This window comes from Motacilla alba, chromosome 20 (genome assembly GCF_015832195.1).
Source record: "Motacilla alba alba isolate MOTALB_02 chromosome 20, Motacilla_alba_V1.0_pri, whole genome shotgun sequence".
NCBI classification, from domain to species: domain Eukaryota; kingdom Metazoa; phylum Chordata; class Aves; order Passeriformes; family Motacillidae; genus Motacilla; species Motacilla alba.
In genome coordinates, this window is record NC_052035.1 from 10,111,310 (window position 1) to 10,254,248 (window position 142,939).

General features: G+C 47.0%; 2 protein-coding genes across 7 annotated transcripts; both read right to left on the reverse strand.

Moving 5' to 3' along the window:
• Window positions 1-21,274: 21,274 nt before the first annotated feature.
• NTSR1 (neurotensin receptor 1) lies at window positions 21,275-76,342 on the reverse strand. The gene is made up of 4 exons (XM_038158720.1): window positions 75,553-76,342; window positions 38,425-38,626; window positions 28,418-28,508; window positions 21,275-26,144 (listed from the first exon to the last, which is right to left on the reverse strand). The coding sequence occupies exons 1-4, from the start codon at window positions 76,219-76,221 to the stop codon at window positions 25,895-25,897; spliced, it is 1,212 nt and encodes a 403-aa protein (XP_038014648.1). The 5' UTR covers window positions 76,222-76,342; the 3' UTR covers window positions 21,275-25,894.
• A 28,280-nt stretch (window positions 76,343-104,622) lies between these two features.
• SLCO4A1 (solute carrier organic anion transporter family member 4A1) lies at window positions 104,623-131,842 on the reverse strand. 6 transcript variants are annotated; one of them, XM_038158709.1, is made up of 13 exons: window positions 129,285-131,612; window positions 119,516-119,559; window positions 118,581-119,028; window positions 117,304-117,394; window positions 116,293-116,414; window positions 115,875-115,986; window positions 111,396-111,550; window positions 110,522-110,717; window positions 109,812-109,977; window positions 109,059-109,231; window positions 108,640-108,704; window positions 107,993-108,141; window positions 104,623-107,220 (listed from the first exon to the last, which is right to left on the reverse strand). In XM_038158709.1, exons 3-13 carry the CDS (start codon window positions 119,023-119,025, stop codon window positions 107,071-107,073), a joined length of 1,824 nt encoding a protein of 607 aa, XP_038014637.1. In that variant the 5' UTR covers window positions 119,026-119,028; window positions 119,516-119,559; window positions 129,285-131,612; the 3' UTR covers window positions 104,623-107,070. The 6 variants fall into 6 exon arrangements, with proteins under 6 accessions (XP_038014637.1, XP_038014632.1, XP_038014634.1 ...); XM_038158704.1 differs by lacking the exon at window positions 129,285-131,612 and adding an exon at window positions 131,782-131,842 and having other exon boundaries at window positions 118,581-119,559; XM_038158706.1 differs by having other exon boundaries at window positions 118,581-119,559; window positions 129,285-131,613.
• Between the last annotated feature and the right edge of the window lie 11,097 nt (window positions 131,843-142,939).

The window sequence follows — 142,939 nt, forward strand, 5'->3', positions numbered from 1 at the left end:
CCTGAGCTGGGTGTGCACGGACCAGGCAGTGAATTAGTCTGGCCTGAGATAGCTCAGATGGCAAAAATCCTTGACTTATCTGCCAAGAAAACTGCAAACGTGCTTCAGCTGAGCCTGTCAACGTGAGAGGAGCAGAGGGGTGCCCAGTCAGCCAGAAGATGAATTTGTGCTTGTTCTGTCAACTGCTGGGGATTGGAATGTCAATATTGAGCCTAATAAACTTCTAGTTTCTAAAATATGAACTGTGCTGAGATCATATTTAATAACAATCTGGTCTACCTCAGACCCTGCACTGGTCTGCAGGGCTGTCTCTGGGCTGGTGGGGTTGCCAATACTCTGGTTTCTCAGGTCTGCTTAGGTGTGTGATTCACCCAAATTAAATTGTGGCCTCGGGCGGCTTCACTCTCAAACCTTCCACGTGCAAAGCAAAGGAGGTAATTTAAAATAAAAGTTGGGGTCTAGAGACTGAGAGATTAATATATTTTCTCAGATTTCTCCTGAGAAACTGTAGCAGAGGGCAGGTACTGAATGAACACAAGCAAATATCCTCGTAAGGAGTGTGTGACACCACAACTTTGATGGTCAGCCCCTACAAAGGGCCAATAAAATCTCTGTGCCTTATCAGGCTTCTAAAAGACCAGAAGCTAAAAGTCTCAGATCCTTTTGTGGTGCAGACAGCTGTTTCCCATCCAGCTTGCAAGGCAGTTGGAAGTGCAGGGAGAGCTGATGGATGCCTGGGTACCAAAATGCTTTAATTACACTGCCTTCCCCAGAGTTCATCTTTGTGACGTGTACAAAGCACAAGGAAGATATTGAACACAGAGATTTTTTTTCCCCCTTTGTTTTTGTCTTGGCTGGATTAATTAAAGATGTCATTGATCCTGACAGGACTGCCTTGGGGTAGTGTGGCTGATGCTGTGCTTGCTGCAAGTAGCTGGTGATGAGGGATTTTTTTTGTGCTGTATTATTCCATTCGAGTCCACTTGAGTTCCTTTGGAACAACATTTCTCTCTAGAATTATTACATTCTCCCTCTATTTATTGGTAATGTGCGGTAACTTATTCCCTGACATGGGAAATGAAATTGGCTGCTGGTGACTGCAGGGGTTTTGTTTGAATATTCTTTAACTCACAGAATCACAGACTGGTTTGGGTTGGAAGGGACTTTAAATCTGATCTCATTCCATCCTCCTGCCATGGGCAGGGATACTTTGCTCTAGACCAGGTTTCTCCAAGCCCCATCCAACCTGGTTTTGATCCCTTCCAGGGATGGGGAATCAACAAATGCAAAGCAATAATTTAAAGAGAAAATGGGAGGTACTTCCCACCCTGAGCACTGGTGAATTAGAACAGTGCTCACCTTGCAGATATCCCAAAGAAGCTCCTAAAGACTCCTCATCAAAGCCAGGATTCAGTTGTCAAACGCTGGCAGACTGGAGCTTGCAAAGATGGGGAAGGGTGGAATAAATGGATTTGCGGGCAGAGGGCAGGTGACAGGGTCAGAAGCACATGACAGATCCATTTCTCCCAGAGCCCTGCAATTTATCCTGTGTCTGTCACTTCCATTTACAGGGTCTGGATTGACTGGTGACCCAGAGGTGAGTGGTGGGCGTGGAGCATCTGTCTTGGTTCCAATGGGGCCGCAGCCATGGCACTGCTTGGGTGCCTTAGAGGCACAAATGCATTTATCACTGCAGTACCCTCTGGGTGGGCAACAGTACTAAGATTTTTTCTTATTTTATTTATTTTGGAGGCATCAGAAGAATAAATATGATGTTACAGGTCTTGCAGAGCAGGAACTAAAGAGTATTCTTCTCATTGCCAGTCTAATATCTTGACCACAAGACTCACTTGTCAGGTGGCATCCTAAAAACCTGTTCTATTTAATCTATTCCTCCAGGGACTTCTGAATATGGAAGATATACCTGCTAAAAATAAATCTGCAGAAGATAGAGTTTGACAAGTTTTTCACTACTTCTCCAAGAGTGTGATCATTTAAAAATCAGCTGTGGCCTGTTTTCTGTGTTATGAGTTATTGTCTTTGATAGAAAAATATCAGTTGCACATTGGCTTCTACTCCATGTCCATTTATGCCTGATACCTCTCTAAATCAGTGATGGCTAAATTACAGGTGACTCACGGACAGTAATCAGTGCTCAATCAAGTTTGATTCCTCTGATGAGAAGCCTGGAGGGCAGAAATAAGGTGCCTGGAACTTTAGACCTTTCCCAAGAAACACCTTTTTCTTCCTATAAACCCAACAAAGTCTTGTCTGTTTTCAGGGACAGAAATTCTAAATTAGCCTGTTTCCAAAGAGCAGTTATTTACTTGGTGGCATATAGTTTCAGGAAAGAAATAAAAAAAAGAAGAAGAGCTGTTGTCTGGTCTTAATTTCTGTGGGAATATTTATTTTCCCCACACTTCTGGATTCCCTTAATTGTTCCTTTCTTCCTTTCTTGCCATGTTCAGGCCGCTCCCTGAGCCACACTAGGCCTCTAACAAGAACTAGGAAATGTAATTATTCCCACTCTCTCTGTTTTCATTATGTCTGTATTAATTGTCTTCCTTTTCCCAACAAGCTCTGCTGACAGGGAGCATTATCCTCTGATGCACACAGACTGAGCACAAATCCAGGCTCGTACCCCAGCATGCTGAGTAATGCACTGTCCTGCTGCTGGGCTTAATCTAATCCAGCCTGATGGAGGAAGCACCAGGGCACAGCTCAGAGCAGGATGCATCACCTTGCCAAATTTTGCAGAGGGCTGGCTCAAAAGCTTTCATCCTTGCACCAAAATCTCCCACCCCACGGTACAGGGCAGTGGTGGCTGCTTGTTTCAGTGCCACCCTGGCCCCTCGTCACCATCCCTGAGGAGAGCAGTGAGGGAAGAAAGGCTGCAGAGGGGCATCCCAAAAATCCCACCAATGCAGCCCCTGGCAGTCAGCTCAGTGAGCTTTTCTCCTTTTATCTTCTGTATGAAGATGGGTTGATGGGGTCAGAGGGGGCAGAGGGCTCTGAGGATGCCAGCAGAGGACAGGGAGACAGGGGGATCCTGTGGCTGTAGGCAGCCACCCAAAAAAGATGAAATTAGAGGTGTGAACACAGTGCCTTCCTGGATCCTGCCAAGGAGTTTAATTAAAGTCACTTGCTGTAGCTGAGTGACCCACTTTCACTCACAGCTATCACATCTGATGTGATGTTTTAGGAGATGGGCTACAAGAGAAGAACAGCATTTCCATCTTTCTGTCTTTTTTTTTTCCTTTTTCTAAGCAGAGGAAATGACAAACTCACTTTGCAGGCAGGAGAGGATGATGAACTTTTTATGTTGTAGTTGTGGTAAAAACCACTGACATGGCTCATCTAGATCCCAGCTCTGCCCATAGCTTTTCCAATCTCATAATCCCTTTTTCTCTAGGAATATTTAAAAAATATTTAATTTATGTTTAAAAATTTTGTTTATGTTAAATTTTCTTTGAATAAAATAAATAAATAAAATAATTTTCATTTATATATGTTAAATTTTAAACGGGATAAAGTTTAGGTGGAGAGACAACTCTATCTGAAAATTTGAGTAGTTTGCCTTTGCTCCTGTCTTCTATCCTCACGTGTCCCAGTGAAATTAGAATTGTAGAGTCTGTGTTGCTCAGCAGTGCACAGTCTTATCTCTGGTTTTGCATGACCCTGGGCTCCCTGCTGTGCTCGCTGCAATATATTTCCAGGTTTTGGCAATTTTCAGTTCCCTGTCTTGCAGGTCACTGCAAGTCATTACTGCTATGGCACCACTATACACTTCTAGGGGAAATTCCCACATCTGCCCCGGATCTGCTGAGATAAAGGAGTGCCAAATGATGCACAAAATGTTGGAAATTGTTCCAATCATGCTCCAAGACTCATCTTTGACCCTACTATTTCTCCTAAGAATAAGGCCTTACTCTCAGCCAGAGGAAACAGCAAGGTAGAAATAATTTTCTGGTGTTTTTTTTTATTGTAATAGAGGGTTTTTAGTCTCTTCCAATGCAATTACAGCTGTTTGATTCATTGAACCTTGGTGTAACTCCCTCTGGCAAGCCATGCACTGAGACCCAGAGCTACCACCTGCACATCAGCAGGAAGCTCCACTTTTCTTTCCACAAAGACACAGATTCATGACAGCTGCTGCCTTCCTTTCATTTCTATAGCAGAGTTAATTTAGATTTATCATTCAATTCAAATCCAGGGAAAGTTCCAGTCCCCAGCAGCCCTCACAACCATTCATTTTCCACCAACAATAACTCTGACTAAACAATAGAATCTTGCTTGCAAAGATTCAATAAAAGTTATGCTGATACTTGAGGAAAAAAATTGCTTATCTTCAAGCCATGAAAGGAGTGAACTCACCCGCCTGTCACAGTGATGAGCCCAAAATGAAATTTTTGATCTGATGCTCCAAAATCTCTGGATTTTGGCCAGAGTGGAAACCAAATGTAGGCAAGGGCTGTCCAGGTTAGAGCAACATCAAACCCAGAGGGACTTTGGCTTTGCTGCTGTCTATAGGTGCTACAGTAAACAAAATTAAACTTGGCAGAAAGAACTTCTACCATAACATCAATGTTTTGCCAACTTTTCTCATTAATGGGATGTGGCAGGACAGAAATATCACACATCCATGGCTTGGATGCATTTCAGTCTCTGCTCTCCAAGGCACTGCTTCCACCTCAGAGGCAGACTCCAGTTCTGCACTGAACAGAACCAATCCAAACCCCAGAAAACTGCTGGAATAAAACACCTTCCCCAGGAGCAGGGAAGGAGAGAGAGAGCCAGGAGACATGGCCATCAGCCCAAATATCAGGCAAAGAAAGATGCTGATAAAAGATTCAACGACTCAGAGAGATTTTATTTCCTCCAAAGAATGCTTTGGCTTGAGCTCTTTTCTCATTAATATAATTTCTCACATTTCTGCCCTTGCTGTATATCTTACATCCTGCCATTGTTGAAAGGAGAGCCTGGAGAGACTGAAAACATCAAATTCACAGCTATATCCCAATTCATCTTTTCCCTCCAGTCCTTCTTCCAAAAGAGATCAGTAAGAGGCATCCTAATCCAAGAAACTCCTCCTTCCAGCTGCCCCCACAGCTGCTGGAGCAAATGGTTTCATCTCTGCAGTGGGTGGATTGCTAATTGCTTCCCTGCCCTCCACCCTCCCCCGGGATTGCCCAGAGCATCCAATTCTCATCAGAAGCAACAAATGATTGGCAGAGAGCTCAAGGCTTCAGCAGCTCCTGCTGGGGATGTCACTGCAAATCTGGGAGAGGCAGGAACATGGGGAGACAAGGCTGGGAGAGGACAGAAACTGCAAAGGGCAGCCCATTGCACTGACACTGCCTGGGCCAGCCTGCACCCTTTCAGGGATATTCCTGAGCTGAAGGAAGAGCTTTTCACTGCACTCAGAAATCAATTTTTGCATTGTGTCCATGTTGTTTAATCAATATAATAAAAGCTGAAGTAGCTACGGGTGCCTTTGATATAATAGTAGTTGGCAGTCGCAGACCTAAGGTAAATAAACAAAATTTGCAGTAAGTCCCAGTGCAGATGAATGTAATCTTGACATTTGCTCTCATATTTAAAGCCTGATCTATAAGATCAGCTCGTAGAATCATTAAAGTTGGAAAATACCTCTAAGGTCATTGGGTCCAACCCTCTGCAATGGGAGAATTAATTTCAAAGGCTCTTGAAACAGGCTTTGGCAAGCTGACATGATTGCACATGAGAGATTAATAACACTAAGAGAAGTTTTATCACAGTCAGATTATCAGCAAGACATGACAGAAACTATTTGGGCCATTGGGAATGAAGAGGCTGTGAAAGCCAAAGACATACATGAAAAACAATAAATGTTAGAGACTGCCTTCTCTAATTAGGATTCAGAGAATTCAACAAATGGGATTCCTTGCAGAAAATTCTTGGCCAAAAGCAGATCCTCTAGGTATTGAGTGCCAGGGGTTTCATGCATACATTTCTTTCTAGGCATAAGAAAGGGAAAGTGCAGGTCAGTGATGCACAAACCAAGCTGAGAGCCCCGTGCCATAAAGGGCTTGGTCCTCCCTGTACCACATTGTCCCCTCTTGCTCCTCATGAAACAGCAGCAGCTGAGGGGTGTTCGAAGGTGCAATGTGCAGAAGAACTGAAATAACCACCTCCAGAGGCTGTCAGAGTGAAGAGCAGTGTCAGGAGGGCTTGACAGGATCCCTCCAACACTTTGGAGGCTCTGATTATCACATCGGCCAAGACCAGGGACATCGTGGCACAGCTGACAACTTTCCCTTGCTTGGCCAAGGTGAGAACTCCATCTGTGCCCATCAGGTCATGCAAGTACTTGATCAGTTCTTTCAGAGGTGAGCAGAAACCAGATTTCAGCTGAACAAACAAACCTCTGACAGGACATTTCTGTAGAAAAAAACAAGGGCTCATTTCGTGCTGGGGTGATCTGTCCCCATCCACCTGATCTTGTTTAGGAACAGGCTTTATCTCTTCTTTTAGTAGATAATTGCCCTCACACACTACAGTTATTCTCTGTTATTTCCTGCTTCTCTTTCCTTAATAAAAAAAAAAAAAAAAAGAACTTAGTTTGTCCTTTTCCTTTAAGCATATGGTTTCTGACACATATAAATCAATATACTTAATAGAAAATATGCTTCAGGAAGGAATTTATAGAACTAGAAGGACCTGACATGAAACATGCACAGAGCATCCATAATAGAATTATATCATGTGAATCTATTTGGAAACAATTTGTCATCTTAGGACAAAGCTATAGCCAGGAAGGAATATTACATGAGAGCTTTCTCTTTGCACAACATATTGCTGCTAGCCTGGCTGAAAACCACAAACTAAGAAACCTTTTAGTTTATTTAAGTGCCAGATGCCTGAATTAAGGCAAGCTGGGCCTGATCCCAAAGCCTATCAGGGATGATAGGAAATCATCCTTTGAATTCAGCTGGCTCTGGCCCAGATTTACAAGCTGGTCTCTTACAGGCACATTTGTACCACAGGCAGTGCCACTGACCAGGGGTATTTGTGTATTCCAAATGCTTTCCTTACAGTCTGGATGTGGAATTTAGGCTGTGCTTACTAACAGTTGCTGGAAATCATAAATAAAGCCTCTTTGAGTGTTTGGCCTCAGTTTTCAGTACAAACTTGTGGCAGTGGTGCTGTTTTGAGGCTGCCACTTCTGAATTCATGTGCTTGGAAGGGGCACGTTATGAAATGTCATGTTACAAAATCACATTTTCACTATAATTTCATCCCAGCCTGTAATGGGAACTTCAGAAAGTGGGTTGTGAAGGAACAGAGAGGGAAAACCCCAAAACACTTTGGTTGTGTGTCAGCAGCAGGACTACTCGGAGATTCTTAGAATGGTTTGGGTTGGAAGGGACCTTAAAATTCATCTGCCATGGGCAGGGACACCTTCCACCACCCCAGGTTACTCCAAGCCCCATCCAACCTGGCCTTGGACACTTCCAGGGATGGGGGAGGAAGTAGATAATGGAGCTGAGTGATAAATAACCAATGAAAAAAAACAGACTTACAGACAAAACTGGGTAAACAGAGCAGGTGATCACTTCCCCAGGCTGGCTTTTCAGTAACAGATCCTTCCCTCTTGTTTTTCTAATCCTTGCTGTTCTAAACCCTGATGTTAGGACACGTTCCCCTTCCAGCCACATCAACATTTCTTTATGTGACTCTAATGTGGCAGGTTTTTAACTGGCTGCATGGTTTTGTCCACCTTCATTTAAGCTTCCCTCTGGCATCCCAGGATCCACTGATGCTGCCCTGAAATCTGGTGCATTGGTGTTTTAGAGACAGCTGGAATAGCAGGGGGAGGCTTTTGTGTGTGACTCTGTGTGTGTCTGGAGCCTGATGAAGAGAATGAACAGAGCTGATAACAGATGCTCACAATTAAATCCAGGCCAGATAATAAAATCAGGTGAAGGATAGACCTTTGGCCCCAGGCTTTAATTCTTGTTGGCAAAGAAGGGAGAGTGTTAATGCAATTTCATGTACTGCTACCTTGATTCACTTCTCTTCCTCACCAACAAATACACTCAGGGTTTATGCACAGATTCTGGCAGAAGTTACCATAAATACTTGTTCCCCTGTGTATAAATTCCAACGTTGGAAGCCTGGCTTTAGATCTGAGCTCTCTGAGAGTTGCTTTGGCTGTTGAATCGACATCCCAGGAAAATCCTAGCAGAACTCAGAGAAGGGAGGAGTAGGCAAAGTCCCATCAAATTATTTTTCAATGACTGAGAGCTTGAAGAGGACCAGTTCTCAGCTTCACTGTGGAGGAAAAACAAATCTGCATAGATTTCCTTGCCATCAGCTTATGAGACAATGTATTACTATTTCCAATGTCACCATCATCCAGTGGTGATGGCTTCAGGTTGGGCTGCTTCAAGGGCTATAAGAAAAGCCACTGGGATATGCTTTGCTAGCCAGTATTTGCCTGTGATGGTAAAAATTAGTGTGTGATTGTCCTTGATTGCATAGCACACATCATCTCATCAGCCACCTTCCTGCTCCTCCCAACCCCTCTTGAGTGACGCTCTGCGGATTGTGGCTGCTCTGATCCTTCTGCTGCCAACAGCTCCTGCATCACTTTGTGGATGTGCTGTGTTTGTGTTAATGCTTTTATTTGTGTCTGCTTCTGCTTCTGGCAAGGTATCTTCCTGTTTAGTGAAAAAAAAACCACTAAAAAAACAAGTAGTGAGAATATTATCATTCCAACACAGGAATAGGAGTTTCTGCTAATCCAAACCAGGGTACAGTGTCCAAACAGTTGAATGAACACAGCTCTGCTGCATATGGTATTGAGTTGCAAATGAATCAGAACATATTCTCTATCCAAAGGTGGGCAGATGTATGGCTTCGATAGAAGGCTGTGGACATTGGCTGCTCCAGACTTTAAAATGCTGCCAAGGAGGCAGGAATGGCACAGATCTGAGCTGGGCTGCAGCCCCGCTTCACACCATGCAGTCACAGGGAATTTCAGGGTTAACAGGGTGAAGGAGAAAGAGTCTGTGCCTGTGACAGCCACTAGAAATGCATATTGTAGGACAGAAGGGCTTTTTTTATCCTGTACAAATTGCCTCAGTTCTACTTTCCTATGTAAACAACCAGCTACAGAATCAGCTACACTGCTAAATGAAAACACAAGTTGAAAGAGAGCAGTGTAGATTAATTGAACAGGAAGAAAGGAAATATATGTGTAGCAGACCTGAAAAGGAGACAGAGAGCTAATTAAATGTAGTACAATAATTTCACACAATGTCCTTCACACGCAGCGTCATAAATTGTTTGCCAGATCAATGTGCTGAGAATCAGCTGCAAGTCTGAAATCTTCCTAAAATCAGAAACTTTTTACATCTCTTGTGCTCCCCCTTATTGTTGTCAGGCTGGTGCAGAGAGCTGCTATGAGGGAAAAGCATCATAGCTCATCAGTCCTTCCTGAGATCAAGGTGAAATTCCACCATATCAAGCAAAGAATGGGAAAGTAGGAAAAGCAGAGACCAAAACTCTGGGTTGGGCAACAAATCTGAAAGAACAATCTGCCATGTGCCTTTGCAAGAATCCATGGGGGTTTTTTGAGTAATCCTTCCCATCATCTCACAAAATCCATGCCTGTGTCTCTACATGTGGGGCATGTTCCAGTGTGTGTGCATGACGTGCTGCATGTTCTTTTCGGAGCTTTTTGGTGCTGGAGATTGTAGGAGTGATATCCATGTTCCCCTTTCCAGATGTAATCCTCCCACTGTCTCATTTTGGCTGTGCTCAGCTAAGGGCTACACCTGAGGGATGGCTGTAGGCACCTTAATTAATTGTTCACATTTCAAGTGACAGCAACGCACTCTCTGTATCAGTTTCCTGGAGTGTTACTTAGCATGTGCAGGAAATTGAGGGCTAGTGAAAATAGCATCAATTTCATTATTGTTGGAGAAAATATATTACAAGTGGAGCAAACTGAAAGTCACTGGAGAATGATGAGGCTGAAAGGAAGAAATGAAATATGTGAGCATTCCTTTAGGATACTGATATTTCTATACTGGTAGTTTTATGCAAAAAAGTAGAATTTGGAGCCATTTTGCTTCCTGCTCTGGCTGTAAACTTCACCAAACTTCCTGATTTTTTGCTAGCAAATGTGCAGCCAGTTTTTTCTGTGCTTGCAGCCTGAATCACGGCCACTGCTGGGAGCCACTGTGCAGCCAAGAGCCCAACAGCACATGGGACAACAAACCTTGAACACGTGTGGGTCCTGTTCCTCTGCTCCCAACACTTCCAGGGTCCAACCTGCTGCATCTCCTGTCCATCTGACCCTTGGTGGTGATGCCCATGTGAGAGAGACAGATCTAGGCAGAAGTCTTCCCTTTGCTTTTGGAGAACTTTTCAGTCATCAATTCCTGTGAGTCTTACAAATGAAGGCAAGATTTTTCTTGCCCATGGAAGAAGATTCCCTTGTTGGACTTGCCCAGCACTAAACTGCCTGTCTCCAGGAATAAATTAGAATAACAAGGTAGAGCAAACCATTTTAATTCCCTCTCTTAGCAGGATGTCCCTCAGAAGAAAGGTGCACTCCAGTGTGTTTCTGCTGCCATTTAATCTCTTCTGTGCTGCCCATGAGGGGACCAAGTGAGTCATGAGATGCTTTGGATGTCAGCTCCAACCTCCTGGGTGTTCCTCTTTGTGTGGGATGGAATGAGGGCAGGCAGAGCTCCCCTGCCCACACCACAGCCTGTGGCTCAGACAGGTGTCCCTTTGCTCATCAGAGAGCTGGAGGTTGCTGCATTCTGTAGTTTTCACAATGGAATAAAAGCACAATTATTATAAGCGCTGGTATCTCCTGTCACATTCAATAAAATCAGCCTGTCTCTCAGGAAGTCCTGTGAGGAAGGTGTTGGGATGAAAATTCATGAGTGCAGGGTGGGAGACATTGGCAAATCAGACCTTCTGTCAGTCATCACCCCACAGATCCTTTTTTTAGGGCAGGAATGGGTAAGCTGGGGTTATGGGGCCCTGCTGTGTGATTTGCCAAGCAGTCCCAAATGCCCTCATGTAATGACTGGGGATGGAGGCAGGTTGTGTTAGTGATCCTTGCACTGCACTCAGCTGGGTTATGCAACTGTGCAGCTCTGGCTGGTGGTGGATGTTGACTTAGCTCAGCAGGCCACGGTGGCTCCTTGAAGAGAAGTGGCACTCAGGAAAGGGGAAACGTTTTAAAAGGCTCCAAAGCGTGAGGTCTGTAATGGATCACATGAGTGGGCAGCATCCTGAGAGGTGAACAAACACGACAGAAAAAAGAGCTCATGACAAGAGCATTGGAGGGAGAGAAAGAGACTCCTCTGCTTGAGCTGAGGCTGCAGCACTGAGGTGAGATCTCTGCTGTCAGCCAGGGAAAGCCAGGGACTGCTTGCTGTGGTTGCTCTTAGTAGGATCTCCACAGCTAATTTAATACTTTACATTTAATACTCTAATTGAAGAAAGACTTGTTGCTGCTGTCACAAAATGCTGTTGTTCTGCCTATCCTAAAATTAGGAGAAATGCAAATAATGACTTCATTTATCGTGACATTAGAGCCCATCATGATAATTACTGAAAAACCCAAACCCTTGGCACTGCTGTGGCCACTTGACCATGTCTGCTGAGCTTACCCAGACGTCCATTGTGAAGTTTCAGCCTGTTTGTGAGGAGAATCCCTGGGAAAGGGGTGGATGGTTGTTGGGTTTCACTGCACAGCCTGGCTTGGAAATGCAGCACAACCAGGGAGCCTGTGGTGATGTTTCCCAAACCTGCAGAGCTGAGGAGGAGCTGATACTCTTGGTGTCTGATCTGTTCTTGGAACATTAAACCCAGACTGCTTCTGTCTGAGCCTGCGGAGTTCAGATCTCCTGGGGCTTTTCTGAAGTGACAAAAAGCAAGTTGATTTTCTGGAAAAGCTTTTCTTGGGAAAAGCTTTACCCTACAAAGTGTTGGCAGCTCTCCACACTTACTTTCTTCAGGGTACAGGGGGAAACTTGCTTGGTAGCTGGCAGAGCAAAGCTCATGAGGGAATTTTAAAACACTGAAGTGCCTGCAATTCAGGGATGCTGCAGCAGTCATCTAATGCACATTTATTTTGCATGGGAATCTTGCAAATGTAGCTGAATAATAACACTCTTTTGCCATCCTGCTTCTCCTGTTATGAGGTGTTTAGCATCTCTGATGCAGATTCCCAGGAATATATGTGTTTAAATTCAAACTTGACCCTAGGAGAGGAAGAACCAATTTTCTGCTCTTGTGTCAAGCCCCAGTGTTGATGAATTGGCAGGACCTGCCTGAGGGATACTTTCATTTAGATCCTTTTGAGTGTGTAATAGAAAATGGAATGGTGAAGGTAGGCTAATCCTTATCCTTGCTTTGCCAAGCATCAAGCTGAAATAGCTGAAGCCTTCCCGAGACACTTTGTCAGTACCTCATGGGAAAATGGGAGCAAAAGGCTGCAGTCAACACTTCTGCAGCATTGCTCCAAAGAGGGTGGTTCATGTGTGAGCCCACAAAAATGTGCAAACAGGGGATGTGACCAAATTTCCCCTTATCTGTCAAAGACCTCAGCCCAGCCCCTGTTTCAGCAGGAGGGCAGTGCCACCAGGGGAAGAGGCTTGCCCTGTGTCAGCACCCAGCAGTTATTACAGAGGAGGGGGCAAAACTGAGGAACTTCTCCGAAGATGCCGGGCACTTGTGAGTAGGAATCTTTTTAAATTGGTTTCCACCTGTCAGACTTGTCAGTGGTGAAACTGGATGTTTTCACAGAGAAAAAAAATCCTTCCCCCTCATCCACCCCCACACGTCCTGCCTCCCCATGGCCCATCTCCAGCTCCAAAGTGACAGCTGAGCAGGTTTATTTCTGTCAACAGCAGTGGAGGAGGCTGTGAGAAGAGGCATCCCACAGCTCTGGTTCCTAGCTGGTATTTTGTGTCTGATCTCTGTTTGGGAATCATTTCCTTTGGGTGCTGCTGAGACTCTGCTGTGCTCCATTCCCCAGCTTTAGGCTGATGCTGTCCCTGGGATGTGCAGGTGCTTTAACAACAGCCTGGCAGCACTGCACAGCTTTGGGATGAAAGAAAGTCCCAGGTGACACAACACTGGCCTCTGGCACCAGCTCCCACAGGGGGCTGTGCTTGGGCACAGAGGGACCTGGCAGGGGCTGTTGGGAGTGTTTGGGAACCTAAACTGGGACTGCTCAAAGAGGAGGGTCCCTGGCACAAGCCCAGCCTCCTCCTGTGGGAAGGAGCCTCTGGAAAGCAGGAGTGAGGATTTTGGCACAGAGGGACAGGGAAAACTGGGGGAGAAAGGAAACAGTTCTCTTCTGCTGACAGCAGGAGACAGAGGCAGAGCAGTGAACAGCCCAGCCACAGCCATGCTGTCTCCTGTATTCCAAAGCCCACTCTGCAGGTGACTTCCCTGCTGGCATCCCTTCCCTTACTGGAGCTAAAATATGGCAAAGACTTGGGTGGTGAAAGCAAAGTGTGAGAGGACCATGGCTATGAGCTACGGGGGAAAAAAGGTCAGAAGCTCCCCTAGTACACAGTTGTCACACCAGAGATTTCCAATTCTACCAAATTCACAGAATTCCCTGAGCCTTTGAGACAGAATGGGTCAGTTCAGCTTTGTGCCATCAGACAACTGAGATGACAACATTGTTGGTGTCCTCAGGTCAAGCCTGTCATGTTGAATTAACAGCTCATAAGGCACAAGAAGTGCTGTCTCCCCCCTGTGAATCACAACTGAGACATCACCTGCACAAGTAATTGTATTAGTTTTGAATCAACAATGAAAACAAAGGATAAACAATTATCTAGTTAAGCTCTTCATCCTTTTTGGTAACATTATTGGGCAGAGTAATTGAATTACTGTTGTCTTCCCATTTGTCACGGGGTTTGTGAGACACCCTTTCTTCCTCTCCCCTGCCTGTGCCATTGTGTGCATGGACACTCAGCAAACAGCCCAAAGTGCCTCTGGCTCTGCCTCTAGGGCTGGGAGCCTTGGTCAGGGGTGTCCTGGTCTCCACCTGCTCCTGGGGATGGCAGCTGCAAGCTCCTGTGTGGCTTAGAACGAAACATGGTCCCCAGCCAAGGGGATGGGAGCAAGAGGAGAAATGTGGGAGGAAGGAATTGTTCCTGCACCTGATGACCTCCTGGAGTGTTGCAGGGCTGATACCCAGAACTAGAAGTGGCCTTCTCAAAGTGATGCTAAAAAGGAGCTGGTCTCTTCTTCCTGGAGAGCTTTCCTCCAGGTGAGATCCAGATGGGGCTGCACAATCCCCGTGGTGGGGCTGCAGTGCCTCACAGCCCACATCTGGGTGTGCAATCCCAGTTCTGCCTGATTTGGATTTGATTTCTCTGTACCTATGGAAATGTTGGGCGTCAGAACACAGCATTGTTCCCACCACGGCTCAAGATTTATTTGAAATGAAATCCACTTTTCTGCATCAAGGTTTTTCTGGTACCTCTGGTTATGATGAGGTCTCAGTGTTTGACTTTTGAAACATTAGACTTTCCAGTAGCACAGAACAGTTTAAAGGAAAATAAGGACTCTCAGCTATGAATATTTATAGCTAGAGTTGAATTGTATTTCAGACTGCAAGTCATTATTGCTGGGAGAACAGTAGATAGAAGGCAATATTCAATTTATTAAAATATTTTCTCTTTTGTGCCTTGATCAGTGAGCACATTTATTTGAAATTTGTGTCATTTAAATCTCAGTATTAAAATCTTATTAAAGTTACAGTCTTACTAAATAGAACAGAGCAAGGAACAAGGCTATCCACGACACCAATAAGCCAGAAATATTTCTGCTCATAAACAGTAAAAATATAGAGTTGACCCAAGCTATTTTATAGAGCAGACACTTTGACATGAACAGAAACACAAATTATTCTCAATTTCAGCATTCATGAGGTGGAACCATAGCTGCTGAAGTGAAACTTGTACTTGTTAATCCTAAATAAAAGGAGCTGGTAGGAAAGATGTGAATATTTGCACCTGAGATGAAATCAATCAAACCAAACACGCCCTCAGTTTGAGGGTCCGTGACTGAACATTTCTTCCAAATTTAATATTTGGAGCATAGGGATGACTTTGAAAACACCTGTGATTGAAAATATGAATGTGGGAAGGTTGGCACTGGTAAAGATGCAGATTAAATGCTCTGGAGCTGTGTTTGGCAGCAGGAAACCCTGAAAACCTTCCCGGATTTGGGTGCTCATCTCTCTCCCAGGTATCCCAATTCTCTTTCTCCTGCAAGCCTGGTGAGTGTCCCATTCCTCAGCCTCTGCAGCTCTGATCCTCCCCCTCTGCTAAACCAGCGAGTGTTTCAGCAGCTTTCCCCTTGCTGGGCAGCTACAAGGAAGACTCCAAGGACAGGAGATTTCCTTAGGTGCTCTGAGGAGCTACCAGCAAATTGAACTGAAGTCAATTTCATCTGAGCAGAAGGGAAAGTGTCCTCAGTTGCACTTAGGAATAATTGCTCTACAAGAGAGTTGAGAACAGCTAAAAAATACAGAACTCTGGCCAAAAAGAGCCAGGGATTGTGGGAACAGGCATTTGCTGGGGGATGTGAGCAAAGTTAACTCTTTGCTTCTCTGCTTTACTCTGATGCTTGGTGAGGGGATGATTTACTGAGCAGGTTGACAGGGTTGTACCTGTGCCTTTGCTTCATCCCACTGCAGTGGGTGATCCTCTGCCCAGCCCTGCTTCCCCTCATTTCTATCACAATCCTATTCTGGATTTCTCTGTGCACAGTTAAAAACCTTTCTGAGAAACGTGATTTGTGCATCACAAGAAAAAGGCTCAATTTCAAATAATAATGCCTTACCCTCAGGTTTAAATATTTTCACCCAATGAAACACCTTTCCCGTCACATCCTCTGATTCATTATTTATTTTGGTCCTACAGCTCCTAATTCTGCAGCACTCTGGTGCCACTTCCACTCTAAGGAAGTCTGTTGGTTTCATCAGAGTCGTGCTGTGATTCATAGTCCCTTCTTAGAGAAAACAGGCTTTTCCTCCTGATGAAGACAACCAATCTTCAAACCCTGTGGTGCCTTCTGGAGAGATGGATATGAAGCACAGGCAGATCCTGAGCCCTGGAGCTGATCTCCCAGGAAAATGAACAGCACCAGGGGATGAATTGTTGTAAACAAGTGGAAGTGAGATTTTGGCTGAAGAGAAAAGCTTTTAACTGATCTTTTAAAATGCAAAAATCAGAAAGGAGCAGAATGTAGTTTATTTTTTCCCCCTTTCCATTTTCCAGTGTTTATTTTTTGTCGCACATTGATGTTACTGACACAACTGTATTCTCCCTGGGAAAATCCGTGAATCCTTTTGATGACGTGAGGTACGGAGAGCAAATAGAATTGTCATTGTGCACTGGTGGTGCCCACACTTTCGGAAGACGTTTGAAGTCCATTGTACCTTTTATCCTACACCCTAAGCTGATATGGCACAATCTCTCTCAAAGCTGAGCTTTGAAAAGTCAGAGTTTTTGGGCTGGGGGGAAACCGAAGTGAGATCCTCTCTCTGCAGAAACCATTTCTGCCTCCATCTCCCTGTAGAGAGGTTCATTAATTTTGCATTTTCAGAGGAGTGGAGCAGAAATAGCCCTCCCCAATTTTTATTTTAGCGTTCATCTGTGCATAGCTTTGGCTTTTCTGTTCACAAGTATAAGGCTGCCACTCACACACTGACTCTTCGTTAAACTTAGTGATGAAATGTTCTCCCAGAAGAATCTTCCCCAGGGATCAGATGATAACAAAGTGGCTGATCTCCCAGAGATCACATCACCCTTGGGCAAGGCGAGAGGAATTTTTGCCAGTCAGCCATTCTAAGACAAAAACATTGCTCTTCAAGGCTCTTCATGGTGATGTTCTTCACAGCCAGGTTGGATGGGGCTTGGAGCAACCTGATTTAGCAGAAGGTGTCCCTGTCCATGGCAGGGGATTGGGAGGAGATGATTTTTAAGGTCCCTTCCAGCCCAAACCATTCTGTGATTTAGTCAAAGGAGCTGATTGTAGTGGTGCATCCTTGGAGTGAGACTGGCAGCATGGCAGAATGTATTTTTCCCTGTCTCCAAAATTCCATGAAAACTTTTTAAGATACAAAGTGAAATCTGCAACTGAATGCCAGTGAGCTCCAAATGATGAACAACATATTAAAAAGCACTGAGCCATGCTGTGATAAAAGCTCTCCCCCCTCACCCCTGTAATATATATACAAAAAAGCAAGAGATATTGTCCTGTATTCAATAAAAATCAGTACCAAAGTCTTTATTTCTTCCAGACACAATCTATGAACTCTGATTTCTCTTTTAATCTGGTCAGCACCTCTGGCATTTAAGGCTGGAGCTGTGAACAGAATGAAGAGCATCATTTTCCCCTGCTAAATGGTATGTTTCAAAAAAAAAAAACCTCAGAAAAGAGAAACAAACAGAGATAGACTGGGTCACTTACAAACACAAACTGGGTTTCTTTGCAGATCCAAACAGGTTTCTACCAGTTGTGCAGGTGAGCATTCATCAAGGCTCAGAAAAGCTCCACAAATTTGTGTTTTGTTTCATCTCAAAAGCCTATGGGCTGGTGCTTGCATGTTCCTAGATCAGCCTCCTGAAGGGTGCTCGCTTTTTTGGGCTAGAGGATTAGCCAATCTGGCTGCCTTGCTGTGGTGTCACTGGTGGCCAGTGTTAAAATCCCTGTACCATTTGCTGGCTCTGGTCTGGCTCAAGCCAGGAGGAAGGAGAGGGATTAGGTGTCAAGTTGCGAGTCAGAAAGCACCAACCATGACATCAGGTGTTTTCCTGGACTGGTCACGAAATATGACATTTCATGCTTGTGTTGATGGTAAAGAGAAATTAATCTTATCCCAGTTGCTGGTCTGAAGGAAAACAAAAAATGATTTATTGCAGCAATGTGAGACTTTCGTAAGAATTCATGCTCTGTGTGGGAGCTGTACTAATAATGCTGTTGGCACTCATCGCTGCTTTCCAGTTGGACAGAAGAACTAAAACATTGAAAATGTCAGGTGCCACAGATTTCCTTACAGCTCCCTGTGGCACTGCTGAGGTCAGCCCCAGTTAATGGAGCTTGTTGCTGTTTGGGTGTTTTTTAAATTCAGCACACAATGCCTCCCCTTCTGCAGCCTGCAGGGAGCAGACCCCAGGGATAACAGCGCCGTCGGGAGCGCTCTGGGAGCTGCCAGGGGCTGTGACAAGGCTCTTGCTGCTGCTGACAGCCAGCGAGAAGCTGCGTTTTGATGGCTGACTGTTGGCATGTTTTGCTAATATATGTCTTGGAATGGAGGCTTAATATAGCTCATGAGCCACCTGCTGATGCTGAGTGAAGGGAAAGGTGAGGCTGAGTTGGCTGCTGGAAACGCTGGGGTTTGAGGCTCTGGTCTAGAAGATTTCATTGCAGCCCTTGGGTGAATCCCAGAAGTTCCTGTGCCTGAAATCCATGACTAAAACAAGAGCTCCATTGCAGTGACAAAGGGATGGAGTGGGCTGGGTTGTTGGAAGTGTCCTAATGCTGTTAACCTTGGTAACAATGGCTACTACATCTCCGTTATATTTGTGAAATTTTGGGGTGCTGACAGGATCTAAATCTACCCTCCCTCAGCTTAAAGCCATTCCCCCTTGTCCCCTCACTCCAGGGTCTTGTAAAAACTGGAGTTTTTACCCTCTCCAGCTCTCTTGAAGCCTCCTTAAGTACTGAAAGGAGTTCTAAGTTCTCCCTGGAGCTTTCTTTTCTCCACGCTGAACAACCCTGGGCAAAACATCATCCCAGGAGTGGCTGCAGCACCCACACATGCCCTTAGACACTCACTACAAATTTTTTGGCCTTTCTCTTTCTCCTTCTTGAAACTCCTGGCTGGCTTGGCTGGTTTGTATCACCAGTGATATGGTGTCTAACTAACTTTGCTGCTTCTCTACTTAGGTTAGATGTTAGGAAGAAATTCTCTGAGGGTAGGGAGGCCCTGGCACAGGGTGCCCAGAGAAGCTGTGGCTGCCTCATCCCTGGAAGTGTCCAAGGCCAGGTTGGATGGGGCTTGGAGCAGCCTGGGACAGTGGGAGGTGTCCCTGCCCATGGTAGGGGGTAAAAGAGGATGACATTTTAGGTTCTTTCCAACCCAAACCATCCTGTGATTCCATGGTTCTATGATCCTGTCCCACTGGCATTTGGCTGAGTGAGCCCAGGACGGGGCTGGCAGCCCATGGATGCTGGGCTGGCTGCTCTGGGCTCCCCTGCCATGTTTTTAGTTCCCACAAAACAGCCCCAGCAGCTTGGTTTGGCCACCCTGCAGCACTCAGAGCATGCCTGTGCCTGTGCTACTGGAGGGGTTTTGCACTTGAGTGCCCAAAATCACTTCAGGTTCTGCTTTGTGCTTCCCAGCCCACAGGAGGCCTGGAATAATAACTGTGATGTGCTGCCTTATTGCTTAAATGCCCTCATGAATATACTCCAGCCTGATCTACTGTTCAAACAAATTCAATAAGGCAGAGCAGGATTTAAAGGTATTTTAAATAAATTAACTTCTGCATGGATGTTTATTAAGTTTTATGAAGCCATTTACTAAAACGTAACATTTTTTCCTGAAAGGTGCCTGAAATTTTCCCCTCGTGAACTATGGAAATTGCTTTTATAATTGAAATGAGAAATAAGGGCCAAGCTGAAAGCACTCCTCATGGCTCGAGGCACAGTCCTTGTGCCTTTCTAAAGGAAAAAAAGAATTATTTGACTTTTCACATCTTCTGTTTTCCTGCATGTTTGCGGGCGTGACGTGATGCAGGATCGCGTGACACCGGGTGGGAGGGTGGCTTGGCAGGAATGGGAGGCTCAGCTTCCCAGGACTTGGCTTTTTCAAGGAGTCAGCCCTGAGCTGGACAAGTCACGAGCAGACAGCAACGTTTTTCACTGCAGCCTGAACACAGACTGGATTGCTGCAGAAACCATGGAGGCTCCACTGGGAGCACCGTGCCCAGCACAGAAATCTCCTGCAGCCAGGAAACAAGGATGCTGCCACGTGCTGTGGATTTCCACTGCTGGAGACATGAACTGTGGGCTGAAAAAACACCTTTGAGCAGAGCAGGGCTGAATACTAAATCAAAGGATCCATAAAATAAATGATTTTGATTCTTTAATACTTGATGGTGTAGGCACAATAGAGGCTCCTGCTCTTCTCATCTGGAAGCAGCACCAAAAAGCCTTTGGAGACCATTTGAGCTAGGTTTTAGAAGATGGATTTTCCAGGCATGGATGATTCCAAATATTTAAATTTTATTCTCTTGCTGCTTTCCAAGCCACCTTCCACTCTATCAGAAGTCAAAACAAAAGGGTTGAATGGTTAAAAACGATGAAGATTTTATGGCTCAGCTCAGCTATTGCACAACAGAACATTAACCAGGAGCTGCAGGAAGGATGGAGGTGACTGATTTTTGCTCATTTAGTGTAAGGACACTTTAATATCATGGGTAATACCCAAGCATTCTGTCCCCACAAAATTACATTTGTGTTAGAAAAATAAATGCCAGGGAGGAAGAGGATCACGCTAAAGATGGGAGGAGAGGAGGGGAAATCTCACTGTTAAAACACAATAAACCTGCTTCATTTTCATCACCCTTTGGGGTGAGGGCTGACTCCTTTGCTGTGCCCCTACAGCTCCCAGTGCCATAAAGCCCCAACCTGCTCAGTTTTCTCAGCAAAGCTGCTGCAGAGTAAGGGCCAAGATACAACATCTGCAACATCTGCCCTGCAACAGGGGAAAGCAAGCTGGGGAGACAGGCAAGGCAGGAGCTCAGAGCCCTGCAGAGCCACTGGGATCTCAGCACTTGGAGCTGCTCAGTCTGGGAGCTCAGCTCTCATTCCCACACTTCAGGCTCCTGCACCCCACATGCTTCAAGTCCTGGAGGCTCTCAGTTGCTCTGCCCAAGATCTGATGCTTTTAACAGATGGCAGGAAGGATTTTCAGGGCAAACATCGCTGATGGGAGTGTCCTTCAAACCTAACTAGTCCCCCTGTTTGTCTGCTGGGCTGAAGTCAGAAGCAGCAGCTGATGTTTGGATGCTGTCTGAGCTGCAGAGAGCAGGGACAGGAGCACCCAGGGCCCTTCTGCAGAGGAGCTGCAAGTCCCAGTTCAAGGCCAATGGGATTCCACCAGTTTAGACCCCAGCCAGGGTGTCTGTGCTGAAACCAGGCTGAGTGATAAAGGCACTCCTGCCACTTCAAGCAAAAACAACCCAAGCCTTAAACTTGGATATTTATTTCTTAGGATCAATAAATGACAAAATAAAATACCATACAGTACAAAGGCTATATCAGGAATTAACCATTTCAGTACACTTCGATCAGTAAATACAGTATCAATAATAGCATGTTACACTTAAAGAGTGTTTCCCATTGCCATACAGGAGGATTCCACACCCTCTTCTTTCCCTTTGTCACAGAAAATATCACAAAGTAGACACTGACATACTTTTAACATTCATTTTTTCCCCATTGAGCAACAGGCCACAAAAAATAAAGCACATCAACATTTTGTATCTCAGAATAAAATATAAATAAAAAGGTGCACTTAAAAATATATTTGCCATAAATACAACATGTGCAGGACTATCAGGTGGCACAGCTGGGGAAGGACTCTGGATCACAAAGCCAGGACACAGCATCATGAAATTTTGGATCAGCAATTTCTACTTTCGCACTAAGCAAATCCAGACTGAGGACAGGAAGAGTGGTCGAGCTGTGATGGGAAGAACCAGACAGAGCTCCCGCAGACACAGCTTTGGTTAAAGAGTCACCAAAGAGCACATCCAGGAGGACACGGGGCTGACACAGCTCCCAGCCCAGCGGGTGTTTGCTGTCCCTGCCCAGGGGCAGCAGCCATGCAGCTGCACAGGTGCTGGGCTCAAACCTGCAGCAGGAGCTGTCTGCAGCAGCAGCACACCCAGGGCTGCTTCACTGAATGCTGGATGCTGGAAATGCAAAGGTCCTGCTGTTGTGTTTACAGCCCGTGCCATGCTAACCCTCCTCGCTGATTTTCCACTGAGTTTTCTCCTGAAAAGCTCGCTGAAGTGAGGCCTCACGCACCTTACAAAAAAAAGACAAGCTCAGCAGAGCATTCCAACGCTGATGGACTGGGCCCGTGATGAGACAGCCCTGTCTGGGGGAAATTTCTGAATAGCAAAATTGGTTTATAAACCTGATTTCACACTCTGCTAAACTGATGGCTCTGGCAAGGGCACTCTGAAGAGAAACAAAGCCTCAAAATAACGTTTGAAGAGGTCACTTGATAGACTCTCTTCAGAATGGAATTTCTCGGAATCCATCTGGCAGCATTTCACATCTGCAGGGTCCACAGATTTTATTCTTTTTTTAGTCAAAACAAACAGTTCCAAACACAGGGAATTTGCATAGATGAGCAGAGGCCCCAGCTCTCACCTCTGCTTCAGTGAAGAGTGCAGCCAAGGCAGGGACACAATGGATGGCAGTTTTTGTTCTGTCTAATGGCAAAAGCCATTCACACCAGATTAAACTAAAAAACCTTGTTGGGTTAGCAGTTCAGTCATTGTTAAGAGGCATCTAAAGAAGCATTTCTCTGGTAAGTGTGGGGCAGTTTGTACCTTTTTCTTCTCTACTGTATCAGCTTTTGTTCACAAGGCCAGGCTGGATGGAGCTTGGTCTAGGGAAAAGTGTCCCTGCCCATGGCAGGGGTTTGGAACTGGGTGGTCTCTAAGGTCCCTTCCAACCAAAACTGTCCAGTGATTCTCTGGAAATCATGAAACCATGGGGGTTTGCAGTCAGCTATCCTCACTTCTTTGAGCTCAAGGGAACCACATCTCTAAGCTGAACATAGCAAAATTAGGTGAGGAGGGAAGAGAGGATGAAACCAGCTGTAACTTACACTGCTCAGCTCAAGGTTGTCAGATTTGGCCAGTGGAAGAGGTAGCTTTGAGCTGCAATCTCAAATTAAGGCCATGGACCCAGGTCTGCTTTCCTGTCAAACTGCAAGAACAGAGCTGTAGAAGTCAGCAAAACACTTGGATAAATCCCCCAAATTCCCCCAGCTCCTCAGCACTCAAGTGGCCCAAGAAACACTGTGGAAAGAGTTTATGCTGTTTACTTTTACTCCAGCTTTTTCTCACTGTCATGTCAAACCGAAAATAAACCTGCCAGTTTCTCTGAGCTGTGATCAAATATTCTGTAAGCTGCCTGTGTATCTCGGTAGTGAAAATTTAAACCGAGCATCTTACGTGAAAGAACAATTTTTCTACAGTGTTTTCTAAGATAATCCAGCACATTTCAGCAGGTTGGTGTTAAACAAAGTGTAGTAATAATGTTGAATGTTTCAAAAGCAAATGAGACATGCAGGGTGGTAAATCGTAATGAAAGCCAAAGCAATGCAGTTACAGCTTCCTTGGGAGGTTTCAGAAAGCTCCTCCCAGCTGCTGGCTGTATTTAGAGGTGAAGTAAAAAAAATCGGGTAATCCAGAAACATTTGAAGTATCTTGCCTGGAAGGCCAATGTTAAATGTGTGACATCAAGACTCCTCTTTCTCTCAAGGCAGACTTTTCCCCTCTCCTGTTCATGGCACCTGGATTTTGCCACCAGGCAGGATGAGCAGGTCTTCTTCTTCCAACCTGCCCAAGCCATTTCACACACACCACACACACAGAATTCTTGCTTTTTTCCACAGATTTCCTTCTGAAGAGATCAGTCTCCCTTATTCCTCTTAGTTTCAATTTATTTATTTTTGTGCCACTGCCTGTTTTCTTTGTCAAAAAGGAGTCAACAGTCCATGAGCAACAGAAGTGCTTGGTCAAATATAATCTCTGCCCTCTGCTTGGTACACCCAGGGCAAGAAATCAAAGAAGGCATGACAGAACAGAGCTTGCTGTTTGGCTGAATCAGAAGGAACTGGAGCCCCACTGACTTTTATTTTGAGCTCTTTCTTTTGCAGGGTTTCTGTACCAGGCATTAAAATCCCATCCCTGGCAGGTGTGGCTGATGGGCTGCCATGGTGGCCAGCTGGGTACAGGCTCTAAATGCCCCAAGAGCACTCACTCATCACCAAGAACTCACAGCAAATGCCCCCGGATGGGTGTTTCCTCTTTGTGCTGAGCCCAACAGGACCTAAACCACAAGTCCACCAGGTGGACTCCATGATTCTGGTGAGTCCCTTCCAACTTGACCTGTTCTGTGATTCTCTGATGCAACATCTGTAGCAGGAGATGTCACCAGTGGTCCTGGCCTCCATCACCGTGTGACCCTCACTTGGGCCAGCCCACACCTGCAGTTGGGGACCACAGGTGCTCATTAGCTGAAGGGTGCCACGGGCAAAGCCCAGGAAGCCAAACTGAGACAACTCTTCCACTTTGTCACCTGTCAGAGGCAAGTCCTCCTCTCCTGATGACATGTGGTGTGAAAGGGGACACCAGGTCACCACCAGCACAGGGTGATTGGTCAGTATCAGGTTCACGCAGGTCACCTTCTGGGGAAAAAAGCCCTTTAGCTTGTCCCAGAGCCCTCTTATTTCAGTACTAAATTTCAGTACTAAATTCAGTACTCTGGAGCAATTTGTTGTATCATATAAGGGGCCATCAGAGGTGGAACCATATGGGAGAAAAGCTCATGCTACCTCTCCTTACCTCCCCTCTAAATTTCAAAGAGAATTTTCTGGCCTTGTTTCTGTTCCTCTGGCTTGTTAAAAGAAAGTGTTTTAGAGTGAAAACTCCCCAGCTTAGACTTTCTTACATTCTGCATTTGAGCTATCTGAATATTGGGGGTGCAGATAGGTGTGCCAACTGTTCTGGTAGCAAAAAGTAATACAAGAAAAGGTAGAACAAGAGGACCTGCTGCCTACAACTGCTATATATGAGATGTTAGCCTTGTGGGAATGGCAAGGAAACAAGTAAAACTGGAATAAGAATGGGAAAAATCTGAAGGTCCCACAGAATTGGGGCAGATTGCTCTTATCTCAGCAGCCTGGAGCCCTCATGAGCTCAGAGTTTTCTCATCTCTTAATGCGGGCCAGCAAACTGTTCTCCCTGGTAAAAAATAGGATTTGGCTGTATGGCAAAAGGAAGTTTTTCTATTTCTGTTCATTTTCAGCTCTCCATCTGGGCACAGCCTCTGCATTCTTGACTTTGCCAGAGACTCTGCTGTTATTGGTGCAGTGGTACCAAAGCCAGGCACTGTGGGTGCCCTAAAGCCAAAGGTGACCCCACTCCCCAGGCCACAGCCACCCCAGCCTAGGTAAGGCATCATCTGTTCTTGTTGAATTTCAAGGAGCCAGAGAGGCTCTCTTGAGCACCTCGGTCATATTCCTCACAATGGAGATATATTTCTAAAATAACCACCTGGCTCCCTGAGTTTTCACTCCTCGTTCATTGAACATCTCACAGATGGGCATATCCATTCTCCAAGAACGTCCCTCTCGGTTCAAAGCTTCTTTCTCCTCAAACTCTCTGCTTGTTGCCACCAGGAGACGTGATCTCAAACCCTTGGATGTGGACACGGCATCTCTGCACTGAGAAAAGGATGAAATGCAGAACAGTTTTGCCTAAGTTGAACACATTTTGGCTTCCCAGTTAACACCACATCTGGATTTATGCCAGACTGAAGTTACAATACATGTAGACATTACTCACAAGAGGCAAGGCCAATGCTTGAAAATAACCTCAAAGTTACTGGCAGAACAAAGCCTATTTTTTCCAACAAAAATGACTTTGCTACACACATTTGTGTTACGTGAATTTGGAGACCATGCACGAAAGTCACAGAGGCCTCTCTCAGTTTTGACTCCACGATGAATTGCGTTGTTCCTCCTCCTCCTCCTTTGGCTTCAGTACGTAGTTTCCCTTGTGACCTGGCTGGAAAATGTGTGGTTGCTGGAGATGCTGTTGGATTTCCTGGTGAAGGCCAGGCGTTTCTTCTTCTTCCTCCACGGCAGGCACAGGATGGTGAGTGTGGAGAGGAAGATCTGGCGGAAGTTTGCCGACACCAGGTTGTAGAGGATGGGGTTGATTGCTGAGCTGACGTAGAAGAGGACATTTGTCAGCATGTAGAAGTAGTGGTAGAAGTTGTAAAGGAAACTGGAAGAACAGATGAAAGAATAAAATCTAAGTGTTAAGAACTCAAAGTCACAAGGGTGAGAAAAACATGAGCTGCTTTCCAGCTAACCTTTCTAGGCTGCAAACATGAGCTTACCAGTGGTGCCTGGGCCACTACAACCCATCTACATCTCCAACTGGAACTGGTCAAACAGGGATCAAATGCTTCTATGAAGATACTGCCCCACTCACCAGCAGCTTGAGACTTATTTAAACCCTGGATCCAGACAAGATATTTACCTCGTGCATTCATTTTTCTTTGGAAGATGTCATTCTGGAACCTGAGAAGCCAGATGGAAATTCGCTTCTGTGTCATACATACATATTAGCTTGACTTTTTTGGCTACAGTTCTGATCTACAGAGGTTGTAGAAGAGCCAAACTCCAGTAACAGATGCAGCTCTCTCCTCCCTCTGGCAGTGAGAGCAGCAGCAGCAGCTCATTCAATGGGTCCCTGGGTTGGGATTTGTCCATGATGTGGGACAGCATTTCCTGTTCTGGGGGCAAGCTGATGATAGCATGCTTCTGAAACACATCCTAACCACCACAATTTCATGTTTTCAACTAGAACTGGTTGAAAATGTTTTATTATCTTTTATGCTTTTGGATATATTTTTCCTTGGGCCAACTGAGAACAATAGCCCTGAGCTGGTAAAGCATTTATAAACACCATGGGTCTCATTTTCAGGAAGATGTTCCTCCGAATCATTTATCTTGGTGAAAATTGCAGACCTTTCTAACAGTTTGAGCAATGTCTAACAAAAGATAAATAGAGCAGTGCTGGACTATGTTGCCCATCCCTCCACACCCTCTCAACACTGCCAAGGACTGCATGGCCCATCCAGTTCTTACAAGCAAAGTTTCCCTGTGTAGTTGTGAAGAATTAATATTGGAAAAATTTTTCTTCTTCAGGGGCAAGGCACATGTGTTCATAAATGAACATGCCAAGCTGCTGCAAACTCTTGTTTAGCCACCAGACTGATAGTTCACTATCATTCTGTAAATTCAGTGTTTTCCTAAAATTACTCATGGTTTTAAAAATAAGAAAAAAAATATTATGTGAACACAGCCACAATGCATAAATTCCCACTAACTGCAGACAGACTCTTGCTCAAAGCAAATGCAGTCATTACATAATCGAACAGTGCCTTAAGTGCTTTTCATATAGTAAAGCAAGGGAGAAACAAGAATTTGTCCAAGTGTGTGCCTAGAGCTCTGTTTTCATGACTGAAGATAGATTTTAGATTTTCCTGTGGCTGGATCCACAGTCCCATTCAGTAGACTGCTATATCCTAATCTATTATATTTTGAGTCTGGAATTGATTGAATTTTAGGTTTTTTTATTGTTGTTCTGCTTTTTGGTACTGTAGATTTTTCTTTCCTTTCCCTTGAAAGAAACAGGCCTGGTCTCAGGGAGAACAGGGATATAACAGGAGGAGACACAAGAGAGCATCCCTTGGCATCTCAGGCTTCCTCAGTGTGTGTCCCCAGACAGCATTAGCTCTTAATGACATATTTAAAAATAATAATTAGTTTGGTGGCTGCTTTGCTGAAGAGCCTGGCCTGGTGCCTCAGAAAGGAGCAGGGGGTGCCTTTGCACATCTGTGAGCAGTGCACATGTGTCCATGCAATTATCCCAGAATTCTCTGACAATCTGGGCATTTCCTAATCAGCAGCAGCAGCTGCTGGCATCTCATTTTGATCAACTCCCTGCAAAACCCAGTAAATAACCTGGCCCAGCCTCAGTAAGTAGCACAGCTATTCCCCCACCTGTCATCTCCCCTGTCAGAGAGGAAATGTGGCCTCGTGGAGCTAAATTGTGTGCTGACAGGAGCTGCTGCATCTTAGGGCTGGGGATCAATATCTCTGGCCCAGAGACTGAAATCCACTCTGGATGCACCAACCCCCCTGTCCAAATGTCATTTCATCAGACAGAAGTCTGTGGTTTCAGCCCTCAGGAGGAGGAGGAGGGGCTGACGATGCCTTTTGGTTCAAAATAATGCTTCTTGAGGGATTTAGGTAAAACAAAAACTCTTAATTTGCCCGGCAAAGACCGAGACAGCCAAAAGAAAAAAAAAACCCACAACAAACCAGCAATTAGGTTTTGAGACTTGAACCCCTCGGTTGGAGAACACCTTTGTTCCCACATCCCCACCTCCACCTCCACACCTGGGGGTGCCCTGGCATGCCCAGCCCCAGCCTGAGCCCCCAGCCTGTCCTGGCACGGGGGGACCGTGTCCCCACATTGTGACTCACTCTGTCCAGTGGCTGGAGGGGACGTAGCAGAACATGAGGCGCCGTATGTGGTAAGGGAGCCAGCAGACCACGAAGGCAATCACCACGGCACCTGCAAGGCAGGGAAAAAGCCTTAACTTAGTGAGCAATTCTCCATCAGGCTGAAAAAGGGACCTGTCTGCTTGGGTTTAATTGCTGTAGCTGTTTTCCTGCAGCCCCGCTTGTTCTTGTATTGCTGTAGTGCAAAGAATTAATAACCCTGAGGGACAAGCAGCCTGCAAATGTCTGTAAAAACAAGCAAAACAGAAGTAATAGAGAACAGCACTGAGCACTGGGGCTGGGACATGAGGAACAGCAGAAGGTACAGATGAAGGACTCGTCATGCCTAGTTCCTGGCTCAAAGGAGACTGTTTGCATCTGTGTTTTACGCCCTTGTGGCACTGGGTATTTTGCCCATGAGTTATGTCCAATGGACAAATTTTGTCCATTTTGTCCAATATTTTTGCACAGAGACAGCTGGTGTATGTTTTCCAAGCAGGTAGACAGGGAGCCAGGGCCACTCCAATCCCATTAGTTTGTTACATGGAGCCCCTGGCCACAGGCCCACAGTGCTGAGCATCATTAAACTGCTCTTCCTAGTGGCAGGGCTCATCCTTTTGTCCTACATTTGTGCCATACCTGAGATTACAATGTGTTTGGGTCTGGACTTCGTCATAATAAAAATGATCAATTAAAGGGTAAACAGAGAAAGACACCATTGCTTTTTTCCTTTCCAGATTCTGAGGGATGTCAGACAACGGAAAATAAAATGCAACAACTCTGAGGCATAAAAGTGCTGTTGATAGAGTGCAGTTGTCAGCCTGCATTAAAAAGTAGATCTATCAGGCAATCAAGAGAAAGATTTGTTTCCTTTTGTAATATACGTTTCAACTTCTGTATGGAACAGCAGCATTCTAGCAGAATCCTAGCAGGAAATAAAGAAATCTCAGTTAAAACGTAACACAATAAAAGGCAAGAAGAAAATAAAAACTAAATAAAATAATTGAGTTATTTTTGGTCCCAAATTTGCTCTACAGATAACAAGGGACGCATCACTCTTGTCCTTTATGTGACCTGTAAGGGGTTGGGAAGCAGCAAAACTCTGCTCCAGAGTGAGGTACCACAAGTGCAATGTGGATTTGGCATGTGGAGACAAAGGCTGGGGTTTTTTCTGCCTTGGGAATTGGATGTGGATATGTCCCAAACCCAGATGCTGTCATCCCACAGGGACCATGTTGTAGCTCAAGGAGATGTGTTTCCCTTGGATAATGCAGTCCAGGAGGAATAAGTCTAGCTGTGGCTGCATCTCTCCATCATTGATGCTTAGCTAAGAGGCACAGGAGAGCAGAAATTAAACAATCCCTGTGTCCAGCTCCCTACTCACACCCTGCTCCAACTCCATGAGCTCCCTGTCTCATTAAACACACATCTAACAGTGGAGAAGGTTCTATTCCATGATGCATGACAGCATCTTCCAGGAATGCTTCAAAAGCCATTTATCCAATAAAGACATAAGCAACTGAAGGGACATGTTTTGGAAGGAAGGCTAGAGGGTCTGTTTTTATCCTCTTGTCCAAGTGAATTCATTTTTTCAAACTGTTTTTTGGCTGCTCTCTGGCCCACAGTGATCACAGATGTAACTCATCACCAGACAGCCTGCAGCCCTTCAGATGCCATCAAGTGAATGAATTTGACCTGCGTCTGATCCTTCCCTGAAGAGCTTTGATGGGACTTTGGCAGGAGAGTCCCTGCATGACGTGTGGCACAGGAGAGGTGGGACATCCCCTGGGAGCGTGGCTGCCTGCCTTGCTCCTTCACATTTCTGAGCACCTGCTTTTGGCCACCTCCAGAAATCCATTTCTCTGCTGGATGGGCCTTTGGTTTGCCCTGGATGGAGCAGTCCCCCCTGATTCTCCAGGAGATCCCTCTCAGGGGCTGCAGGAGAAGCAAAACTCTCCAGCCTCTCCTCCTGCATTTTCAGCCTCGGGCCAACGGGAACGAGCCAACATCACAGCTCCAGCCCATCTGCTCTCCCAGCGCCTGCACAGGATTTGCTGCATTTTCAGGCTGCAAAAGCAGCTTCCCAAATGGCTCCAAACACAGGTTCATTCAGGCACATCTTAATTTTTGCAGAAACCTCCACACGCTGGCACTTCTCAGCTGCTCACCCCTGTGTGCAGCTCTTTAGGAGCGGCAGGATCCAGGTTCTGTCAACAGCCAATTACAAGAATCTCACACATCTGCTTGTTACATTTACCAACATGTTAAATGAAAGTGGTTTTCTCCTGGTAAATGATCTCTGCTTCTTCTGCTGCTCAGGCAATGCTGTGCCAAATAATGTGGATCTATAGTAACAAAAACACATATTGAGAGAAGTATCTGCTTAACATCAGCAATTAAGTAATCTGTGATAATTCTGTAATATCACACGCAATCACTCCGCAATTAAATCTCTATTAAACATGTGAAGTGCACTGGAGTCACTTACGGTCTGATTTGGAAGTCCCAGCTGGGTGACACACTGTGCAGTTCTGTGCTGCACAGATTAGGAGATCCCGACCTGAATTTGTCACCCTTAATCCGTATGTTTTCATTTTATCATACAAGGGATCAAGCAGATTTAGGGTGGCAGTCCTGCCCTCCTGGGTCCTCTCCCCTGGGAGGAATGTGAAACATGAGACTGTGCTAACTTTCACCTAATACAGAATGAAAATTCCTTTTTCTCCCAGATACCTGGTTCCTTTTCCTGCTGTTTTGTTCTGCCTGTCAAAATGGTTGAGCTGTAAAACAAATCCTGGGCAAACCGTCTGCCAAAATGATTTTTATTGTTGTTATGAGCTCCTGGGATGTGTTCTTCATCATCAAAACTTGACACATGGGCTCCTTTGGTGGAGTAAGAAGGAGCAGATCAGCCTGCTGGAGCTGAGCACTGCAGGGAAAGGCTTTGACTCAATATGTGATGGGCTCACTGTCCAGGATGGTGTTTGTGAGGTTGGAGATTTCCTGCCTTTATTTTTTTGAACTAAAAATAAACCAGACACATCCCTCACTTTTAATTAATTCAATAAGGTTCTAATAGGAGCAGAGCTGCTCCGTGAGCTTCTGATATTTCCCATAATTGAGCAAATGAGGTGCCAAACCTCAAGGCTTGGCAGTGGATGTGGGACCCCAGCAAGATGACCCCAGTGTGCCAGGGTTGGACTGGAATGATCCTTCTACCAATGTATGCCCTCATTTCCCTTCTAAATCAAGCACCAATTCAAATGTGTTTTAAACCATGAATTATTACATCCTGTGTTTTTCTATTTTGTCTTATAATGGCTCTTTTCTCTGCCTGTTTGAACTGCATGCCAAGGAAGAAGGGGAGAGGAAGGAGGAGTGGCAGACGACGAGCCCTGGTTTGTTTTTCCTTCAGGAAGTCCTGCAGAGAGAAACATCAATTCTGACTGACATCTTTTTCATTGTGAGGAGATTTAAACTGTGCCAGTCTCTACTCTCAGACTAAACTGGACATGGCAGCAATCCTGGAAGTTAAAATTCTGTTCAATCACACTGGGTATCTTATTTTGCCTTGTGTGTATCCTGGGCTGAGGCTGGGGATCTGCCCTGCTCCAGGAGCTCCTCTGGGTGAGCGTGTGCACAGGGCAGGGCTCCATGAGTGGGAAGGCCATGGCTTGGCTGGTTTGGCTGAGCTCAGGAGTGGGCCCAGGAGGGGTTTCCAGCCCCCATCCCTTGGTGGGGCCGTGTGAGGTTCGCAGTGACTCAGAGCCCTGGGACAGCGACAGGTGAGGAGCCACAGCCGCTGACTCACCCTGAGCTGCTGCGGCACAAAGCTGGCCTGGGCTGGTGTTCTCCTCCTCCCCCTCCTCACTTCATCTCCTCCAGCTCCTCTGGGATGCTGAGTCACAGCCCTGCAGCCCTCGGCGAGGGTATCCCTCTGTCCTGTCCTCCTTTCTCTCCAGGAGAGGCAGGAAAGGCATGCTGCTCCTTCTTACAACCAGCCCTGCTGCTGCTAAGGCCTCCAGAGAGGCTCAGATCCATCTTCCCTTGATAGTTTAGTCCAGACTATTTCAGCCAATTTATTTGTTTTCCTCTGCATTTGAAGGGGATCTGAGCCACATACAGATGTGGAACAGCACGGTGGAGTTCCTGAGCAAAGGCAGGAGCTGTTTGGGGAGGTATTGGCCCCCCCTGAACAACAGCTCTCAGCTTTTTCTGTGTTCCCGACTCATCTCCAACGCTGCCCAGGGGTGCACACCCCCCAGCTGGTACTAATGAGGGGTACAAAAGGTTATAAAGCCCGTGTCAGGGTGATTTTTGGAGAAATAATCCTTGTCTATCCCAGGCTCCTGGGTTTTATGTACTTATTTAGTTGATGCCATTACAAGGGAAGCTCTCCCAAAGTGCTGCTTGATCTGAGAGGTGGTGAAAGCTGGGCCAGGGCAGGCACAGCTGGCACTGCCTCGTTAAACCTCGAGGTGCTGTTTATATTAACATCATGTTCTACCTGACAGGCTCTTGGCAATATTTATATCAGCAGGCCCCAAAGTAGGGATTGCAGGAGCCCAGTAAAATTAAAACTACTTACGCTGGTATTTGGGTCACAAGGCTGTGGAATAACGGATTTCCATAAAAGTCAGTAACAATCAGCGGGGTTTGGGGACCACCAGCATGAACTGAGGGTACTCAGGAGAGCAAAGAAGAAACTGGGAGTAACAGTGAGCTTGAGAAGCCCTCAGCTCCTTTAAACACCACTAAAACCACACAACATTTGCTGCATACAATCCCCTAATTCTCCTGAATGTATGAGCAAAAAAACCCTAAGTTTTTCTTTATTAGTGAAAGGGAGACAGCGCAGTGAATGGAAAAACCTTTTGGCATTCAAAATCAACATATTTTGCCCAGACCATATTCCCCAGTCCTGATTTTTAATGGCTTCAGATGACAGATTTGAAAATAGATGTGAATTCTTGCCCCAGCTCACGCCAGTGGTTAAATCATCCCCTGGCACCAGTTTCATCCATAAGGAGCAAGGCAGAAAATACAGATTAAAGCTGGCCCCAGAACAGGCACTAGCAAGCAGCACATCACTGCTGTCTCACTGCATACTGGGGTCTCTTCCCAAGTTTCCTTCTAAGGTAATTAATTATTCTTTTGGAAATTAGAGAGAAGGTTGCTTGATTCCATTTAAACTTCATTCATGCCATTACCCCTGGGGATGTCTGGATGTTTGGAAGAGAAGGAAGAAGAAAGGAAGAGAATTTCCCCTTTGAAAGATAAAGAAGGGATCTCATTTTATCCTCAGCAGGTTCAAGTCTCTTTCTATTTGGTGAGATCAGGTGTAACCTGAACTGGCTTCCCTGCAGCCCTTTCTTCTTTCCCCTCCAGTTTTGAGTTTCACATATCCTTTGTTCTTCCCAGAACAGTTTCTGCTCATCAAAGGGACCCTGGAGCTGTATTCACTGCATGCTTCTACACTGACTAAAGCCCTGGCCAGACTTCATGTTTAGAATCACATTAGTTAACTTTTTAAACACTCACATTGTCATGGCTTAACACCTGGAAAATCTGCTTTCAGGGCATGGCCAAAGCTGGAGTTTTCTGCAGAGATGCAGCCACAAGGACCTGCAATTCCTGCAGGAATGCTGTGCCAGGCCCAGCAAAGGGACACATCTTGGGAGAGGGGAAAAAAGAGACTCCCTGTCCCAAGAGGTGCAGCCACCCCTGGTTTTTGCTCCTTGGAGGGTGCTCATAGAGCACTCTGATGCTGCTCGTTTCATCTCACTTGGCAGCCTGCAAAGTAAACCTACAACTACAAACATCTCTGGGAAATATATACAACTGTTAAATAGGTAATTTATCCTCCCAAATTTCAGTGTGACACTTCAACTGTTAAAATCAGCTTCCACTCAAGCTTAATGCCACAGGGGTTTTGCTGAACTCCACTTGGGGTTGCTCCGACTTTTTATTAGAGATACAAACTGCCTTGAATTTTGTTCCTTTCTTGAAAAGAAATGATTTATGAACAAATAAATCTGCTTTCCTTAGAATATAGGAATTATGAAATACATCTGTTTAAGGAGTTTTAGTCTGGTGCTCTTCTGTGTATTGTGGCTGCAAAGTATGAGCTATTCCTGTCTGTGGGCTGGTTAAACTAAATCTCATGGCAATACTCTCCTCCTGAAATGAATAACTCAAGACTTGGAGCATTGGTGAGGAGAAATGAATGGAACCTTCAGAGTATTTGTTCAGAAGGGGAATTATTAATGCACAAATTAATGAAATACATGGATACATCATTAATTCTTGGCCTTTGTCTTGTATTACTTGATGCAACACAGAGGCCTCAAAATCATAATTTGAAAATTCACAGAAATTCAGTAAAAAAAATGCATCTTGACTTCATCTGCTAAGAGGCATTTTACTGAAGCATCACCCAGCCAGCTGTGGGAGACTGAAGGATATTCTTTTAATTGGCTAAACCTTTAAGTGCTTTATAATTGCTTTCACTAAGCAGCTTCAGTGACAGAGCAAATGCTACCTGGGACTGATTACATTTTAATAGGCTTAACCAACGTCCCCTTGCAAAGCCTCCCCTTGATGTCCATCAGTTTATCTCAGTGTTGTTATCAGAGCTCAGCTGGGCCATTCAGTAACTCCTGCCTTCCTTCCATCCACCGGGAATGGTCTGACAGGCAGCCAGGAGGTGCTGAGGGCTGCCTGGAGGAGAAGGGGCTGCAGGCAGGGGTATTGGTGGGGATATCAGTCCATGCCACAAAACTGCCCCCTTTCCAGGGATATTTTGGCTGAACAGAGCTTTCATCCTGAGCCAAGCTCAAATACACCCTGATTTTTGAGCAGCAGAGAGAATTGGGGTTGTTCAGCCTGGAAGAGAAGGCTGCAGAGGAAGTTTCAGCCTTCCAGTGCCTAAAGGAACTCCAAGAAGGCTGGAGAGGGACTAGGGACAAGGGCCTGCAGTTACAGTACAGGGCAATGGCTTTGAAGTGACAGAAGGAAGGGTTAGACTGGATATTAAGAAGAAATTCTTCTCTGTGAGGGTGCTGAGGCCCTGACACGGGCTGTCCAGAGAAGCTGTGGCTGCCCCATCCCTGGAAGTGTCGAAGGCCAGGTTGGATGGGGCTTGGAGCAGCCTGGGACAGTGGAAGGTGTCCCTGCCCATGGCAGGGGTTGCAATGAGATGAATTTTAAGATCCCTTCCAACCCAAACCATTCCATGATTCTGTGATTGTTCTGGGGTGTGTGTGTGTGCATGTGAGTATTTGAGGTTATTTAGAATTTTATCAAGTGATTGGCATATCAGGTTGTGCAATCAGAAAATGTTCACAATGTTCACACTTCTGTGGAGCATCACACAGCCTTGGGAGACTCAGCATTCCAGGGCTCCAGAAGAGCCAAGGAGTAGCAACATGAACTGGAGGTGGTTTAATGGAAGGAATTGGATGGGTGAAGGAGGGTGTGCAATCTGTTGGTGGAAGGTATTTTTAACAACAGAACTGGTTGCCCTGATACCCTTAGTAAAAAAGCTGGGAAGCTGCAAGTGCCTGGAGCCCTCTGAATTTGAATCCTCACACCTGATGAACTCTGACAGCAGAGAGGGAATTACAATCAGGAATCTCATGCTTCCTGACTTAATGAGTTGGCTCCCAGGCAACAGGCCTGACACATCCCTTCATCCTGATCACCCTCATTATTCTGTACATGACCACAGTCAGACAGAGCCAAGAAAATACAGAAATGCTACCAAAAAGGAGGAAAACACTGTTGTGGATGTTTTGAATGAGGCTGTTAGCCTGGCCACTTTTAGCTCTTATTTCAGTGTGAACAAATACTTAATCTCAGTACATTTGGAGCAAGGAAGTTTTTTGCTGCTCTGATCTTATCCAACAGCTCTGCACACCATGAATCACAAAAAATTGTTTTCTAAGCACTGCTTTTACAAGTTCTGAAACATTTCACCCTTAGACCTAAATCAGCCTTTTCTGTACCTCAGGCCAAAGTTCACTTTTGGTAATGGAAAATACTTTTACCCCCATGCAGCTCTGATACTCTGCCAGCAGTTTTATAAGGGGGGACAAGTGTAATTTTTCTTTTCCCACCCTCGTCCATAAATGAGCCCAGACGCTGTTCATGATTTTGGCTGTCATGGATGCCAATATAAATCATGTGAATCCTTGTGTATTTTTTTTTTTTTGCTACTTTTCAGACAGCTCAGAGACCTGGGTTTTTAAAATGTAAGTCATGAGGAACAGGTGACAAAAGTGTGAATCAAGCACCTGCAGTAATAATAAAAAAAACAAAACCATTTTTTTTTTCTATCTGGAAAACTGAAATGCACAGGATTTCACTCCCATTTGCTATTTGGATAAAAGAGAGCATTTCTGCATGGGGGAGTGAATCACAGACAAAAATGAGGGAGGATTTTTTTATTTGCTGGATCTTCCTCAGCACAGAAATGCAGCAGACAGTTGCCCTCTCACTGCTTTCCCAGCAGGAGGGGAGCTCAGTCCTGCTGCTGGGGTGGCCCTGAGGAGATGCCTGGAATATCTGGGCATCCCTGCATGGAGGGGCCCTGTGGCGCCACATCTGACCCACTTTTGAACCACCTCAGGCTCCAGACTGAAACCCTCATTTTTGCCAAATATTCTCAGCTTTTGCAGTACACAGCAAACCCAAAAATTTGCCTGGAGAAGAAAAAAAAGAGGAAGCAGAAGAAGATGAAAAAGAAAATTATGCTTATTGTTCAGAAAGTGAAGGGTTGTTTTTCAGTGCCTCAGAGGAGATGTGGACCTGTGGGTGAGGGGTGCACTTCCTCTAGTGCTGAGGAATGCCAGATGTAAATTTAGGTTTCTCTGCTATTATTCATGAAGAGCTCTCTCTTCTTGATGATCAAAGAGGATACAATACTAAAAGGAGAGAGAGGCTGAGGTGTGTGAGGTGGTGTAGTGAGAGTGAGAAAAGGCAGCTTCTCACTTCATGGCAGCAGGCAGAAGTGTTAAAAAACAGAAAGGGATAGCAAGGAGCAGAGTCCTGGTAGGCTCCATGGGGAAGCAAGGCTCCCTCCTCACCCACCCCTGGATAACAGTTTATTGGGGTGCAGAGACAGTAAACAAACACAGTCCAACAAGATAATTGTGGGGAATTTAATGTCCCCTGTGCTTTTCTTTCCTTTTTCTCAGTAGGTGTTTCCCAGTTGGGAATGCACACGGGCAAGGAGTGCTGCGTGGGATGCATTCCTTGTGAAAAACAGCTGGGGAAATGTCATGGAGCCTCCTGGTGCCTTCTCTAGGGATTTCTCTCATTGGAAAAATGGTCTGAGCCAAAGCACTTCAAATACCAAGATGCCCCATCCCTGGAAGTGTCCAAGGCCAGGCTGGACAGAGCTTGGAGCATCCTGGTATAGTGGAAAGGTATCCCTGCCCATGGCAAGGGTTTGGGACTAGGTGAACTTTAAGGTCCCTGCCAACTCAAACCCTTCTAAAAACACCAGAACATCAGAAAGCTTTCTGCTAACAAATTCTCCCCATCTCATGTTTAAAACCACTATGGGCATGCTTTGTTAGCTATTTTGGGTACTATTTTTGAGCAGCTCTTGCTTTATCCTCTCTAAAGTTAAGCTACCAGATTCTTTGGTCTTTTCCTCAGCTTATTTAATCAAGACATCCACTACTCTGCAGTACAGCTCAATTCCTGAGTGCAGGATCTTTTATTTAAGCTCTGTCTGAACCAGAGCTCTGCAGAAAAAGGGAAGCAACGAAACAACACAAGCAAGGCTTAAATTGCTGTCAACTAAGTCATTAAAATGCTGGGCTGGTTTTGCTTTTCCAGAGCGAGCAGGTCTGCTCGTTAGCTTTGCAAACCAACAAACAAAGACAAAAGGAGAGGGCATTTTGGGCGAAAGTGTTTTCCAGTTTCCACCTGTTACTCCTCAAGCCACATTTCTTTCGACACCGAGGGAAGGCGATACTCACGCAGGACCCGCACGCCGTGCTTCAGGGCTTGCACTCTGCTGGGCTCCATGGACATGCTGAGCATGGTCTGCTGCCCACCAATGGTGCACACCTGGTTCTCCTGGGCCGCCTGCTTGAACATCACCAGCAGCTGGTTGGCGATGATGGTGTTGAGCACGGAGATGACGACCATGGGGAACACGAAGGAGATGAAGGTGTTGACCTGCAGGGGAGGGATGGGGCACAGTCAGGGATAGGAGCAGCAGAGCAGGAGGTTGGGTTTTATTTCTCAAAGCAGCAGAGGAGCAGCCTGCAGTGGAAAGCTTTCCCTCCTCTTACTCAGCTGGTTTTGAAGGTTTGTTGCACAGAGGGAGAACTCAAACGCTGCTGACGCAGTTTCATTCATGTCGGTCAACACCCAAAAAAGGCAAAATCATTCATATCTAATGATGTTCTTTTCCCCTTTTCAGTGCAGTGCATTGCCAGAAATGTCTCGACTGCAATGTGCCATTGATCTTTTCATCTCACAACCAGCAGGATGCTGCTTAGCTCTCATCATGCATAGCGTGACTTCTAAATAACAGTGTGTTATTGTCTTTTTTGTGCATTATGAGCCCTCCTTGGGATCTTTTCAACTATCTTTTTTTTGTCTTGTGTCCTTTCCTTGTGGATTTAATGACAGCGTTTTGTTGCCTCATAACTACGTTAAATAAACTTTGTGCCTTAAAGGATTAAAATTGATCAGAATAAACAAGTGGAAATCGTAATGTTTATAGTACAGATTATTTGATTACTACAGTTTTGATAGAATTAAATGGAGGATCAAATTAAGCAGTGATTGAATCAAGTGTAAGTCACAGTTCACGTCAAATGCAAGGCTTTTGGGCTGTTTAGAAACCCCAGTGGAGCTGAGCTTGGCAAAGGGCAGCCCAGGGAAACAGGGCACGTGTAGGGTTTGCCTGCACATCTGCCATGGTGGGATGGGGAGCAGCTCTGCTGAGCCCCAGAGCTCATCCTCTCTGCTGGATGGCACAGAAGGAGACTCAGCACGTCACTCAGCTGAGTGAGAAACAAATCAAAAGCCCTTCGAGCTTTTAGAATTTCAAAATATTGACAAGAATTAAACCGTGCTGCAAATTGCTGTGAAAGCAATTGTATTAGAAGTGATAAAATGACAAAAAGATGAAACTATGAAACTCAAGAGGGAATTTGTTCAGTGGGAGGCCTCTGAGGCAGGCTGACTCCTTCCCCAGACAGGGATTTATCCTTCACCTCATTGATGTAGGACACACAACAATCCTGCACTCCAAGCCAATGCCAGGTCCCTCTGCAGATTGCAGAACCTCATCTAGAGACAGGTGCTTTATCTGCTGGGATGGAGAAATCCCTTCTCCCCCCACCCGCTCCTGCTGGACCCTCACCATGGTGGACAAGGTTCTCTGTACACCCTGTGTCTGATGCAGATTTGTGGGCTCTGTGCTCTGGGGGGATTCAGAAATGCTGGAGGTGAATGGGAATCACCCAACCACACCCCGAGATGCTGCAGGGCATCTCTAAAAGAAATGAGCAGCACACAAGCACAGGGGAGCAGAGGCACATCAGAAACACTTCATTTTCTTTGTCCATAGCTCTGAAGCAGAAACTCCTCTCTTGGTGAAGACAGGCTCTTGCCCAGGTTTTCTTTGGAGGCGTCAAGCCTCTGTACAACTTTGTGCTCCAGGGCTCAACGTGTTAAGCAAAAGCACCAGCTGGGTTTTGTCTCTCTCCCACATGGTGAGAACATCCTCTCCCGTTTATGTTGGTAATAATAACAGAGCTCTTCATGGGCTGAGTGAATTCCTAGATACACCCCACCACTACAAGCTGCTGATGGCCTCTTTTATGAAGTATAAAGCAGTTTTTTATGCTTCTAAAAGATCTCACTGCCTCCTGTATAGAAAGAAGAGTTATCTTTCAGAGTTGCCTCCACAGGCTAAGACAGATCATTAAGCAGTGAGGACCAACTATTTAACCCTTGCAATGCAGCAGAGCTGAGCTGGAGCACACAGTGGGGAAATGATTGCTCAGATTTACCAGGTCAGACTAAGACATGAACCCTGTTCAATCTCCTCACTCCAATTTCTGTGGCTTTAGCTGCAGAATGCCCTTCCTCTTCCCCACTGCTGAACAATGTCTGCACATCAGCAAAATGCACCACTTAACTCTGGAAATGTTTCACTCTGTCACCTGTGATTCAGGATTTATTGGTTTTCATTCTAAAATTTTGCCCTAGCTGTAAATTACACTTGCTTGATATAATTTTGCAGAAGTCTAAAAGTCTTTTCCAAGCTGTCTTAAAAGCCTTGATTCATCCCATAGTTGCATTGTGAAGTCTTTTAAAGAGCTTATGAAATTGGCTAGAATAGCTTGGACTTTCCCTTTTAGGAATCGTTATGGTAAAAGTGGGAATATTGCATAGTTTCCATCAAAGGCTATATTTAAAGATTTTTCCCTGCCTTGATTTGCAGCAAAACTCTCATATATTTAAAAAAATTTAAAAACCAATATTTCCTCAGTAGCAGAATGTTTTAATTTGTTGAAAGAATTATGAATAATTTGCAAGCACAAAGTCCCAAAGTACATAAGGGCTAGAAAAGCCAATTTTCCTAAGCAAACCCTTTATATTCCCTGTTTTTCTGTTGAGCTGCCTGCTGGGAGCCCAGCACACTGCCCATCAGTGCAGCAACACTTCATTTTCAGGTGACTTTGCACACTGCTGGAGCCGGTGCCTCCAACAACTTCTCAAAGCCAGTGGAAAATTTCCCACTCGCTCAGGAGGAGCTGGTCTGGGATCCCAGGACTACATATTCGAAAGTTCAGGAGCAGGAGGACTTGTGGAGGTGTTTAATGGGATTTTTTACAGGGTCTCCAACATCAGTGGGCTAAAGTGGCTGCAGCTGTGAGTGAACACCCATGGGAGCCTTTGGAGCTTTACAGACCTTCACAGACTACTCTGGCCCCAGGAAGAAGGGTTTAGAGAGTTTAGAGAGTGTGCAGGCTCATTTTTGACCTGCAAGTCTCAGATTTATGTTGGCTCACCGTGGAAAGCACAGTCTGTGCCGTGCTGGATCTACACTAATCCTGTGTTCAGGTTATTCGGGTGCACTAGCACAGGGGTCTGGCCTCATCTCTGCTCCCACCAAGCATGGTTCAGTCTGATTCTCCTCTCCTTCAAGACTGATGTGTTTGCACCAGAGTGAATCTCCCAGAGCCCAGCACCACAATGGGCAGAATGAGCTCAGTGCAGGAGCCCAAAGCTGTGCAGGGACAGGCTCAGCCCTGGCTGCTCTCTAGGCTAAAAAACCCACCCAAACAAAACACCACCAACCCCATGACTGTGTGCTGCATCCTCATTAAAAAAAAAAAAAAAAAAAAAAAAAAAAAAAGGGAAAAAAAAAGGAAAAAATCCAATATTGCAATGTTTGCCAGTGGCAGCACAGGATGGAACACATGGAACACTAACCCAGTTCCATGCTGCTGTCACTGCTGGAATCACTGCAATCCCAAATGCTGCTGAAGCACCAGGCTGGCAGCATCTGTGGGATGGGATTAGGTCTCAGGACCAAATCCTGTTTTGTCTGGTACACAGCAACAACCTTCCCTTGCAGCACTGCCTGAGCAGTGACAGCCAGAGACCCAAGTCACTCCTGTCTGGCTGTGCTGAGCAGGAAAATGACAACACAGGTGTCACCTGAGGGTGAGCTCCCAGCAGAAAGTTCTGCTGAGAACCCCCAGAGGCAGGGCTGAGGTATCTGATCACCTGATGGATGCCAGGATGAGGCAGAGACACCTCTGCGACCCACCCAGTCCTCAGAGGTACCACACCTTCCTTGTCCCCAGGGTGGTGACAATGACCTTCCCAAATCCATCAAGGCCTTGGAGTCCTGCCCTGCCCCAGCACTGAGCCTTCCTGGCTCTCTGATGACAAACTTCATCCCACCTTTCTCTTGGCCATCTCCTGCAAAGGAGATATTTAATATGAAATAGGAATTATTACCATTATGCAGGGTTTTGCAGGAAACAGGAGACGGAGCAAAGCTGAGGACGGGGCCTCATATGCTCATGAGAAGATAAATGGAAATTTGTGGGAATTAAATCAGACTTCTAGAAGGGAAAATGATGCAGTTATCAGCCTCACAGTTAGCTCAATAAAAATCAAACTTGGTGTGAGCCAGAGAATTCAGCCTTGTGAGTTTTGCTTCTTCCTTCCAAACAAGTGTGGCAGAGACACGGGGGAAGGGACAGCAAAACCAAGGGACAGGAAAGCAGAACCCAGTTCTCAAGTTTGTGACTCTTCCTAAATCTTTTGCATGGAAAACTGCTCCCCTGGCTCTGCTGAGCTTCCCGCTGACATGGTTCACTTTGCCCAGGTCGTCCCTCAAATTATTTGACTGTGTGGTTTCCCTGGGTTACCATTACCAGCAGCCATCAGCTCCCTCGCAGCTGTGATGGAGAAGATGAGCACAGACTCCAGAAGGAACTCCCCAGAGGGCTTCAACAAAGTCCTGTAAATCAGAGGGTTTGCAAAGATTTATTCTTTTGTGCTCCAAGGTGACTTTTTTCAAAAGTCACTTTGGAAAAAGATGGGGTTTGGATCCCTACTACAAGCCAAGACTTTTTTTTTTTTTTTTTGTTAGATCTGAAGGCAAGGAGGGTAAAATTTATGAGTATTACACTTGTAAAAATGAGTGAGGTCTTGGAGAACTGGTTTAAAGCAAACACAAATATTAAAGCAAACACCAACACTAAAGGCTCTTCTGGAGATACAGTGGCAAATTTGACACAGTAAGTGTTTATGATAAAAACAGCCAAGAATCAGAACTGCTCACAACATTTTAATTGAAAGAGTTTTGATGAGAAAATAGAAAATGTTCCAATATTGAGAAAATAAAAGATTTTTGAACATAGGTCTTGTGTTTTCCCTCGTGTCTTTTTTCCAGATAAGTAAATAAAATCCCCCAAAGCCGATGGAGCATGAAATGCTGGTCTCAGCAGCAGCACAGTGTGGTGCATCCCATGGAACAGCAGCTGGGGTGCTCTGCCAGCAGGAGCAAGGCCCCTGGAGTGGACAAGGGGGCCAGCTGAGATTAAGGGATAATTTTAACCGGCAGGGATTTTGTGTCAGAGATCAGAGATGTTCCCTTGTAGCCTGATAAATGAGGCGCAGCAGAGCCAGATCCTCGGTCTCTGTCAGCTCAGCCTCTCCAGGGACACAGCCCCCTCCAGCAGCGAGCTGGGATGCCCAGAGCAACTTTTCTCTTTTTCTTTTCAGGGCTGTGGGAAGGACAATTAAGGTGGAGAGAAATGTGGATGATGAGCTGGGAAAACCTCATTTGTACCCACTAAGCTTCTGTCATAGCTCATTTCCCTGTGCACACCTGGGGGATGCTGTGAGGTGGCTGCAGCCTTCCTGTTTTCTGCTGGGGAGGATTCTCAGTGCAGAGGCTCCGGGGGATGTACCCAGGGAAATGGGTGAGAAACCCCAAAGGAGCTGAAAACTGACTCAGGAGGAGATGTGTCCTTGCTGGTTTCCTGGAAGTGACGAGGGAGAGGACTGAGGATACAGCACGCCATTTGATTTGTGGTTTTGAGCAGATCTATTAAACCACAGAGCCACATTTTAACAATCTACCACATTCTGGTTCACCTCATTTCCAATGGAAATGGAAAGTAAATTATCGTCCCCCTGACTGTGGAGGCAGTATTGTTAGCATATGTCAATCAGGGAAGCACATTCTGCTACAACAACATTTGGCTGCCAAAAAATCTTATTTGACTAAATGTACTTTACAAAATTACTGGTTATCTCACTCAGTAGCCAGAATTAGCATTTTTTTAACCAGCCAGTGGATAATTTCAGCCATTAATAAGCACAGTACTGCATTCCAGGATACGGCAATCTGTGCAAGACAAAGCAGGGAAGGGGAAGGTACATCGTGTTGGGATGCCAAAGGGAGCATTTGGCAATGGCACTCGTGTTTGATGTTCACAGGATGTGTCTGATGAAAAAACACATCCACAGGTTTTTTTCCCCCCACAGTAAATAAATTACCATCTAATTAACCCCACCTTTACATTATCTCTCCAGCTTTCCATGCCAAGGATCTCAGATTGTCAGGTACGTGCCATTCCTTGGCTACAACAGGGCAGGAGAGGTTGGTGTTTGTGAGTGATAGAAGAAAATAACCTCTGCTTTTGGAGCCAGTAGCTGGCACAGGGAAAAGCGTGGAAGCTGGACAACTGCAGCCTAGTAAGGGAATTTTTCTCTTCTGGAATTTTTTGAGGGGATGAGTACTGCAATGTGTTGGCTCTGGTCCTTACCTTGGATGAGGGCATCCTGCTATGGGAGCACAAATGCTGGGTAAATAGGAATATTTGGCCAAGAGCCAAAGCCTGTGTGTGTATCTGGAGCTCTACCAGTGCGTTTGAGCAGGAGCTCGACCTTTGCAGGCTGCCAGTTTTATCTCGGGCAGGTTTGCCTGTCACGCTTCATTCCGGGCGGCTGCTCCCTCCAGCAGCCTTGACAGCGTGGCAGGGGTGACACAGCTGTCACCCTCGGACACAGCCTGGCTGCTGACCTGCGTGGGTGGCACTCTGTGCCCCGTGCAGACACTTTGGGTGGGTGTGGTGGAATCCTGCATCCCTGCGGGGTCCCCTCACAGCACCAGAGTGACACAAACCCCCTGAGCTCAGGTGTGTGAAACAACCCTCCCCTTTCCTCCCAAAGAGGGACAGGATGCAAATATCTGTGTAGATCCAGCCTATAATATCCCATCATTAGCTTAATGGATAATCAAAGACAAGATACCAAGCCCCAGCTATTATTTTTCTCTTTGAAGCACCCTGAGAACTGGCCACAAAAGCCTCTGGTTGTTACATCCTGATATGCCCTGTGCCTCTTCTGCCCAGCTAGAGGTGAGTTCACATTCCACACACAATATCCAAGGTAACAGAATGTGGCTGTGAGAATTCTTGTGATCTCACCCCAAAGAGCTGCCCTGTTCACCCCCTGGAGCTACAGGAGCTCAGAGAGACTGAGGAGCACCTTCCCTGTGCCTCAGGGAGACCTTTTCGAACTCGCTGAATATCAAGCCCAGACATTTCGAAGAAACATTACCATGATGTAAAATGTGGCTCCCAGTCACAGGTATTGATGTCAAAATGGATGATCAGCCCTGGGTTAAGAGGCAAAGCCTAAAGCCAGGACACAGATGTGTGGGGACACAGGGGTGGATGGCAGTGACAAGCAGCTGAACCTCAGGAGCTGGGTCAGTGATGAGAGTGTGAGCATGAGCACAGACACGAGCAGGACATCCAGGGTTTTTCATCCAGGGGGAAAAAGTCCCCAAGAAAAGCCTGGAACATAGGTTCATCTTGTCCAATCCATTGCTGATTAAATAACCCAGCAGGTTTTGTTGCCCTCAGCTGGCATCAGCCACAGGAGCTGGAATTGGCCAACATTCTGTATTTCAGACCTCTGCAGGAGCCCCAGCTTTATCTCTGCTTTGGATGTGGTCTGGAAGTAGGAGGCTGCAGGTACTGGTGCTGAGGTGAAGAAAGAGAAGAGATAAGTCAGAAGATAAATGATCAGGTGGAACTTCTGGATGCTCTTGAGTCACTGGACTGGTTCCTGTCCCCGTGCTGCTGCTGCCCTGCAGCCATCAGTGTCAGTGAGGCTGGAGCTCCATTAATTGCTCAGCAAGGACATGTGAGCCTCTGCTCCTGACACATCCACTTACTTGCTCTACTCACTGAGGGAAAACCCCTCCAAAGACAGCCCAGAGATAATGCAAAAGGCTTGTTCTCGAGCTCTGGCTGCTCGAGGCTGTGGAGGAGTTTCAGGGTTTGTATTGGCAGATATTTATACCAGAAGAAAATCCGTGTTACTACAAGGCTTGGGGTGGCAGACTGCAGTCTGTGCTGTGCTTGGAGATCTACAAGGTGCAAGTACCTACAACCTGCTGCACAGCAGGAGGACGTGGCCATGCACAGGGCAGTGGTCCTCTCCTCTCTCTGTGCTGGCTGGATGCCTCCAGAGCTGTCTCCAGCTGGATAACACCAGCCATGAACTCTTCCAAAAGGCTTAATTTAGCTCTAGCATTGAGATCAGCAAGAGGATCTGCTTAAACTCTGTTTTCATTAGCATTTTGTGTCTGCTCCACAGTAGTGATGTTTTCCTGGCTTCTCTCCCTAGATCTGTGGCCATCACAGAGAATAACCAGGCAGTGGGGATTAAGGTTTTAAGAATAACCAACACGTACCATTTTGGAGCCTGTGTGTGGTCCCACACTGATGAACTATAATGGGAATGCAGAGCAGCTAATGATGTTGAGAAGTTGAGTTAATCACACACTCTGCAGGAGTTAATCAGATACAGAACAGATGGAAATAAATTGCGTACTGACAAAAAACATCCATCATATCCATGGCAAAAACATTCCCATTCATAAACTTCCCTCCTTGGAGAAAACATTTGTACATTAAAAAATAACATCTGATGCAGAACAACTTAAATGGGTCTCTTGCTCATGATGGGTTGGGAAAGATGTCAGAGCACTCAATAATGGGGGCATTCCTGAGCATGACTGCACACCTGAAGGATCATTTAGCCTCATTTCTATGCGTGGTTGCAATGCTGTGACCTGAACTATTTTCAGATTTATTTATTTATTGTAAGTAACAGCAAAAATATGATTAATCCATAAGTGTTTCATATAAATCTTATTATTCCTAATTGTACACAAGGGTAATACCTAAATACTGAACTCCCTGGGGACCTCAGAGCTTTTAATTACCTCCTTAAATGCCAGAGAACCTACTCCATTATAACTGTTTTTAAGAGAAAAGTTCCTCTTTTCCTGGTCTTTGCCCATCAAACTCAAACTTGAATGCCCCAGCTGATTCCATCTTCCAAAGAGAAAGAAAAACGGTGAAATTCAGGAAATCCTGGAAATAATGGACTGGAGAATAGACAAATTGGAAGGTTCTAAGGTTTACCACTGAGCACTGGAAATGCCTTGTATAGCACGGACACTCAGCTTTTCCTCTTAACAAAACTGAAGGAAAAATGTTTATTTAGAAAAATGGAAGAGTAATCAAAAAAAGCCCAAAGGCAAAGAAAAAAAACCAAAAAACCAGATAACCCAAGTTCTCTCTAGGATTGAGCTTGATGAAGATGATGAATTTGGGGGTTTTTACGTCTCACTTCAGTTAGTTTAGGGCCTCCTGCCACTGATTTAAGAGGGGTATGTGGAATTTAAAGAGGAAGGGTTTTGGTGTGGGACAGCTGCTGCCTTCCTGTACCTGGTAAGGGAGGACAGAAGAGACAGAGCAGCAGTGATGATCCTCCATCACATCATCATTAACCCAAAGCTTCAAATCCTCCCCACCTCCTCCCTCAGGAAATAACAGAAAATTGTGAGCTGGAAGGGACCCACAAGGATCACTGAGTCCAGCTCCTTCCTTCTTCCTTTCTGTGACTGGTACAGTGAGCTACAAGGTAAATTAATTCAATTTGCCCAATTTTGCTTGCAAACAGGAATAAAGTCAATTCATATGCTGTCAGTTTGCTGGCCTCAGCCTGGCTGCTCAGATCCATTGCACTATTTAGGGCAATATTTTTGGTTGAACAAAAACTCAGTGAATAATGTTCATGCTTTTCCCTTTGAACACACAGGTCTTTGGTACTATTTCCCCCTCACCCTACCCAGCAGCTATGTTCTACTGAAGGGGAAATAATCCTTCAACTTCAATTGACAGACTGGAAATACACTTTAAATAATTTACCAGTGCAGTTGGATTTCAGTTCTCACTCTCTGCTGGTAATTTGGTTCCTGCCTGTTCTTGCCAAAGGGATATTGCCCATTGCCTTTCACAAGATATTTGGGTTTCTCCACCTCTGCTGCTTGTCAGCCCTCTAAAGAATTTAATAAATGTTCATACAGTGCCTAATGCTCCTGACAGCTGAGTAATCCTAATCCAGATTTTGCAATTATTTTCTGCTTATCCTCTTTTGGTTCTTCTTTCCTACTGGGCTGCACAAGTTGTAGAGGCTCACAGGGTGGACATTCATCCAAAGAAAGTGTCTGCACGGTGCTCCCTGTGGAGCAGACTGGTGCTGCTGTTGAGTATGGCTGATGATGTCCTTGTCAAACCCCAGGAAATCAGCCTCATCCTGTGTTCTTCACCACAACTGCAAGTGCTCGGCACATCTGACACTCCTGTGTGGCTTGTGCAGCCTGGGATGCTGCAGGAGGGGCAGCCACCCCAGCCTTAAGGACAGCACAGGCTGCACGTGTGTCTGAGGGCACCATCACCACATAAATAACCCACAGCAGCTGGTTTGGTGAGCCAGCATCCAGATCCAGCATCCAGATCCTTGCTGCTCCAACCTGTGCTGCTATTCCATTCTTCTTTGGTTCATGCTTGGGATGGCTGTTGTCATGAATGAGACTGTTATGCTTGGAGATTTACTCAAAGGCAACATCAAGAAAACTATTCAAACCCTGGTGACAGCCAATTATCCCCCAGCTTCTCTTGTTCTGGCAGTACTGAGTCATTTCATCCCTCATAATCAAAATGGATGCTTTTTTTCCCACATGGCTATGAAGTCACTTGCAGTGGCTGTTTCAGGATTCTAACTGAACAGTCTGCCTTAGCAGGGGAACAAAGCCAAAGACACGAGCACAGGAGCATAACAAGCAAAGATTTCTGCCTGTGAAGAGCAGCAAACAGTTGAATCAAGTGGTGCTTGCTTCCTTCCTTCCTTCCCACACTCTCCTGGTAGGTGGATCATGACAGAGAAACGTGTGGGTCTGTTTGGCTCACGTGGTGCTGTCAGACCCCAGCTTTACACCTGCAATGAGTGTGTAAATGAGTGTGTAAATGAGTGTGCAGCACTCAGGTGCTGGGCTCCCCTCTGTCACCCGTGTCCCAGCCAGGGGACAGGGGCTGGGTGGGCAAAGCTGCAGTGGCCCCTCTGTGCTGCCCTTTGAAGGGGAAAAATAAGGATGCAACCAGCAGCTGGCTGACAGGAGAGCAGAAACTCATTAGAGCACAGGGTAATTAATAAATCAGCTCCATTCCCCAGGATGGTGCTGGAGATTTAAGATAAAGACTTTGTTATAAACCAGCCAAGGACTACAGCCTTCAGCCTGATGCATGAGGTACACGCTGCAGGAGGATCCGAAGGAAAGTTAATTTAAACAAAAACCCAAAGAAATGGAAAGAACAAATCATTCTCCTATTGAAAAACACGCTAGACCCTGTTCAGAACAATTCAAAGGAAAGTTAGGTTAAACAAAAACCCGAACAAATGGAAAGAACAAAATCATTCTCCTATTGAAAAGATACATCAGACTCAATTCTGGTTTTGCATTTCTGCCAGGTGAGGTGGAGGTAGAGGAGCGTAAGAGATGCTATGCTGTCTGAGAGACAAGTAATGTCATGACCAAAAAAAAATTTATCTGTTGAATTATATTTCAGGATCAATTTTTCTGAAGCTTTTTGTAATATTTCACATATGCTGAAAAGTCTCATTAATACAGCTGGTAAAATAACAGCTTGTCTGCTCAAAGTAATTAGTAGTTGACAATTGGGTTGAATTTTAAATCCATGAGGAGCTTTGGTTAGCACTAATAAATGTTGATTAAGGTAGCAATTAAAATCTAACAATCTCTCTGGGGGTCTGAACTTAAAAGCTGAAGTTTGGAACATACCTCAATTTACAGAGAAAATGCTACAGTTCCTCCCCAGGCTGCTTTAATAAGCTGTGGCAATGTGGATTTTTATTTCCTTTGATTGTTTTTTTTCCCCTTTGTGGTTTTTTAATTTTTTTTCCCCTTTTTTTGTTTTTCCCAGTTTACACAAATTAATTGCAGCCTAAAGTAGTGCTCCACAGCTTGGGCAGCCACCAGCACCTCTCCTGGCTGGCATAAAGACTTGGGGACAGTGGTGACATTCAGCAGAGCGAGGTTTGAGCTTTCTCTCAGGAAATGCTGTAGGACCCTCCTGACGTCCTTATTTCCATGGCAGTCCTTCCCAGGAAGCTGTACCTGTCTGTCCCTCTCCCCAGCAGGCTCTGACGTGGGCTGGAGAGATCTCCAGCTCTCCTTGAAGAAGTTCTGCCTCGCAAACACAGCCAAGAGGGGAGGTCAAGCAGCGCTCGTCCCTCCTGCCTCCCTCCCCTGCTGCTCCTCAGAGCATCCCATAATCAGCGTGATTGGATGAGCTACCAAGGAAAAGTATTGACTAGGCAGTGTCTTGAGGAAGATGAAAATTCTCTCTCTTTGCTGCTCTTGAGCAGGGTGAGCAAGGCAAATCACAAAGCACATTTTGTTTATAGACTTCTTTTACTGATTTATCATCAAGGCACTATTCAGGGAGGGCTCAGGTTCTTTGTGATCTTACTTAACCTGATACAATCTCAGTCACTTCCCTGCATTTTTTCTATTTTGGAAGTCAGAAAGCACATTTGTATTTCATGGAGCACCTCCTTTACAGTGGCCAAATCCTTCTGGTTTTTTTTCACTCTTGCTGTGGGCAAGACATAAACTGAACACAAAACCAGATTTGTCTTCATCACACATTAGCTCTGCATCACCCATTAATTACATTGCGTCCCCCAGTTTTTAAGATGAATGCCAGTGGAGGGAAAAAATAGGAATACAATGTGAAACGGGAGCACCCGGGTCCCCTGGGAGTGTCTCAGTACTTCTGCTCTGGCCAGGCCACTTAAATCAACAGCCTTGTCATTGTATTGTTTTCCAGGGCTGCTCCTGCTGACTTTGGGAGCTGCTGAAATGAGCTCCTTTTCCTGCAGGCTTGCCATGGCTGTAAAGGAAAAACAGACCAGCAGAAAATTTGTGAACATTGTGGACAAATCCAGGGAGAGTTCCTGGGGCAAGGCAGGCAGGTCAGAAGGAATCTGGGTACTTCTGACTTCCCAGGGCTCCTGCTGAATTTTGATGGCTGCTGCTTGGTCCTGCTCCTGTCCCCAGCATCCCCAGCATCCTCAGGAGATGAAACAGCCTCCAACCTGAACAGCCTCTCATTCTGGGAAGGAGCTTTAATAATCAGCATAATTTTTAGGTGCTTTCTTAGCCCAGCCTGTGTGATCTGAGCGTGGCTGTTGGTTTCTCCACAGAACTGTGTGTTCCTGAGAACATTTCCTGAGTCCATTCATTGTTAAGGATATTTACAGAAAAAGAGAGCTGGAGAACTGAAGATGTCAGGAGCTGGAAGGGGAAAAGGAATAAATCCAGAGGGTGGAAAAAAAGCCCATTCACTATCAGTCAATGTGTCTATCACTTTTCCCCCCCCCTTTTTTTTTTCTTCTGTGTTGTAAGGATGAAATACAAATGGCTCTGAGAAATGTGGAAAGGAATGCAAATAAAAGCTTCATAGCCAGAGACATTCAGAGCCCTTTTTCTCAGAGGAGGCTTAAGAACTGGTTGAAATTGTCCATTTCCATTTGAGTGAGCAATTTCCATGCCTGAAGCTTTGGGACAGGTCTTTTTCTCTGTAAGATGGACACAAGGGTTGAACCAGCTGGGAACTGCAGCCGCAGAGGGGCACAATGGTTTGGGTGTCTTGGCACTGCAGTTTTGGGCTTTTCAGGGAAAACAGCTGCTCTGAGAGGGTCCCCAGTGGACACAAGTCATCCTGGACACCTCCACCCACAGCCAGTTCCACCCTCCACATGGATCCACCTGTGCTGCAATGGGCACTCAGGGCTGCTGTGGAGACATCACCTGGGGTCTGGAAACATTATTGCACGGAAAGCCGTGAGCTCCTGAGGAGAGACCAGGGTGATTATTCATGCACAGGCTTTCAAACTACTTGAAAGGGCCTATTTAATATTTTTACAGTAATACTATGCACTCTGCTGCTCTTACAGTAGAATTACAGGTGTCATCCTGAGGAGGTGTGTGTGGGGGGCAGGTTTTTGGAAAAAAAGCCATTTTGCCAGGGAGATGAGACAAACAAGGGGTTGCAGAGACACCTGGCATCTCCAAGGAGCTCAGAGGATCTCCTGGTTTCAGGCTGCTGCCCTGCCCCCTCACAGAGCCATGAAGATAAATCAGCAGGGAAATGCTCAAATCCCCATACTGGGGACAGCATGGAAGGACACGCTGGATCAAGTGACATGCAGAGGGAGAAATCCTAAATCTAGTCCAGGCAGGGAGGTAAGCAGGTATGAGCCATCTGTCCCTGGTGGCAATGTCTCTGTTGGCCAATTTAAAGGCACTGCATTGAGCAGTCAGGTCCTAATGAGCTGTGGGTGCAAACCTGACTGGGCAGCTGGAAGACCCCGTAACCCCAAATCCACATGGTCTTTCAGAAAATGAACCCAAGGCAAAGCAGATCGAGGAGGTCACGACTCTCTCCTGCAAGCCACAGCACAGGCAAGCCCTGAATGCTTTCCCATTTCTCAAAATTGATTTTCTTTTTTCCAAATTAAAGTACAAAATGAACATGTGAGACCAAATGCTATCGGAGCAGACTGCAAATGAGGCTAATAGGCCAAATGTCAGATTTGTTTCTGCTGAGGAGTCATTACTGAGTACAGACTTTATGTAACCTGCTTTGCTCCAAAGCATAATCCAGCCAGCTAATGACTGGCATGGGAAAGATGCTTTGCCTGTGGAGTGGCTTCTTTGCTGTTATAAATGTCTCCGGACCTTACCCCATAAGGTAGAGGTACCCACCTGGCTGTAGCCAGTATTTGAGGTTGGCCAAAAATCTGATGGATAAGGGAAGCCTGAGGTGCTGGGTTAAATAATTCCTTGGGTTCTGTATGGAGCAAAGGTATAAATTGCTGTTCCTCACATCAAGATTCTGATTGCAGCTTTGGAAGAATCTCCGACCATTTCCCCATGGCAGCTCCAACTCCTGCAGCACAATTCACAGGCTCCTAACAGGTGGGCTGTTTTTCAGCTTTACCTTTCTCAAAACCACAGAGCTCCATGGAGGAATGGCTGAGAATGTTGACCTGAAGCAGGTATCAGCTTCCAATGTCCTGCCTTGTGCAATGCAGGAATCAGGAGCTGAATCTCAGGCCCCCATGGTGCTGCCCAAGGCTCTGAGCGTGGCTGCTGGTCACATCCCCCTCTGCTCACAGAGATGTTGCAGCTGCTGTTGCTGGCACTTACTTACGCTGGCCTGTGCTATGCATTAACCAAAATAATTTCCTTTTTGAAGCACAAAAATTTCAGTGCAAAAATTGCTGCTTTTATCCCTAAGGCAGGCTGCCCGGACACAAGGCTGTCTCAGGTAGGAACCATTCCTGCCCAAACAGTTGTGGAGGCAGATTCCTTGCAAAAGAGGAAGCGATTTATCAAGATGAAGTAATCACAGTGTCATGAATGCAACCAGGATTTCCCTGTTAATTACCCCACTGTTAATTAAAGGACCATTTTTGTATTAAAATTAATTCTCATCTTTTAAAAATGTATCACTTAAAAAGGGGATGTGCAGAAGTGTTTATCACTGATACCCTAAGATGCTAATTTCCAAATGTTATGGCTTGTAATCAAGTTTAATTTTCTGACTTACCCTCCAAAGGAGAGACTTTACACCAGTTTTGACATTTAAATTACCTTGGATTTGCAAGTCCAATACTGCCATAAATATTCATAGCCAAGAACCGACTCTTTAGCCTTGAATTTTTTTTATATTTTTAATTCACTACTAAAAACCAGCTCCAGAGTGAGCTGAAGGAATGAAACGAAGCAGATTTCCTCTGAAGCACTGCGAGCATCTGGCTCTGCTACCTAACAGTGAGCCAACACATCCGCGCTTCTGTTTGATGCCACCCAACAAAATCTGACAGGGAAACCATCCTTTGATCCTTCCCCTTCCATCTCCTCTCAAAAAGCTGCTGTGAGGGGGAAGCTGCCGCTGTTGTTCTGGCCTGTGCCAGGTCCAGCCCTGCAGGGGACAGGGCAAGGGCAGCCCCAGGCAGGGCCAGCTGCTGGCACGGCTGGTGACACGTGCGGGGCTGGCACGGCCGTGCCCGGCCCCTGCTCTGGGCACGCAGAGCTTCTGGGCTTTCACAGCCACACAAACACAGCAGCTCTGCTCCTGTGGGGATCAGGAAAACTGAAACTTCCCCAGACACTGGAGGGTTTGATCTGCAGCCTTAGAAGAAGCTCAGGTTGATGTAAAACTACAATACACAGATATTAAGCAGAAAAATCATAAACTTTTATTATAGTTGTAGGTGAGATTGTGCCTTAAGAGAGTGAGAGGCTGCACTGATAAGATGGTGAAGGGTTATAATGAAGGCTGTGGTTGTATGGAATAGACTAAGAGTTTAGAAGTTATAATAGAAGCCAATGTGTGCATGTGAGTTAGAAGCCCATTAAATAAAAGTATCTGCAGTGCAGTAGAAGTAAGCAAAGGTGATAGGTTAGAAAAGCAAAATAAACCCTGTGGCAGCTGTCTCTTGGGTTAGAAAGTTACATATTGCCTTGTAATGAAGAAACTTGTGACTACTCTTGAGCTATGGCTGAATGCTTGCTCTTTTAAAATCTCCCAGCCTCTGAGACTGATGTTTATCTGAGCAATAAATCATTCTTAGCTTGAAAATAGTCCCTCCCCTTCATTTCTAGCAGTGACAATAATACACGCACCCTGAGCACGGCCAGGGGAGGACAAAGCCCAGCTTTGCCTGCTGGAAGGATGCCAGGCTTGGGGGAAAGAGCCTTGTTGGTGCTGCCTGGCTGTGACCCTGGGAGCTCGCTGCCCCTTCCCTGCCCAGCATGCCAGCCCTCAGCGCGCTGGCCACAGCTACCCCAGGTAAAGGCAGCAGGCTGCAGGCCATGGGAGGATCCCTGTCCCCTGTGGCAGGGACAGCAAGGTGTCCTCTTGCTGCTCTCCTGCAGGCCCCACATCCGTGCAGGCTCTGACACAATTTCAGTGGCCGAGGAGAAGGCTGTGCTGGGGGTGATGTGCCAGACTCCCTTCCCCTTCCCTGAGCAGAAACACAGGTGAGAAGCAAAGAGCTGAGATGTTCCACTGCCCTTGCCAGTGTGGGTCTCTCTGGGGGCCGATTTCTGTCTCAAAATGTTCTGAAGATGCTCCATTCTTTCTCCAGCATCTTGTGAAAACAGGGGTCAGTGTGGGATGGGCAGGATCAGCTCAGATGTTGAGCAGAGGGCTCTGACAATCCCCTCAGAGCCCAACTCTGAGGCACAGAGCAGGCAAACACCTGCACACATCAGTCACAATAAAGGGCAAATTGGCTTCATAATGAAACATTCTCCTCTTTTCAGTGACTGATGACTTCTTCATTTTTTTTTTTTTTATATCAGGTACACTTCAAATGTAATTAGTTTCTCCAGTCCTTTTTCTTCTTTCAACAATAAGGCAGGGACAGAGAAGCAGCACTATTACTACCTACTTCTTAAAATAATTTCTATTTGCAAAAGGCTAATAAAAATTTGAGATACACTGTGACCCTTCCTGCCCTTAAACCAAGGAATTTATTTTAAGCATAAACATCTGCTTCTGTGATGAGCCACTGCCAGTGCTTTAACCAACACAAGGTGGACTTTGACACTGCTTTTATGGCATGCTGGATACCCCCAGCTCACCTCCACCCCAGGGACAATAAATTTGTACCTCAAAAGCACCTCTGCTGCTGCCAGGAGTGTCCCTGGCTTCTTGTGTGGGCATCTCTGTTCCACAGCTACACTGAGAGATTGATTTTCTGATACATAACCGAGGTGTCTGCTCCTACCTGAGATCAAAGGAGGACCTGCTTTCCCAGGAACTCACCCAGATCTTTACTTTGTCTCTTTGCTTTTCATTTCAGTTCCGTATATTAATAAAAGGTATTTTTCTCTGCCTACAAAATAGTAGTTCACAATGGATGGCAGGCTCACTCCTGATATTATTTACCTCTTCCATTTGAAAAGGAATTGCTCGCAGTAAAGCCCCATTCAGTTGGGATCTGAGTGCAGCCTCACAAACTCCAAGCTTTGAAAATGTGAGATGGACCATAGGAGATCAGGGATGCCAATTTCAGGTCTGTTTCTGCCAAAAGACCTAAAAATGTAATTATTTGGTGGGGTGATGTTCCCTCTGGTCAGTGCCTAGGACTAAATTTAATCTGGGACAGCAAAGCCCTTCCCGATTCGCTTTCCATGAAGGACCAGACATGAGAAGGATGAGCATCAAAACTGGTGAGATGAAGCAATTCAGCTCTGAATTGTTCACAGAGACTCCACAGTGGTTAGATAAGACTCATAAGAAAACCTGGACTTTGTTCTCCCAAATAACTCATGGCAATGTAGAAGAGATGATCCTGTGTCACTCTGGTAGGAGAAAGACATGACAATGGCCTGAAACTTCTTGATTTTTGATTCAGTAAAATCTGAGAGTCTTTTAAGTGACAAGTTCTCATAAATAATTCCATCTAATGGAAGATACTTTGGTAATTGCAGCATTTTAATTTCAACCCTTTAAGTGCAGAGAATTCTCATTAGCACTCAGCATTTAGGTACTGCAATGAATTTTCATGGAGAGAGAGCAGCATACACAGTGCTGAAATGGTGGAACTATGATGAATTTATGCATCATTTTATGGACAAAGATATTAAGTGATTCATTAAGCAAAACCATCCATTCCCTTCTGGGTACAAGAAAGTTTTCATTATTCCTGTTCTTCAGGTAAATAGACAGAGGCAGAAAATTACTAGGTCTGGCCTAAACCTCTTATTCCCAAGTATTTCCAGAGTAATTTCTCTGGTTTCTAGCAAGTTTTATTTATAAATGAAGCCTCCAAGTGACCTTGGAAAATCTGATTTTCCATGCCTCAATCTAACTCCTGTGCTATACTGCCTTGACCAAAGGCAATAAAAACATCCACTGGGGAGCTGAAATGCCAGGCTGGCAGACTGAGTGCATGAATATTATAAATGAATGAAGCAAAATTTGGATTTCAGGACAAAAACTTGCCTTTACACCAATGCAGAGAGACTTGAGCCTTGTCATGGTTGTTTACAGGAATTTACAGTATTTTGGAGAAGTGACTCCTCTGTTGCTGAGTGCTGCCAACTTGGAAACCAAGCCATGGAAATTAAAACATCCATGTTCTCAATTATCCCACTGGCACTGGAAGAGCTGAAGGAGGAGGAGGGATATCAAATAAGAGTGTACAAGAACAAAAGTGCTGGTTTCACACTGAACTCTGAGCTCTCTTGTGTAGCAATGACTCACAAAGTCTCGGGCAAGCAGTGCTCAGCAAAGGCGACACCGTGGGCAAAGAAGGAAGAGTCATGGCACATTTTCCTCCTAATTGTCTCCTGTCTTTTAATTAGTTTCAAAACTAGATGTTAGCAAGGAGATAAATACTGCTTCCTTCATGTATACTGCAGTTAAACGCTGGGAAAGGTGAAGCACTGCAGGTAAATCTGGTGGGAATCACAGACTCACAGACTGGTTTGGGTTGGAAGGGACCTTAAAACTCATCTCATGCCACCCCCTGCCATGGGCTGGGACTCCTTCCACTAGATCAGGTTGCTCTGAGGTCTGTCCTGGCTGTGGACACTTCCAGGAGTGGGGCACCCACAGCTTTTCTGGGCAGGCTGTGCCAGGCCCTCACCGTGTGCGTCGTTCCCTCCATTTAGGCTGTGCAGCTCAGAGAGGCATCACTGGATTTTGTGGAAGATAGAAATTAAACATTCCCAAAACTCAGCTCCCTGCTGAGCTGCTGTTTACAATCAGCGGGTGAGTGATGGAGACAAGGACAGTGACCAAAGGCAGGGCTCAGCCAGCCCAGGGGAGTTGCAGAGCATCACTCCACCACTGCTGCAGATGTTCTCCTGTGGGGATGGTTAACACACACTGCTGCTTCTTGCTCCATTGCTTACTGCTCTCAATCATCTCACCTTCTATTTCCTGGCACTGATTCATTTGGAAAAAATGCTACAGTGATGGGTCTATGGCAACTTTGACCTCTTTTTCGGGTTCACAGCTGACACAAGGGAGCTGAGAAGGGCAGGTCTCTGCTCACTCAGCCCAAACTTGTGGGCATCCAGCTACAGGCAGGTCACTGCAGCTGCACATGTTACAAGCAGACAAAACTGTTGACTCTGCAAAATCCCATTTCAGTGCAATTATAAAGCCATTTTTGCATGAAAAAATGGTTGTTTGTATCAATGTGTGCATGGAACAGTTTTAATTCTAAAGGTAGAGTTCAAACATAAATCAAGTGTGTCAAAACTTCACCGGTGAGGATTTCTCTGTTGCTGCATAGACATTCAGAAATTCTGCTTTTCTGCACAGCCTTTGGTAAAGCAGAGATCCTACAGATGAAAAAAAGGGATTGGTCTGATCTTTAATGATAGAGCCAGTCTCACAACCTGAGAACCAAAATAAAAAGCACAAGGCAAACATAAAGAAGGAGAGACACCAGCCCACTTGAGTGCTATTTGGATTAATGTATTTAGAACAAATTAGAGACCTTATTAAAGACTCTTCCCCCAGGACCTCTCTGGTCTGTACCTGAAACATGCAAGGAAAAACATTTGATCTTTAGCAGTGAAGGAGCAAAAGCAAAATAAATTAAAAAAAAAAGACACACTGAAGACAGATACTTCAAACAAAATGAATCAAGAGAGAATGCCAAGAAAATTGTGCCTAACTTTTAGGGGACAACTGAAGTATCAGTTTACTCATTTATTATGCATTAATTAAAATGCTTAAAAGAAGTAGAACCTGGCTCAGGGAGTGATGAAGCCAAATCAGTTGTGCTTTGACTCATCACAGTGACACAGTGAAAGCTGTACAAAAATATTACCAGGAAGATCTGTTTGAAGAATTTAAGACCTTTGTGAATTTAAGGAGTTATGACATGCTGTTGTAAGGCAATGAAAAGTACAGGGACTGAGGAGATGTGAGAACACAAGTTACGAAAACAACTGAAAAATGGTTTTGTCCTGTAAGAGGTTTCTAATAGCTGAAGCAGTTCTCATTGCCTTGACTCAAGACAATTAGAAAAAAAACCAATAAAATGAAAAAGTGAAAGCAAATCCTGTGCCCTAGAACCCTCCTGTACCTGTGTTATGAGCTTTGAACATCTGCAATAACTTACAGCTGCTCTAGGAGCTTTTGCAGTGTGTTTTGGACCCCTCTGCAGAATGAAGCCTCTAAAATGAGGGTAAAACCCTGTGCTTGTATTGGGGGTTCCTGGCTCAAACTCCAGCAGCTCAACCAGTCACCCACGAAGGCTGAGGCAGAAGATGGGGTGTTACAAACCTGGGGGCACAGGACACAGCCCTTGCTTAGGAATGCAGCAGTTATGGACAAATAATCTCCTTAGGAGAATGGTGAATTTGATGCAAAATGAATTTTTGGAAGGAAACCAAAAGCTACATGTTATAATTTGATATACATTACTGACAAAAAAAGGGGGGAACGTTGAACTATTTCAGTGTTTTCAAATAAACACTTGTTTTCTCCCTAAAAACACTACCACATTCTGTTTCAAAATATTAAGTAAGAAAATATGCTGATCTCCTGCTTTATTTCAGAACTGGTCTAAGCTAAAGAAGAAAGAGGAAAAAGATGGGTTATAAGCCCAAAATGAAACAAAGTGATCCACCTCAGCTCAGACTAGAAGCTTAATTTGCACACAAAGTGCTGCAGGTTTCATTTGGTAACCCCAAATTAATTGCTTTGTTTGACTCATCCCTGATAAATTTCTTAATTCGTTCTTCTTGGTTTGACCCGAGCTCCTTTTTTCTCCCTTGAAAACAAATTATTTCACCATGAAACCACAAACCCCATCGTTCTCCCACGTGCAGAAGGAACATCCCCAGTGGGAAGGGAGGAGGCAGGAGGAATAAAGACTGCAGCCCCTGAGCTCTGGGAGCAGCATGCCCCTGGGGATCCCCCACCTGCTCTGATCTCATCTGGAGCCTGCTTGTCCAACATTTCTCTGGGTTCCTGCCACGGCAGAGAAGGTCAGGATTTCTCCCAAAGCATCAGTGCTTTTGTGAGCCCAGCATTTGGGTGCAGGGGTTGTGACAGCGAGAATACTTTTGTTTTCAAGCATGAACCACCAGTGCCTTCAGAGTATTTTGCCTCTCCCTCCCCCATCCAGAAAAAAAACCTGTACAAATTAAGAAAGTTCATCTGCACTGAAACAAAGGAGGAGGAAACAGCCTGTCCTTTCATTTTGATGGATCCTTCTCTGCAGGGAGCACTGAATATCTTCATTTTCCAGGTATCATTTGGTCTCAGATTAGTCATTCTTGGCACGGGCATTTTCCAGCCAACAGATTAGGCTTCTCCTACTGGGTGCAAAGTATTTGGACGTTGTTTTGTAAAATAAGTAATTTCCTCCCCCTCCTTTTGGCCAGAGCAGTGATTACTGCTCACTGGTTTAGGCAGTGAAAGAGTGGGTTATTTTAGAAAGAATGAAAAAATAAAATAAAACAAAATCCAGGAACATTTCCATTTCCCTCAAAGCTTGCTTAACTTGTTTTAAGGTTTTATTTAAGGCACAGAATGGTTGACAATAAAATTATTTCTCTGGGCTGGGAGAGGTAAAGCAGATTGTTACACACAGGGACAGGGGAGCTGACTGCTCTCATAAATAAGTCAATGTGTTACTCCTGCAAGACTGGAAGTGGAATGACAGCTCCTCCAGATGCTGATGCTCTACTTCTCTGTGACCCTCAGTAAACTGAAGTTTGCTAAAAATACCCTCCAAAAGCACAGGTGCTCCAGGGCTGCAGAAACCCTTTGGAGCAGGGCAGGTTTTAAATCTGGCCAGATCCCAGCTCAGCCTTTGGAGCAGGGGAGGATTTAAATCTAGCCAGGTTTTAGATCTGGCCAGATCCCAGCTCATCCCCCTCCATCCCCAGCTGGGCTGGGTCTCACACCTCTGCCCCAGCTCATGTGCCCAAACCTCCAGGAGCATCCTCCCGTGGCTGGGGGGCTTTGCGGCCAGGGAATGGGGAGGGCTGGTGGAGCCTGAGCTGCTGAGCCTCCCCAGGGTGGTGGGGATGGTCCCTGCTGCCTCCTGGCTCTTTGGGGAGCAAGTCATGGCTCTGAGGTGCTGCTGAGCCATGCCATGCTTTAATGGAGATTATTTCAAGTTATGTTTCCAGGAGGGATGTTTCCACACATGCCCAGCCCTCTCTTGACACAATGAGGAGGCAGGTGATAAAACACAGCAAAAGTTACAGGCAAGAGGAGATGGAAGCCCATTAAATTCCCAAGCTGAGCTGTGTTTTGGGATGAACGTTTCTTCACTCTGCAAAATGCAACTCATGCAGACAGTGACTACCCAGGCAGTGGGCAAGGACATGTCACCTTCCCCTCCTGACACCCAGCAGAGGAAATAAATCAGTGTCATCAAAGCCCAGCCTCTTTCTCCCCTTCTTTTGCAATTTGATGTCTGAGATGCATAAGGAAGAGGAAAGCTCAAGTGTGACAGGGTGATTAGTGCTAATCTTTACTCACACAGAGAAGAAGTTACCAATCAGCCAATCTGTCCCTATCTCCTTATTTAAAATGCAAACTAACATGGAGGAAACAATAACATTTTAATTAGATGGAAATAGAAGAGCTACAGGAGAATGCCATTGTTGCAGTCTGAGGTTCCTGAGCCACATGTCATTACTGTGGTGGATCACACACTAAAGGGGGAGTTACACAGCACAGTTCCCTCAACACTTTTTGCACCATTCCATCTCTTCTCACTTTCAGTGATGGAAGCTAGGGACACTAGGGTGGGAAATGATTTTCCTTCCAGTGCAGCAAGGACAGCCTTCTGGGAAGCAGACCCAGCCCACACTCCAACCCTGCCTGTTTTGCTTTTTAAAAAAAGAAGGAAAGAAAGCCTCAGAGCTCCAAACCAAAAGATGCCCAGAAAGCATCAAAAATGGAGGAGAACATGTAAACCATGATGAAAAGTAGAACAAAAGAAAGGGAAAACTGGAAGTAAAATAACTCATGAAACTTTTCACAAGTATAAGGATGTGCTCTGACAAGAAAGGCTGTCACAGACCAGCTCTGATGCCAGCCTGCACTCTGGTGTGGTCCAGGGTTCAGCCTGGTTCCCCCAGACTCGGTGCAGCTTCAAGCCCAAATTTTGGAGAGGCACAGCCCAGAGCACCTGGTGCATCGAGCCTTTCGAGGCGGGGCCTGCTGCCAACACAAGATGTGTCACTGTGAATCATCCACACACCAGTTTCAGACTAAAAACTGTTCCTGAATCATGGGGAAAAGCACAAATGTTCTGCTCTGAAACAGAAAATTCACTGACTCCTTCTTGAGCCAAAAATAGGGGAAAGAGTTATGTAATTCATTTACTTTGAAAAATAAGCATTTCAAAATTCTCTAAACAGCACTAATAAAAGGGAGACCTCTGTTTATTTAATCAGTCCACTTTTTGCTGGGCTTGGTGCTGGTGCTCCAGGCAAGTCTGTCTCATTCACCTTAAAACAACTTAAACACAAAACTTCACCCAACAGCTGTGAGAGGCTGGCAGGGCAGCAGCTCCACTTCACATCTACATTACTGCCTCAGCCATGTGCTCCTAAAAACATCCCAGGGTTTGTTGCACACCACGTTGTGAGCAGAAAGAGAAGCTGGAAGCATTTTGTGAGCAAGTCTTGGAACAAGCTGTTTTCTTAGGGGTGACCAGTCCACATTTTTTCACTGGTTTGCTCCATTTCCAGCCCCATCAGCTTGGATAGAGGAAGATTCCTGACTAGATGCAGCTAGAATTATAAATGAAAAAGCCATGATTATTTTCAGCTGAAATTCTTGTCTCCCTGGATAAGTGCTCCACTTCCCTCAGCAGTCTTTGCAAATCATTCTTTGTGACCAGACACAAAAGCCCTGTTTTCTATGAGATCACTTATCTCCAGCAAAGCTTCAATGGAATATTGAATGAAGGCATCAAAACTCTGTCAAAACAACCACTGCCACAGCCTGGAAAGTAATTTTTCAAGGCTTCTTTCTTGATGTTTGCTGGTAATAATTTCCATCAAGTTCATTCCCAGAAAGGGTTGGGGGATTTTCTCCTCATCAGCCTCTTGGGATGCTGGGCACAGCAGTGCCCAAGGCCAGGCTGGACAGGGTTTGGGACAACTTGGTCAGGTGGAAGCTGTCCCTGTCCACAGCAGGGGGTTGGAATGAGATGGTCCTTAGGTCCCTTTCAACTAAAACCATCCTGTGATTCTATGATTCACCACTGGTGAAGAGGTCTTTGATTGCCAAACCCATTCCTGGGCGATTCCCAAGCGTTGGATCAGCCAGCTCTGAGGAAGGAAAGCAGCTCTGCCCCACCTCAACCCCCCTTTTTGGGACTGTTGTCTGTTTATAAGTGAAGGCAGCCAGGCAGAAGGACTCTTTCTCCACCTGAGTGGTTTCCCTGCTGCTGAAATGGTGACCTGAGAGGCCCCAGCCACAGGCTGTGTCTGGGCAGGAGAGCAGCACTGCTCCCGAGGGTGCTGGATCTGGAGAGGACGATGGGGTGGGGTCCATGGGATGGCTCCATGGAGCACCAGCAGCTTTTACAAGCGTGCTTGGAAATTTGTGGAATTTGTAGGACAGAAATAGAGGGAAATCTGCTAACTATTAAGGTTTTCATAGAATCATCATTGCTTAGCCACTCAGTATGGGAATTTTTCCTAACATCCGGGCTGACCCTCCCCTGGTGCAATCTGTGGCTGTCACTCACTGTCTGGGAGCAGAGGCTGACCCTCCAAAGTGTAAGGAACTGAGGTGTGGACCAGCCTCCCAAAGAGGAAAGAAGCCCAATGCTGGAATGAATTAAAGCCCAGAAGATTTTCCAGCTGTGCTTCAATCTTGTCTTAACAGTCCCCACAGGTCACAGGTCAGGATCATCTCCACAGCCCAGTCAATGCACGTGGCCTTTTAAGCAAGCTCCTCTCTGCTGCCACGAGGCTCAGGAAAGGTGTTAGTGCAAACCCCCATGGAAAATCAGGCACTGCATCCTGACAGACACAGCCCCAGCAAAGGGCACCTGGCACAGCCGCCCTGTGAAACTGGGAGGGGGGGAAAGGAAGGCTTGAAAATCACCTGAACCAACCCCTTCTCCTGAAAAATCACCTGGAATGTTTGAGGGGTTTTTGTTGAGGTTGAGAGCACAGCTCTGATTTGGAGCCCCAAGGGAAAGCATTGGCAGTCTCTGCTGAATTCAGTGGGGAGGAAGGCAGTCTGTTTGCAGGCTGCTGCGTGCAGCTCCAGCTGCAGTTGTAGAGCCCCAGTCAATAGTTGCTTTACAGAAAAAAACAGTTTTGTTTTGCAGGCACAAAGACCTCTTCTATCCCTACCCAGCAGGAGGTTTATAAAACTGTCATTTCTTGCCCTGTTTCTGCCCTTGCCTCTTTGCTTCTACTTCTTACAGGCTGCCAATGGGTTTTTTATTGCTTTGGGTGTTTTCTTTTAATTGAAACTGAGTAAATTGCATTTTCCCCCTAAATAGTTCATGAGTTTAACAAATTTTTCCATTATTTCATGGCGGGGGGAAAACCAGCAGCCTTTGGAGTAGAAAACAGAAACATTATTTGAACATGGTTTATACAAGAGCACAAAGATATAACCTCACAAGGAGGGGGCAGCTCCTGAGGGCCCTTAAGAGCAACTTTTACCTGGGCAATATTTAAGGGATGAAGTTTAGCAGAGCTCTACATGATATGAGAAAACCTCTGGGGTATGACCAGTGATTTTCCCTTTCCCAAACACACTCTTTTTAAAGTAAACTTTATTTCTGGGGTTCACTATATTTGTAGCAGTATTTCTTCCAGCAGCTCCATTGATAACAGGGGCAAGAGGGAAGATAAAAGCAATCATGACAGGGAAAGACCTTCTGCCTCATGTGCCTCTGATAAAGCCATTCCCTGCAGATCACATCTCCAGCCCCTTTGAGAGGAGCTCAGGCTAGGCAGGGACAGGGCTGGGACACTCCTTTGCTGGGAAGAGGCAGAATTGCAAAGCAGTAAAAGCAGCTGGCATCTCATTCTCAAAAATAAATGGCTCCTGCCATGCTTCATCTTCATCCTCTTTTCCTGCAGGACCCCTAACATTAATAGCACTGAGCAGGAGGCCTGTTCTTCCTTATAAAAAAGCAGAGCAGCTCCCTCAGGCACAGCTCTGTCCTCAAGCCCCATCCCTGTTTTTAGCCTGAAACATTTCTCTTCCTTCCAAGCATCTCCTTGAGCTGCCAGCCTGCCCCTCATGCAGTGGGAACCACCCTGCAGAGGGGGAACTGGGAGAGCAGGGGTTGCACCAAGCTGAAGCCTTTGTGAGGCAGGACATTATGGGAAGCACCAGTGGGACCTGATGGGACCTGGGAGGAGCAGGGAGGCTTTGTGGCTGGAGCTGAGCTTGGGCAGTGGGTGCTGGGAGCCACAACCTCTCTGTTTTGCTGTTATTGTCTCCTCTCTGCCCTGAACCCCTGGAAAAGCCCTTTACTTTGGGTAATTGCGGTTTTGTTCTCCCTGGAAGCACTGCCCTGGGACACTCTGTTGGTGACACCCCCATACTTTGGCTTGTGATGAGCTGAGGTAAAATGCACCCATAATGGGGCTCATTTGGAAACTCCCTGAGCTTTTTGCTGCTCCCAAGCAGAGTATTCAGCAGTGACACGAGGTCTAAAAGGCTTCGGCTGTTTCCTTTGACTCAGAAAATGGCTCTTGCAGCTGCTAGTGCTCTGTCTTCAAACAAACTCCCTTTCTTGCTAGATACTAAAGAATAAATGGTATTTCCTTGGCTCCGGGATGCTCTTGGAAAACAACTGTCAGCTCAGGCAGTGTTTCTGGCCATGCTGCCATTGCACTGACCTCTGTCCACAAGCTGGGCTGCTTGTGCCCTCGAGCAGCAGCTGCCCTTGGGAGCCTCCCTGCTTGACTCCCCTTGGAGAAAGGAGGGGAGAGCTTTCCTTTCCCCTCTGCCACAAGAGACAAGCTCTCAGCAAGCAACAAGTGCAGCAATGACAGAGCCAGGGTCTGTGTGGTGGCACTGGGAACAAGTGGCATCACTCTGCTGGGGCAACAAACAGCTTCGGCCACGTTTTACAGAGTGATGTTGGTCACATTTCTCCACCATGAAAGGTGAACAGAGGGAGGAACAGACCCAAAACAGACCCAAACCCTACTAGAAAATTCCATAATGAGGTGCTGGGCCCACGGCATTGCACCTGACAAATTCACCAGAAAAGATCCAAAGGAATAAACCAGCTCCAGGTAATTCCAGGGCATGAGAATATGTTCAGTATCACCTTAAACTTGGTGAGATTAATTTTCCTGACAGCCTGTTTAAAAGAAAAGTGGGTTGTATGGTTAAAAGAAATAAACCCCTCTCTAATGCCCTATTGTATGACCAGCAAAAATAACCTTTTTAGGTTCTCATCCACCTGGATGTCAGCATTTCCCAGAGGTTTTTCACGCCTCCGGCCCTTTTCTTTGGCTGTGGAACCACAAGCAGGCTCTTGGGCACTGATTTTTGCAAAACAGCAGGCTTAGATATAGATTTCTGGATTCAAATATTGCCAGCACTTGCCTACAAAGCACAGAGCACAAATCCACAGTGTATAAACCAGAGCAATAGAAAAGCCAGGCTGTTAATCTTCATAATGTGCCTCTCGGTGGGGATTTCACTTGAATGTTATTTGCATTAAATATGATACTGAGTGGTGGATATGCAGTTATAAATAAATTAAAGGCCATATTTAAGTCAAACACTGTCCCCCTGTTGACTGCAGCCCCAAGTGTGAGAGCTGCTAACAGTGTCCTGCTCATCTGCATGACCTGCTGAAGGGAAAAGCGGTGGCAAGTTCCATCACTGGTGCCCTGAGAAACTCTTTTTTCTGGAGAAAATTAACCTGTTTTGTGAGGTTAAGGGTGTCAGCCCAAGCTCTGTGAGTGCTGGAAGCATTGTGGACAGTTTTGCTTCCCTCTCCCATGCCCACACTCTGCTTATGGATTTTCTCCATAAAGGCTGAGCAGGCAGGAGGCTGTGCTGGAGCTCCCCTTGGGCAGCTGGGGTTGGCAGCAAAGAAAATTCAATTAGACTTTCAAGGGAGGAAAAAAGGACTTATCCCAAAGGAGAAGTGAACTTCTTGGTTACTTTATTACTGCTTTTCCTCAGTGGTTTTCTCTGCTGCAGCTCCTCTCAGCCTCGTGGAGCCTCAGGTATTACAGGGCTTTTTTTCCTGGCATGGTTTGATCTCCAGGCTGTGTTCAGAGTGCCAGGCTGGCCATGTGCCCAGCTCTTCTGGACTGCTGCACTCTGAGACACTTACTGATCAAATTCCTGCCCTTTCTTGTTTCCCTTTCAAGGGATTTTCTATCCTGCATTAGCCAGGAAACACCTGCAAGCTGTCAGGGAGACAAGCCTGAGGCAGAGTTTGCTCCTTGGCTGAGTAAGTGCAGTCTATTAAGTGTTTGGGGCATACACAGCTCCCCATCATTGTACCTTGAGGTCAAATAATCTCTTTATTAGTCTAAACCTATCCTTCTTCTGCCTGCAGTGCTTTATCAAACTTGACACACTTGGATTTAAGGAACAAGTATGACAGTGCCACAAGCCCATGACTGACAGCAATAAAAAGTGAAACACGGGAAACTCAAAGGATTGAGTTTCTTTTCTTGAATTAAATGAGTATATTAAACTGTATAAATTACCCCTGTGGGGATTAAATGTAAGGTCTTTGCAGGAGGAATCAATAGTGATGCCAGTAATGAGTTAAACTTTCCCAGCAGCTGTGTGAGCTGCATTTTTATCAGATGGTTTTGAAAAAATCATTGAATAGGAGAGGAAAGTGGGTTAATTTCTTATTGAACATACTCAAATAGTTATGGACTTATTAAACAAATTATCCAAGGGAACAAGGTGGTACAAAAGTCCTGCCACATATTAAGACCACATTTGCTCAGTTCAGCAGTGCAGACATGCTTTGTTCTTGATTAAGTTAAAATTAATAGGATGTGGCATTGCAATGACTATATTAATTAGCTGCTTGGAGTCCTGATCAAAAGTCAGATGTCATCCTGCATCCCAGTGCTCGTGGCAGATCTGCAGCAGGTCCCTGCTCCCAGGTCTGGGTGAAGCTGGTAAGGTGATGAACCCCTTTTTTCAAGGTTAAAGGAGGAAGAAAATGGGATGGTTAAGGGGTGAGACTGCTCCTCCTCTGGCTGCCTGACACCTCCCAAAGCCCTGGGAGCACACCAGAGCAGCAGGGAGCACCTCAGGCTGAGCCTGGCAGGAGGGGACCAGCAGCAGGGACCTGCCCAGGAGGAGAAGGCAGCAGGGACATCCATGGATGAGCCTTGGCAGCAAGGGGCTGCTCCCCTGCAGGTGACAACACAGCCATAGGCAGTGCCACCCAGCCCAGGGCACAGCTCTGGCACTGCTGCCCCTCCCCTGCCTCCCTGATTTAGTGATTCTGAACATGCTTCCTGCTCTGTCCATGACTCTTCAGAGCTACTCCCAGCTTTTTCATGAGCATTTTGAATAAAATAGATGCTTTTTCTCTCCTTTCAAATATTAGGCTTTATGAAAGTTTACATTTTTCCTTGTTTTTTTTTTATCATTTCTACTAGGAAAATCTCATCTCTTTGATTCCTGTCTTCAGCTGACAATTGCCCCTAGCCCATGAGAACACAAAAGCTTCAGAGAAACCTCACTGAACTTTTCCTCAAAGGAAGAAGTTCAGCTACAAAGACCTTGCCCATTCTATCGTTCTCTCCCTGGGGGAGGAAGAGCTCCCATGGAGCCCAGCAGGGCACTCTGCACTGAGAATTGCTGAAGAGAAAAAGCCACAGGAGATGAGGAGCGAGTCTCACACGCTGAAACCACCTGCAGGTGAGCAGCTCCTCCAGCCCAGCAGATGCATCCTCTCCAAAGGCCAAGGATGAGAGCCACACAGCCCAGCCCTGTGCCACAGCATCCCTGTCCTGGCAGGAGCAGGGCTGGGGATGAGTGTCTGGTACCCCAGGGAGGGAGGAGGAGGAGGAAGAGAAGGAGGATGGACCTTCACAGACAAGGCACTTGAATAATGGGGTACAAACTTGTCTCACTAATATTTCCCCCCCATACACAGAAAACAAGGGAATGCAGAAAAATACTGGGAATGAGCTGTCAGCTCAGAAATGTGCTCCCCAGTCAGGGTCAGTACTCCACCACCACCACCTTTTCTAAACCCAAGCACTTTTTTCCCAAATAACTCATCGGCTCAACTGATTTATCATCATCATTATATGTTTGGGGTTTTTTGAATCTCACACCTAGGAGACTTTGCAATTGGATAGGAGAAATGGTATCCATGGGAAGCAAGCCATGGGGGAGATGGCACTGGAGCACCATGAGTGATCTGGGCATTGGAGGCATCTCCAGCTTCACACGGTGAGAGTGGCCTGTCCTGGAGGGCAACCAGACAGACTGGGAATGTAAAAACCCAGACTCATCTGCTTAATGGGAGAAAAGGAGGGGTGTCAGCTCTGGGACTGATGGGTTTGGCTCATTTAATGCTCTCTGCTTTAAGGCTCAGGCTTCCCCCCTCGTCAGCCCCGGACCCCAGCACGTCCCCCAGCCCCTCCAGTCACCTTTGCTCACTCTCTGTCCCTGGCCCTCACAAGGGGCAATTTCACAGCAGGGAAAAAGCCATGGGAGCCCAAATTCCCCAGCCAGGCACCCCTGTGTCCCACAGGGGGATGCTGCACACCCTGCCTGCCTCAGGCAGGACACAGAAGCGTTCCTAAACGTCAGGAAGCAAAAAAGCCATCTGTGAGTCTCGAGCAGATGCTGCACAGAGACGAGAGTGAAAGTCTTCAAGGGAAAGGAGGGGGGAAGCTGGGAGATGACAATTAAATAGCTATTTTAAATGATCTGAAAGATTAAAGGCAGATGAAGGTTTTTGGATTTTTTTTTCCTCTGGGACAAGCAAGTACAAGATTACCTTCATGTCTTCTGCCTTCACAAGCTGCTGGTAGAGGAAAACCTAAGAGCTAAATCGATGGGCCACATTTCCTCATTTTTTTATTATCTCTCCAGCTGACATCTTGGGAAGGGGGAGGGAAAAAGAAATCAAGTGAATTAAAATCAATTGGGGGGGAAAAAAGAGAAGAAATTATGTAAGAACTGGCAAAACACAGCAGGCAAAGTGGTTATGTAAAGCAATGAACACAAGAGCTTATTTAAATTAGATCTAGCTGCGAGACAGAGCAGAGTGTAAACGGGCTGGGATTAGGCAGGCTGGGCTGTCGTGCATATGCTGAGTTAAAGCCCTGGGTTCCCTGAATAGTCCATGAAAAAAAGGCAGCTTTTTAGGGATGCTCCCACCACAACAGATGGGATTGCTGCTGGGGCGGGGGTCCCTTTCCACCACTGTGGGGATGGATCCGGGCACATTTACACACCGAAATCTTCATTTTCTTGTCTACCTGAGGGTGTGGCAGCACCATGACCTGAAGGGACACAGTCCTGCCACAAAGGTGCCATTTGTGAGGGGTGAGTGGCACCCAGGACTTCTCTGGTGTAGTGAGTGATTTAGAGCAGTTCTGTTATTAAAAGCCACAGCAGGAGTTTGGCTGTGACTTAAGGAAGAGAAATCAACTTCAGTTCCTTTAGTCAATACCAGTATAAACACAGGATTCCTGCAGTATTGACTAATCCAGGGTAGGATTGCCAGCAAACCTGGAGAGAATTCAGCCACTTGGTTTTAGGGCTTGCTATTTTAATGTAATATGGAGAAATGCTTGTCATGTTTATTCACCTGGCATCACAGATCTGATGGTGAGCAGGGCCCTGCCTTTCAGAGCACCAGAGCAGTGAGCACATCCCACCACCCTGCCAAGGTGCTTCTCACCAGGGGAAAGTGCAAGGGAGGGTTTGCAACATCATACATGGAATTAATAACTCTGTGAACCTCTCAGGCAAATGGAAATCAAATAGATGACCTTGGAAGAGTGTGTAGAGAGCATGGCAATGGATGTCAAGACTCCTGGTCCTTCCTTTCCATTCCCTTCACACCTGAGGCTCTTTGGCAGGTTCCTTGAAAGGCATTGCATGAAGAAATGTAGGCAGAAATAAAGCTGAGGAGCCACTTGGGCAAACAGTTGTTTAGTGTGCAGAGTTATTTACTCTACAAATCATCCAAACTGTGAGCAGGCTTCATAAAACATGATAAACGAGGGCTCTGGAGGGATGGGTGAGCTGCAGCCACGCAGGCTGGGCTGAGGCAGAGCAGATCCACAGCGGAACAGAGATCCTTCCAGAGGGTGAGGAGGGCCAGAGGAGTTCCCCAAGTGCTGCCCTAACAAATGAGCAACTTGGAGCTGCTGGAGCTGTGGCAGTTTCTGGAGGAGCAGGGCCTGCTGCCATGTGTTTTAATAAATGGGATCACACCAGCTGTCTGTGCAAATCAAACATTAGCATGTGTCAGACACTCTCCAGGCACTTGCTGTGACTTGGGGGACATTGTGCAGCACAGCCACCCAAGCACAGCCTGTGCCACACCAGTGGGAAAGCGTCTTCCCCTGTGAATTTTGGGGTGCCAGGAGCTGCCCACACCCAGCTCCCCTTGCAGGTGTGCCCAGTCCAGGCTCAGATAAAATCCTGGGATTTTAGTTTGAGGAGCTGTGTGTGTGGGGACTGACAGTGCACCAGGATTGGAGATATTTCCTTCAGCTTCCCCTCTTCTCCAGGTTCTGCTGTGAACCTCTCCAGCAAACAGGGATGAAGGTAAGAAAGCAATAAGCAGGAAAATCAATTTGCATTGCATCTGGACAGTAAAATTCAGAGCTTTTTGAAAATCAGGGCTGAGACTCTGCAATGTTAATGGCACGCGGGGCTGCATGTGGTAGATCAGGACACTCAGTGGGATCCTGTTTTGAGGAAGCTGGTTCCAGAGCCAGCCCCACAGGCACAGACTCATGAGTGAACAGGGAAAACCTCTCATCCTGCCCCAGAACTCTCATATCTACTGCTGCCACAACGGGGAGCTTTAAAACCTCCTCCAGCTGAAGTGCCATGAAAATATGAATTTACTTGTACGGCTTCAAGAGGTGTTTAATCTATGTGGAAAAAGAACCAAAAAGCTGGCAACAGTGCTTTTCAGGGGATGTCTGCCAGCTAAAGAGTTTACTAGACCTAAATAATGTGGCTATAATGGACTTACTCCTGGTACCAGACCCCACGTGGATGCCAAAATCCAAAGCAGACGTCCCTGACTGGCAGAAGCAACATGAACACTTGGCAGTGGAGAATGTGTAATAAACCAGATCCACAGGCTGATTAAAGCTGCTGCAAGGACAGTGATGAGCAAAGCTGGGAAACAGTTCTAAAAATTCCATGCACAGGGCTTATGCCTCGATGGCAAGAGGTGAGATGTGCCTGGGGTAGGGATTGTGGGGACACACAGTGTCACCCTGCAGAGTGTCTCACCTGCTGCTCTTCCTGATTGTGCGCTGCCCTGAGCAATTTGTAATTGCTAGGAGAATATCAGTCATTGCCTCTTAGAGTTGTTGTGAAGCTTAAGTGGTGCAAGTTAATACGTGCAACAACCAAATTTCCTGAGTGCTGTTTGAATAATTACTTTTTTATTATTCTTACAAGGAATCCTGGTTGTTCACATTCAGTCTAATTCCACTCAGGAATGTCCATTAAAATTTGAATTCTCAAAGCAGATACAGAGGAACTTTTTCAAAATCAGAGATGTTAAATTACTACAATCAAATAGCCCCCTACAATTCAGAATATTCTGTGATTCTGTGAAATACCTTTTCCAGGAAGCTTGTTCCAGTTCAGAGAGGATCATTCTCCTGTAATGATCCCAGCAAACTATAGCTCCCACGGATCTCTGAGGGTATAAATGGTTGCAATGCCCTGTTCTGGGACAGAACTTGAACTTCTTTCAATCAGTCAACAAATAAAACCACTCGGAGGACTAATGGCTTCCAAAAAAAAAAAGCCAGTTTGCTTTAGACAGTTTGCCAAACAGGAATAGGAGTGAAATATGTTGAGTGATTTATTGCAAGTGATTTGCCAGCTTGAGCAAGTGCATCGCTGCTCTCCTTAATTTAAAGACAGAAAATGAATGCAAAGAGATGCAGAGATGCTCTAAAGCAGCTTCAACCCACCACGAAAGACCAGGGCTCCAGATTGCCACCCAGCAAGACCTCTGCACGTCACACTGCACATCAGCACTGCCCTTTCCCTCCCGGATCTTCCATCATTTGTCTTTTTTTAAACCTCTGCACAGCTCGGGCCGTGGGAGCGCGGGCTCACACGCTGTGCCATGGTTTCCATTAACGCACTTCAAACCTGACTTGCAGCTGCTTTGCTTATTCACTCCAGAGCCCTCCCCGGTCCAGGGCCCTGCCTCACGTTGTGTGATGCTTCCCTGTGCTCAGAGGAATGGAGTGAAACCATGAAACAACCTTCCTGGCTTGGCAAAGCCACTCCTGCAGCCAGATCCCCCGAGAAGGAACAGATTGGCACAGTTTGGGGCTCGGTTCTTCCTTCTCCCCCAACAGCTGCCTCTTTCTTTTTAACTTTTAAATTAATCCACTAGTTAATTAAAGATATATATATATGAGGGAAAGCCCACAGGTGAACTTCACATATGCATAATATATTCATGTCTTCCTGCTCCTGACTTGGCTAATGGGATAAGGTATAGCCTGAATAATTGCAAGACTGCAAGGTACACTGAGAATTGTTTAAAGTGTAATCTCCAAAGATATGGCTAGGAAATAATCCTCTGGTTTTAGCCCTACCATGGTAACAACGAGCATCAGTTTAATCCTAGAAGGAAGATGAGTGGAAATAATGCATTTCAGTCCCATTGTTCTCAAATCAGATGGCTCAGTCTCCTCAGAGAGCAGAGAATTTGGGTTAAGTACACTGGGCTGCCGCTGACAAAACCTTCCAGGCATCTACAGGAGAAATGCAGCCCTTCCACCTCAGATGGAAGTTTGGGATCATGATAAAATGCAGAGGAAATCCAGGGCTTCTATCAGGGCTTGATTTTGGCTTACAGAGGGGAAACTGGGAGAGTTATGTTGAAACATTTACCAGCTCTGGTCTTAAACCTAAATGCACATACCCTCACCTGGCTTTTAGTGGGAAGGAATGGTTGTGATTCGTTTCCATTTAAGTTCCCTCCCTTCAAGTGTGGGAACATCCCGGTACACATGCAGACTTCAATTCACATGCAGCTTTAAATTCCAGCTGCCCGCTGATTAACCCCACTTGAAATTCATGTTCCAAATAAAAAATTGAGCAGCTATCACATGCAAGCCTGGCAGCCAAGGGGCTATGGAGATTGGTGTCTTGCTCTCTTCTGTCCCTCCTTCCGTGTCTCTTACATTTTTCAAGCTCAATGCTCCAGTAAACAAATGCCTCAACCTGCCGGAGCACTGGAGCACGGCAAGTGTTGATGCTGAAATCCGTTCCACGCATGGGCGTGTTGGATTTAGCACTGTGTGGAGAGCAGCAAAGCCGTGCTGAAGTCAGGAGGGGCTGCTAAAACCAGGCACGGATTTCCCCAAAACAGCAAAAATAGCAGCCTCTGGCTTCCACGATGCAGCTCCTTTTCAGAAGCCTATGCTACACCCTGTGTCCAAAACTTTCTGAAATTAGGAGCTGTCACTACGCTGAAGAAAAGGGCTCTGGATCAACACAAAGAACAGGGAGAGGGGGAGAGATGGTTTTATTTCCCCTGAACTTGATGGCCGCTTTCCAGCAGAAGAGGTGGGGGGAGATGCAGAAAATGCAGAGAAAGGGTGGAGATTTGGGGGTTTCTGGCCGTGATCGGCCGCCAGGAGCATCGGACGGGGACGCGGGAAGCTCCGGGCACGGGAAGGGGCCGGATTGAGCACGGAGCAGGATTTTCCCCGGTGCAAGGTCTCTGCTCAGCGCGGCGGGGCAGGGGGGGCGCAGCAAGGGGAGCCGAGACCCCCACAAATCCCCCCTGAGCGCACCCCGGGCCGGTGCATCCCGCCAGGGCTGCCCGGGACGTCCCATTCCTGAGCCGGACCGCGCTCCAGCATCCCCCTCCTGCCCCGCCCGGCTCCGCAAAGTTCGGCCAGCCGGGGGACGAGGCGGCCCCCCAGCCCTCACCTGGATGACCGTCTTGAGCGTGGAGGTGTCCACGATGGCGGTGCAGATGAGGGAGTCGGGATCCCGGTCCTTGCCGTAGATCTGCCCCATGGTGAAGATCATGGGGATGGCGAGCAGGAAGGAGGCGATCCAGATGCAGCTGATGAACTTCTTGGTGCGGCTGCGGGACATGATGCTCTTGGCTTTGAAGGGGTGGCAGATGGCCATGTAGCGCTCCACGCTGAGGCTGGCGATGTTGAGTGCCGTGGCATAGGTGCAGGCGTCCCGGAGGAAGTAGTAGCCCTTGCAAACGGCCCCCCCGAAAGCCCAGGGGTGATGGACCCAGATGAAGTTGTAGAGCTCGATGGGCATGCAGAGGAGGAAGATGAGGAGGTCGGAGAAGGCGAGGCTGGCCAGGTGGTAGTGCACGGTGCTCTGCAGGTTCTGCAGCGACTTCTTCCGCACCAGCGTGTACGCCGTGATGGAGTTGCCCACGGTGCCCACCAAGAACAGAGCCAAGTAGATGACGGTCACCATCGCTTTGGAGTAGATGTCCGTGTTGACGTCCAGGTCCTCCTCGTCGGGCACTTTGGGGAGCAGGTCGGAGCGGTTGGACGCGTTGGCATAGCCGCTGGGCTGCGGCTGCAGCGGCCCGGCGGGCACGGCCGGGGCCGTGGCGTTCGGGTGCATCCCGGGCAGCGCCGCCCGGAGCCGCCGCTGCCCCCGGCGCGGAACTTGGCTCGTTTTGATGCGGCGGGAGGAGCCGGCGGTCCCGGGGCTGCCGCGCGTGTGCGACTGCGAGACGCGCCCCCCGCTCCGTGCGAGCGGCCCCGGATCCCTCCCCCGGCGGCTCCCCCGCACACCCATGCGTGCGAGTGTGTATGCGTGTGTCTCCGTGTGTGCGAGGGTGTGCCTGGGTGTGCGAGTGTGTCTCCGTGTGTGCGAGTGTGTCTGAGTGTGCCCGAGTGTGCCTGAGCGTGCCCGAGTGTGCCTGAGTGTGCCTGAGTGTGCCCGAGTGTGCCTGAGTGTGCTCGAGCGTGCCTGAGAGTGCCCGAGTGTGCCTGGGTGTGCCTGAGTGTGCCCGGGTGTGCCCGAGTGTGCCCGAGTGTGCCTGAGTGTGTCTGAATGTGCCCGAGTGTGCCTGAGTGTGCCTGGGTGTGCCTGAGTGTGCCTGAGTGTGCCCGGGTGTGCCGGAGTGTGCCTGAGTGTGTCTGAATGTGCCCGAATGTGCCTGAGTGTGTGGGAGTGTGCCTGAGTGTGCCTGAGTGTGTCTGAGTGTGCGGGAGTGTGCCCGAGTGTGCCTGAGTGTGTCTGAGTGTGCCTGAGTGTGCCGGAGCGTGCCCGAGCGTGCCCAAGTGTGCCCGAGTGTGCCCCGGTGTGCCCGAGTGTGCCTGAGTGTGCCCGAGTGTGCCCGGGTGTGCCTGGGTGTGCCTGAGTGTGCCCGAGTGTGCCTGGGTGTGCCTGAGTGTGCCTGAGTGTGCCCGAGTGTGCCTGAGTGTGCCCGGGTGTGCCTGAGTGTGCCCGAGTGTGCCCGGGTGTGCCTGAGTGTGCCCGAGTGTGCCTGAGTGTGCCCGGGTGTGCCTGGGTGTGCCCGAGTGTGCCTGAGTGTGCCCGGGTGTGCCCGAGTGTGCCTGAGTGTGCCCGAGTGTGCCCGGGTGTGCCTGAGTGTGCCCGAGTGTGTCTGGGTGTGCCTGAGTGTGCCCGAGTGTGCCTGAGTGTGCCTGGGTGTGCCTGAGTGTGCCCGAGTGTGCCTGAGTGTGCCTGAGTGTGTCTGAGTGTGCCCGAGTGTGTCCGGGTGTGCCCGAGTGTGCCTGAGTGTGTCTGAGTGTGCCCGGGTGTGTCCTGGTGTGCCCGGGTGTGCCCGAGTGTGCCTGGGTGTGCCTGAGGGTGTCTGAGTGTGCCTGAGTGTGCCCGGGTGCGCCTGAGTGTGCCTGAGTGTGCCTGAGTGTGCCTGGGTGTGCCCGAGTGTGCCTGGGTGTGTCTGGGTGTGCCTGAGTGTGCCCGGGTGTGCCTGAGCGTGCCCGGGTGTGCCTGAGTGTGTGTGTGAGTGTGTGTGTGCTGCGCCGAGCCCCGCACCGCACCGGGACACCGGCTCACGCACCGGGACACACAGGCACACACACCGGGACACGGATACACGCACCGGGGCAGGCACACACACCGGGACACCGGCACACACACCGGGACACGGATGCACACACCGGGACACAGGCACACGCACCGGGACACGGATACACTCACCGGGACACACCCACCCGGCCACCCCGAACCGCCGCCCCCTCCCCACCGCAGACCAACCCCGGCCCCGCCGCCGAGAGGGTTTTTTGCAGCCCCAGCTCGGTCCCCAAAGCCCGGCCCGTGTCTGGACAGAGGAAGGGAGAAGGTCCCGGGCTGGGCTGCACAGCCACTCCCCACTGAGACCCCCCCGTATCCCTCTCTAAATCAGGCACAGAGGCACGGCTGGAAGCTGAGGCAGGTAAGGGGCTGCTCGTGGGGCCGAGCCCCCTCCTTCATCCCCCACACGGTGAAGAGAGCTATCAGGGGTGCTCTGATACTCTTGTACATCTGTAGGTACCGCTGATTCCCAAATACCCACTCAGCTCTTGCTGCTGCTGGGATAAATGTGTGTAAATGAAGGGGAAAACACACCTATAAATACCTATCTGTGCCCTGACCTGCTATGGCACCCTCAGTGCCATGGCTCAGCTGCTTTGCTTTGGTCCCTGGCAGTGACTTTTCCCTTAATATCTTCGTATTTGGGGATGTGGGTTCCTCCATGAGCTTCCCTGTTGCAGGGACAGGGGCTGTGGGGTGTTGTGGTGATGCTGAAGGTGACAAATGGATCCTCCACAGGGCAAGGTTCCCCAAGGATGGGTGGTGTGTGATGGGGTTACCCTTTCAGCCACCCTGTAAAACTCTGGTGAGCTGTTTGTCCGCTCAGTTGTCTTTGAGAGAAAAATCTTTAAAAATGAAGAGAGGAGATGGAGGGAAATCCCACTCAGGGCATCACTGGTTTACCCAAAGACAGCCATAATTTTTTGGTTCATTAGCAGATGCTGAGTACCTTGTTTCCAACAGCCAGTGGGCTCTGTGTTCACCCAGGCTCTTACCTAGCTGAGGAAAGGTGTCTAATTCTTCAGTCAATCAAATCACCTCTTGAATACAAGCAGCAAACTTTCCCCAGCCATCCACTAAGAGTCAATATTCCCCCCAGTTTTGCTCCTCTTACATCCATCCAATAAGAACCCCCTGGAAGACTAACCAAAATCAGATTTATTTAGTCATGCTATTCATACCAATTTGGAGAGAAATATTTTCCGGCACTCATCCCACTCTAGTTTAGAGAATGACTAATAATCTCTTAACACCAATGTTCCTTCCATTTATTATGGAATTTCTATTAGTTGAGAGGAGTTTGTCAGAGTTGCTGCTCCCAGCTGGTCTCCCCAGTTGCTCCTGAACCTTGGACAGGGTTTTGGGATGGATCGAGAGTATTTATCCTGGAAAAGGAGAGTGGAACATGAGGTAAGTTGGTGGGGTGTACTGATGTCTGAAGGAGAGCTGCAGCTGGGATGCAAACCTTCTCCTGGCTGTCCCCAGCCCTCAACCCCCAGGCTGGGGGGAGCTCAGAGCCCCATGATTTAAGCACAAACCACAGTTATGGACTAAAGCAGCTCTCCCACAGATGCAGCGAGCGAGTTCCTTTGGGATCTTCATCTGTAACAAAGAGTTAGTGTCCCTTCTGGTGCTGTAACTTCATTTTGGCCTTGTGAAAAGCTGTTGCTATTCCCACAAACAAGATACCCATCTGCTGGTCTAATTTCGCAGTGTGGATGCGCACGTTTATATCAATAGCTGTCTGCAGAAATGCTCTGCTTTGGGTTTTGCTGCCTCGTCTTTCTGCACACAGGCAATGCTCAGGCATGGCTACAAGGAGAGAATTGCCCCAGCAGCTCTTCCTGAGTGCTCCATGTGCTGCCTCCTCCATGCCAAGCACTGGCAGGGAATATCAAAAGATATAGTTTAAAAATAATTCCAACTGCAAACTGAAAGAGCAGGTACCTGGAAATAATGTGGCTGTTGATCTAAAATCAACACTTCAACAGGCTGGTGCAGTTTGTAGTGGCCAAATCTCTCCTTTCCTAAAAGTGCTCGGGGAAGGTACTACCCCAAAAGTTGGTAGGGACCACCCCAAAAATGGGCTGAGTGCTCCCATCAGGAAAGGCCTCAGCAGCACATTTCTGTGAGCTAATAATTTAGTAAATTCTAATAATTCCTTGTCAAGCCTGCCTCAGCCACACGTGAAGGACTCTCACTCAGCTCAGTTTCTCACAGACAGGGTGCTGAGCACAGAGCTTGTCTCCTGGGGTGCAGCCTTGCATTCCCCAGGCAGGGATCGACCTCTCCCCATTTCCAGAAGGTTTTTGCCCGGGCAGGTTCTCCCTTCTGTCCTCACCTGGCTTTACAGAGCTGGGCTGCTCCAGCCCCAGACCCGGCCAGCCCTGCTCCCCAAGCAGGCAGGGGCTGAACCTGCCCAAGGAAAGCACCCAAAATATCCCCCCCTTTCCCACCCCACTCCCACCCCCTCTCCTGCCTCTCCGTGTAGCACCTCTATTCTCTCCCTGCTGCCAGCGCGTGCCCTGGTGGATTTGTGAATTCCCTTTCTCCAAAATGAATGACAAAAACATCTCTTCTCACCTTCACTCCTCCTCCCAGCAAGGTTTTCATCCACGCTGCCCTCCCAGCCAAAGTAGAGGCGGGGATGAACCACTTCCTTCTGGTGCTCCAAAGCCTCCACCACAAATCCCCACTGTTTGTTTCGGAACCAGCCGACCTTTTAGCTAATCTGGGCTCGTTTTAATATATTTTTTGTGTGTGTATCTGTGGCTTAAAAAAGGAAAAGAAGCATGGAAACTAAAAAAACCCGCCTGATCTCAAATGTTACTGCAAGGCATTTACTTAAAATCTTGCAGGAAAATGTCACCCAAAGACCTCATCTATTTAAACTGCCTGGACTTGGAGCCGAGGGTCCCACTGTGCCTCAGATGTGAAGCCTCACTCCCCTTTTATGGAGGCTCAAGTATTTTTCATCTTTTCTTTTTCCAGGTGATTCCAGTCACTAGGAAATTTTGTGTTAATCTTATTCCTGCCCGATTTCAAAGAGAGGGATTTTTCTGAAGGGCACAGGAAGCAGCCAAGGGAAAGCTCTGCAGGAGGTTGGTGCTAAGAGACAGCATCAACCTTTTTCCCATGGAGCACCCAGCCCCAAACCTCTGTCAGAGCAGGTTTGGGAGGCAGGGGGTGCTGCACTGATGGAAGCCTTTAAAATCACTTCCCAGTGGGCTCACTATAGACAAGCTCCCCCCTAAGAGTCAGGAGTGTCTAAGATGAGTTGGGAAGGGAAATCCTGGAGTGTACAAGGATTTTTTTGGGGCATGCTGTGCCTGAAAAGCGAGGAAGTGAGGGAGAAAGGGGTGGTAGGAAAAGAGACATTGATCAGCAATGTTGGTGGCAATATTGACTGGATCATTACTTACAGGCACCCCTACACTCAGCTTATTGCAAAATAAAGTGTTGGTTTGGCTGAGCAATAAACAATATTTACTGCCTTTGGCTGAACTGTTTTCAGAAGAGTATTTTAAATCAAACCAGTTGATACACGGGAAATTTATTGACTCTGGTTTTCATGGCAGATTCACCCGCTGAGGCTCTGCAGCGTGAGCACGTCCGTGTGTGGGTTGGCAAAGTGGACAGACATGCCCAGAGCAGAGCAATGATCACACACCCCAGCATGTGTGTTCTTGGGCAGCTTTAAAAAAGAAAGAGGCAGCCCAAAACCCAGAACACGCTGTGATGTGTGTGCTATTGGAAAGAAAATCACTCTGGAAAAGGATCAGTCTCGGGGAAGGAGGAGCTGAGGAATAAGGTGTCAAGGCACCTTTTACAGGTCCTGTACTCTGTGTGTTACATGGTCAAATTCAGTCCTTTATTCAGGCAAAACCCTTTCCAAGATAATGAGTGTACTGGCTGACAGACCCAGTAGTGTTTGTCTCAAACATCAGAGAGTGATGCATTAACTGGACACACACAGGAGATATCAACTGCTTTAGCTCAGAGATAAAGGAGTTTGGGGTCCCTTGGGCTGGTGCTGCAACAAGCCCAAATCTGATTCCTCATGGCAATAAATGTATTTTGTCTTTATATGTGCAGTACAAGTGCTCACCACGCAGAAGTTGTGCTGCACACAGGATTTCTCTTTGGAAATCCAGGGGTTTATTCCAAGAACAAATACCAGAAAAGGGACAGGGGAGTCTAAATGGAAACTTTGCACTGGCTGTGGCTGGGAACCCTGCATCGTAGCCCCAAGCACGGCACATGCAGATGGGCTGTTCCTCTGTTCCCCAGGGCTTTAATCTGCTTTTGCAGCCCTGGCAGCGGCTCTGCCAGCTGTGCTTCCAACAGCTCCCCGCAGCGGTGCCGGCTTGGAGCACAGCCCTGCCTGCCAGGAACAGCCCCTGCTCCTCACACACCGCACCAGCATCTTTCAGGAGCTCCCGGGACTCAATTCCCAGATTAACCTCATTTTCTCAGCCCTCCTCCAAGGAGTTGATGCCGTTTCCCAAAATTTTGGTGGGCCTGGCAGTTGTAAATTGCAAAGGAAAAAGCAGCACAGCAAAAATCCCTGGCAGCCAAATGCTCTTTACTGTCTCTTCCCATGTGTTTGAAGTGCTCACAGTTCCTGATTAAACGCCTTGGATTTCAGGAAACACAAAAAGCACTGGCCCTGCTTTGTGCTCTTTCCTGGTGTGAGATTTTTTATTAAATGCTGGAAATGCCATGGGCTGGAAGAGCTTTTTCCTTGGCTCTACGTCACCAAACCACAGGATGTGTTCAGACACCCTTCACCCTGGTCCCTGGCACCCAGAAAGTCCCTTTCCTTTTCCAGGGAGACCAGCACTGAGGGATGCAGCAGGCTCAGCACCAGAAAGATTCCCAGTGGAAACTTTCCTGGGACTCCCTACACTGGGTTTGACATTTCAAACTCAAAAAATTGGCACTTTGTGTCTTCCAAAGCATGCTGTGACCTGTGCAGATGCTTATTATTGGTTCTCTGTAATCTGGCTCGTTCCTGCTATTCTTCCCTTTAAGAGCCCACATCCTCCTATTTTTTCAAGCACTGACACCCTGAGCCTGGGCTGCTTCTGAGCCTGGGCTGCTCCTGGACCCAGTCTGGCATCCCTATCCCTGTGTGAGCAGGAGGCTCTGCTGAGGCTGCTGAGCTCCATCCCTGCCCTGCAGCTGCCTGGGCACAGCCTGAGCTCAGCCTGGAGGAGCCCAGTTTCTGTCCTGTTTCCTCACTGATGTCACTGCAGGACCTGCTGCTCTGATGACTCCGAGGAAGGGTTTATTCACATTCCTGTGGCCAGGAAACTGTCGGGATCACTTTGAGGGTTTGCCTGGGGTGCTTTGTTTCTGAGGCAGGCGCAGTCCTGCTGACCCCAGCAGATCTGCAGAGGCACCAGCTCCCAGCCTGTGCCCACCCTGACACCTCCCAGCCACATCTCACACCTCAGGCTGCGCTGATTCCTTCCTCCCCTTGGCCAGATTTACCCAGACAATTTCTCAGTTCAAGCACCTTGAACCAGAGAGGACAAGACCAGTATTAACCCTGTTAGAGTGAGCAGAGAGTCCCTGGGGAGGGATTTTCTTTCCCTTCTTCTGTGGCTCAGAGGTTGTTGCACCCAACCCAAGGGAGAAGGCTCCCATAATCAGGTAAAATCTCCATCTCCAGGGGCTCTATAATGTTGAGCAGCCCTGGGACTGCTCCAAATTAAACTATAAGAAAACAACCAAAGGATGCAAGAGATAAAGAAAAAATATCTACCAAAAAAAATGGCCAGGGAAGTTCATTCCTTTCACCCTGTGCTAGAGAGGGAGCTCATTCAGTGCCTTTCAGTCATAACTGGGGCTGCGTTCAGTGTCTGACATCTTTTTTCCCATAAGTCTCATCAGAGGTGTTTGGAGAACTGCAGGTACTGAAGAAATGTGGGGAAAAAAATAAAGAAAAAAGAGCTCAGCTTGTGGGAAATAAATCTTTGGTTGATTTAGTGGAAAGATGTTTACTGAGAAGGGGAACTCTCTGGACAATAGCTATCATTATAAAGATTCTCATAAATCACAGACAAACTGTTCTGACTCCAAGGGAAAATATTTCCAACTGTTTCACTGTTAAAAAAAAAACAAGCTGGATTTTTTCATCTTACCGAGAACAATGTTTGCTCTTGCAGCATCTTTTCATTTTTGCTTCTAGAGACTTCCCTGCTCTGCTTCTTGTCTTGCCTAACCTGTGAATAATATTCCAGAGCCTTATGCCAAAGCAAAAGGGTGATCCTGCAGTGTCTTTGCTAGAATTGGTAACTGGCTCCTCAGGAAACTCTGCTGAATCTGAATCATAGAATGGTTTGGTCTGGAAGAGACCTTAAAGGTTGTGTTTCACCCCCTGCCATGGGCAGGGACACCTTCCACTGTCCCAGGCTGCTCCAAGCCCCTTCCAACCTGGCCTTGGACACTTCCAGGGATCCAGGGGCAGACACAGCTTCTCTGGGCACCCTGTGCCAGGGCCTCAGCCCCCTCACAGGGGAGAATTTCTTCCTAATGTCTAATCTCTACATGTTCTCTGTCAGTTTGAAGCAATTCCCCCTTGTCAGTCACCCCATGCTCTTGTAGTCTCTCTCCATTTTTCTTGTAGCTCCCTCAGGTACTGGAAGGCCACAATTAGGGCACTCCAGAGCCTTCTCTTTCCCTAAGCCCAGGCTACAGTTTTTCTCTTTTGTTTACAAAGCCCGTGGGTACAGATGTGCAAACCTAAACAAGTTCATTTTTAGAGCAGTACACGATTTTACAGCAAAAGAGGAAAAGTTTCTCACCCAGCCTTGAATCCAGGCCTGAATGCCTGAGGAAAAAAAATCTGGAGAATGATTTGGGTAGAAGGGTGCATTCATACAAGAAATTGCTAAACATCAGCAAAGCCACACTGGTGACAAGGATGTGAAATAGGTTAGAAAAATTAGATGGAGTCCTTCTTCTTCAGTAACGACCAAGTCACCAAAGGAAGTCATATTTCACCAGGTGGCAAAGTGGAGTAACAGTGACAGAAACTTCCACAAAAGCAGCTGTGAGATGAACTGGCAGGCAGCTGGACAGAATAATTAACAAAATTATTTCTTTAAATGTATTGATTCTCCAGAACTGGCTCTGATCCTTCAGCACATTTTGCAGCCACGGGTCAGCTTGGCTCTGACAAGGTGTGAGGTTCACTTACAGCCCTTGCCTTACCTGGAGCTGAGCTGGCAGGATGAGCAGGTTGACCTCAGTGCAAGGAGAAATGTTCCTCTGCCAGGGAGGCACAAGGAGACACAGAGCTATGAAATTCAAGAATTAAAAGCCAAAAGTCAAGCTGAAGTCAGGGTGGCAGGATCTGCCTGGATTTTGTTTGCATAAGTAATACTTTTAGAGAGCAGAAGTCCACAGGCAACATTTTCTGTCACCTCTACAGCTTAATTTGCACAGCAAGGCCAATGCTCGGAAATGATTTTCCAGTGTTTGGGGCCTATAACAATATGGGGCATATAAAAAATGTGGGATTTTGACCATAAATACCAGGAGTTATTTCAAAATATTTTTAGAGTTTTAAAACCTTTTGGAGTTCTTCACTTCTTGTTCCTAAACAAGCTTGTCTCAAGGGGTGTCTCGTTCGAGTGTCTCCCTGGAGAAGGAGAGGCACCTGAGACACCTCAGTGGATCATAACTGGGAGAATAACAAATTAACAGCACTAATGAGCCTCTGAAACCACTGGCAAAGGAGCTGAACAAGCAGCAAGTCCTAAATTCATCTTTGTGAGGACTAAGCTTTGGATGCATTAGGAAGATGTGTAGCTCCCACCTGCTTGTATCTGTACCTTAATGGAGATCTTCACTTCCCAGAAGCCCCTCCAAGGAGCTCAGAAATACATCCCTGTCCTCTGTGAGCCTCTCTGCTTCCCTTGATAAGTATGCAAACACATTTTATTATGAGCCTAATATGCCAGCTAGAAGGAGAAATTGATAGTCTGCCATATAAAGAGATCTGAGATATGCTTGAAAAAGGGCAAACTTGCAAGAAATAAAATCCATCTTGTGTTGCAATATGAGGAGATCACTTTATCTGTTCATCTTTCTTTTATTGGAATAAAAGGGCATGTGCAGGTATTGAATCAGCTGCGTGACATGTCACAGCCTGAGCTGGAGGTATAAAAAGAAAGATTTTGATCAAATGCACACTTGCTTCAAGATGTAAAAGGGATGATGTGAAGAAACAATTTTGCAAATTTAAGCGAAATCAGTTTAGAGCAGATTTTGACAGCAAATTGAGACAGAAAATGTGACAATCTCCCCCTCACCCACCAACCAACCCCCAGCAAACCCAACTGCAGGGTCTTGTCACAGCTGGTCCCCTCCCTGCTGCAGCCCACGATGGGAGCTGCCCCAGGGCACCCAGATCTTTGGCTGCCTCAGCCTCAAAGGAAGGGAGAAGAGAGCTGGAGGCAGGGATGACTCCTTGGCAGGTTACTCCTCATCCTGTTTGAACCTGATCACAGAGGATCCGGGAGAAGGTGATGCTCCTGACCCAGGAGAGGTGCAATAGTCTCATGTTCACTTCCTGGCAGGCTGAGTTCCTTCTTCAAGTGCTAAAAGTCAAGGAGATAAGTCAAATGCATTTGTCTTTAGATTCTCAGTTTGCCTAATTGCAGACTTCCTCACAAGTGCCATGCTCATGGAGGACTCAGAAGACATGAAGCTATTTTTACTCTTCATTTAACTCTTCTCAGCCATTAGCAACTGAGAAGTTGTGATTAGTGCTGCGAGCTCTCCTGTAAAACAGTTATCCAGTGAATCACTCTTCACTGACAGGGCCCTGCCCATCTTCCCACCAGCCTCACCAGGTGATAGCCTACTATTATAACTCCTCCAGGAGACAGTTATTTCATGGAGAAACCACTTTTCTTCCCCTCCTGCCTGGTAGGGAGCTGCTCTGCTCAGCTCCATGGCAAACAGCAGCTGCTCCTGGAGGGGATCCTTCCAGCCAGGGTATCCTCACAGATGGGGCTTCAACTGCTCACACACCAGAGAGCCACAGGGAAGAGTCCTGCTGGCTCCAGGGAGCTGACAAAGATGGAAACAAATAAATGTCACCCCAAGTTCCTGGAGATCCACTGTCCAGGATGTGCAGGCGGATCTGAAATAACGATTCTGGTTTATGAAGAGCAGAAGTGCCCTTGCTTTAGCCACCTCCTGCTGCACCAGGAGGGCATTCTCCCCAAAAACAAGGGCTTCCCTCCAGTGTCTGGCACACACAGCATTCCTGTCCCCCATTCTCTGCTCAGCTCAATGCACAGCAATCTGCAGGGTGTCTCTGTGCTGTGTTTCATCAGCAGGAGGAAGCAGGAGCAGACCCAGACCCTGCTGCACCACCTTGTCCTGCTGTCCAGGGATGGGCTGGCCTGGGCTCAGCAGGAGCACTGCTATTGATCATGGGCAGGTTGTGCTGGAGAGGAGCTGCAAGTGACAACAGTAATCATCATCATTCTCATTGCTTTATTTGATCACACAGACAGAGCCCAAAATGTGCCGATAATAACAGGAACACCCTGGGAGCATCTTTGATTTTCTCTTCATGAAATCACACGTTTCACTGTTGTTTCTGAAAAAACATTAGATGAGAATCATTACAAGGCAAATGAGGTTTGAATGTTGCCAGTTTGTGGAGAGAGGATGGAGACACAGCCTCAGCGAGCTCCTTTTCTGCCCAGAATCTGGAATCAGTGGCAGAGCTCCACATCTGAGTCTGCTCCTGCCTTCCTGACTGCCTAGACCTGCACCACAGTTCAGGAGTTTCTGATTTTTGCCACACCCCAGCTGACTAGGAGCTAAATAACAGGCTGGGTGCAGCTATCACCACCAATGTGTTTTCATATTTCCATTAAGATTGGTCTTGATGATCCTGGAGGTCTTTACCAACCTTAATGATTCTATGATTCTGTGCCACCACCTAAATAAAATGGACTGGGAAAAAAACAGGGCCAAAATCCACTCCCTCCCTCTAACTCAGTGCACTTGTGTCTTACTGTCTCAAGCTAATTATTACAGCTTGTGTTTACGTGGATCTTTTTGCCAACCTACAAAATAGCAGCAAATCCTCATGCTTGGTTTTGGCACTGAGCAAACATCTCAAACAAACCTCCCCTGAAACCCCCTGGTTCCTGCAGCCCGTGGATTTGTCCTCCAGTGTGTCAGGACAGTGAGGTTTGGTCCCAAATGGCTTAAATGGCCTTAAGTGGTTTTCCCATTACTCCAGCAGCAAACCCCATTCACAGGTGTAATTTCTAACCTGGCACAGATGAATGAAATTAAATTTGTGTGATGACATCCAGAGAAATGTTTTTGTTTTGGAATGAATCAAGGAGATGGCTGGAGGTGCAGGTTGCAATGAACCTGCAGGAAACCTGCTATTACTGCTCAGAGCTGCCACTCCTGGAGCCAGGCTGAGCACCTGCAGTGCAATAAGGCAGATTATGGATGCAGAATATGTGTAAACATTATACAAGATGGGGTTTGGCCAGCACATGTGGATTTGAGCCCACGAAGGGACAGCCTTCACTTTCCTTCCCCACTTCTGCCCACTGAGGATTTTCCTTGACAGAAAGAGACATAAATCCCGAGGTTTATGATCAATTCTGAGCGTGGGGTGAGAGGATCTTTGATGTTAAATGTTTAAATTAAACACAGCAACTTCTGCTATTCAGACAGAAACCCACTCCCTTGGGAGGCTCTCTCGTAGGTGTGTTTAATGGGACCAGCTTTGCAGCAGCCAAAATCAACGTTGAGCCTGCTGCAACACAACCACAGGGCTGAAGCTGGAGAATGTTGGCTCATGGGTTTGGTTGTGGGCTCCCAGTTCAGCCTGTGATGAGGGGATGTGCATCCCAGAAACTCCAAGGCAGCTTCTTGGTTAAGGATTGAAATTTTCCGAAGCACTTTGCTATAATTGCACGCTTTTCCTTAAATTAAATGCTTGAATAATTCTAGGAATTGGCTTGAACTAGAAAATGCTTTACCTCTAACTATAATTTGCTAGGAAACAGGTAAAAAAAGGAAGAGCTCAAGCAAGAATAAGTAGCAGAAGTATAAAGAGATTTGGGAGAGAGGAATTAAGTGTGAACATGAATCAGCAACAACTTACATTTATGTTGCTGTCACAGAACCCTGAAAATAAAATCCAAGAACAAACAGGGATAAATATTAACCAGCATTTATGTTCACTTTCATTTCAACAGTGCAAAGACTCCAACACATTAAAAAAGATTTAGATTTTCTAGATACTCAGAGATTTTGTAGGCACTGTCAAATTTGATTCAAGTCGATGTAGAAGTCTGAATATTCTGCATAAACATGCAGCTTAGTAAGCCTTGTGCCTGGCCCAAAATGTAAGATATTTTTAAGCAGCAGACTAGAAATGGGATCCATACAGCCTCCTCACGATTGCTTTGGAAATTTGGACACAAAAGAGAAGCTGCATGGAGTGTGCAGGGGGTTATAAGCTGTGCTGAAGCAAAGATGGGAGAACACAGCCCTCCCCAGAAGAAAAAACACATTTTCCTTGCAGGATGCTGGAGAAGAGAGGCCAGGGACCAGCCAGGGACCAGCCAGGTCCAACCAAAGCCCTCACTCCAATCTGACACATTTCCGTGTGGAATCATTTGACAGCTCAAGTGTGACCTGGGGCTGGAGGCTCAGCAGCTGCTAAAAGACTTGTGATGTTGAACTGCCCAGCTGGAGAGGGCTGGGTGCCCATGGGGGTCTCCTGACCTGTGCACTCCAGCCCTCGGGAGCTGCTCAGCTTTGTCCTGCCCTTCCCATGGCTGAAAAGAGATGAAACCTCATGGAGGAGATATCCAGGGCAGGAGCAGGCCTCCCTGAGGCAGCAAGGACTGCTTGGAGCCATGGACTGCTGCCCGTTTGAAAATGAGATAAATTTAACCTATACAGGACTTTGCAGCATAAAAAGGGTCTTGAGGAGGCTGCAAGATGCTGTGTGCTTGGGCAGCCTCAGCACAGGGAAAAATCCACGTCCCCTGAGGCTTTGGCCACTGATTCTGGAGCTGGGAAGAAGTGACAGCATCAGGACTGACCAGGGAGTTCATTGACCATGGATGTTGATGCTCTTTAATTTTCAGACTTGCAAACGTGGTTGCAAACTTGGAACTTTGTTTCACTCATGACTAAAAGGAACATATGATTATTACAGCATTTGGACCCAAGAATCAGTAAAAAACAAAAGCAGCATATGAGGCAACATATGGTAAATATGTATTTAGAAGCACAGAAAGTAGACAAACTCATCTGGGTCAAGATTTAATCAGATAATATTTGGTTTAGACTCAGCACTAATGCTGCTTTGGAAGCATATTACATTTGGAGTCAGTATTTAAAACTCTGTTACAAGCAGATGAAAATAAAAATTAAGGGAAAAAAATTTCCATTCATGGCATGGCAAATTTAAATTTCTTTGGCAACCAGAAGATCAAGTCTAATTAATCCATGCCCACCCACTTTCCTTACACTTCTGGTACAAAGGGCTAGCCTGGGTGTGTAATGCAGATAATAACTCATTTCCTTTTGGTTTCTTCACCTTTATTTATTAATTCCCAAATTCCAGCTAGTCCTACAAATACCGTCTTAAACTCTGAAGAAGCTCCTGAAAGAAGAAAAAAGGAAATCTCTGATAATGCCGGAACTCCTTTGTTTTAATGAAAGTCCTGGCTCAAGAAGTCTGTGGGTTTTTAGGCAAAATATTTTCCCACAAAGTCAATGAATCACAAAACAGCAGTCAGTGCTGTCATGGCTTGGGGTAATCTTCTAAGAACTCTGTGGCCCTGTAGATGTGATATCATCTAATATTTTTCCAGTACCTTTATCATTTCCCAATTCCATCATTATGTGACCTTTGGCAAGCTCCGTAAGTTTATGTTGTTCCAGAATGCAAAATGCACATTCAGATGAATGAACATTTCAAATGTTCACATTCAGAGATCTCTTACTCAGGTGGAGACAATGGAGTAACACCATTATCTGTAGGCTGGGAAAAAGATCAGGATCCGTCCAGAGTTTTTTCCTCAGCCACACAGTTACAGCTTCAGGCCATGAAAAACACAAGATATGTGGGAAACCAACATGAGCACGCATGAGACTCGTAGCACATAAAATTGCCTCTGAATCCTGATGGATGGAGTGGTCCAGCTCTGATCTCCACCACTTATTTCCCCACACTGCACAAGGCCCTTGTGGATTCCCTGTGCCAAGCCAAATCCAGCCACCAGCAGAGCTCTAGCACCTGCTTTCCAACACCTCCTGCTTGAACACTGCATGCCTTGGGACTTTTCGTTGTTCTTCCATTTGATTAAACATTCACAAAATCTCTCCTGCATTTGGCACAGGGTACCCAATTTGCACTAAAAGGTATGAATTTATTCATTTAGTGAGAACTCAGGTGGGGACACCATAAAGATCAGGGGAGAGAGCAGGCACTGAACAATAGCCAAAGTCCAGGACAAGCGATTTCTGAGCAGGCTTGTCTTTCTTTGAGAGTCAGGTTTAAGTTAGGAGCAGGCATTTGATGTGGTGGCTGAATTTCCTGCATATTTATGACTCCACACATGAGAAAAGTTGTCAGCTTAGCAATGAGATGAGAACAGTTTGCTGCTCCCTCCCCGTTGAACAAAGGCACCAGGTGGCTGGCAGAGACGCTGGATTACTTCATTAGCAGCAAGCAGAGCAGAAGGCTGGCTGTGAACAAGCAGTGCTGAAGGAAGCCAAGCAGATGAAGCTGCAGGATGGAACCCCTCCAAGTGCTGATAGGAGAAGGGAAGATGGGCCAAGCCGGTGAGAAAACCCTGTCACCTCTTCCAGGAGCTCACAGGGCCCTCCAACACCCCTTTCCTACATCTGTGAAGCCATCTCCTGCAGAGACACGCTCTGCCTCAGCCTCTGTGCTGTCTTTCCCAACAAGGGCTGCTGTCCACAGGACAGGGATTGCAGCAGGCCCCCTGGGAGCCATAAACCACTCAAACATATGGCCCTGCTCCTCCACATCTGCTGGGATAGCTGCTGCCTCCCCTCTCACCCGAGACACCCAGCAAAAACGGAGATGTGCACTAGCAGTCCACGGGTACCTATGGCTTTGGAGGGAACCATTCCACTCTCCTGGTTTTTAGGCCATCTCTCCTAATTCCATCAGATTATGGCATTAGTGAGGGTAGGAGAGGCAATAAGCTAATGCATCAGCCTTTCAGGCTCGGGGGGATTTGCTACCCTCCTTTTCCTTATCTCAAAGAGATGCCCCGTGGTTTGACATGGATGCTGGGAACCGGCCCTGACACTGTAGCTGGGAAGCAAGGAGCTTCTCCTGGATCCTGGAATTTATTAATTAATGTATCCCTCCATTTTAAAAAGGCACACAAAAATATTAAACTTCTGGGGCACTGGAAAATTGTTGCCAGCAGGTATTAAAAAGCACATGGCTTGCTGCCTGCCAAGGACATCGGGGAAATGAGAAGGGAGTATCTCCAATTTTAGCTGATGAGAGGACTCGGATAAAGGATCACAAAGCTCTCTGACACAGGGCATGCTGCCCCTCAAGGTGCTGAAAATAGCCACAAGCCAGTGATAGCAATTATTGGAATGTTTTCCTTATCCTTCTCGGTGGAGATTCAATGAGCCCTGGCAGTACAAGTGACATCGTGCATTGTCATTAACAGCGTGGGAAACTCAAACGTGGCTCTCAGGGCCCCACTTGTGCTGAACACAAGACAATCTTTCCCAAAGCAATTGCATCCCCTGTGAGATCCAGGGAAAAGGCTGGGTACATTCTATGATTTCTCCTAGTTTTTTTCAAGTAAGGATTGCAGCAGGCAAGGTGTAGCTGCCAAGCCTTTCTTTGGGGGGCATCTTGGGTGTCTCCCTCCCTCTGTGGCCCAGCTTAGCTGTGATCTTGTGCTGATCCCCCTGCTCATTCATCTGCTGTGCCTTCAGAGCTGGCACTGCAGACAGGGTAATCCTCTTTGGTGCCTCTAACTTTAATTAAAACATCACTTTTCAAACTCCAGTGAGAAGAGCCCAGTGGTCCTTTCTGCTCCTCTCACAAACCAAATGAGCCATCAAGTCACAACTGGGAAATTTAGCATGTCTTTGCAATGATGGTAATTAATCACTATTTCAGTTTAAAGGACTCTGGTTCACCCAGGACAGCAGCACTGAGGGAAAGGAAAAGCCCGAGGAGCTGTCAATAGGGATCTTAATTCAAAGTTATTGTCAAGTGAATGAAGCCTTGAGAACACATTTACTGACTTGAAACGCAAATAGAAAAAGATGGAAAAAGAGGAAAGCCACATCTTCTTCATGGCAGTCAAGTTCTGCTGCTGGTTTGAACTGGCATGATCAAAAGGATGGAAGACTGGTAATATTGCATTATAATCCATATAATTGTGGGTTTGGGGCAGGTCACTTTGAAAGTCATTCTCTGTTTAAATGTTCAAGGACAGGGTGAGCTGGCTTTGAGTGTGAACACAGAGTAGTCAGTACATCCTCCACTCTCTGTTACTCTTCTCCTACCCATGTGCCACCAACCACAAGGTCTCACCCCCCAGACATGTCACAGCAGGTGAGCAAGGACCTTCCCAGCTGCCTTGGAGAGGATTGAAACCAACAGCCTCTGCTTAGTGAAAATAACACAGGAAGAGCAGGGCTGCAAAAACATGGCAAAATGAGTAGCTAAAGCCACAGGGACCATTTCATAATTCCTCTGGAAATGTGGAGCTGCTCGCCAGTTTTCCCTCACTGCTATTTCACAATGCTGGCTGATTAAATTTTGCTGTCTGGTATTGAGTCTAAATAACAATGAATAACTTATGAGGAGCTCTTCTAATGAGGCACACTCTGTTCCTGCAATTCACTCAGCATTGGGATTGTTGCTCACCAGACCCAGGGGAGCCAGCCAGGTCTCCTGCCCATTTTCCATAAATCTGGATAACAGTTGGTGAGTACCTGTAGCTGCTACTCCAGTGCCACCCACAGCTGGCTCCCAGCTACGTCAGGCCGTGGATTGGGACCCCAACCTTTGCTCCCACATCTCTGGGCATCATGGCCAGCTCAGGAGGTGAGTTGACTGGTGGAGTGTTCAGGGAAAATACAAAACCAAAATCCCACCAGCCTCCCTGGAAGCATTCAGCCTGTTCCACCAGCTCTTTCTTCTTATCCAGCTCTTGTTAGGTTTTTATTTTCTGCTGAAGGCAAATCTCCACTAGAATGAAGTGCTGGACAAGATACTTTAAAATATTTTGAGTTCTGAAATGTGTTTTAGCTCTCCCAGCCCCTATTCCTAGTGGAGGGAATTTGCACCCAGAAGTGGTGCAAAGTGTCCATTTGCTTTGCTTCGTTGAGGCAGCAGGAACTCCACCACCCCTCACTCTGCTCTGCTCTGCCCCGGGTAGGGGTGATGCTTAAACCGGTTCACTTGCATACAAACCACATAGAATGTTTTCCAAAGGCAGCTCTGAATTCCCCAGGCTGAAATGCACTTAAGCAGCAGCTTTTGTGCAGCTTTAGCTCTGATGATCCACGATCAGACGGGTGGTGCAAAGTGCCTGTCTCTCCTCCAGACTGGGAGGCAGCAATTTCTCAGCCCAAGTGCTGTGAGTGCATCCGAAATGCATGAGGAGCTGTTTAAGCACCAGTTGCCAGAGCCTGCCAAACAAGAAATAGATTTGCCTTCTCCATTGAAGTGAATTTTTATTTTTGTCAGTCCTGCCACTCTTACAACATGTCCCCCTGTGAAATGTGTTGAGCTGAGATAACCGGGCATAACGCATCCGCAGGGATTTGCGGCGGCAAGAAAACAATCTTGATATTCACAATGAAAAATGTCAAGCAGTTTTATGGTATCAAATGATGATGGTTTCTACATTCTGTCTGTGGAGAGTAAGCTGAAGAAAAAGCTAGACTGAGCGAATTTATGTACATGTGTGTTTTACTGCAACCACGGATCAGATCAAGAAAGCAATGAGGAATCCCAAACAAACCTCGTTGTTTTGCCTACACACCCCAGGACTTCTTTTCTTTCTGTGGGTTTTTTTTCCCCCTTCTAATTACAGTGATGCTATTACCCAAATTAGCAGCTGGGAGCACAGCACACGGAAAACCTTTTCAGGAGCAGGTGTGATGGCAGTGAGACAAATGCCACTGAGACCTGGCAAGATGCTGTCCCAGGCAGCAGGAGAAAACACACGGGGTTTGGGGAGTCCCCTCTGCTCCCTGTAGCTACAGGATCCCCCAAAGAGGTGATTCTTTGTTTATTTAGCCTTTGTGGACCACAATCTAGGTGATTCTTTGTTTATTTAGCCTTTGTGGACCACAGTCTAATTGCAGCTTAGAGTTCAGAGCACCTCTGAAGAGCCCATGTGTGCGGAAGGCAGTGGGAGGAAGGTTTACCCTCCAAAGGGGATTAATTAGGAGAAAAGCAGCTGGTGGACATGGAATAAATAAGAACTTAAGGGTATAAATGAGTAAGCATGAGATAAGAACATTTCTCTCTCAGCTCCTGGTTCCACCATGTGTTTTTGCTATCTGCCATCTTCTCCAGCAGGGATAGTGCTAAAAAACCTGAGTTAGTGAAATGAAGCCTATTTTCCAAACATGTGCTGCTGGCTGGGAGGTATGATGTGTGTTAACTCTGTCTCCCTTGAGTGATTTTCTAAAATGTCAAGTAAAACTTCTTAGTTCTGGGAAGATTTGTGCAGAAATTTCAGTTTAGGAGTGGGCCAGAGGTGGGGCTGAGCACCGAGACCCTGCAGGGGTTGAAGCCACCTGGATTGCTCAGGTGCTGAGCAAGAAGATGTAAAATCTATCCCTTCTTGGGTTTTAACTCAGACCTAAAGCTCCTAAAATTGTTTGCACCAAGGTTTGCATGATCTTACCTGAATTCAAAATGGAATCTGTGAAGGTTTAGCAGCACTTGGATACAGATTTTTAAGCTAATCTACCATGGTAATCATGTATATTGAGTCAAAATTTAACTTTTTTTTTGTCTTTTCCAAGATACTTTCCAGTCTGGGTCTGTTTAATGTCATCACCCAGGTATGTAATACCTAATTGGGCAGCAGGACTGCAGAAGGATGCAGCTCTGGGCTCTGTGTATTGTCAGGAGGCTGCACAGGGTGAATTTCCCCACAGACACCCACGGCTGCACAGTGTCACTCCTCGCCTGCGTGTGAGAGAAGGGAAAAAGCTCCAGGCAGTGAGGTGGGGAATGCTGTGGAGCAGAGAGAGGGAGGGGAAGCCCCAAACATCACACTTGTCAGCCAAAAGGTTACCAGGAATGATCTCTCCCTGGTGCCTTCTAAACCACCTGCTTTCAGCGCCACCCTTCAACCGGCTGCAGGTAGGAAAGGATGGATTTCCACTATTCCCACAGCTGCTTAGGAGTTTTAATTACACCTGCCACATCAAGAGAAGCCTAAATCAAAGCCCTTGGCACGCGGGAGGTTAAGTGTTGCTCTTTTCAGACTACATATTGTTTTTGGTTTTATCTCTATAAACAGAATATCATGGAAGCAAACGTGGCAACACTCAGTGCGAGCTTCCTCCTTAATCCACCTCAGCATTTGCCTGCTCTCAGTTGGTTTCTGCAGTAATCACATTTCCTTTATCTTTAATTCATAACCTGATCTTTCATTTAAAGCATTTCTTTCTTGCTCTAGCCCTGTGTATGCATATTCCTGCAATACACAATGTAACATAATGCCAGAGGGAAAGTGAGGTGAATTTTTGCGGCGTGAAACTTCTGGAGGAGGCTGACATTTGAGGAGGGATTCAGGTGCCTGAACACACGTCATGGGCTGCTTTGGAACCCCCCTTGGTAGCTGAGGCATCCCCAGAAGGGCTGGAAGACGTGACAGGGAACCTTTGGGAGGCCACGTCCTCGTGGGGACCGTGGTCCCCAAGGTTGGCTTAATAGAGCAGACAAAAAATCACAGTGTCACAGCAATTATTCCTGATGCTGAGATGATGAAAACCTCCTCTCTGGCTTATTTTATTCAGAGATTTTGAGGAGATGAGGGCTAGAGCCTTTGCAGCGTGCCTGGAGAGGGTTGTCCCCCATTTTGGGCCACAAGGGAACCCTTGGGCCCTGGCCCTGCAGCCCTGGAGGGTATAAAATGCTCAGATCTGCCTTTAATCTACTGACAGGATTTGTATAAGAATTCTACAAAATCTGGTAACTAAAGCTCTCAAGAGGTAGAGGATTTGCTGTGATCCTGGGTGGAATAAGCTAAGATGTTATTTCTTTCAAAACCTAATCTGGCATAGATGTGGGTAAAAGCCCCTAAATCCACAGAAGCCCTATTTTAGGCTGAAAACATGCAAAAATATGTGTTTTAAAAGAACTGGACTCCAGGTATAGGATGGGTGCTTTTTCCTGAGTTGCAGAGACATAAAAGGAGTTGATTGTAATAAATGTGGGATCACTTCTTTGCATTGTGACCATGGAGGGGATGTGGATGGGAGAGACCCCCAGGGCAGCTGCTTGGACGAGGAGGGTTAATAAATCACCTCCCAAAGCTGCTGCCCCTCTGTCCCATCTCTGCTGCACTAACAGGATTCCTTATCCAGGTAGGAAAACTGTTTCCCTGGGGCTGGGTTCCCTGAGCTGTGTCCCTTTGGAAATGGGAAAGCAGAAAAACACAAGAATCAACCAGGAAAATACAAGAATAAACCAGAAAAAATACAAGAATAAACCTGCAGCTGCCCCCTGGCACAGGGCAGCATTTGCCACGGGATCTTCCCTTAACATCTTGAGCCTTTGGATGCTTTGTCCTGCTGAAATGAGAAGTGTGGGCGATGCCAGGCGGGCGAGAGGAAACCAGCAACACGAAAGGAAAACAATCAACAAATGCCAGCCTAAATTAGCAGCAGCAGTCTGGGAAGTGGGTCCATTGAGCAGTTTATCTGTGAGTCAGATCACAATGAGTCCAGCTCATTCCCACTGCTTTCCCCCAGGAGTTCATGAACACAAAAATAATTCTGTAAATACAATTATTTGCTTCTTGAAAGTGCCTTTTTCTCCCCTGAAACAAACAGAAATAAAATCCCACAATGACTCTATAGGAAGAAAGCACGAAACTCAATTAGTTGCATTAATCTGCTTTGCAATTTTTTTTTTTTTTTAATGTGCATTCCTGAAGAATAAACCCATTTTTCCCAGCTGGAGAGGGGCTGTCCTTGAGCAGAAGCCACAGCACACACAGCCTGTGCTGCTCCTTTGTCACTGTCCTGGTGTGACCCAGATTCACAGGGGATTTGTCACCACTCTGGGGAATGAGACCAAACAGGGCCAGGCAATGCAGAGGCCAGTCCACATTCAGGGAGCTTTTGTAGCACTGGCCTCACCCTGGGTTTTTATTTGCCCTGGATGGGCTCAGATGGACCATGTGTAACTTAGGGACTGATTTCTGCTGCTGGGGAAAATTGGGGCAGGTAAACACAACTGATAAAAAACCTGGGAAACAGCTTTCACTCTGGGAAACAAAGCTGTCTGACAAAACAGCCTCATGGTAGGTTCCCTAAGAAAGTCTGGAGCTCTTAATATTTTTATAACTTCTTTTATCCCTCTGGTAGGACAAGAAAAAGGGAAAATACGACCAGAATTTGCATGTAGTTGCTTGCAAAAGGAATAATTTGGTGGTCTAAATTAAATTTTGTTCCTACACCCAGATCAGCTGCTGGAGCCTGGGAAATCCCTCTGGTCAATGTGTATCTGGCAAGAGACATAAATCATCTCACATTTATCCTTCCAGGAACTGAAAATTCCTGGTATAAGCAAAAACAACTAATACACAGATATTTATGAAACAGAAGGGAAAAAAAGAAAGGAAAAAAAAAAAAAAGAAGAAGTCCTGCAAAATGAAAATGTAGAGGTCTGATTCATTCAGATGGAAACAAGTTGTACAGTTCCAGGTTTTTAGCTTGCTGAAGCCTCTGTTAATATATATATATATATATTTTTTTTTTTTTTTTTTCCTGTGCAGAATGTAAAATCTTGTTGTCACGTTTTGGGATAGGAAAAAAAAAATGGTGTTATTGTTATGAGAATGAAAAAAAATTAATAATATTTCTGCCTTTCACTGTTAACGAGGCACAAAAAGATAACAAACCTTCGCTGTGCAAAACCCTCTGGTGTTCGGTACTCGGGGGGTTTTCCCCCATCTCCTCCCTTTCCCCATCATCACTAATAGCCCTGTAAAAATGCAAAGCGCTTCACCAAGGCGGAGAGGAGATGCTGCCTTCGAGATAACACCGCACATTTGCAACTTGGGGCAAAGAGGAATTCGCGGCTCCGAATCCCCGCTAATGAGAGCAACCTTGCGCTTAGCGGCAATGTTAATCAATTAGACACACCGAGTATTAATGATGTTCTTCTGCCTAATTAGATTAGCAGAACACGAGCACAGCCACTTGGGTTTCCCCCCTGCAGCTCCCGGGGAGCATCACCCATCTGGCTGCGGGATGCTCCGCAGGGAGGCGATTCCCGGGAGCAGCGTCCTGCACCCCCAGCCCCTGTGCCCACCCTGGGGACGGGCAGCAGAGCAGCGTGGTGTTGCAGCGTGTTTTCTTTAGTTTTGTTAGTATGCTTACTATTTGATTTGTGATTCTCGAATTCCCTCATGCTGTCCTCTTTCTGCCTTTAGAGTGGCACAGGTTTCCCATTTTGTAGCTTATGTTTTTAAAACTAGACTTGCTCCCTCATTGTTATTTAGTTTAGTTAAGTGTTGGGTTTTTTGTTTGTTATCTAGCCAAGTTTTAAACCCCCTCCCTTTTCCAGTTGTTAGCCCCTTTTGTCCCTACCCTTTCCCCAGAACCCTCCTTACTCCTCCTTTCATTAAAAGTCAATCTCTCCCCGAACCTGCCTTCCCCCTAGAAACTTCTGTCAGTTTTGTATTCTTCCAAGCCCCACTAGAACACTGAAGCTGTTCTCCTCCCTTGGAATCCTTCATTGGTTTACACATTGTATTCCCACCTTGTGTTTCACCCCTAGCTCTCCCGATTAGTTACAGATTGTATTCTCCAGAGTCCTCCCCCCGTTTATAAGCTATTGTCTGCCCTCAGTTTGGGTCCTGGGACGCTGGGGAGGGGGCGTTTTGCCATGGAATGAAGTTCCCCCAGTTCCACCCCAGGACCCGTGCTGCTGCCCTTTTGTTTCCGTGCTGAGCCTCCGCTGCCAGCTGGGATTCTGCAGAGCCCAAAAGGAGGGTCTGTCATGCCCCTGTTATCATCCAGCCGGGACATGTGACAGCGTGGCAAGATCTCTAGTTGTCCCCACAGTTTTTAAATGTCTGAGGCTGGAGGCAGAGGTTTAGCAGCTCTTGGTCAGCCCTGGGCAGCTCCCAGCACCCACGGAGCTGGAGCGTGCTGTCCCAGCGGAGCTCAGGGAGGAGCAGATGTTCTCCAGCCTTCACAGCATCCTCCAGGAATCTAAAACACAACTGGGCATTCCCAGCAGCCAGCCCACACGGAGCTGCTGGGATCTCCAGGATAGCAAAATAACAGAGCTATGGAAAAATGAGGGGAGCCTTATCTCCAAGAGAAGAGCATCGCAAGATGTAGAGCGAGACAAGAAGCAGATAAGGTGCCAGGAACACTCACAAGTGCACTGACCTACAAAGTGTGAGATCCCTGCAAAACACTGATAAATTGGGCCTTCATCAGTTTGCCTCCTGGTTATCTGATTTATGTAGATGCAGGTAACACACTGCTGAGGGCCCAGCTCCCAGCACAGAGAAAATGAAAGACACTGCAGTGCCTTAATGAGGGAATATTCTCAGAGCAGATCCAACTGAAGTGTTAAAAGGATTGCACAAATGATCTTCCCGGATTGCTGGTGGGGAATTGGGAATTATCACATTTAAAAAGAGAAAATTGAAAAAAAAACCCTGAAAATAAGGTTTTAAGATGTTGTTAAAGAAAGATGAACCACACCTCAGAAGGTCCCTGACTGAGTTTCTTTAGCAGCTTAGGCTGCCTCTCAAGAGAAGCACAGGGAGCAGCAAATTTTTGAGAAGTTAAATGGACAACCCTTGGTGTTTAAAAATCAAAAATCCATCCTTTTTTTGGCGCATCAAGCTCAACCCTACTGATATTTTTTTCCTTACAGAGTAAAACAAAACTAAATGTCTACATCTCCAAAGACAAATCCTCTGCCAATCCCTCCTTAGGAATGAAAGCATGCAGAGAAAACAAGCACTTCACTTTTTCTATTAAAAATGCTTTCATTGCAACTCTTTAGGTGGTAAGTGTCCAGTTGGAATTGGCACAGGTGCTAGAGAAGCTGTGGCTGTCCCTGGATCCCTGGCAGTGTCCAAGGGCAAGTTGGATGAGGCTGGAAGCAACCTAGGATGGTGGAAGGTGTCCCTGCCCATGGCAGAGGGGTGGAATCAATGATCTTTGAGGTCCCTGCCAACCCAAACCATTCCCTGGCTCCATGATTCCATGATTCCATGAACTACAGGGCAGATTTTATCTGCGATGCCACAGAGGCTCGGGTAGCTCAGGACTTTCTGTTCTTCCCCCTGCTGAGATGCAAGGCTTCATCTGTGATTTCATCAACTTTCAGAGCATTGCTCCACTTGGAACAGATTTTGTATTTTTAAAGCAGAAAGCCAGAATAGTGAGAGATCACATTTTTCACATTAGTTTGAAGCAGGGCACATTAGTATGTTGAACACTCATGTCTGGAGCTACAGTTTCTATAGTTACTCGTGCATCAGGGTTTCACTGAACTACTGCAATATTCATTCTACAGCAGCTCTGCTCCCCCCTTACTAGGAGAGGTTTGTAAGAGAATTTGTGGTGGGTTCCTTCCTTTGTGTGCACTTTTAGGTTTCTCAGGACTCTCTTAACTGACAGAGTGTTACTTGATAATGAAGCAGGCGAGATGTAACACCTTGGAAAATTTGAATTTAAGGTGAGATTCATTCTTCTGTGCATCTCTAGGAAATTGGACAGCAGGTTCCTGGCTGGAGAAGACATGCAGCATCTCATTAGGAGGAGCAGAATGGTCTCATTTTCCTCTTCTAAAATTGCTGCTGGCAGGTCAATATGAAAACTTGAGGGAAGACAAGAAAATCCTGGTGTTTATTCTGTTCCAAAGAAAATTATTTGGCAAGAGAAAATGCCAGCCCATTCTGCTTCCTCAAATTCCCTGGAACTGTGTGATGGAAACCCAGCTCTGCTCCCATGGCAGAGCCACAGCCACCCCTCACACCTCCTGGCCATCCTCACATTTGCTGGGTTGAGGTTGCCCTGGGTGGTAAAACACACACATTTCCCTTAACCAACCACTCCTCCTTTTTTCTGTTTGATTTTAAAGCAAGTTAGATAAATTATTAATTATGAGCCTGACCCAGAGACCACTGGGCTCAGTATAAAGTTTTCCATGGACTTCCACCTGGGCCAGAGCACCTGGGATTACTCCTGTGCTCCAAACCAAACATCCTTCTAACTTCAGGAGAATCCAGGCAGGCTGGTCTCAGAGCAAGGTGAAAGGATCAGGCTAATAGCAACCCCAGTTATAACATCTGAAGAAAGAAAATCAAAATATAAAAACTGCCCTTTGAATGACAGCTCAGAGCCCTCCATCCCTGCTTGGGAAGGGAAGGCTTCAAATAAGAATTTACCAGCTTTTTGTAGAAATAATACAGCTGCTCTGTTGAACCCTCACCTGCTGCAGAGCTTTCTGCTTACAAATTGTATATTTCCCCTGGAATAATGTATTGCTAGATACTAAAATTTTACTTTAGGACCTTATTTGGATCTCATAAAAGGTGTTTGTGGTTTTGCTGTTGCAAAGCTGGATCCCAGCGCACGGACTGATTTCTGTCCTATCCAAAAAGAGCCCGCTGCCAGCAGCACTGGAGGCGCTGGCCGTGGCACCGTGCTCCATTGCCATCTAGTGGCACCTTCCCCAGCCCCACTGGCCCCGCACAAAACCCTGACCCACGGCCACCAGCAGGGGCTGACCCTTGGAAAAAGAGGGGGTTCATCCTTTTGCTGAAATCACACCATGCCAATCGCGTTCTGTTCGGTTGGTGTTTATTTTTCCTTCGTGTGCGATATGAAACTAAGCATGGAAAGTGAATTGTCGGTGTTTGCTCCCGTTCCTGTCTCTGGCATGAAGGCAGGAGAGCTGCAGGGATGGGGCAGTGTGGGGTTTCCAGTAGTTGGTTTTCCTGGGTCTGGATTGAAGGCACTTGAGACAGTAATTCGTGTTTGGATTCAAATGTTTATTATTTCTTATCAGTAAAACAGTTTCACTACCGTGAGTTCAGCAGCTTTTCATTAGAAGGCACAAAATGACTAACAATCTCTTGTTGCAAGGTCTAAACTATCCAGTTAAGAGCTGACACCTAGATTATTTTCCCTTTTAACCCAATAACTGATCCCAAAGAGCTCGCAATGAGGACTCTTCTGCCCAATTACAAAATGCCACCCAAACCCATGAAGAAGGAGGAAGAAGAAGCATGAAGAAGGAACTCAGGATGACACCCTGTGCCCTCCATCTTGCATCCATCCACAACATACTAAAAATCCCAAAACCTAAATTTCTCACCAAGAGATACACCTACACTACTCTGTATAATCTACTTCACACTTTAGTGGATTCCAGTCTATCTTGAAGTCTAGGAAACTTTCTCCATGAATGAGGGTCAAAGTCAGTGCTCCCCTGGGGGTCAGGACACCCCAGGGCAGACAGAGAAATATTCCCAGTGCCCTGGGTCCCCACAGGGCAGGGGAAGCCAAAGGATGCAGCTGCTGCTGGGACAGGGAGGAACCGAGGCTCTCCTGCACATCCAGGCGTGGGAGAGACTGAGGGTAGGAGGCTCTGCAGAACCATCTGTGTGTCACTCAAAGCTTTTATTTACTGGCATTTTAAAACCTCCAGGAAGCTTCCAAACAAACTCCTCAGCAGAGAGAAACGGCTCATCGACTGCCTGGGATGTTGCCACAATAAACACCATGCAGTTCCTGCTGCCTGCCCTCCCCCTGGCGCTCATTTATTTCCCTTCCCCGCGGCTCTGCTCAGCACCCACCACGGTTTGTTTGCAGTCCCCAACAGCGTGAGCCAGCCACAGGTGACACTCAACTGCTCTGCTGACCTTCACTTACCCAGAGCAGGGCTGCCAGACACTCCATGGCTTCTGTGGATGAAGAAGGGAAATGATTCTTCTTCCCCAGCAACCACAAACCTCTTTTTGCCTCCAAAAGCAGCAATCCTCTGTCTCAGGAGGAGAGGGTAAGCCAGCAGGAGACACCAACTCACAGGGCCTCAATGTCACCTGCAGCCCCACATTTCTCTTCACAGAGAAAAGCAAGGCACATCTTCCCAAGAACATTTCTGGATTTCACATTCTCTGAACCTCAGAGAAAGGAAAACCAATCCTTATCATTTGCTGTGCCTGCGTTTGTGCAAAAGTAGAATGCAATATGGAGATTGCTGACCCAAAGTGATGGTGTTTTGTTTCCTTGGTCTGTCAGGGCCAAGTGTGTGTGTATGTGTGTGGGGACTGTTGGCTGACAGTCATGAGATTCTGTGCAGTTGGGTGCAGAGCTGAGTGCTTGGCAGATTCAGTTTAGATGTAATGTAATAAAGTACAGAATAATATAGTATAATAAAGTGATTAATTAGCCTTCTGATAAGATGGAGTCAGATGCATCACTCTCTCTCCCCTCGTTGGGGGTTCCCTGCAAATTCCATCAGTCACCTGATGCCTGAAGCTCCTGTAGCCATGAGGGGCTTTATTAATGCTACAAATTAAGCACAAACCTGAGTTCCAACCTTCCTTCTTGGAGATGCCATGATGGCCTTGCAGCAATTGGCACCATGGATACAACCCTGCCAAGAACTGCAGCTGGGAAAGAGTGACAAGTGACGAAAAACACACACACAAGTACCTGTGAAAGAGTGGTTATATTTCTATACTTTTATAGCAATATAATACTTCATATCAGATTGGGAAACATACTTCCAAATATTTTAAATTACCTGTACACCTGAACAGCCTGGTTATGGAACAGGAATACCGTGTTGCTGCTTACTAAAGTCCTTGAATTACCAGTCCCACAGCAACATAATAACTGCCCAGAATCCCAGGAGCTTTTGTTTAGCCCTGAAAACAACACACTCAGATAAAGCTCATTTTATAAACACTAAAATTGCATTGCAATATCCATGTATATATATATATATATATATATATATATATATATATACACCCACACATATATATATATTATATATATATACACACCCACACATATATATATTATATATATATATGTAATATATATATATGAAGAGAAACTTCTAACTTTCATAAATACATCATACATAAAATAAGCTCCCAAAATACATTCATGCATTTCCCCATCTAAGATCCCTGCTTGTACCCAAGGTGTCTAAGCTGGGAAGGGCAAGGCCTGGAGACAGGCTCATGCTTGCAGGTGGCTCCAAACCCAGGTGAAGGTGTTGAGGCAGTGCTGGGGTTAAATCCTGCATCAGTGGGTCTAATCCTGCCTCCCTAGAAAAACAGGGCTCTCCTTCACACAGTGCCCCATCAAAGCTGCACCAGCTGCCCTTCCACAAGCAGCCAAAAGCCACCATCCAGCTCGCCCTTATCACTTCTAGTTTTTCCAGCAGTTACTGGAGATAGAAACTGAATCATTGAATAGTTTGGGTTAAAGATCATTTTGCTGCAATCCCCTGCTGTGGGCAGAAACATCTTCAGCTCAACAGGTTTGCTCAAAACCCCACCCAAGCTGGCACTGAGCACTTCAGGGATGGGGCAGGGGGTGCACAGTCTGTCCCAGCACTCGACAGGGGCTGGGAAACAAGGGCTTTGGGAGCAGGGAGGCCACCCTGTGGCTTTGTTGGAAGGGGATCTGTGAATGGAAGAAGCTGCTTTCCTCCACTGACCTGAATATCAACTACACTCCCAGCAGCACCATCCCTGTCTGCAACAGGAACACTCTGAGAGTCAGTCCTTTGCTAACGAAGGAAGCAAATGCCCATCCTGTGTCCATTTGTGGAAGCGTAAATACACAAAATATACAAAAACACCTACAAAGTAATTCTGAGTGGGAGCTGGCAGGAAGGAAGTGCCAGTTGTGCAGCTCAGTGGGGCAGGTGCTGTCCTGTGAACACGGTCACAGCAGGCAGGGCTCCAGGAGATCCCTCTGCCTCCCCTGGGGATGCACCTGGACCCCGCGGCTGTGCAAACACTGGCACACCAAGCACCAACCCAGCCCGACCTGCACTCAGAGCGAAGCCAGACTCCCACACGCCCCAATTCCACTTCTGCCCCTCAGAAATGTCCTGATCAATATTGCAAGAGCACATTCAAAGGTCATTTTGGGTACACTGTCCTCTCTCCTTGCAAGCAGGCCAGATACAAGCCAGCATCCCCCTTCTCCAAGGCAGACCTGTCCCTCAGGCTACTGGTCTAGAGACAAACTAAATTCACTCCAACCTTTCTGTTTACCCAAAGCCACTGTCTTTACAGAACAGCCCCAGATGAACATTGCATAGATCTGTATCTCACATCTTCCCACGCCCAGCAAACAGCAAGAAGTTCAAGTTCTGCACAGTACATTACAAAAGGCATCACTTTTAAACAACACAAATAAAAAAACCGAAGTGTCACCATGGTGTAAACCCTGCAATGAGTGAGGCAGTGAGTGTACAGTGCTTGGCAGCTCAGGGAATGGCTGCCTGTAGTGTACTGATGGATTTGCTAATCAAATCTCCTCTCCCACTAATAGGAACTTGCATAATGAGAGAAGCTGCTCCTGAACAGAGTGATTCTGTGTGCCATGGGAAGGAGGAGGACACTGCCAGGGCTGTCTGCTTTGTGTGCAGCAGTTCAAGGGCCAGCTGACCCCTTTGCAGTGCAGACAGCAGAACAGCAGTGCTCCTCCCCAGCTTGGAAGTCCCAACAGGAGTTTTGCTACAGTTGGCTTTACAATTGAGATATTCAATACATTTGACCCAGATCCTCTGGCGGTTTAAACCCCACATGCTCCATTGGAGTTACCAGTGATTACTTCCACGAGTGGAGAACGTGGTCCTGGCTTGTCACAGACACAGAATAAAGCTACAGTAGCCCTTTCTTTAAATAAAATTAAATAACTGCACGTGGCACCAGCGCACAACTTTAAATGTGCTTCTGCTGTTAAGAAAATAGCAAAGCACACCGTGGTTACTTAAATTATTTATCTTCAACTAAAAAAAGAATAAAAATTTAAAATATTACTGTTGATTTAAAAACCCCTTGGGAAACTGCATAATGTCTTCTTGTGGTATTTCTGAGGCTGAAAAAAGTCACTTGCATGTGGACAGCACTATATATCCTCTTCAGCTGGCAGTGAAGGCTTGTGCTCCTGGAGGTCACTGGTGCCATTTTCAGATGCATCCAAGCTGCCTGGAGCTGACTCTGGAGGTGGGGGTTTGTAGAGTAAACAGGCCACTACAAAGAAGGTTGTCCCAAGGACCTGCAGCCATGGAGACACCCCGTTACTGTCTGCTCTCCCCCAAACCAGGAGCCCACCTCACATCTGCCAGGAGCTTTGCTGACCAAACTCTGGGGAGGAGGAGATGTTGGCCAGCCTGGGAAGCAGAGCAGCATACAGAGCCAGAGGGGGTAAAATCTGAATTTAGCCAGCCCCATAGCAATGGGAATTTGGAAAAGTTCAGCCCCACACAGACACCTGGAGCACATTGCTGCATGAGCCAACACTGCCTCAGCTTTTTGCTGGAAGGCTTTTGAAAACCTCTTTATCACAGCAGCTGCTAAACACTACTATCTAGGGCAAGGGCTTGTTTGGGAGCAGTTAAAATGATGGTTTTCTGCTAATAAATAAAGCCCACAGCTCTAAGCTCTCTTATTTTCTAGCAGTGACTGGGGAATGGTTATTTACAGCCTGCCCACAATGCCATCCCTCACTCTCACTAATACACCACACTTGGATATTTTACTTCATTTCTAGCAAAAATCACTTTGTTTGCTGTTGGAAGGAGGTATTTTATACAGTGCAATAGAAGCTGTAATCCTAGAAAATAATGGGAATTTAACAGCATGATGGTGTCTGGAGCACTACTACCTGATGAGAAACTATCAGGGCTTTTGCCTTCCCTGAGAAATTTCTTTCTGGGGGTGGGCCAGATCTGGGCAACCCAATTTTGTAAAATTCTTTCCCAGAGCAAAACATTATGTCCTAAAAACCTGTCTGCTTTATCAGAAGTAGAGATAGGCAGCAGCATCACCTTGTAGACCAGTCCAGCGACGAGGGTGTATCGGCTCATGGCTGAGTTCTGGTAAATGTAGCAGGAGCCCTGCTCTCCACACTGGTCCTGCCAGAGCAGGCAGGACTTATCAATCATGGAGCCAAAGGCAATGGGACCGGGGATGCCTCCTGTGGGCAGAGAGAGGGCACCTTCAGTTTGGGCAGCACCTTGCAGAAAAGCACCAGGCTCTGCTGATACCATGATTAAGAGAACTCATCCTGCAGCATCCAGAGCCACCAGGTATCAAAAATATGCTGGATTGCAAGATCTGAGAGTCCAGCAGGTCTTTTGGCCATCCTGACTTACATATTGCACAAGAGCCAAAAGACACACAGGAGCTTCAACATCTCTGCTCCTTGTCCTTAGAATTAGTGCACATTGGCAGGACATCGAACCTCTGTCACCTGTGACATGTTATGGAACCCTCCATTCAGTTTGCAAATCACATGCAAAGGGAATTCAGACTGTCCTGGAAGACAGCAAAAGAAAAAGAGCATCCTCCTTTTCATCAGGGTGTGTCCAACTCCCTTTTTTTCCAACCCAGTTTTATTCCTGGGCGATAGTTTGGCACACACCTCCCAGAACCACCAGACCTTTTTGGTGTGCAAATTCCCTCTGCTCCATACCTAAGGTTCGTACCACAATCCACTGGATCCCGAGTGCAAAGGACCTTTGTCTGTCAGAGACACACCTGGGGAAAAAAAGGGCTTTGTTTAAAAATGCTGCCAGGCTGCATCACCTCCCTGCTTCACAACTCCAGCTCCTTGAGTCCAGCACGCCTGGAGGTTTAGGATCACCCCAGTGCAGTGTCCCTCCACCCCTGCTGTAAATGTGTGTATCCCATATCAGAGGACAAAGCTCCCAATGCTGAAATTTCCTTTCCCAGCCAGAGTGGGACATGAATTAGTCCTGATGTCTCCAGGCTGCCACTAACTCAGTGGTCCCCATCACACCTTTCCCATGCTCGATCCAGCAGGATAAAGCAGAGAGGAGGGCATTGAGGCTTCTTGCAGTGCTGGCAGAGGATGAGGCCATCCCTGCTTACCTCAGAGTGGCAGTCAGGGCAGGAATGCTGCTCAGGAAGGTGAAGAGGATGACCACGAACATGAAGCACAGGAGCAAGGGCTTTTTGGCACACAAGGAGGTGCATTTCCCTGCCTCTGCTTTGCCAGAGTCAGGCAGGAGGGCTTTGTCAACACAGCTGCACTCTTGGTAGACCTGGGAAAGAAAGGCTGGTGGGGATTCTGCCGAGGAGAGTGTGGTGACAGTCAAAGCTTTAAAAATAAGAAATTCAGGGAGGGCAGAAAGCAGCTGGTTAGACTCCCAGAATGAAGTAGAAACCAAGCTGCATTTTTGACACACCTCTGTTTCCAAACAGGTCAATCAAGCAAGGGAAATTAACTCTGCCAGGCAGCTGAGTATCACCTCTACCCTTCCTAAGCCTTTGCCTGACTCCATGAGCAAGATGCTGGAAGGATGAGGAGCTGCATCATGTTCATTCAAGACCCAAAGGGAGCACTAGGACAAAATCAGGTGCTCACCAAGCTCCCTGCCTGCCTGGGTGATTTTCCACAGATTTCAGCAGAGTTTGACCCAGAATGAAGCAAAGATGATTGGACACAACGAGAGAAGCAAAGCAGGGTGACCTCAGAGTACCTCCTGCCTTCATCTCACGTGGTACCTGAGAGCATCCACCCTGCCCTGCCTGATTTTACACTGATTTGCAGCAAAGCTCAAACCTTTTGCAGAGCCAGAGATGTGCCACCACCCTGTTCATGCACAGTGCTTCCAGACCTACCTTCTTGCCATTCCTGGGGTTTACAGACACGCTTCTGCAGCCAGCGTGGCAGGGGGAGTAGTACATGATGCCATCAGTGCCACAGACAGGGCTGTAGGTGTCCTGCAAACAGCCACACTGGGCATTGCAGGCTGCTGTCAGGTTGAGGTGCCCACCTGGCAAAGCACTGAGGGAAACACAGGAGCAGTCAGTGAGCAACACTTTACAGGAGGAAATGGGGAGAGGAAGGAACAGTGGGAGTTGTGATGGATTCCCAAGGAGCATAAAGCCAGGTTTGGAAAGGCTTTCATGCCACCAAATTTTAACCATGACCTGGAGCTGTTTCACCCACAGCCACCCAAGGGAGTTTAAGTGACCAGCTCTTAGGGTGACACTTCCATTCAGAGGAGGAGGTTCCCACTTTTAGTCCAGTTTATCCCACTGGATAGAGATGGGGGCTGCTGCAAAGGCAGCTGAAGAGTGGAGTATCTGCCACTCTGCTGCTGATCTTCCCTCCCTTCCTAACTAGGGAGCCTCTTCCATAAACTCCATCTCAGTGCAAAACTCAGGACATCTATTTTCTGTGTCTCACCCTCTGCCTGTAGGGCTGACCAGACACCAACTTTCATCCCCAACACATCCACACATGACTGCCAGCAGCACTGTGGATCTGAGTCACTCTGCTCTGAGCAGAGCCCCTCAGGACACACAGACAGGGTGGTGGTTTTTACCTTCCGTCGTACATCTGGGTTACTCCTGCCATGGGCATGTTAGGGCAGTGGATAAAAAAAATGAATATGGCCAGCAGACTCGACACTGTGCAAAGCAAACACAACTTGATGATTCCTGAGCAGCGCAGTTTAAATTTATTCACGAGGAATCCTCCCAGGAATGTGCCTCCCCCTCCGGCTGGCACGACCAGATAACCTGAAAAAGAAGAGGAAAAAACCCACAAGTGAGTTTAGAAATGTCAGCAAGGAGTTTTCAGGTTTGAATACATTAATTGCAACGTATTTTGCATGTAAATGACTCCTTGCTTTCTGTGTAGCTTCTTGGTGGGAGTTCAGTGGATGTTGCTGTAGTGGGTGGTCCTGTGTAACAGCTCAGGTAATTTGGCATGAGCCTGTTAAGGCAGCTTTTCCTACCTAGAGATCTTCAAATTGACTCTTTGAGGAGCACATCATGAGTGCTGATGCTTGCTGGACACCATTCCTTGGTCTATGTTACAGCACTTAGGTGAGGATCTCCCAGTTTCTGGATGCTGACAAAATATCCCCCCGCAGCTCTGACATCCCTCCTCAGAGGAAACATTTAGCCAGTGTTTCCTGGCGATGCACTAGGAGGAATTACAATTATTTTGCCTTCCTCTAGAGGGTAACAGATGGCTACAGAAGTGACACATTTCCTCCTGATGTCAGTAGATGCAGCTCTGGAAATGCACTGGGTGTAGGTGTGCTGATAGGAAACGATCCCATCCAACAGCTGAAGGGGATAACCAGCCCATATTTAAACTGCAAAGCAGCTGTCTCCATTCTAAATGAGCTAAAAGTGCTCTTCTATTTGCTGGCAAAATGGGAAAACATTGCAAAAACATGTTTTCCTTACCAAAAAAGGTGGCAGCTTCAGAGGCACTTAAGCTAAACTGAGACTCCAGGAATTTGGGTCCAAAGGTGGACATCCCAGCAATCAGGGTCGCTTCGGTTGCTCCTGCTAAGCAGAGGAAGATGAAGGTGGAGTTCTTCAGAAGTAGCAGCACTGACCTGGGAAGGACAAATATACTGGAATTGAATCACTGATTTCAGGCACATTTTGATTTTTCAGGTCTTCCAAGTCAGAGGGATCACGTGTAAGATGAGGCAGCATCCCATTGTCCTGCAACTCTTTGAAAGGAAAGACACCAAAAAGAAAGCTCATTGGGGTTTGAAGGAGCTTTTCCAGCCAGTGAACAGAGTGTATGTGTGTGATGTAACTCACACTAAGGGCACCCACAACTTCTACATGGATGATTTCAGCAGGAAATTTCCAACATTTAGGGTCAGGCTGAGTACTTTGTCTGTTTAAATGGGGCAATACTGAGAGGACATTCCTCCTCACCAAATCTCCATCATTTCAAGGTTTTATTAGTGCCTGTTGGCAGATATCTTGGGACTCCTGACTCAACCAAGAGCAAATTTGTGCTACATCCTCACATACACATGCTACTTGTGCACCCACACTCTCAGAACAATAACAGCCTCTGATAACCAGAGATGTTTTGTAACTCAGGGGAAATACCAGGCAAGCCTTTCTATATGGAGGAAACACCTCCAAGATACCTGAAGAACAGAAAGCAATCTTTCTGCCATGATCTAAGCCCAGTTTTACTTGAAGCTTAACGTATAAATTGAGTAACTCCATTTTATTTTGACCCACTGGGATTTCGGAGAGAGCCACAGATATGCCTCAGAAATTGCCATTTGTCATTTATATGCAGATCCAGCAACAATTCCATCCCTGAGATGCAGAAAGGCCCTGAGGCACAGGGAATGGTCTCAATTATCTCTCACTATCTCGGATATTGGACTAAGAGGACTGACATTGTTTTGCAGGAGATGTTTTGTAACCAGCTTCAAATTCTGCCCCATGACTTCCCCCTGGCCAAGCCCAGGCCAGTGCCATGGGTGATCCCATTTCTGGGATGGGCATAAATCCTCCAAGAGTGATGCCATGGGATGCTCACAGAGCAGAAAGGCACAGTCACCACCTCCTGCTCTGGTGGAAATGTGAGATCAGAGAAAACCTGCCTTGGTACAAGCAAGGGAGAGACATGTTGAGGCTCAGAGTCAGATTTATGCAACTTTACTCACATGGAGAATTTCATTACATCAAAAGAACAAAGAAGCTGAAAAACAGAAATACCACACATTCCTACACTTTGATTACAGGGGGCTTTACACTGCCTAGCTCTTGGGATTAGTTTAATGTACTATTTTATTTTCCAGACTTTTTTGACTGTGCTTAATTTAGAAGCACAAAGCCTAACATTTTAGTGAGAAAATGCTTGTAGATCTTGTGGCTGAGGCAGAAAACAGACTGTACCTTCACCTTTTTACAGAGATGAGTAAAAGAGAGTGTTCCCTGGCACTAGTGTGACTTTCTGCCCACTGCCCAGAAGTTGCAGGCTGGACTTGCAAGTAGGAAAATGCAAAGGAGCTCCTTTCAGCACTAAGAATAAGGATTTACTCAATTTAATGTGTCTGAAGACAGAAGATGTAGTTGTGAGGAGCTGTGGCACATAAAACCTTACCAAAGACAGCACAAACCTTTTTATTACATCAGCAGGACTTTAAACACATCCAGAAATCACCTAACTCTTGAATAGCCTTGGCAGTGCTCAGTTCTTGCAGCCAAAGGGATTTCAGGAGGCCCAGCATTGCAGAGAAGAATCCCCCCAGCTCAAAAAGCTGAGCCTCCAAGGCTTTACTGATATGGGCACATACAGGAGTTCTTTCTCACATAATGCTTCTCTGAGTAGGGTGGGACCATCTGCATGATCAGAGCCTGCTCCTCTGAGCATGGCATGTCCAGAACACACCAGGTAAATGGATATTTATCCAATTTTACAGCATGTGAATGGGGGCTTTTCCAGCAAAAGATGACACCCACTGTCACCAAGGGAACAGAGGGCACCACATGCATATCACAAACATAAACCAACCTCCCTCTGCTCCATTTCATGGTTTTTCTGCAGCTTCCCCACATTGTAAAGTCCCACCCTGCACCTAATCCAGGAGTGAGCAGTGAAATACTGACCACAGCTCCTCGTGCTGAAGATCAGGGCTTTCCAGGCCAGGCAGTGATCCTTACAAACTCCACCCTGCAGCCTGCAGGGACAAAGCCTCCTCTTGGTACAGCTCTACATGCCCTCCCTTTCAATCCCTCTGCTCTGACAGGAGGGGTTACTCCATGAGAGCAATCATATGGAAGCAGAGAAAGGAAAATGCTGTTTTATCAGGCCTTTTCAACCCAAGAGTTAATACAGAAGTGTCTCCAGGGCAGAGGATTAGGCTGTATGGGCTGCATTCCTGTAAGCTCTCAGACAGCACTGTGAATGCAGCAACTCATGAGCCTCACTGAGAAAGGACCTGATGGCATGGAACAGTATTTTATTTAATCAGTATTTCTGCTTATCTTTGTGACTGTTACTGCCTGTACTGTGAGAAAATGTGCGGCACACAGTCCCTAACCAACACAAAAGGAACAGGGAGTGTCCTTTGGCCTCACCCTCCAGGCTGGTCCATGTGTCCCCACGAGCTGCCTGCACAGATGGGATCTCCTCTTTAATGCAAGTTTCCAGAGCAAAAAGCCTTGAAGGCACTTCCCTTTCATTAATCAAAACCAGGGACCACAAAACTCTGTTGGGTTCCTGCTTCCAAAGCACACTGAGGTCTGGGCTGGTCTGAATTGTCTGATACAAGTTCCCACCTTTGGGGATTTATTATTCAGAAACAAGGTGTGAAAGATGCTCCTGGAGGAGGATTGTCTCTGTTCCTGCTGTCAGACAGCAGAAACAGCGGGAGCTTTGTTCCAGACAAGCAAGGAAAGCATCAACCACTGAATTTCATCCCTCTCTGCTGCCTTGTTTGTGTTGGTTTTAGTCACAGACTTATCGTTATTTAAATGCAGGTTTTGAATTCAATTTCCGTGAGCAGAACAAGCCATGACCTCGGAAAATGGCACCCAGTCAAGAATGCCATTTAATAACAGCATTGAAGTCTGTTCAATGTAATATTCTTCATACAACTGCCTTAACCCCTGGTAAACTTCCTACAAAGTCTCCAAGCATTTCAGACGGGTGTGAGTCGTTGTGTTGACACAACACAGCTCGACTGGTGCTGAAAATTCCTGTTCTGAGCACCTGTTCTGCTTCCATCCTCCTCTGCCAGCACAACAAAGACCACAACTAGTGCTCAGAAGTGATTGCTGGCAGCAGCCTGGGGTTTAGCAACATCTTTTCAGGGTGCAGCTATCACACATGGATGAAATCTCCTCCCTAAAAACAGTCCTGGGAGAAATAATTAAAAAAAAAAAAAAAGGAAGATCTCAACGGTGACAGATCCCCTTATTGACTGCAAGTTCCAAAAGGAATCAATATCCAGGTATCTCTGCACCATCCAGAGCCTCCATGCCAGCTAACACCCTGCAATAAATAAAATAGCACCTTTCCCTCTGCCCTCCATTTCAATACAACTCAACACAACAGAAAAAAAATCATAAAATATTTCAAAAATCCATAACAAAGATATGTTGTTAAAAGATCACATTTTATTTTGGCTCCTGCTTTGTTCTCATCACAGAGCTGAGCAGCAGCTCAAGATTAAGCAAGTTGCTGCGTCACTGCCTTGCTGGAGAGATAAGAAGTAGTAATATATAAAAGGTGGCTGGAAGATGTGAAGGCAAAAGAAAAAAAAAGGAAACCAAGAATAAAAGAGAAAAGGAACTGAAAGTTACAGTGTGGTATATTTTGTTCCCTGGCTTTGGAATGGAGCTGTGAGAATCACAGGGCCTGTTTCATCTTGTTTCTCATTAAAAAATGACAAAACAGGGATCTAACCCAAGTAAAAATAGAGGAAAGGAATAAAGCCCCGAGGGGCTGGGGAGGAGGAGCTGCTGGAAACACGCAACTGGGCCAGGTGAGGCCAGGCAGAAGCAGACAGGCAGAAATAATGCTGCTGGGGAGAGGGAGGGAGCTGGCAATGCCTGGGCATCTCCCATCACCTAAAGCTTGGCATCAAGCCACTCTCAGTGAAACTCAGTGTGTGGCACAGCACTGCAGGTGGACACGAGCTTCTGAAAACCCAGATGGGACCAGCCACTTGTCCCCTGCTCCCCCATGTGATGCCCAGCACCAGTTGTAGCTCAGCCTCTTTGCCAAGAGCTCCCAGACCTTGACAGGGCCAGGCACTTTGACACCTCCTCTGCAAGAAAGTGTCATTGCTTGAAGAACCTTTGAGCTGGCAAGGCTGAAGGAAGCTCAGCTTGGGCTCGTTTCTCTCTCTCCCCTTTGCAGGGCTCCCTAACCTCTGCGTGGGGTGCTTTTCTCACCGAGGCAGATCTTTCACTGTTTTCCCAAAGTCCGGATCCGATGCTTTTTTGTGGCTGCCATCCTTCAGCTGATGAGCCTCTGACACCCTCATGACGATGTAGCGCTGGGAGCCTGGAAAGGAGAGGCAAAGGGAAGGAGGAATGTGTCAGACACGGGGTGTGAATGCCACTGAAACCGTGGATTTGCACGGGGAAAACTCAATGTAACATCCTCCCTCCTCCAACAGCTGCAAGGGAGAAGCAGCAACAGAGGCAGATGGGGGTGAAATCCATTTAGGAATTACAACTTAAACACAGGAAGCTGCTCCTTTGCTCCCACGTCCCCAGCTAGACACGTGCAGGAGGATGGAAGCCTCAGGGCAAGCAGAGCATCACGCAGTCCCAGCCCCAAGCCCCGAGCCCAGGAGCAGCCCCGTACCTGGGAGGCGCTGGGGGTAGCCCAGGATGGGGATGGAGATGAGGAGGGAGGCAGCTCCAGCCCCCAGGAAGCCGATCCACCAGGCCCCCACCCACAGCATGTTCTCGGGGGCCATGTCAGTCCTGCAGGAGGCAAAGCCAAAGGGACAAAGGGAGAGAGGTGATGGTTGGGGACAGAGCAGGGAAGCCCCATGGGCCTCTCTCTGAGGCTGGCAGGGCCCAAGGAGTCACGGGGGTGACAGCAATGGACACTGAGTGATCTGATGGGGATGCCATGTCCACCGTCCCTCCTGCGGCAGCAAAGCACAACACGAGCCCAGGAAATCACACAGTTTCATTCTCATTTAATCTCAGGTTTGCACATTCACCTCACTGCTTTTCAGCTGTGCTTTGAGGGTTGCCGAGATCCTTGCTCCACCCCAAAAACACCCTTTGCAAGAAAACTGGTGGAAATAACCCATTTCTTCCCCTGGAAACCCATCCCCCTTTTTAATCCGTTCATCTGGTCTAGTAAAGGGTGTTCCTGCCTAAGGCAGAGGGGTTGGAACTAGATGATCATTAAGGTCCCTTCCAACCCAAAGCATTCTGTGATTCTATGATCTACCGAAGAGCCTGGAAGGAAAGAAGAATAAATCACAAATATTACAAAGCAAGGAGGGACTAAGCATCCTGGTGGGAAGACTGGGAGGGCGAGCAGCACTGCTGGGAGCACCACCTCATCAGGGAACTCATTCAAAAAATTCACCTGCTGCTCACAGCCTCATTAGCCCAGGCAGTGCAGCGTGAGGAAGGATTTAAGCTGACAGGTTTGTCAGCAATTTCCCTTCAGCAGCAGCGCTAATGCAAACCTCCCTTCCAGCCTCCCTGCCTGCAGACACACCACCCAACACCCCAGGCACACTTCCACCCAGCCACCAGCTCATTGCTCCAGATCATTGGTATCATTTTTTTCTACCCCAAAGGAAACACAGAGCAGAAAGGGAAAGGAACAAGATTTTTTTTAACGACTTACTCTCTGCCAATTTCAGTATAAATATTTAGAAACATTCCTCCTACCAGATAACCCGCTGCAGGCCCAAGGATTGCAGCAGTGTAGAAAACAGCTGAAAGGGAAAACAAGTCGTGTTAGACAACGTCAGCCAGGGATCCCCAGAGTGATTCCCTCCTGGATGCAGGATGCTCAGCCTCTGGCTGCCTCACACTCTTCCCCCTAAACCACCAAGACACAAACCTAGATCGGTCTAACAAGTTCTCTCACGCTTCTGTTCCAGAGAAGCTTTTGCATCCAACCTGGGAAGTTTTATAGTATGGGGCAGGCAAAATTGGTTCAGACTTAAACCATATTTAGCAGGGATGCTGCTGATCCCACTGCCACAGCAATGAGCAGCAGGATTCTCTCCCCACTCACAACACAAAATGTCTACATCAAACAGAGCACCACTGGCACTTATTTCAGTTTTCTGTTTAAACCATGACACATGGAAAGATCAACTTGCTGATGACCTCCTTGTGATCTCCTTCCCACGCTACACAGCCTTCTGATACACATTTTGAAATTGCTAAAAGATCACCCTTTTGGCACTTTCACCAACAGGACTGTGAGTGTTTGGCAGCTGCTGAGTGACCAGTGATGCAGAGGAGTGAGCTGAGCCTCTTCTCTTGGCTGTGCTTTGCACCAGCAGCAGCTGAACAGTCCAGTGACCATCCCTGCTGTGCTGAGGCCTCAAGGGATGATGATCTAAAGGTTTGGATTAGAGATACATGATGGTGATAAAACACTGGCACAGGCTGTCCAAACAGGTGATGATGTTCCATCCCTTGACACATTCAAGGTCAGATTGGATGGGTCTCTGAGCTGCCTGATTGAGTTGAAGGTGTCCCTTCTCATTGGACTGGATGACCTTTAAAGGTCCTTTTGCCCAAATCATGCTGTGATTCTATGCCCCTTTGCATGGATGGGGGTATGGCCTCATGGCTGTCTGCCAGTGATGCTAATGCCACATGGGCTGGCCCCATGCCAGGAGCAGGAGGCACTCCCCACCTACAAGGCAGGAGCTGCGGGAGGAAAAACACCCAACTGAGCTCACAGTTTTCCTCCTGGCAAATAATCAAAACCTCCCCAACAGCTGCCACATCCCTCTGAGTTCCACCTTGCCCCTCAGCTGGGAGAAAAGGCTGAGCAGTGTCAGGAGAGGGGCTCCCAGTGTGGGCTGGGAGATGATGAGGGACCATGACCTCTCCCTCCCACCACCCCGCAGTTAAAGGGTGGTGCCCTTCAGCCCCACTCACCAATGTACACAGGGGAGTAGTTGGTCTTGACGTTTTCATCTAAGTAGGTGACGCCGAGCGTGTAGAGCGGCGTGGCTCCCATCCCGTGCAGGAACTGCCCCAGCATGAAGACAAACCTGTAGCCAGAGAGGCTGGAGGCAGCCTGGGAGCAGGGCAGGCTCTGGTTCCCCCCGCAGACGCCCACCTGGGCCGCCGAGCGCGCCTCGTAGCGCCCCGTGGTGAAGTGGGGCAGGGCGAAGAGCAGGGAGCCCAAGCCCATGAGCAGCATGCCCCAGCCCAGCCAGCGGGGCTTGTGGCCGTTGCCCCCGAAGTAGCTGACGAAGGTCAGGCAGACGCAGGCCGCGATGTCGTAGGAGCTGGCGATCAGCCCGCTCTGGTAGCTGCGCAGGTCGAAGCGGCGCTCGATGGAGGTGATGACGGTGTTGATGAAGCCGTTCACGGTCATGCCCTGCAGGAAGGAGGCCACGCAGAGGAAGAACAAGACCCCTTTGGACGTGTTGCAGAGCTGCAAGCAGCCGGGGGTGAAGCCCCCCCAGCCGCAGGCCAGTTCCTCCCCTTCAGCAGACACGTATTTGATCCCTTCTTCGAGCGGTGTCTCGTCCTGCGCCGGGCTGGGCAGGCAGAGGGGCTCGGCACAGGAGCCCGAGGGGCTGGGGGCTCCCGAGGGTGCCATGCCATTGCTCAGGGGAAGGCTGCAGCCATTGCCCTCCACCGCTGCACCCAGCGGCCGGCCGGCCTCGCCGCCGTGAGGGGACGGGCGGGAGAAGTCGAGGGGCTGAGCGAAACAAAAGCCATTTTCTCTGGTGGAGTTCTGGGGCATTGCCATGAACGGGAATGCAGAATCCAGTGGCAGATTGAGGTGGGCTGGTGGCCAGGGTGGCTCTGATGGGCAGCGAGGACCAGCCTGTCCAGGAGATGCAATTTTCAGCACTTACTTCAGTAGGGAGATGGTGAAAGTCTGAGCCAAGACCATTCTGATCTGTGCAAAAAGAATTTTTACATGCCTTTATATAAAACCATGCTCAAACCCCCCAAATATTCTTATTTTTTTCTTTTTTTTTGTTTTTAATAAGTATAAGCATTTCACTGTGCAGTTCACCTGGTCACATGCCTTCCACCATGGGATGTGTTGGTACCTCAGGTGTCAGGGCATCACTAACATTACAGAAAAGAACAAAACATTCAAGAGTCTTAAAAGAAAAGCACCTCTAAGGCAGTGTCCCCACCCACTGAAGCCCCTTATCCCTCCTCTGATAAAGACCTGCCTCCCCCTTCTTCCTTCTGCAGAGAACAGCCCACACAGCTACAAGTTTCCCACTGCTAGAAGTCCTTTGGTCTCTCTTTCACACTCTGCCAATAACAGTTTATAATTATCCTGAAAAGTTTCCACAGTCAGATTGATTTTATTCCAAGCCCTCAGATCTGTTTACAACTATTCAGTAAAATCCTTTCTATAACTAATTAGACTACATGCCATTTCAGAGCAGGCTGGAGGGCAGAGGCAGCTGACTCTAACCTGATTACCAATGCAGACTGCCTTCTTTCACCCTGTTCTGTGCATTGCATCACCTGACCCTGCCAGCATCCAAGAGTATTTTTCCTTAAATGCCTTGGCTGAACTATAAATGATGAAAATAATAAAGTTCTCCCTTGAATACTGGTCTTAAATACGCAATAAATGCTAACTGAGAACTGTTTCATTAGAGAGCATCCTCAAAGCATCCTGTATTTTCAATAATTTTGCCAATATCTGTTCGAGAGGTTCCCACAAAAATGCTCCCCCTGAGATGACAGCCTCATCAGCACGGAAGAGGGAAAAAAGGCATTTTTTTCCCTGATAAAATGAACTATGCTCAGATGGCTGTAACCTGGGAATATTGCAGCATTTGGTGAAGACTTTAATACTTATCTGTGAGCTGCTGTAAAAAAATGATTGACATTTGCTAAATAGCTGTGCTTCTCTGCACCAGCAGGTCTTGCAGGCACTGGGGCAGGAGGACTTGGCAGAAAGTGATGCTCAGAGCACCACCAAGGTGCTGGTCCTACCCCAGAAGGGCAGGGGACAGACCACATGAGCTACCAAATCTTAAACATTCATGTCAGGAGTGCTACAACATGTCTGGTCCTTAAAGGAAGTTAAACAAATGAGGTCCAGCTTTCACTTGCAAATAACTTTATCTCAATTACCCTGTCTGGGGAGCAGTGTTCATGGACTATTTCCTATTTCAAGCTCCAGATTCCAGCAGAGATTTGATGCCAGTGCAGGGCAGGTGAGCCTGGTGGGCAGGAGGGCACTGCTTTGCAGCTCCATGCTGGACTCCTCCAGGTAACTCCTACCTTAGCTGGCAGAGTACAGCAGGTAACTTTGATCTGTAAAGTATAAATGCAAAAACTGACTGCAGGGGTTGAAATGTTGCTGCAGAGACAGACTGTTGTAATGTGCTGGCACGAAAAAATGATGCCTTGGTGCAAGGCTCTATTTTTTCCACTTTTTTTGCCTCTCCAGTGTTCTTATGACTCTTACAGCTCTAAATCTGTTTCTCATCTTTGGATGCAATATTGGAAGCGATAAATAAGCCTGCTTTAGCACTCTGTTAAAGTCAGGAGTGATTATTAGGTGCTGAATCAGGCTCTAAGGGGCGGAATGGTTCATACTCATGTAAATCAAACGCCTCTTTGCACAGCAGACAGGGCTGCAGCTGCACCCTCCCCCTATCAAACTTGTATCAGACTCATGTCTGATGTTACACTTGACTGCACTTGTAAAGAAGGTTTCTTGGCTGGGGATTGATTTTGCTCTCACTGATTTCAGCAGACAGAAGCAGCACATCTCTGTTATTACCTGATATGCAAGCAGGAGCAGTGAGCTCCCCACCTGGCTCAGCTTCACCCTGGAGGAAACACTCCCCTAAACACTGGGATCTCTCCTTTGACACCTCATGAATTTATATCGATATTTTGGTATTTCATGAGTCAGGAAAGATATGACAGCTCTTCATCAAAGGTTTTATTTCCTTGGTGGCAGCAGTCTGGGCCACCGGACCCAGGTGACCACATCATCCCCTCTTCAACTCTGGCCACTGCTATTGCAAATTAACAGCAAACAGGGTGAAACATTTCCAAGAAAGCAGCCAGCCTTTCCTCCGGGCAGCAGATGTTTCCCCCCACCCAGAAGCTTTCTCAGCCCCAACAACCCCTCCTGTACACGTCCCAGTGGACCTGGGCTAATGACTCGTGCCCAGGTGCCGTGGGCAGGGAGCCCACTCCTGCTCTGTGCTGCCCCCCGAGCTGCTTGGCATCTCTTGAAGTATTTATAAACTGGCTGTGACACCTTCACTGTGGGTATCAGCTTTCGCAGGAGCCATATGCCACTTCAGAGGACAAAATATAATCTTCAGGGGAAAAAAATCCAAGCAACTTCATGCACTTCCTAATCATTCATATTCTTCTGAGCCATCCATTTATGGCCTCCCATTCATCTCTGTTTTTAATGACTCAGCGGGTGATTTCTTGCTCACACTGAATCAGTCCCAATGCTATTATCTCTCTGCCATAGATTTCCTCATTTTGCTGCAAGATTTCTACTTTTTTTTCCACTGTACAGCTGGTGCCAGAGTGCCAACATTATTGAGTCAACACAGCAGAAGTAGCAAGGCAATGAAAGCATATGATTTGTATTTCCCGATGAAATCTGTAAAGACTTCCCCCCCTATAATATTTAGCATTAAATCAATAGTAAAACTTACAAGCTTTTCATCAGGTGATCATTGAAAAAGTCACAGGACCAATTAAAAACATTTTGTATTTCTGCCAAGGACTGCGATGAGATTAATGTTGCAAATTAACTCATAACTGACATGCAAAATAATCCCATTTGCTGAAACATGCCCAATAATAGTTAATCTTCCCTTCCACATTACGGTTTTTTGACTTTTATGTGGTATTATTGTGGCAAACAACATCTACACATAACTTCTGCTTTCCACAGCTGAGCACAGTTTATGAGTAGACTTAGCATTTTTTCCAATTCTATTGCACACATGGAGGTATTTCCTAATGAACAGGGGTAAGGGATTAAAAAATGATCAGGAAGCGTACTGCAAACAGGAGAGGAGCAGCCCCAGGCAATGCTTGGTGGCTGTGATGGGTCTCCTTTATTTTCCTCTGGGTCTCCTCTATTTTTATTTTCCTTGATGTGTGAGTGAGCCTGGAATTACTGATCAAGTACTTAGAATCTGGGAAAGTCCATATCCAAGTACCAAGCTCATATTATTGCAGCAAGGGATAAATTCATCTGAGTTTGTCCATTTAACTTCTCTTGGTAACACACAGTGAATTTTCCTCTGAGAGTTTGGCTTCAGAGGATTAGCAGCACTCCTTCTGTCATGGCTGATAAACACCACATGGATGAAGTGTAATCCACTGGCTGCTTTAGGAGTGGGGAAGCCTCCCAGAAGTGAGATAAATCCACGTCCCAGTCCCGTGAGCAGGGCTTGTCCTTAGGGCACTGGTTCAGTGCAAGGGAGATAAAAGCAACAATGGGATGAGTGAGTTGTTCTGAGTAACACTGAACTGGCTTCCTGGCAGCTGAGGAACTTCACCCGGCTCACACCGAGTGTAAACCTTATATTTTTAACCCAGTTTTTAAAAGCATCCCTTAGGATCAGCAATACAGAGGATGCTGCTATTGTGGGACTGGCACGAGGACCAGATTGGAGCCTTTGGTAAGCAATTCCTGTGGGAACAGCGTGGTCCTGCACACATGGAAAAGTTTCAGGAATGAGAAACACACCCGGAGAGCAGCCAGCTGACCATGCACTGAATGCTGTGCTCACCACCAGTGCTGCAGGGACAAACAGAGGATGAGGGAGGAACTTCCCAAGAATGGGGGGCAATAGGAATATCCTGACCCACCCCTCACGTCAGAGACCTGCTTTTACCTGATTAGCCCTACTGGAGTCTGAAGCACCAAAGACAGCAGCAAAAACTGGCTTTGAGTTATCACATGAGCAAGGACATATTTATAATTACATAAATTCCACATAGTAGAGCTTAGCACTCACAAACCCTTTGTGTGTTTTCCAAGTGCTTTCCATTCACCGGGAAATTATTGAAATGTACGCAAGAAATCAGGAAGGTGGCTTGGATAATTTTCAATTAGCTGCTTGAAAATGCTTTGAAGATACATCTAGCCAGATTTTCTGAGTCTATTTACTTGTTCCAGCTTATCTGTGCAAATACAATTGGCTGCAGCTGCCTCAGACCATCTTTAGAGACTTGCAGTGCCAACGTGCAGAGCAGATTTAACCCGGACATTGCTTTTTGCCATAGCACAGATTAACCAGACAAAAGGGTCTTTTATGCTATAATTCCTAACTCCCCCTCCCTAATGCCACTCTTGCTTTAATGTCTTTTTCCTACCCATACATTTGGCCAATGCTGGGAAGGTTTCCACGCTGGCACAGCATTGTGCTCTCCATCACTGTCACTGCCCATGGAGCTGGGCTCTTCCAGATACACCACCAGCATTTTCCCAACCCCTAGCCCTGCATGGTGTTATTTTCCATCATTTGGATTCTTACAACCCAATAAAGAACGTTCTGTATTCAGTACACTCTGCATGAGCTGCAGGTCAGCTCTTCCCAAGGATTACCAGTTAGTTCCTACAGCTGTCCCTTCTCTATTTCCAAGCAGAAGATGCAGACTCAGGCAAATCCTTTATGATATAAGAAATGAAACAAAATGAGCAAAACCCAAATAAAGAATGTGAGACATGTGATTCTCTGGTGCTTCTAAAGATAGAAGCGCTAAAATGCAAAAAATGCAACATCCTGTGTTATACAACTCAAGATGTTGTGTTCAGAATAGATGTATTTCAATAATGTTGACATTTATCATGGTTTACAGGCACTTACACTTTTTTATACTTACGATTTGATCAATATGAAGGTAGAAACAAAAAAGAAAAACAGATGGAATGTTACCATGAAACTACCTAGAACTTCACTTTTTCCTGAGACACAATTGCCTTTCAGCCCCTCTTCTCTGCACTACGGGGACTTTCTTGGGAAAATCATGTACCACAAGGTCCTTTTGCTCTACCAGCCAAGGACAGACTTTAGCTTGAGCTTTCTAGGACAAGTTCTCCAGCTCAGCCCTGTGTCGGTGGGCTGGATGCCCACTCATTCAAGTCCAACCAGACAACACAGAGCACAGTGAAGCACTTTAGAAGAGCTAAAATCATCACAGAAAAACAAACTTGCTGTTCATCAGCATCTCCTGCAATAGTCACCACTGCAGTGAGCACAGGACAACATGAGATGGGCAGGTGGAAACACAGAGCCAGGTGGGAGCAGGAGAGACTCACACGAGGGATTCAGCTGAGGGAAGGGCATTTCCCCACAAATCCCCTTGTTTTTTCTAGATCAGCAAGTTACAGCTTCCCCAAACAGCCCCGGGAGCACGAGCTCACCGGTGCACACCGCTTAGCCTGGATCTTGTTTAACATCCAGCGATGCTCCCTAATCCTCTTAGGTATTAGTCTTGAGATTCCTGCCAAGCAGGGGAACAGCAGAGCCTCCCAGACAGCACTTAAACGAACTCGCTGCTTGAAATGTGCAATGCTTCAAAATGCAGCAGAACTCCAGCTGTTCTGCTTTGGTTAACCTCAGATTAGCACCTTGGAGGTCACTGCGGCGTGCAAAATGCAAAGTTAAATCACCTCCATTTCTGTGCCTCAGGTGACTCCCTAGGAAGCAATTCTGCACTAGGACTGCAATTTTTGGTCTCATAATGACTTGTTTAAAGCTAAGCACCTAATCTGAGTTAGACATTCCTATTGTGTCTCTGTTGCCAACTGCAAGGAGATCATCACATTCAGCTTACCCACAGCCCTCAAGTCGCAGAATCACAGAATGGTTTGGGTTGGAAGGGAGCTCAGAGACCATCTAGCTCCTGCCTGTGAGCAGGGACACCTTCCACTATCCCAGGCTGCTCCAAGCCCCATCCCACTTGGCCTTGGACACTTCCAGCGATGAGGCAGCCACAGCTTCACTGAGCACCCCGTGCCAGGGCCTCACCACCCTCACATGGAAGAATTCCTTCCTAATATCTAACCTAAAACTACTTTCTTTCAGTTTGAAGCTACTCCTACTTGTCATGCCACTGTAAAAATTCCTTCTCCAGCTCCTTTAGGCACTGGAAGGGGCTCTAAAGTCTCCTCAGAGCCATATTTTCTCCAGGCTGAACAGCCCCCGCTGTCAGAGCCTGTATTCCCAGCAGAAATGTTCCACCCTCAGTCCTCTCCCTGTCTCCACAAGGATTATTTTGCACTGCTAAATCACCCATTATTGCAGATATGATCTGGAGAAGGAACAGGTACATAATCATATTTCTGTTGGATTAGCTGAGGATATTACTCCCAGTTTATTCTGGCCTCGTGTTGACTACCACAACAGAAACAATATTTGATCTAGCACAAAGCCAGATGGTGCAAAATTAACCCATTCAGCACAAATTTGATGTGGCACAGGGAATTTGGTCCAGCATTGGCACAGGCTCACATGGTAAGACTTCTGACATGGCATCTGCAGCCTCTAGGTTTCCTGCTACCAAGTACTCCCCACCCATCCCTAAAGATGACCTAAACAGGCATCACACTTCATTTTGTTTTGTACTTTTAGATAAACAGAATGTCAGCTTGCAGATAATTTGCATTTGCTCATGCAATACCCTAGATCTTGACAGGCTGTGGTATATCAGGGGATTTCTCTGAAGAGGGCAGATCCCTATTTGTGTCATCGAGAGGAAATGATGAACACTTTCAAAGGGATGACTTCTCTTCATTCTCTGACTCAAAATCCCACAACCAAGCAAAAATTAGAGCAGGTCTGAGGTGAAGGGCAGGAACTCAGGGCCAAAGAGGAATTGGGGCAGAGACGAGATCAGCACAGTGGCAGCATGCAGGGCAGCTGGCCACTGCCACCAAGGATGGGTGGGAAGAAGCCAACCTGGCATGCTTCTTCCCTTAGAAACCTCAGACTCATTCCAATGGCAGCTCCTTGTGCTGCAAGCTCCAACAGAGGGTGCACAATAGCTCATGCAGAAAGCACTGAAAATCTCAAGCATCATGCCCACAAAGCACAGGGGGTTGTAAATGGGCAGGTGCATCCTGGCTGGGCTGCCTGTGGCTGCTGGCTTCTCCCATGGCTGGATGCCTCTAAACAAATAAATAAAAATCCCCTTTGATCAGAAGGGGTGAGACTCCACCAACTCCTCTGAGAGGTGGAAAAATGCTGAGCAATATCCTCCAGTATTAAGAGGCCTCTCTGAGAAGCCCAGCTCAGTATGAAACAGCAATTCCACACACAAACATTATCAATACCCACACCAAGGGACAGAGGTGTTCAGAGGTGTGTGCACACTCCCTGCAAGCACCACAGGCCCTGCAGGCTGCCCCTCCTGCAGCCTGACACATTCTTCATCTGACAGTGCTCAACCAGGTCAGCAAGTCATTCCAACAGCCAGGGAGCAAATCGGTGCCAAATGGGGTTTCTTCCTAAGATTAAGGAATAGAATATAATATATATAAAGGCATGGAATGGTCCCACTGTCAGCACCCAAACATCTGGATTCAGAGGGGGTTGCTGTCCATGAGCAGTGGGGAGACATGCTCTGCCTCGTACCCTCCCCTTTCTCCTGCACCAGGAACCACAGCAGCTGCTGGAGGATGGATTTCCTTGGAAATCTGGAAACTGCCCTCAAGGGATTCCCACTTCCACACAGCAGCGTAGTGTGGCTTCCTTTCTGGAAACCACAGGAACTTTTCTATAGTCTATATTCAATCTTTCAAAATTTCAATATTCAAAGTCAGGAACTTTCCTACTTTCCTTGGTAAGGACCTGCTCACATCCTACAGTCCCCATGCCAGGAGAAATGGACACAGCAGAATAACCTTGTCCTTGGGCACTGGCTCAAGGAGGTCACTGAGGACTGAGTTTGACCCACGTTCCTTAAAAAATGATGGTCCTGATCCTGCCATTGCTGCTGAACCAGGGTGGTGTTTGTCACACAAGGCACTCAAGCAGGGCTATCAAGATGGCCCAAAGAAAGCAACAGGGAATTCAAGGGAACAAAAACTGGCTGGTTCATGGTAGTAGGCAAACTCTTTTTACTGCCTCTTGAAAAAAGGGAATATGTCAAAATTTTAATTATTTAAAAAGGGAATATGTCAAAATTTTAATTATTTAAAAACAAGAATATTGGAGACAGGTAATCAGTGTATCACAGCCTGGTTACCTACTTTTCAATCCTTTCAATTCAGTTTCTCTGAATTAAACTCTTTTCAAGGTTTACTGCCAAATAAGAGGAGAATATGCAACACTAAAGGGACCACAGGTTACTCAGCGTTATATGGGGACTCCAGTAAATGCTGATTCTGCTCTAACCAAGACCCACATCTGGCTCAAAGATCTCAATCCTCAGTGACTGAATTCAGTCCAGCAATCCAAGCAGACCATGAAGTAGCTCTGAAAGCACTGTGAGGAAATCCTTTATTGCTGGGAATTCTTATGCTAACATAAAGCTCCACAGCATCTGCCCTGGACAAACCCTTCCAGCCCAGGCAAGGCACAGCAGCCTCATCACTGCTCTGACTGGCTGAGCTTCTGCTTCCTACTGGGCTTTTAAAGCAAAAGAATATTGAATTAAAATTTCAAATCTGATTTATGTGGAATATGGCAAGCTAAAAAGATAGACGCAGTTTTTCAAGGAGAGGCTAGGAGAGAAAAAAAAGAGCTCAAGACCTTCAGATATTTTGGGGAGTTTTTATTTCTGTGTCATGGGTTGCTACCATTTATCAAAACTCTAAAATCTAAATTTTTTTTTCCTCTCTTAATCCCATCCCAAAAAGTAAACTCCTATCCCAGAGGATATCCAAAGTACTTGAACTAACAAATATGAAGCTATAAAAATGACAAAAAGTACTTTTTCTTGGATTTTTTGTTCAGCCAGAATACTACAAAATCGAAGTATTTTTTAGAGAAAAAAGTGTTTGATCCTGCTTTCTCAACATGAAAATGACTCTCTAACTCCTTCAAACCAACAGCCACAGTTAAACAAAGCTTGTCAGCATTTCATTTTTTTTTCTTGAAGAAACTAAGCCAAGCTCTGGGACCTCCAGTGACTGAAGATTATTGATGCCATACAGCAATATGCCTTTAACAATAGCAATTAAATTCAGTTTTATTATAACTCTACAGATGTCAGTGAAGTAGGACAAGTGAATAAAGGGGACTTCACTGCTCTAGGAATTTCAAGAGCTGCTGGAAAGGCTCAGTACTTTGCTGAATGAGGTGAAGCAGAATAAACAGAGTATTTCCCAGTGCTAACATATGCCCACTGCTCAAGCTCATTTACAATCTAGAGGTGGATTGACACTATTTTTGTCAGCAGCAACATTGCAGAACCCCAGGTTCAGGAGTACTTCTGCCTGAAGAGAGATTTAAGGTTAGAACAACACTGCTCTGCTAATAATAAACACTTCACTGCCTCATCACATGCTCTCCTCTGTACTTGAGAGAGCTCCGACATAAAATCCACTGAAGTTAGTGGCCCTCTCTGAGTACTTGTCTACAATCACTTATCCCATCTACTGAAGTGGAGTGGCTGCTTTGTCTGGGATTCATAAAGCAGATGCAGTCTGACCTCTGTGGGAGCGTTGTCCCCGGACCGTGCGTGCAGGAACTCTTTGTTCTCCAATCCCGCCGTTCAGCGGCCGCGCTCGCACGCCACCGGGTCACTCAGGGCCAAGATGCAACACAACTAATTCTGTGGTGGGCAGGCCTAGGAATAAATCAGTTTTGAAAAGGGAGAGTGGCTGCAGGAGAGGAGATCCCACGGCCACAGAGGGCTGGCATAGCTGGGCACAGGTGCAGGGAGAGCCACGCTGCCACCGACCCTGTGGACAAAGCCCCTGATCCTGCCTGGGGCGTGCTCTGGGCTGCTCCAGCTCCCAAATTCTGCTTCTCTGCACAAGGATAAGCCCCTCACCAGACCAAGACAATGCAGTTTTTAACTGTGCTGGGGAAGCACAGCACCCTTCAGGGTGGCCAGAGAAACCCAGGCCAATGCATTTCACACCCGTAACAGCCTGTGCATGGCTGATAACTCTTACTGTTGCCTTAACACAGCAACCTCAATTCATTAAGTACAAAATCCAAAGGGGGAACCTTTCCCCTGAAATCATACCCAGCATCTCACTAACCCACCAGCAAAAAGCTGCCAACTCTGTTCCATGGGTGCAGAGTCTTGCAAAACTTTTCCACCATTCACTGAGATTGCACAAGATACAAATGTCCCAGGCACTGAATAATCAACTTACAGGCAGCACCTCAAGGAACACACGAGGAAGACAAAAAACCTAAATGGTAAAGCACAATGTATGGCGACCTGTATATGAGCACCTTCATCTGTACAAAGTCAGGATTCTGGGCTTGGCACACCCAACTAAAATAAAGAAAAGCAAAACAAGCGCTCAGTGATGCTTTTTGGGATGGACTGAGCAAAATGAGCAGCAGAAAACAGAGCAATGATTCTCTGCTACTGCAGGGCATAGAGCCTCAAATGGGAGGGCAGGATCCTCCCCAGCATGTTCCGTGCTGCAAAGACACACACACAAAAAAAGATTAAAACTGCCTGGAGGAGTTTGCAGTCATGAGGCAGCAGCAGCTGGATGCTGATCTCCCTAAGCTGGTGGGTATTTCTTTTGTTAGTGGCTGATCCCATCTTCCCCCGTGCCTGCAAATCTCTAATCTCTGTAAAGACTTCCAGCGAGTGCTTGCTTAGGTAGTTCCTGGTTTCACTGGCCAAGAATATCCAACCCAAGCAGGAATCGCTGCTTCCCAGTCTCATCTCTCATCCCAGGGTCACGCTTCTGTTTCTGCCGCTGTCACCGAGCAGGTTTGCCCCATAGGCAGGAGAACTGAAGGGAATGTCAGAGGAGTGGCCACTTCCCAGGGCTCCAGGTGGCACTTGTGACACCTGAGCACGCTCACCACCCACCGCAGGGCTGTGATGGAGTCGTGGTGGGGCAGGTGGCTCGGATCTGCTCCCCAGCCCGCACAGGACACAGAGCTGCTGCTTCAGTTTCCGACCACTTTTGGCAGTTTGCAAGGCAGACCTCTTTGCATATAAATAGCTACATTTTTTTTTTTTCCTTTTCATTATTTGACTAACCTGCTCCTCCCACAGCTTCATCCTTTCTCACGTTTACAAGAACTCTGACACACTTTTCTGAAGATCTCCTTTGTGTTCATTTCTGCCTCAAATGCTATTTTAATGTGTGCTTTTACAACCAACTGGCACAACAGAAAGTAGGAGCCTAGAAATATATATATACAAAAAGAGGTGCCAGGCGAGGATAACTTCAGGTTTGTAGTGTGTTGCCTGGTAAAATCAAACAGACTATAAAACGGTAATAAAATGTTAATGCAACAAACTCGTGATTAAAGTCCACTTGTGCTTTTTAGGCTCTCAGAGCTGAAAATCATGGTTTCATTACAGCAGCTTTTGATTTGTATCATCTGAACAAATGGGTTATAAAAGTAATACAGGGCAAGTAACTAAAGTGCTCTGATTCCACCCAGCATCCTGCCCGCTACTAACTTCAGTTCTGCTCCTGTGAAACAGGGATTAATTTCTCATTAACATAACATTTTTTTCTTGTTGTAAGGATCCTGCCATGCCACTTTACTACCTTTCCTGGCTTTTAAAGGAAATTAGCATCTTTTAAATTTTCCATAGCAAGACACGGTCACGCTACACGGAAAACCCCAAACCGCAGTGATTCAGTCCGAACAGCTCCAGGCAGCCACGCAGCCTTGCAGCATCCTCGCAGACCATCGCAAAGCGGAAACCCTCAATGACCTGGGCCATTTCGGTGATATCCACCGGGCTGCTCCCAGCACGGACCCCGCGCTGCGGCCACCAAAACCCCCCAGAGCGGGGCTGAGCCCCGGCCGAGCCCCCCGTGAGCCCGGCATCCCCATCCCCGCGCCCTCGGGGCTCCCCCGCAGCCGCGTGGGCACCGCCCGGCACGTCCTGCCGAGGCTGCGGAGGCTCTGCCGGGCATCCCCCGGTGTCGCATCTCCCCCCGCACCCCCTGCCCGCCGCACCGCCCGCTGCGATGCCCGCTGCCCGGTACCTGCCGCCGCCGCCGCTGCCCGCGCTCCGCCGCCTCCGCTCGGCTCTCGGGCGCGGGGCCGCGGCCGGGGCGGGCGGCGCCCTGACGGACGGACAGACAGCTCCTCCAATCGCCGGGGCCGCCGCCGCCCGCCGCGCCAATGCGGGAAACTCGGGCCGAAGTGAAAGCGGGGGAAGGCAGGGGATGCGGGCCAAGGGAGGGACGCGGAGAGAGGCACGGGGATGGGAGCTGGGGAGCGGGAGAGGAAGGGCAGGGAGAGGGTTCTGTGTCTGGGGGTGAGAAAAGGAGGGGAGGGATGGCGGAGCGAGAAGAAGGGGGTGAGGAGAGAGCAGGGGTACGGATAGGGGTAAGGGCTTCGGCATCACATCAGACCTGCTCATTTCCCGGCCCCCTGCGCACCTGCAGCCTCGCAGCCCCCAGGCTCGGGCTGCCCACCCTCGTCCGGGGCTATCTCAGCCTCCCTGCACCCCCAGCGGGCTCATGGAGAAATTCTGGGATCCATCCCTGCCCCAGAGCGAGGGGAAATCAGTGCTGGAGGAGCTGCATCCACGTGTTTGGCGGCAGAGAGCAGCGGCAGGACTTTGCTCTTTCCTCCAGCTCTTGCTGGAGCTGAGCTGGTGGAGAAGGGGAAGCGGGGGAGCAGGTGCAGGGGCATTATTGAGCCCGGGACACGAACACGGCTATCGTGGCACTGTCTGCATGGCACGATACCGTGCTGGCAGGCTGGGCACGGCCGGGTTAATGATTGCAGAGGATGCCCAACCGCTCCAGATTTGAGGCAGCTGAGCAGGAAAGCTGTGGGACACCCCAAAACCCCTGCATTTGCATTAACACATTTGTTTGAGCGTTTTTCTTTGCTTTTCGGGGACTTGCTGTCACAGTGGTTGGTTTGAGGCACAGAGGTGGCTCTCATGCAGTTTCACAGAAGAGTCTCTGGATCAGAACCCCCACCTGAGCACTCCACAGCCTCCAGTACATAAATCACCTGGGCAGGAAGAGTCCCAGAGAGGTGATGTGCACGTGTGAGGCTCTGACCATGCAGCTCCTCATGCCCACCCGTGCAGCCTTTGCATCCCCTTTTGCATTTCTTCCCAGAGCTGTTCCACATCGCTTGGGGATTTGGCTCATTTCTGAACGCTCGCAGATAAATAATTCAGGCCCTGCATGTTTAGCTCCTGAAGTGCAATCAGTGCTCCATTTCCCAGAGTGCACAGGATAGCCTGGTAATGGAAGAGCCCAGCTAACGCTGCGTGAGGCAGAGAGGAGGGCAAAGATGTGGGCACACATCTGACATCAGCTGCCATGCCGAGCCCTGCCATCCCCTCTGTGCGCAGTGCAGGGACAGCAGTGTGGCACCTTTCCCACAGCTGCTGCCAGAGCTCAGGGACACACAGGGAACCAAGAGCTGGGGCAGAGGCTGAGGCAGAGCAGACCCAGCGGCTCATCAAAGCTCATCTCGGGCTGTTGTGATGTGCTGTTCACATCACTGCCTCCTCCTCATCCTCTGTGGCTCCAAGATGGAGCTGGAAGGTGCTGCCTCTTTGTGCCATCCTTGCTCCCCTTGGAGCTGGAGGTAGATGGGGTCCTTGGGGGGCTTGGTTGAATTGGGAGCTGTTGAATCTGCTTTTAAAGTAAAACGAAGAGTAGGAGAGCCTGTTGTTTACAGCAGGCTGTGGCCAGGAAAACTAGGAAACATTTGCTCCATGTATGCAAACTGATATTGCTTTATTATATACAAATAATTTCCTGCACAACAAAGCTGGGTATTGTTTTGGCTGGTGCTGTGAAGTCACTGATGAATAAGGCCCTGTTTCAGACCGTTTTTATTCTAAATAAACAGGGTGGAAAGGACAACAGATGTCCAAAGGTGAAGCAGCAAAGGCATCTGAGCTGGGGAATGCCCCCATATTTCCTGTTCCACGGTGCAGAGCTGAGTGAAATACTAGCTCTGGCTGCAGAGGGATGCATCCTGCTCCTCAGCTCAGCTCAACTCAGCTCAGCTCAGTTCAGCTCAGCTCAGCTCAGCTCACTTCTCCACATGTATTTTGGTCTATTCTGTCTTGGCTGAAGTTGTCCTCAGAGGGGCAGAGTAATTTTTTCACTTAGTTTTTAGTGATTTTTTTTTTTTTTTTTTTTGTTCAGCATCTTGAAGTACGTTAGCTCTTGTGTGAGGAAGATGTAAAGATAAGGAGCTTGTGCTGTGGATTTGCATGAGCTAATAGCTACTGTGATAAGATAACCAAGGGGGAAAGTGTGGCAAGGCAGGACAGAGGTCTGGTAGAAATCTGTCTCCTACTAAAATCTTCAAGAGTTGCTGGGCAGGCACTGCAAATCAGCCTTGCCATCTCTGCTGATTCACTTGTAAATAAAAAGGAGTCTGAGCCAATGCACACCTTGCTGTGTGAGTGGCAGAAGGCTCCTCCAGAGCCTTCCCAAAAGCTTATCCCAAAGATCTTGGTAGCTCTTCTGAGGGATAGGGGAAGCTGGAATTCGTTTCCCAAGGCACAGAGGTTGTTTCTCAAAGCCTGCCTCTGTCCATCCTCAGAGCTGAGAATTATCAGGGCAGTGACAATAATAGACAATGACAAAGCAGACTGGTAACTCTCTTAGGAGTGTTATTACTAACATTATAATCATTATACTATTGTTATTATATTTGTTATCTCCTTGGGTTTGGGGAGCACTGATAATTTTAGTTAGTCTGAATCTCTGATTTTATGGGTCATGTTAACACTGGCAGATATGCCTGCACCAGTTTTCATTCAATATTTCACACCAGGATGGATTTATGATGTGTTGTACTCCTGTCAGAAGCTTTGGGAGTGTCAGCAGCTCGGGGCTGCCATTTTTTATAAATCTCCATAAATCATTAAAACTCTGGGTTTAATGAATGCAAATTCAGGGCCACGGAAGGGAAGTCACTGGCTGCAGGCACTCCTGGAGCTGGAATTGCTCTGTCATGAGCAGATGTTGAAGGAGGTTTCTTCAAGTTCAGCCCTGTGAGCCACGTGGGCCCTGAGATGACCATGACAATCTTTTGGCAAAATCTGTGCAGGCATCAACTTTTTAAATGACCATCAAATCTTGTTTTTTTGAGACCAACAGAGCTGACAAGGCAAAAAAGGGGAGTTGTTTATTCATCATGTGAAGTCCAGGTCTGGGAGCATTTACATTTTTAATATAGTTAAGTGTGCTTGTATTTACAAGATTAGATTAACATAGCAATGAACAATTTATTTCAAGCCATAATGTCTCATATGGATTTCTGGTGCCTGAATGATCATTTCCTAATACTGCTGTTATTAATACTTCCATAATTCACATCTCCTGTTGCAGAAAAAGAAGCAAATCTCCAGGAAGTAAGAACAGATCTGGATTTTTTTTTTCAAAAGCAGAATTTTTAGTGTTTTATTATAAGTCGAATTTGAGCCAGAAATTCATTCACATGAAACATATAATAAATAGCAAATAAAGATGGGATTTTTCAAGACTGCTGGTGCTGGCTTGCAGTGAGATTAGCACCTCTGAAAACCCTCCCCTGGGATTTTACCAAACTTTGTGTTAACCTGTTGTGAGACCCTGTTGTCTTGGCAAACTGGGCCATCAGAATCTGTCCTGCTCAGATCTGTGAGCTGCATTATTACAACAGCTGCATTATTACAATGTTCCTTCGTTATTACAAGAGCAAATATTCCTGTAAATGTAAGGGTGAGGTAGGAGGTTTGAAGTAGCTGCTGATCAAACAATAGCATCTGGTGGCAGAGGCATCACAGAGCTGAAAGTGTGAGTGTGTTTAAGGAAGAATTATACAAATTCATGGGTGACACGTGCTTTGGTGGCTGTTAAACCCCATAATCTCTGTGTAAACCTCTAGTTCAGGGTGTCCCTGAGGTGCTGGTTGTCCCTGGCCAGGGGAGTGAGTGTCCTGCTCTCACCCTCCTTGTAAAATAACAGCTCTCCCCCACTGGGCCTGAGAGTTATTGGAAGCTATATTAGGAACTTTGTTGCTCAATATGTGCAAAGTGTGATGTGTTAATTTTAAAAGAGATAAGGGAGAGCTGTAGCTTCTCTTTGAAAGATTTCTGAAGGGTTCTGAGCTTTTTCCTCAGGTCTTTCCCCTTAGGTGATGTGAGACACCACATCCTTCCTTTCCTGAGAGAAACAGAAGTGAGTTCTCACACTCCAGATGAGTTTCATTGGAAGGAAATATGACATTAAAATGTCAAGAATGATAGCAGAGTCCAAAGACACCATCATCTGAAGGGAGCACACGCTGAAGCTGAGTGCAGCAGCTGTAGGCCTGTCCCTGCAGAGTCTGAGCAGAGCGTGGCACCTGGCAGCTCTGCATCCCCACCAAGGACATTTCAGCTCAGCAGTGAAAAGGGAGATTTTCACTGTGGTGATGATGAACACAATGCTTTTGTAACTGTTGCTTTTTGGCAGAAAGCAGCCCACATTAGCAGAGCCACACCACTGGTGTGTTCTGGGTGCTGTTGCCATCTTCAGCCCTGGCCCCTCTCAGGTCTGTGCCTGATGTCCTGGGCAGGCTGGCAGCAGCTCAAGGGCTCCTTCCTCTGTCCCCATGTGCACAGGAGCTCCTCAGCTGCACGTGGGAGTGCTACAGAAGTGCAAACAGAAATTAGGAATAACAATAATTACAATCCAGATCATTGCATGCATCGTGTTCCGCTCCAAAATTTAAATTCTTTGAGCATAACCAACCTCCCAAGTTCTTGTTTAGGAGGGACTATAAATCATGGCTTGTCTCCTGAGATGAGGGCTGGGACAAGGCGTATGCTGCACCTTACCTCCATGGGCTGCTAGACACAAAACTCCACTCCAGGATGAGGATCCCCCCCTTGGGGAGCTGTGGGAATCCCCCAGCTTGGGGAGGCAGTGAGGGCAGAGATGTGCCCCAGTCCTGCTTTTCCTCTGTTCAGTTCACTGGAGGGAAAAAGCTATGAAGAATAATCAGAGAAAAATATATAAAATCAGAGCATGTACTTTGTGGCACTGCGACAGCTCAGAATTCATCACATTCTTGCACCAAGCAGGAGTGCAAATGGGAGTGCAGGGAAAATCCCCTGCACCCAGATCTGTGCTTCTTATCCACTCACTGTGCTGCTGGCCCTGTGTCCAGTGGGAATATTTAGTCCTCATTTAGCAGCAGCACAAGCTCCAGCACAGCAAGGAAGAGCACACTGAGCTCTCACAGGGCACGAGGGAGGTGGCAGCATCTTGGAGAGGATCCTGGCAATGCCTGCAGTGTGTGGGAAGTAGTGGAGAGCACCAGCACAAGGGTTTGAGCTCTGGTTCCAGCTCATTTGCCACAGTCAACACAGTGTGTTTGTACAGCAAGAGGAGATCTGTTCATCAGAGCAACACCCTTCCTCTTTACGTGTGTTTCTGAAGTGTAATCACCATCAAACTGCCCATTTCACTCGGCTTCTATCGTGCTAGGAAACAAGAGAAGGAGGTTTTTTTCAGTCACCAAAGGTTCTACTTTTTATTTTCATAAAGCCTGATGAAAAAAAACCATTATAACTAAGGCATGGAATTTAAATTACTTTATTTCATAATAATTTTTTAGGTTCCTGTTGAGCTAACTCAATCTTTCAACATTTTTTTTGTCATTGGTTTAAAATGCTGGCACAGGCATTGCTCCAGCTCGCAGCAATTTTCTCAGCCCAATGCCCCCTGCAGATTTTGGTAAATGCTGCTGCTGCAGTGCAATGAGGTACAGAGGTTTATTGACAGTGATATCATCTGGGATCTGGGAGATGATCAGGGGCAGCATGGGTTTGGGAAGAATATATTCCAGCATGATCTCTAGCATGCTTAGTTGGCTGTATTGGAAAGATTTCCAGATAGCTATCGATTTTCCAGTCCTGTAATTAGTTCAGAGATTATAAACATAGAAAATATCGCTCCAGAAATTGATTTTTTTAATTGTTCATAGCACTAAAATATGGTGTGACTGCAAATCACATGCTTCTTGCAGAGGAAGACTTTGAACTTTGGAAAAATATTATTCCTGTAAACATGGAGAAGAAATCACGAGGCTAATTCTATCACTATCTCAGATAAGGTCTTGATCACACTAGTTCTGCCTGATTTTAAAAATCCAAGTCTGGAATGTCTTTTTTTTTTTTTTTTTTCCACCTCTAATTATCAACTGAAGGAAGATATCTCCTGTTTTCTCTGGAGGGGATTTTTGGTCTTCCCCTGGGAGGTGAATGAGCTGGTCACTCCTTCATGGTGACTCAGTGGCCTTATTGCACATCCAGGGTGGGGTGGCTGTTGCTTGTGGAAAATAAGAGCAGATAGATCCAGTAAAACCCCAGAGTTTGTCTTCTAAAGAAGCTGTTATTTCTGTCTAGCAGGATAATGTCAGATATTTCCTGTGGTGTCAAAGCCAGGGGACCCCGAGAGAGGCAACAAGGGTACTGCAGTTAGGGAAGTTATTAGAATTATTTCATCTCATTGCCCAACTTTGTCAGGCGTTGAACAAATAGGATGAGTCACTTCTCCAAAGAACTTGCAAATTAAGAAGGTTAGGCAGAGGCCAAAACCCTCCAAAAAGATAATTTCCACTTTACAGGGATTGCATCTTCTGATGTAGTCACACAGGCAGTTGGAAAATTTGTCTACTGTGAGGTTTCTTGCAAAATCTGTGAAATCCCAGGAAGCAAGATGTCCCTTTTTAAAGCTCCAAACCTAACAATAATAAAAATAGCCCAACTGGACAATCTGCTTGTGTTGAGAAACTGCTTCTGCAGCTACATAATTCCAAAATAAACCCAGTCTCAGCAAAACCTTGGGAAGTCTCAGGAGCTGGGAAGTGCTGCAGTTAAAGTAAATTTACTAAGACATTAATGAACCAGGGGCTGCCCCTCCCTCACCCACAGCAGCTCCCGAGGTGAGCAGTGTCAGCCCAAGGCATGAATTCTCCTCCTGCACGTGCAATCATTGCAACAGCCCAGTTTTATTTTCTGCAGGAAAATGGTATCACTGAGAAGATCCTTACACAAGAATCTTATGGGAGAAAGAAAATCCTGTAGAAGGAAAAGGGAGGAAAATGCTGCTTTATTTATATTTACCTGTTGGGTGTTGGACTGGATCATCTCCAAAAGTCACTTCCAGCCCCAACCATGCTGTGTTTCTGTGGCTTTTTCACCTCTCCAAACAATTTTTGAGGTCACCTGGATTCCTGGGAAGCAGGATTTGGGGTACAGATGAGAGGAACGAATTGCAAGTGCTTCCCCTATCTCCCTTTGCTCTAGGACAGGTGGATTTGAGGAAAAATATGAAGTGTTTCACTTCAAGAATATATCCAGTCTTTGTGTAAGTGAATCCCCCTTCCATGAGGGCAGAGTGGGATCCACGGGGTTCCTGGTGTTTTGGGAAAGCACCAGGCAAGCCTTAACTGCCCCTTAGCAGTGCACTTTTGGGGTTCAGCAACAAGCCACTTTGGGAGTTACCCGATCCTGAGGTGGGAGGATTTGCAGGATGACCTTCAGGCATCTCGAAGTTCCCTTCTCCCCTCGGAATTCCCATTCGGATAAAGAGGGGAGCAGCTGAGTTAGCCCAGTCTCACTCTCCCATCTAGTGGTAAAACAAGGAAAAGTGGTCCAGGCAGAAAAAAATTAACTTTTGCTGTTTGGAGCCTTTGGAAGGGTATCACTGTGGCTCAGTTAAAGCCATAATCCCCAGCAGGCTGAAGGTTGGAAATGTCACTGAACTGACCCAGAGGGACACAGAACAAAGTGCAAAGGTGGCTCTGAGTCCTTCCCCTGGTCCAGTGAGGTTTGGGGTGCCCCTACTCTGGGAAAGAGCCATGAGGCAAAGAGGTTTGCACACTGAGGGATACAGCCCAGGGGGAGCAAAAGTAAAAGCACAAATTTCACGAGCAGAAAAAAAAACTCCTAAAAAAAAACCACCTCCTCCACTTGTGGAGTATGAGAGGTGGAAAATTTTGCAGCCACGTCTTCCTACAAATAACCTCTTATAGTCAAATAACCACATGTGAGCCCCACGGCTGCTCCACTGCCTTCTCAGAAAGGCCTCTGTGGTCCCCCAAAAAGTAGGGTGGGGGCACAACCCGCAAAGGCTGGTGCACAGGCAAGGTCAGGGACCCACAGGCATCCTCTCAGGAAATGTGCTCTCGGAGGTGTGAGCTGGAGCTGCCCTGCTGAGCGTCGGGTGCAGAGCCTGAAACCTCTGCAGTGCAACAGGCACTAGGAGGTGATTAGGGGAGGCTGAAGCATGGGAAGTGGGTTACTCCGGGCTGTAAAGCTGTGTTTCATTTCAGCCAGATACACCGAGCTGGAGGGGAAGGGTTTCATGTCTCCCACAAAAATTTAAGAGGCTCAAGGTGATTCAGGCAAATTCCACCTCCCCTTTTTTCCAAGAGGAACTGGTGCAGAACCAGCTCAGTAAGGGCCAACCCCATGGGGATTTTTTTCCCCAGGATGGGGAGGTGCAGGGGCTCAGGTTCAGCAGCCCTGGATTCAGGAGGAGGCTGAGATTCCCACTCCAGTGTCCACAACTCAGTTCCAGAGACCTGAGAGGCAGAATGGATGAACCCTTACCGAAGATTTATGTTCTCATGTCAGATGGAAGATTTGTGGTATTTCCTGGAAGGCTGGATGATGTTTCACTTTCAGCAAATAAGGTCAAAATCACAAGGGGGAAAAAAAAGTCATCTCTCATGGATCAGCTGTTTGCCAGCCCCAGAGGTGCAAGAGTTTGTCTCACATCTCTGTTCATATAAAAACACTTTCCTGGAGCAACGTGCTGCTAAACGTGGCTTTCCCGAGGGTGTCACCCACACAGTCTGCAGCACAAACAGACTCAGCTGGGAAAAGATAACACAGAGGAGTACGGCATTCACACCTACACTACCAGATTATAAAAACGAAAGGAAAAGGAAGGTACTGAGCAGGTTTGGAAGGGCTGGGATCGATCGGGTATAAAGGAAATCAGCAGGAGGTTCCTCAAACGGCATCCCCCTGATGCCAGAGGGGGGTGCAGGTTGGATCCAGCGGCAGAGGCAGGCGGTGATGGGGCCGGGGGATGCCCGAGGCCGTGCTGCTGTGTGCTCATGGCAGGGACAGCGCTGGGCTGTGCGCGGTGCAGCGGGGGCAGCTGGGCTGGCAGGGGATGCCGGCCCCGCTCAGCCACCGCATCCCTCGGATTCCGGCGCGTCGGGAGAGGGCAGCCTTCGCCACAGGCAGGTGAGGGCGGGAGGATCCGCACCCCACCGACCCAGCCCAGCCCGAGGAAAAGCTTATAGGAGAGCGTTTAAGTGCCCAGTGTGGAAAAGGGGCTTGTTCGTATGAACCATGAAGCCGCTGGTGCTGCCGGAGGTCAAGCGCTGTCCCGTCTGCGAGGATGGCCCAGGACGTGATCCACATGTCCCAGCTGGGGGGATGAAAGCACACCTGGAGCAAGGCTCACCGTGACCTGCTGCTCCAAAATCCCATCTCCACCAGTCTGGTAGACATAAATCAAGTTTCCTTTCTTCACTGCAGACCACCAGGCTCATCCCTTTGGCTGCAGCAGCGCCACACGTGCCGCAGCCTGGGGACCCACCCGGGACATCCTGGGCTTGCAGCTCCAGTGACTCACCCGCAAGCCCTCCCTGGAAAGCGTGTTCCCTGCTACAGCACAAAAGAAAAAAGAAAAAAGTTAATGAAAAGACAAGCTGGAAACGTGGAAGCACAGTTAATGCTACTGCTGTGATGCTTCATTTGAGCTGCAAAGAGAAGATAAAGTTCTGCCTCCCACCAGAGATGTCACTGGGGAAAATGATTCCTTCCTTCTCTAAATGGCATCACATTGTTTCTTCTTTGCAGCTTGCTGCCAGCTTGGTGTCACAGCCTGGTTTTCCAGGACACTAATCCAGTTAACTGGCAGTAGTGGTGCCCTCCATCCAATCTCCCCACCACCCTCCCCAGACAAGATCACTACAAAAGATATTCAAAAATAGCTTCACCTAGGAAAGAAGAATAAATAAGGGTTGCTCCTCGCATGTGAATAGCTAATGAAGACCCACTTAGCAGTCTCGGCAGACTCATCAGCCTTGGCGGCTGAGCCTTGATTGTGTGTCTGCAGCTCCGTTCCTCTTCTCTGCTCATTAGACTCAGGTCAAACGAAACACACACAAACCATGGCAGAAATGCTAAGAACCAATGGAGATGGGCATAGTGGTGACCCATTCCAGCTGGAAAATTGCAGGTTAGGAATTTTTATTCCCTGGTACATGGAGCTGTTTCATCCAGCAGCCAGAGGTAGGTCACTTCTAATCCCCAAGGGTGAGATCCAGCCCATCACACTGTCCCACATCTCTCGTTGACCTGGACAGTCCTGCATGGGGAGCACTGGGGCACATTTTGGGGTTGTTCAGGATCCAGTGTGCTGGGTGCAAAAGCAGCAGGTGAGGGTTGAAGGGGTTACACATCTGCTTGGCACCCATCTCCTGGGAGCAGCTCTGGAAGTGACTGCCACCCTCATCGGTCACTGCACCATTCTCCTGTGCCCAGAAAGACTCTGCAGAGTCCTGTGAAACTACAGTGAATAACATACATGAATACACTAGGAGTTCTATAAACACAGGGAATCCTCTAACAAGATTTTCATCTTAAACACCTTAGGACACTGATTTCTCCTTTTCCTGAAACCAGACCTGGTCAGTCACTCGTCACTGCAAGGTGAAGTTAGTTTTAATATTATATTTGCTAATAACCTGGGAAAGAAGAAAGGGAACAAAGTAAGAAAGAGGAAGGCAGCCAGCTCCCTGCCTCACGCTGTCTGGATTGTCTGTCACTGAATTGTGGCAGTGCCTAAGATGGGAGAGGGATGCAGAGGTGTGAAGCCCCGTTGCCAGAGGAGTCTGCTGCAGTCTGGATTCTGTTGGTGTAAAATCTGCTTTGTTCTACTTGCCTGTGCTCTGAGACCTCCCTGATGGTGATTACTCACAGAACATTCCATCTTCACTCCTCTCTGTTCCTAACCTAACAAACCATCCTTTTCTCACCGGTTCTGGGTCAGAGGAAAATGTTGTTATTAGGTTACCTCTATTTTATGGTCTCTTAATTATTTCCACCTCTGTGATTACACTAATTAGCTAACTGGTTTCTAATGGCTGTACAGTAGC

What these genes read in the sequence shown, in the direction of transcription:
- NTSR1 (XM_038158720.1), bottom strand. Translation starts at nt 76,221, where the DNA reads ATGCACCCGAACGCCACGGCCCCGGCCGTGCCCGCCGGGCCGCTGCAG. An exon ending in CGCTCAAGACGGTCATCCAG is followed by an intron (nt 38,627 to 75,552) that starts GTGAGGGCTGGG and finishes CCTCCCCTGCAG; the next exon opens with GTCAACACCTTCATCTCCTT. An exon ending in GCACGGCGTGCGGGTCCTGC is followed by an intron (nt 28,509 to 38,424) that starts GTGAGTATCGCC and finishes CCTGCCTTGCAG; the next exon opens with GTGCCGTGGTGATTGCCTTC.
- SLCO4A1 (XM_038158704.1), bottom strand. Translation starts at nt 119,406, where the DNA reads ATGGCAATGCCCCAGAACTCCACCAGAGAAAATGGCTTTTGTTTCGCT. An exon ending in CTACCCCCAGCGCCTCCCAG is followed by an intron (nt 115,987 to 116,292) that starts GTACGGGGCTGC and finishes TCTCCTTTCCAG; the next exon opens with GCTCCCAGCGCTACATCGTC. An exon ending in ACAGTGAAAGATCTGCCTCG is followed by an intron (nt 111,551 to 115,874) that starts GTGAGAAAAGCA and finishes TGTCCTTCCCAG; the next exon opens with GTCAGTGCTGCTACTTCTGA.